Source organism: Tursiops truncatus, chromosome 12, assembly GCF_011762595.2.
Source record: "Tursiops truncatus isolate mTurTru1 chromosome 12, mTurTru1.mat.Y, whole genome shotgun sequence".
NCBI lineage: Eukaryota > Metazoa > Chordata > Mammalia > Artiodactyla > Delphinidae > Tursiops > Tursiops truncatus.
The window spans coordinates 88,714,854-88,826,228 of record NC_047045.1 but is presented as its reverse complement, the minus strand read 5'-3'; the positions used below and the strand labels follow the sequence as shown (position 1 = coordinate 88,826,228).

Here is a 111,375-nt window from a genome sequence, read left to right as displayed (position 1 = left end):
CATTAAAAACCTCAGTAAAGGGCTTCCCTAGTGGCGCAGTGGTTGAGAGTCCGCCTGCCGATGCAGGGGACACGGGTTCATGCCCCGGTCCGGGAAGATCCCACATGCTGCGGAGCGGCTGGGCCCGTGAGCCATGGCCGCTGAGCCTGCGCGTCCAGAGCCTGTGCTCCGCAACGGGAGAGGCCACAACAGTGAGAGGCCCGCGTACCGCAAAAAAACAAACAAACAAACAAAAAACCCTCAATAAAATAGGATTAAATATTTCCTTAACATGGCAAAATACATCTATCTCAGCCCAAAGACAACACGAAGCGAAAACCTTCTACAAATAATAAGAAAATTTAGTAAGATATCAGTGTATAAAATTAAAATAGAGAAACCAATAGCTTTAAAAGATATAATGGAAGAAATTATCTCCATTTAATTATCCAAAAAACAAAGATAAAGTTTCTAGGAATAAACCTAAGAAATTAACATCTATTTGAGAAACATTTTTAAATACCCTAAAAAATTCATATAAGAAAACGTGAACAAATGGAGAGGTTACCGCATTCTTCACCAGGAAGACTCAACATCACAGGACACAGTCTCCCCAACCTGTTTCATAACTTAATGCAACCACAACAAAAATAAGGATGGACTGAGGTTTTTCTGGATATTTGATTTTGAATTTTTTTTTAACATCTTTATTGGGGTATAATTGCTTTACAATGGTGTGTTAGTTTCTGCTTTATAACAAAGTGAATCAGTTATACATATGTTCCCATATCTCTTCCCTCTTGCGTCTTCCTCCCTCCCACTCTCCCTATCCCACCCCTCCAGGTGGTCACAAAGCACCGAGCTCATCTCCCTGTGCTATGCGGCTGCTTCCCACTAGCTATCTACCTTACGTTTGTTAGTGTATATATGTCCATGCCTCTCTCTCGCTTTGTCACAGCTCACCCTTCCCCATCCCCATATCCTCAAGTCCATTCTCCAGTAGGTCTGTGTCTTTATTCCTGTCTTACCCCTAGGTTCTTCATGACATTTTTTTTCCCTTAAATTCCATATATATGTGTTAGCATACGGTATTTGTCTTTCTCTTTCTGACTTACTTCACTCAGTATGACAGGCTCTAGGTCTATCCACCTCATTACAAATAGCTCAATTTCGTTTCTTTTTATGGCCGAGTAATATTGCATTGTATATATGCGCCACATCTTCTTTATCCATTCATCCGATGATGGGCACTTAGGTTGTTTCCATCTCCGGGCTATTGTAAATAGAGCTGCAATGAACATTTTGGTACATGACTCTTTTTGAATTATGGTTTTCTCAGGGTATATGCCCAGTAGTGGGATTGCTGGGTCATATGGTAGTTCTATTTGTAATTTTTTAAGGAACCTCCATACTGTTCTCCATAGTGGCTGAACCAATTCACGTTCCCACCAGCAGTGCAAGGGTGTTCCCTTTTCTCCACACCCTCTCCAGCATTTATTGTTTCTAGATTTTTTGATGATGGCCATTCTGACTGGTGTGAGATGATACCTCATTATAGTTTTGATTTGCATTTCTCTAATGATTAATAATGTTGAGCATTCTTTCGTGTGTTTGTTGGCAGTCTGTATATCTTCTTTGGAGAAATGTCTATTTAGTTCTTCTGCCCATTTTTGGATTGGGTTGTTTGTTTTTTTGCTATTGAGCTGCATGAGGTGCTTGTAAATTTTGGAAATTAATCCTTTGTCAGTTGCTTCATTTGCAAATATTTTCTCCCGTTCTGAGGGTTGTCTTTTGGTCTTGTTTATGGTTTCCTTTGCTGTGCAAAAGCTTTTCAGTTTCATTAGGTCCTATTTGTTTATTTTTGTCTTTATTTCCATTTCCTAGGAGGTGGGTCATTGAATTTTTTATTGTGAGAAGATGACTAGACAATTTGATTCAAAAGTTCAAACAGAAAAAGAAACAAGAATAGGTAGGCAAATCCAGTGTTAATCATTAGACCATTGCTGTGCTGGAAGTATGTGGTAAATTAGTATGTAGTAAAGGTGACATCTCAGATCAGTAGTGAAAAAGCAACCGTGGGATAAACAGCATTAGGACAACAGAGTAGCTATCCAACAAAATAAATGAGAAAAGATAAAAGCTGCAACCATGTCTCACACTGTATGTCAAAATGAGTTCCAAATGAGTCAAATATTTAAATGTTAAACATAAACTCAGAAAAGTACTAACAGAAATCATGGGCAAATTCCTTTATAACTTTGCAGTCAAGGAAAGACTCTTCTAATTAAAACTGAAAATCCAAAAGCAGTAAAAGAAGGATTTATAAATTCAACTACACAAAAATAAAAACTTCTGCATAAAAGAAAACTACCATCAGCAAATTAAGAAATAAGGGAAGACAATGAGGAAAAAAAAAATAATATATATATATACTTCCTATCACAAGCTATATCCTTAGTATATAAAGAGCCCCTAGAAATCAACAAGACAAAGATCTGCAACCCAACAGATAAATGGACAAAACCTCTATATAGTCCAGGGGAAAAAAATACAAACAGACGCTCAAACTTACTATAAAAATACAAAACCTATTATATTGGCAAAAGTCCTTTCCCGGAGCCAGCCAGAGAAGAGATCAGAACTGTCAATAGAACCCAGTGGACTTGGGAACTTTGTGTTGGTCCCACAGAGGCTGAAGTTCCAAACCCTGCAGGGCTGACAGGCCACAGCCCACGGCCTGGCCACGCTCGGTTTCCTCCATCCTCAGGTGGACCCACAGGCCTCACTCAGCATCCAGTCCAGGCTGAGCGCTTGGGTCAGACAGGAGCCTCCCGTCCAGCCACCTCGGCCACGGTGACCGTGCTGCTGCCTTTGTCCACTGGGTCCCATTCCCGTCTCACACGCGCTCACCCCGCGTGGGGTCCCTCTGGCACCTGCAGCATCTTCTGCCCTTGTCTTTCACTTTGGGGTCATGCTCGGCCCACTCTCTGAGGTTGAAACACACCCCGGCTCTGGCTGACCGCTGCCAGCCCTCTGCAGGGTGTCCCCGCCCCCCGCCCCGGCGGCTGCCCCGCCGGCTCCCCTCCTGCCCACTGAGGCCTTGTGGGCACGGTGCCCCCACACAGAGGGAGCAGCAGGGCCTGACCTGTCCTCCACCCACTTCAGCGTCCACCTGGACCCGAGGACGCGGCGGCCCCACAGGTGCTCGCAGGGTGAGCAAGGAGTCTGGGGAGACGCTGCCTCAGTGAGCGGCCGATTGGTCCGAAAGTTGGTGTGAAAAGTGCCTCACCACCACATCCTCAGCAATCAGACCTCCTGTCGCGAATGCCCTAGAAAAGACGGGACGGTGGGGGTAAGTTAGCCGCTTCTTCTCGGACCCGACGGGCGGCGTCCCGGTAGCCACGGCAGAGCCGTCACGCGGGCGGAGGGCGTGCCTGGACCGCGGGGTTCACAGAGCACCTGCTCTGCACGAGTGACAGCTGAGAACGTGGCCACCTCTGTGGCGACGAACACCGTGGAGGCGGCAGTGCCGGCGCCGGCCTCCGGGGGGCGTCCCTCTCGGGATGGAGACGCCCTCTCGTCAGTCCCTGGGGCCTCGGTCCTCCGATGCTCGTCGGGCGCCGGCAGGTGGAGGAAGCCGCGGGGACTCGGGCGAGCAGAGCCGGACTGGCAGGGCCTCGGTGGCCCCGGGAGGCGGCGGGGGGCAGCGGAGGGGGGTGCTCTGAGGACGTGTTACAAACACAGCGACGGGGCTGGACGGGCGGCAGCCATCTGGACACAACAGGCTTTACAGGCAGTGACACCCCAGCGTTTGTCTCGCCGCCGCAGCCCCACCGGGGTCGCTCTCACACCTTCTTGCGTTCCTGCCGCGCCACGATAAACAACAGCACGAAGCAAATGGGCCTCGACTGGTTCCCAGGTGCCCCCAGCACCAGCCCGTCCCGAATCCCCACTCGTGGAGGCGATGGCCAGGCTAAAAGGGCCACAGGGCTCCCCCGACCCGTAAGTAACCGAGGTCGACCGTCCACAGAGAAAGAACGGGAGGACGGAGCCGGCTCGCTCCCGTGTCCTGAGAGGGGCGGCGGCAGGTTTCCTCGCCCCCGGCTCCGGGGCAGTGCTGTCCTCCGCTGACCGATGCCCTCACCTCCTCCAAGCCCTGGTCCCACATCCCCACCCTCAGCCCCTCCTGCGACCTCTCCGCTCCTGGAAGACCCATTCTCTTCTTGCTTCACCGAGGGCATTTAGCTGCTTTGTGTCCATTTCTTCAGCTTCCTTCCTCCCTGAAACCCTCTGCACCATGTTTTCCCTCCCTCTTCTCTGAGGTCAGGCGGCCTCACGCAGGGCTCCGCACACCTGTCCATCTCACCTGCTCCAGAATTTTCTCCTCCTTCAGACACTCTGAGTCCTGAGACACTCTGAGTCCTGAGATGCACTGGTCTCCCCAGCCCCCTGGGCTTTCCAGCAGAGCCCCTGCCAGGCCCCTCCCCTTCTCTGCGAACCCCCGGGGACACAGTCTGTGGTTCCTGCCTCCTGCCCCCTCCCGCCCACCTGACCCCGATTGCCAGAGCCGTGGACGTTCCCCAGCCTCGTCCCGAGACATTTCTGGGGTCATGTCTTCCTCTGAACCCCCGGGGCCTCCCTCCTGCACTCGCTGGATCCTTCTTGGCCTTCCTGGTTGTGCTTTGTTCTAACCATCATTCCTCCCAAGGGTTCGTCCTCACCTCTCTCCTCACCTGGCATACCCTCCAAGGCCAATCTGATGACTCCAACCCAGACCAAGGATGGAGAGGGAAACAGCAGGACCTTATGGCACCTGGGGCCCCTGCTGAGCCCAGACCCAGCGCCTCTCCGACGGCACTTCCTGCCATCCATCCCCGCCATCCACGGCGATGGCCTCTTCCCTCTGCAGCCTCTTGGGACCCTTCAGCCTCCCTAGCAGAATGTCTTGCCCACAGTGGAATGAAGTACTTATTTTCTGATTAGTTATGTCTATTTATTATGTAACTTTCATCCAAGCCAGAGAAATCGGAATTATCAACTACTACAGGGAAGAAAAAGAAAGAAATGAGCTGAAATACAGGCATCTGATTCCAGCAAGAAACTGGGCCCCTCCAGAGCGCTGACAGCGCTAACACACGTTCACAGGAAGGGCAGGCTCGTGACATTTCCTCACTGACACTCAAAGCCGTGTTACGTCTTACAAGTGGGAGGGGAGAGTTGCAGTAACTCAGGGGCGAGGTTTTGTGAACTACAGTTACTCATGGGCTGCAGCTGCCAAGTTAAATTCCCGCGCAGAGCTGCAGGAAGGCCCAGGAAGACTCCTGAGCACCCTCGGGTCTCGTAGTAGAACAGAGAACACGCTTAGGCGGTGCCGCCACCCAACAGGCCTTGCCTCCGTTTGGGTGAGTCGCCGGCCCAGAACGCAGGCCTGCATCAAGACCCTCCCCTCCGCGACGCTGGGAGCCCCTCTCTCGGGTCCTTGCTCTCTCCCCTGTAAAGCCGGCGGGATTGCGCCTTCACAGCGCTGCTGTGGGGATTCGCTCTCGGGAGAACCCACCTGCAAAGCCTTGTAGAAACGGGGCTGTGATGAGATGGAGAGGAGATGCCAGGTGGCACGGGCCACGCTGGCCACGCCCGCTTCGGGGAGAGGACCAGCCCCACCCCGGCCCCGCCCTCCTCCCCCGAGGAGATGCCTTCCCAGGCCCCCTCGCTCCTGAAGGAGCTGTCCTACTGGGTGGGTGCGGGTGAAGAGGGGGCGGACGTGAACAACAAGGACCTCGGGGTACTCTGGGAACAAGGCGCCCACCCGGTACTTACACAGACGCACCTGTGCCACCGCCCGCCCCGACTGTAACCAGTGCTGCAGGGCTCAGCCCGTGACGGGCTTTTTTGAATGTACCCTAAAATACTCTTGTCTTAAAGGAATTGAATGATGTGTCAAAAGAACTTCCTGCATCATCCAGGGTCTTCTTTGGAAAAACTTAAGAACTGATCTTAGATGGGCTGTAAACGGTCCCAAATCGATTCACTCTGGTGCCACATTATCCAGGGCCCCGGGGACCCTGAGGGGTCCAGGTGCAGGTTATGTCTGCCTCGAAGACTTGGGGGCACGGGCACCAACAGAGCGACGTCGTCTTACTGGCACTGCGAAGCGTGGCTGTTGACCGGCCGCAGCCACGCCCTGCGGAGGCCTGCGTCCCCGCGGGCTCTTCTTAGGCGCCCCCAGACGCCGCAACGCCAGCTGGGAATTCGCGGTAAAGGGGAGCCGTCAGGGGGCCACTTCCACGGCACCTCCGCGCCGAACACCGTCCTCCGCAGGAAATCAACCTCAGTCTTCAAACAAAGAGCTTCTCCCCTGCGGTTCGTTCTCTGAGCTACACGGTCAATCCCGCCCGGGCTTTCCTCCCTGAGGACGGGAGCTCCTGCCTCGCCGGGCCGGAGTGAAAGCTCGTTCCCGGGGAAAGCCCCGTGGGCCCTGCGACAAGCGGGCGGCCGCTCTTCACCCTCCCGGGCAGCCCGGGCTCTGCCCGCTGCAGGGAAGGCCGAAGGAGGAGCAGGTGCCGCCCGGATCCATGATCCCCCAGCCCCTCCCCTCAGAGGCTTCCAGCGCATCCCGCGGCCGCCGCGGCCTTGCTTTGCTGAAGGGCGCCGCCCCGCGACCCGACAGAGAAGCGCAACCCCGTGAGGCACGGGCCCAGCCCGTGCGACGGCGCTCACAGAGCCCCTCCGGAGCGGCCCTCGCCCGAGGAACCCGGAGTTTACTCGCAAGAGCAGCTTCGCGACCAAACCCTTGAAGCACAGCGAGGCAGGAGGCGCCGAGGGACGCGACCCAGCGACCCTCCTGCAGGTGTGCGCGCGTCTGGGCACACCGGACACCCACCTGAGGGGCGCCCCCGTGGCTCCGGTGCGGTCCTGCGGCGCCGCTCGGGCTGAGGCCGAGCTGTCCTTAGCGCCGACGGGCACACGGGGGGCAGCGGCCGGCTCCCCGCCCCCTCCTTCGCCGAAAACCCCGCAGAGACCCGGAGGCTGCGCTGGGGGGAGGGGACCCCGGGCTCAGGCACGCAGCTCGGCTGCCACACGGAGGCACCCAAGTCCCTCCTCCTGGCAGGGCCACCGACGCCCGGGTCAGGACGGGGCTGGGGGCTGCCCGCACACGGTCGTCACGCCAACCTAACGGGGCGGGACGGTACCCTCCACACGTCACCCACGAGAAAACGGTGTGGGGGGCTGAGCCCGTGAATAGACGTGGCGGAGCCGGGGTCCAGCCTGTGTCCAGCGCCCGAGCCTGTGGCCTCTGCCCTCTGCGGCCGCGCTCCTGAGGCCGGCACGAGCTGACTCCCTCCCGGGCTCGCTCTCGAATGGCTTGGCGAGCTCTTGATGGAGAACAAATTTAGCTAATCTTCACTCCTTTCCTTTTCGCAGCAATTTCCATCTGCTGAAGGTATTCGGCCAGCAGAGAAAATAAAAAGCGTCCGGGGAGCATGAGGCGGACTCGCTAACTTCAGGCGCCTCTGGCCGCTTCTCAGCTGCTTGGCCTCCTCAGCCGTGACGGCCGGTGCCCATCGGGTCGTGGACCCTCAGCCGCCGGCGCCTGTTACCCTGGCGACTCCCGCTGGCTAGACAGCTGGTGTGGCACAGCCCTCAGGACGCCTGCCCCTCGGAGTGAAGTTCTCCATCAGCTCAGCGGCGAAGAGCAGCAGACATGTGACACTGTTTGAGGAAAACAATGAGCTTCGGCCCCCTCTGCTGCGGCTGCCACCCGCGTGGACGCAGAGAGGCATCCGATCAAGGCAGGGGTTCTGCAGGAGCAGGGCGGACAGAGAAAACAGACCGGGCGGAGAGGAGGAAGCCCGTGCGCAGTGCCCAGCCCAGCACCGGCCGGGAGCGGCGTGGCCTCCCCGAGGGCGGGCAGGCACCAGCCACACCGCCCTAGCGCCCGGCACCCCAGCAAGGGCAGCGCTTGTCACGGGTGCCACGTTGCCGCCGTTTGCCCACAGGGAGCCGCGGGAAGGGCCTGCAAGCGCAGCGCCAAACCAAAAGAATGCACGCCGCTCCCTCTGGGAGCACACGCTGGGGTCCTCGGACTACGGGGGCAGCACCCACACAGGCCTGCGCCCGGCCTCACAGGGAGACAGCTCCCCCACCTCGAAGGCCAGACCAAGACCGGCGAGAGTCCTGGGCAGGACAGGAGGTGGTCTTGGGGCAGAATGGACGGAAAGCTGACTGCGAAGTGACGGCCGAATGTCACTCTGAAGTCGCCAGCACCGGCATCTGGGGTGTGGGTGTCGAGCCTTCGCAGAGGATCTTGGTGTGCGGGCGCGGCCTGTGCGGTGCTGGGGCTGAGCCACAAACAGGCCCACAGCACAGACCCAAGGGTTCTGGGACACAACCGTGACAGTAACTCTCCCAGCTGCCCTCCGGACCGTGTACCGGCTAGAACCCCGACTCCACCGAGGCTCCTAGTGTCCTCGTGACCGAGATGGTGGGAGGTGTCGTCCGAGCCCTTGCGGCATCGGGCTGGCGCCTGCTGGAGCATCTCCTTCTGAAACCGCAGACGCCCACGCAGGACCAGGCTGCACACGTTCCAAGGCCCAGGTCAGAGACAAAAGGCTCACATGCCCACACCTCCTCGCCGTGTGCCCACAGGCTTAAGGAGAGCTTCCTACGGCCGGCTGCCCCAAGTACGAGTTGTTTGATTTCTGCAAAATCCACTGACACCACCTAAAGGAGAAAGTTGTAGTGTTACAGCCTCAAGGGCAGCCCCCCCCACTGTCTCGGGGGGCAGGTCAAGCGCCGGGAAGGACCCATGGCCGTGAGGGTGGGTCTACACGGAGGAAGCAACTGGTAAGTGTGGCCAGGTGGTCAGGGGCCTGGAAGCAACGAGACCGGAAGGCGAGGGCCAGAGGTATCAGAGTGGTTCGCGGGCGTGAGGAGGTGAGTGCACAGCATGCTGACGTCTGTCCCACGAGAGCGCCCACCGCTGGCGTCAGGTGACACGGTGACCTGTGGACACCACCCCCCATCACCACGGCACAGAAGCCTTATCCGCTGGGTGGCTCTCCTGGCACCGCTTCCAAGACCTCAGCACGCGCTGCAGCCCCGCGAGCAGCCCCTGGAGGACGTGGCGGAGACGGGGACGCTGGGGCTGCTGTCCACCCGACAGGCGCCCTCCTCTCTGAGCCACCAGGACACATGGTCGATCGAGGAGGCAGGTGAGGGGGGAGCATCCCTGTGACCCCCTCGGAGCCACGGCTTGTGGGGAGGCTAGGCCCCCAAGGCAGCCCTTACACAGGACTGAGGGCCCGCCCGCAGTGCTGGCCTTGTGTCAGGGAACCAAAGGACCGAGAGGGGCCGACTGTAATGGGGGTGACCGCCCCCCACGCCCCTGAGGACAGGGCTGCGGCCACAGGCGGGGACTTGGGGGCCCATGGGAAAGGATGCCCATTTCTAGGGATAAAAGTCAACAGAAAACTAGTTACCAAAACTAGGAAGACTGCTAGCGGGAAAGCCCTTTCAGGAATGAGGTTTGGGTCAACCTCCCAGGTGAAGACCCACAACCAACAGAGGTGGGCAGCTGAGGGCAAAGGAAGGCGATGAGCTGTAGAGCAGCAGCGTTTAACACGAGCTTCCGCCAGCCTAGTGGCCACGGGGCTCTGCAGATCCTGCACTGGCTGGTGAGAGTACAGATCAGTCCATTTTCCCCCTTGCCCGTTCCAGCGCCAACACCAGGAGGGTTAGGAGTGGTTAAGCCTTCAAGCCCACACCCAGGAGGCCGTGACCGACCACAGGAGCACCTCTCCAGAGGTGGACACTCGACGTGGGCGTCTGGCATCACATCAGGCAGAAGCAGGTTTCACTGTCTTTACCCACAATTTCACTTTATAAGGGGGTTGCAAGTACTGGGCTGGTGAAGCGACAGATGGAACACGGATGGCTGTTGTCACACGGCCCTACCTCCCCAACGGCGGCCTCCACGCTCATCTCTGACAGCTGAGAAGCCAGAACAGGCTGTGGAAAGTCCTTCCTGGGAGGCCAGACCTGCCAGCAAGGCTGGAGGCTATGCATCACGGCAGGTGGGTGCAGCCGAGCACACACAGACTGGGGTTGGGGGCAGCCCTGCAGGGGTTCCTGGAGAAACACAGCCTTGCTGCTGCCACCGAAGCGGACGAGGAGCTTCCTGCAGTGGCCACCCAGGGCCTCCTGCGAGGGCTGACCCGGCTCTTCTGGCTGCAGCCCTGGCCCACACTCCTCCGCCCTCCTGGTTCCTGCACTAAACCCGCCAGACCTGGAAACCTGGGGACGTGCAGACCGTTAGGCGTGCTGCCCAGCGCCTTCCAGGAGCTGTTCCTCCCCAACCCTCTCCCTCGAGATCTGAACCATATCAACCTCACTCTCAGCTCCAGGGACAAGGGTGACCAGCCCAAGCCTCCCTCTACTCCCCAGTGGCCAGTCCAGGAGTAGACGTCCACCTAGCCTGACTGGTGAGTGCAGGGCAGGGTCTTGGCCACAGCCATCGTTTCAAGATTAGGCCTGTGGCCAGTAAGATGAAGCCGCCCATTCCTGGGTGAGAGCTGGGTGAGAAAAATCTCTCCTCTGGACAGTATGCATTGGGAGATGAGGCCCAAAACTGCTACGGCCATTTGGTTCCCAAGGATTCAGCCTGAGGTTCACACCAACAACTTGGGAAAAGCAAGTCAGGAAACTGCAGAGCAATGGACCTTGTGCCCTGATCAGGCAGTACCTGGAATCCACCCTGCCTTTGGATTTTCAACTCACATGCTGTAAAGTCTGCTCAGGTCGGGTTTTCTGATAGATCCCAAAGCATCCTGACTTATTAGACTACTTTACTCGTGGATTTCTTGGCTAAATGTATTAACATTTGTTTCTTCTCACTAAAAGTCCAAATTTTCAACAAGGCCACCTGTGTGAGATTGACAGCTTCATCCCACTTGTTCTTGTCTTGGCTGGTGTAAGCCGCCAGGTTCTCTGTGTACTGCAAGACGGACTTTAAGAACCTGTTTAAAAGAAAGAAATTAATTTCTTTATCTATGCCCTTGTAAAATGCAATAATGATTTAAATGTATCCCCTTCATTTTGAAATTACAACTAAAGTTCTGTAGTTAATTTTTGTCTGAGGATTCAAGAAAAAAATACATTCAAAACAGAAATGAGAGAATACAAATTGGATGAAGGAGAAGAATGCCGAACTAGAGTGTCACTGGAGGGGATGGACACCTAGACTCCACACAGCTCACATACTCGCCATCTTTCTCTCCCAAATCCACATATGACGGATGTTCTTAGCTGATGGGACTCGGTTCCAGAAAGGACCTTAGAGGCCGTCTGGACCACACTTATGCGTAATAAACCCACAGGACACAGGACCTCGGGGGCTGTGCCTCCTGTTCCCACCCTGATGACCAGCCTCACCCGACGGAGAGAGGGGCCACCCCTTCAAAGGAGATACGTCCCACCTGGAGCAGCTATTGCTGTTGAAAGGCTTTTCCTGAAAGATAATTCGTCAGAAAGTTCACAGGGGAATTACCTCTGACTGATGGGAGGAAGCGCTATTTTCACATTTTCCAAGTTCTCCTCAAAGGTTCCCAAGTAGCCTAAAATTTTCTCCAACTATGAATTTTTGAAATTTTCAAACTTAGGGAGCAGTTAAAAGAATAATACGATGAAAATCCACAGACCCTTTGTCTAGAGGCGTAGCTTTCACTTAGGGTGATTTTGCCCCCAGAGGACTGTGGCAACATCTGAGCCGTTTTTAGTCATCACAACTGGGGGCTACTGGCATCTAGTGGGTGGAGGGCACCACCCTACAGTACCCGGGGCAGACCCGCGGCAGAGACAGTCCACGGTTTTGAGCCGTGACCTGGCCCCAGGCATCCACACAGCTGCCTGAGACGGTGGCAGCCTCTCCAGCTTCCTCCCGATAACACTGTCTGGACGTTATTCTTACACCAGGGGGAGGAATTCCGAAATCATTCCCATGTAAATCACATTAAATTTTCTGAAACATGTCAGTTTTAAAGGCTCACAAATTTGCACTGAAGTCCACAGAGAAGAACAGTTCAGGACCAGACTGTGGGGTTGAAAAAATCACCAAGAAAATAACCAACAGGAGTGAACATGATTCAGAATTAGCAAAACACAGCTGCGTCTCCCGTACGTGAGGGCACTGACCTTAGATACTGCTGATATTCCGAAGTATTTTTCCCAAGAACCACATGAATGTTGACCAATTCCAGTGCAATCAGCAATAAAATCAGATAAAGCATAGGAAACAGAAGCTTAATACTAAAAATAAAGTAAAAGTTAATAAACGTAAGTATTTATCGCCTTTATAAGGAGAAAAATGTTTCACCTAACCAATCCTTCTTTCAAAAGTCCTTAAATTCAAACTTCTCAAAAGAACACTCTTGTGTGGACAGCCGTTATCCCAGTGGCCGTGAGCCCTGGCCCCTGCAGGCTGTGTGGGATGCCCCTCAACCTTGGGCCTGAGCTCCTCGCCTGGTTCTGAGCCCGCAGGCGCCCTGCCTGCTCTGAGGACCAGGCTCCACCGGCTCGGCACCCAGTCCCTTTGCCCAGTGGCAGCTCCTTCCTTACAAGTCAGCGTTCAGCAAAGGACTCTCCCAAGAGGAGAAACACAAATGGCTTAAACATGAGAATGGGTTCAACATCTCTGGGACCAAATTCCAGTTAAAGTCAGACTCCAGTCTTCCCGGGAGGAATTTTAAAATATATCCTGTTTTGGGGAAGGATGTGTGATGTAACAGCATCACCTCATAAACTGCCGGTAAGGGTGTAAACTGTATGTAACCTTCCGAAAGCAAAGGAATACTTACTAAAAGCTTTATAAACGCAGATACCATTCAACCCAGAAATTCTAGGAATTTGTCCAAAATGGTAATTTCATGAGGATGTAGCACATTCTAAAATACACAATGCTGGCATCCCCAGGTAAATCTGCTGTCGTATTTTAAATCCGGGTCCGTAGAACCCATATCCCAAAATTATAAATGGTATTTTTAAGTGACACATATGTAACTTCTCCTGAAAATAAGTATTTCTCTGAAGTCAGGGGTAGAAGTGTACCCTGAGGTAAGAGCTGCCCAGCAGGGCTCCTCTAAACGAGACCCGCGAGCCACGCACCTGTGAACCAGGCGCAGGTAGTTCCGCCGCTGCCGGGAGCGCAGGCTCCTGTCCTCCCACTGCCGGCGCCTCAGCTCCGCGCAGGCGGCCACCTGGCCACACACGCGGCAGCAGTGGGCGCCGATCTTCCGGAGCACGGCCAGCACCTCCAGGACGGCTCTGGGGCAGAACAGGGTCCGGACAGGGATGCTGCAGAGCTCACGGAGCAGCTGGGGCCACCTGCAGGGCAGAGTGAGAGTCCCGAGGGCCTATGGTCACCAGTCCTCCGCGGCCTGCACACCTGCCGCGGCCTCCAACGCGGTCTCGGTTTCCTGCTGCAATCGTTACACTGGGCGGGTGTCGATGGTGAGAACAGATCGTGTGTTGTAACATCCGTCAGACAGACCAACGCACGCACCATCAGGGCTTATCTAACAATTCCTCCTGGGACACAGTGGGATTCTAACACTACCTTCAACGTGTAAGACTTCAAACACAGAAAACTGCGAGGTCGGCGACCCCAAAATACTTCCCCCAGGACACCCTGGACTTACTCCTCAGGACGAAGGTGCTCCGAGGCGTGAGGAACGCGGTGCGTCTCGGGCACGTGGTGACACAGCTCAGCCACGATTTCTGTGATTAAAGAGTGGCAGGCATTTATTTCAGAATTACCTTCTGATCTGAAAAACAGAAAACATTTAAAGATACATGACAATGAGCAAGATGCAGAATAATATTTATTTCAGTGGTTCGCTGAGCAAAGCACTCAATCTGCAACTCGCTTTCCCCAAAAATACAATGAAAAAGCCACCATCAGAGGGAGAGGTAAAAAGAAACGACACACACACTGTGGGCGATGCACCTGCTGTCAGAAGATGCCCTGTGACCCTCGAGAGTCCTCCCTCGAGCTGACTCTGCAGTGTGTCCACGCCCACTCCTCTCCTGAGCTTCAGACCCGCTGTCACACCGTCCACTAGCCATTTCTGCCAGATGCCACCCTCCTCCCCACAAGGCCTGCCTCTCGTCCCTGTGCCCTTGGTCTCTGCAAACGGTTCCCCCACGACCGGGCCCTGAACCCCCAGTCTTGGCCCTCCAGTCACCAAGACCTAGCAACCCCTCCTTGGGATCTGTCTCCCAACAGGCTTGCCAGAGAAAAAAAAATCGTTCAGAGGCTGACATTCTCGGACCCCCGCGAGGCCTGTGTGACTTGGGGGGCACTCACCGCTGAGCCTCCCTTTCGGATCCTTCAGGCAAAGGCAGCAGAGGCCAAACTCCGATGCTCCTCTCACAGCTCAGCACCTGACAGGACAATGTACAACTGCTTTTCAAGATTTTTAAATAATGTTCTAGAAAACATGTTTTTAAGTTGTTACAGATGTTGTCATCACTTCCAAGAAAAGACATATCTGTAAAATTGTTTCAGATGCCACACTTTAAAACTAGGTGATGGGTCTGTTGCTCAATCAAATCAGGTAAAGGAAGGTAGGTGAAATATGGGATTCCAAGGAAGTGTCCAAAATTCTTCTGACGCCTCCTGATGAGAGTTGGTCCGTGTCCCCGCCCCTGGTTGGGGCCAGCCGTGGCGAATGGCCGTGGCCATGAGAACACAGGGAGAAGCAGGTCGGAGACGGGCCCCTCCCCTCGTCCCCACCTCTGCTCGGGTGCAGCTGGCCGAGCACCCAGCACAGACTTCCACTTCTCAGATGGGCTCCTGTCCGGCAGAGTCCGTCCCAAATTTATGACCCACAAAAGCACAAGCAAATTAAGTGGTTGTTGTTGATGCACCAAATGAGGTACTTTGTTACACAGCTGATATCCCGAGCAGCGGACTTAGAAAGAACAGGATGCAAGATTGGCTGCAGAATAAAAGGTGACTAAATCACATGCGGCAGGAGTACGAGGCCACGGAAAAGGTGAAGGTGCAGAACGCCCACTGTGGGGAAAGGAAGGGGCGTTGACCAGGGACCTGGAAGCAGCAGCCAAGGAGCAGGAAGGCTGGCCCCCCGAAGCTTCTCTTCCTTCCAGAACCTTCCCTCCTTTGCTGAAGCCTCCCTCCCTGAATGCTTCTGGGTCCTCCTTCTAACGGCTTTTGTTCTGGAAGCTCGGAATCACTATGGGCAGACAGTGCGATGCGAGTGGATAAAGGTACCAGAGCAGCCTGACGCGCCATCGCAAACAGGACCCGCTGACAGAGGAACTCAGGCTGATTCCTTCCCGCAAACAGCAAGGACAGAGCGCCGCTGGGTTCTGCTCCTGCACAGCTGCTGATAACCCCCTCCTGCCTGATGCTACTCAGGACCTGTCTTCTCCAGGCTCGGCTTCTCCCCGGCGCCACCGCAAATCTCCCCAATCCATTCTGTGCTGATTTTACAGCTTCCTTTTAGAATTTCTCAGTTAGCAACTATCATGATTATTATATTCTTGGAGACGACCCCATTTTTGCCCCCTCGTACCGCCTACCATACAGAAAATAAAGTCTCTAGGCTACTCGCCAAATTGTAACTTCCTGGTAGAAATGCTTAAGAAAGTTTGTTGCCTGCTTGTTTACCTTACAGGTTAACAAAGGCTGGCCTCATAAAGCTGGCGTCCCTCACCACGAAAAGCAACAGCTGTGACCGATCCCGGGTTACCAGCACTCAGCCACCCATCAAGTACCAAGAACGCCGAGGACACAAACCCCACCACAACCCGAACTGCTGGACCTTAGAAAGACACAGTGGCTTGGCCAAGGCCATGTGTCCAAGGTGAACGCAGGCTACAAAGCCAGCTCTGCGGACTTGCAGCCCGGCTGGACAAGGCCGGCCTGTACCTCTCAAATCTCTGCAACAACTGACCTGCACACGCCCCTCCCCACACACCTGCTTTTTAAGCTGAGAAACTGGATGGCAGCGAGCGCCATAGGCTTCTGCAATGCTCACCAATGCTCTCACTGCTGCTTTTTCCTGCTTTAGAGAAAACAGATAATTGTTACTACAACTTCTGGTCAGGCTCCTACTTTTCTTCTATTGCATCTTAGGTCATTTAAGAGTCCCAATTTCCAATCAGCTTCCTTCACATAATTCTCTCAGCTAAAAGAAAGCAAAACTCTTCAATAAAATAGGTCTAACAAGGCTTCCCTGGTGGCGCAGTGGTTGAGAGTCCACCTGCCGATGCAGGGGACACGGGTTTGTGCCCGGGTCCGGGAAGATCCTGCATGCTGTGGAGCGGCTGGGCCCGCGAGCCATGGCCACTGAGCCTGTGCGTCCAGAGCTTGTGCTCCACAACGGGAGAGGCCGCCAACAGTGAGAGGCCCGCGTACCGCAAAAAAAAAAAAAAAAAAAGGTCTAACATAGTAGTCAAACCATAACCAACAAAATTTTTAAATGAGGCTGATTAACAATGATAAATTACAAAGGCCACTCTGTCCACAATGCAGCAAAACAAGAAATAAATGGGAGAAAAAAAGATGCCAAACAATTGGAAAATGTAAGAGATTCTCCTAAAAAACTAGGACATAAGAATTTAAACATTAAAAATCAATATAACTAAAAGAGGATTACATACTATAAACACTCAATTGCCAAACATACATTTTTAAAAGAGTAAATATAACATTATTTACAGCTGACGCATCTGTATAACTGGAAAACCCAAGGTGGCAGACTATTACCTAGTCAGTGAGCTGAGAGTGGACAAATTTAATACACAAAAGTCAAGAGCTTTCCTACGTATAAGCAGTAACTACCCAGAACTCTCAATAGCACAAAACAACTCATATAGTTAGTCGTTACTTGGAGAAGAGATGCACTCAACTTTCACTCATGCAGATACCTACATGGGTGCTACACGGAACAGAGAGAAACCAGCCCTCACTGTGTGGTGAACGTCCGGCGGGGTCGCCAGGACTCACACCTGAAGTCAGTGACGAGCCGGCAGCCACCACAGCACACACGGCTTCTCCCCTGAGACAGGAACCTCAGGAGGGCCTCAGAGCACAGTGGGGACACATGGGGGCCACACCCCTCCCAGGGGCTCAGGGGAGCAGTGGGGGTGGCAGAGGAGGGGGGATGCAGATCTGGGGCACCAGCTTGAGGTAGAGGATTGAACGTGGAGAGTGAAGAGTGGGGACTGGCCTGTGTCAGGGAACAATGTGCAATCTTGCAAAAATGTCAATTACCCCCACATTAATCCATCAGGAGCCCATTCCTGTGGGCTGGTTGGTTGGGCTTGGGCTTTGTGTTTAACTACACAGGTTCACTGGAATAATAACAATTAGAGAAGAGGCAGGACAATTCTGAAGAAGAAGAGGGGCGGGAAAGTAATCTCTCAGATATCAAACCGTACCATGAAGCTTATTAAAGACAGGCAAAGAGAGTCCAGTGCACACAGTATAGAGATATTTATTCTCTAAATGGCGTTTGGCCAACTTGCAAGCAATTTGTTAAAAAAAGAAAAAAAGTACAGCTAGATTCTCTAACTTACTCCCAGCTGAAATAAATTCCAGCTGCATCAATAGATGTAAATCAATAGATGTAAATGATGTAAATTTACATCAACAGATGTAAATCAATAGATGTAAATGATCAATAGATGTAAAAAGCTATAAAACTATACAGGAAAACATATTACATTTATAATTTTGGAAAGCAAAGGGTCTTTTAAGGACTTCAAATGCATAAGTCAGAGAGAAAAAACATCAAAACCTAAAGACTGGTAACAAGCAACACATACTCTGAAAATGGCAAATAAGGCTAATAAACCAATGAGGAAAATGAAACTGAATAAAACAGAGCAAAGATGTTAACAGGAAGTTCACAAAAGAATTTCAGCATCATAGTTAGACATTTTCCACAGCAGAGAAAATTCTAAATCACCCATCAATGAAGGACAGCTTAGACAAATAATGACACATTGATAAGATGGGGTATCAAGCAGCTGAGACAGAGTAAGGTAGAACAAAGTTGCCAAAAATAAACTGTTAATGAAATGCTAGTTATAAAACAGAGTATGTCCTGCTTTGGAACCCGCACTGCAGGCTCATGGAAAGATGTGGAAGCAGAGACACTCAGCTACTGACAGCAGTCACCTCTGGGAGAAGGGATTCCTGAGAACTTTCACTTTTTGTATTAATTTTTCTATCCTGTTGGAATTTTGAAACAAATTTTCCCATAATTGTTACATGTACAGTCTGAAAAAAAGATTAAAATATAACTAACAATCTAACCTATTTCTTTTAATATATAAAAGAATTAGTTTATTGACAAATGCAAATATTCTACTCTCTCATTTAATAGTCCTCTGTAAATTTTTCCAATTTATTTAGTTAATCCTGTTTTATACTTTGTTCTCTGGTTTGCAATATCCCATCACTGTTAAAAACACAAGCAAATGTATGCTTAGGAAATAGGCTGAATTATTCTTGGTGAGATCAAGTAATATTGATTTATTTGTTATAGACAATGCCTGTACACATGCACACATGTTCAGATGGAGGTACACTGTACTCACATAAATTAAAAGATGATTAAAATATAATTACATCTGAAAATAAACTACATTCCTTCATAACTTAATGACCGTGAATTTAATTAATTTTCTTTCCTACACATTACCTTAAACACTGATAATAGATCTTCGTCAATAAATCTGAGTAAAAGTACAAAGGAAAATGCAAGCAACTGATTGGCTGCTTCTTTCGGAAATTCAGGTAAACTGATTTCCCCGTGGCTTAAACGATCTCTTAGACGGGGACCTTCCTGATGGTTCAGGAAATCCCAGAGAAATTCCTATCAAAAAAAGGACACAGAAAATATTTGGTTAGTATTCTCAGCAGAAAGAAGGAAAGTCCGAAGGCCCAGAAAGGGCAAGCCCAAAACATCTGAGGAGCAGCAATGTTCATTACAGAAAAGTTAGACTGAAAAAGAAAGTCATTCAAGGTCACGCAACAGAAAAGTATCAAGTTACGATAGTCCCTGGATCTCTTGGCTTTATCACTGCACTCGACTACCTCAGGCAGGACTGCACCCCACTAGCTCAGGATGGCCCTGAGGAAACCCCGTCCTCTGTAACTGCACTCCACAGCCTCAGGCAGGACTCCCCTGAGGGCACCCTGCTGTCTGTAACTGCACCCCACCCCTCAGGCAGGACTCCCCTGAGGCACCCTGCTGTCTCTAACTGTACAGCCTGCTCCTCAGGTAGGATAACCTGGGGAGCCCTGTTTCTGTACCTGCTCCTTGGCTGATTGATAAGAACCTAAGAAGTTTGTAGAACTCACCACCAGGGCTGCAAAACTGCTTGCATGGCTCCAGTGCTTAGTAAAAGTACCCTTTCTCATTCTCACCCTCGTGAAAAACGAGAACTGGGTTGACCACATTTGGAAGCTAACTTTCCTATCAATAAAAGAATCCACTGCTGTGCTCCTGCACGGACAACACCATTTTTCTTTTCCCTCATGGCTCTCCTTCTTACATGTCCTTTCTCACATCACTCGTTTACTTCTGAAGCCCTATGAAGACACTGCTTCTTTCTTAATGGCAAAAATCCAAGGACTCTTCCACAACATAGAGGAAAATAAGTCAGAAAACCCAATTTGCTGACCCAGGCAAATTGCTGATGGGCAAACAGAATTAGACAAACTACTTCAATCATCCTAATTTCCTGATGGCAGAAAGGACGCCCAGAGAGCGTATGGAATCTGACTAGTGTCACACAGCCGGAACTGGAACCTAGGTTGCTAACTCCCAGTTAAAAGGAGAAAATATGAAAATTCTATTTACAGTCCGAAGTAGTCACTGCAATAACTTCATAAAATACAAAACTGTGATAAATAGAAAATGGCTCTAAATAACTACCTTCTCTCATCCAACACTCTGTCTTACTAGTCGCATCTGACTTTGCTGTCATTCACGAAGCAAATGCAGTCCCTGCTACCAGCGCAATACAAAACCCACAAATTCAAATATTGCTCAGAATCAGGTCAGCTAAGTCATCAGGCCTTAGGAGAAGGACATTTAAACAAAAGCATGAAGCACAGTACCTGAGCTGGGCTCAGAGCCAGCGAATGACAGTTGCACAGACAATGAAGTTCAGGCATGGGAATGCTTCAGAAGCACTTTTTATGGGCACGTCACAAGCCAAAATTAACATCATTTTTGAGAAGTGCTAATCATATCCATAAATACAAGGATGTTAGATCGTAAATGCCTAATACTTTACCATTGCAGGCTCTCCAAGGAAAAGAGGAAGTTGATTGATTTTACCATCATTCAAGTGTTTTGCCAATATCTAAAACACCAAAAAGAAGTAAGTTGATTAACTGGTACATATACAGAACTTTCAGTGTCAAAAGATATTGTACATTTGGTATGACATGCTGTGTAAGTCCAAAGCAGATTAAATGAAATAAGGACAGTCTTAAGAACATAGCAACCACCTGTTCCGAAAAGGTTTTCTCAACCAATACAATGACTTTAGGAAGATATATATATGTATTCTTAATTGTGTGTATGTGTTTATGTATATTTACATGTATGTAGGTGTGTATATGTGTATTCATGTATATGTCTGTGTGCATTTATGTGCATATATATGTATATGTGTATTTGTGTGTTTATGTGTAGTGTGTGTATACAGGTATACGTGTATATTGTGTTTATGTGTATCTGCAAACACTGTGTATGTGTACATGTATATACGTGTGTATATATGTATATATGTATGCTATGGCCTTTCCATAACTTCAGAAGCTAGGTTAATAAGACTGGGTCTCAATTAGTCTGAAAACTATATTCAACACTATCATCACCTTTTTCTTTTTCTTTTTGCTTATATGACTATCAACATTTTCCTGTAAGCATATGATTTATGGCTGATCTTTAATTTTAATTTTAAAAGAATATAATGTTTTATTTGTTTCAAAATACCTTATAAGTTTACTTACCTCATCAAAGGTAGTATAAAGAGCTGTTGACTTCAGAAAAGGAAATAAAAGAAATAATTAAAGCAAAATACAAGTAGTGTGACACTATTCAAGCAGGAAAAAATTCTAGCACAGGGCCACAAATATGAAACCTCCTTTTGTGTAAATAAATCTTTATCTAGCAACACTTTGGGAAGAATGTCATTGACAACATAAACACAATATAAAAGACATGAAAATACAGCAACCCTGGCAGTCTAGCCATGTTAGGATACTGCTCTAACAAGGACTGTAGCTCAGATACTTCTTTTTTTTTTTTTTCTTTTCTGTTGAGAAATGTTTTTTTATTGTTCATGGACTACTGATCACAGACAGAAAGCATCTGGCTTATTTGTGACTTCAATCATTAGCTCTCCATTTTAGGTTAATGCCAATATTTGAGAATCAGGCCTGAGTGAAAGCAGTAATAAATACTAGACAGAAATGACAAAAAAAGTCAGAAGTATCATAGTCCAGATTTCCAGAGGTCTGATCTAAATCAGCATATCTCAGCTAACGGGTCTTTATGATCTTATAGATTTGAATTTAAAGTGTATAATTGAGTTTAAGGACTTGATAAGAAAATAGCATTTTTATTTTGCAAATTAAGGGTAAAATGGCTGTTCAATTTCTTCATACAAACTGGGCTTTTAAAGCACACACTTGACTAGCATACTTAAATATTTTACTCTCCAAGCATTTTTTCCCGCTTTGTTTTTTTTAACATCTTTCAGATACCTCTAACACTTACGATGCCACAACTTCACAAATCACTACTCACACAGAGCGCTTCTACTGATGGCTGGTATTTGTGTGCAAGTGAGCACAACTGAATATCTTCTCCAACAAATAGCCTTTGTTTTTCATGCTTCTTGGTATAATTAGCCCAGACTTTATAGACACGGCTCGGGGCCAGGCTGCCTCAGCACTCTGATCCCAACTCCACACCTCCTACAAGTGAGACCCTGAGCACCTCCATGCTCAGCTTTCTCTGCAGAAGTGTAAGTGAGGAATGCCCATCTCAAAGGCTGCTGGGGAATTCAGTAGGATTTTACATTCAGGTGCTCAAGAAATGTGTTAAACTTATTAATGCTTATTAACATATTTTCATTTTAATACTATCAAATACTCCTGAACATTTATTACTGTGCAGATGACTCTAAAGCCCATGTATTGCTGACCCTAAAATTTTTTCCAAGCTCTATTCTAAATATTCAATTGCCTACTAAATATCCCCACTACTTCCTCAAAAAAGCTGAACTTTTCATTCATCTCCATAAACGATGTGAATTAACTTCTACCTTTTTTTTTTCTGCGACGCCGTGCAGCCTGCGGGATCTTAGTTGCCTGACCAGGGATCGAAGCTGGGCCATGGCAGAGAAATTGCGTAGTCCTAACCACTGGACTGCCAGGGAATGCCCAACTTCTACCTTATTTTATGGAGTTGGTATAAATGTCTTATCTCTCACCCCTAATACACACAAGCTTCTAGAAGTCCCTAGGTCTTTGCTCATCTTCATATCCTGCATTGATTCTAAAGAGACCTTGTGCCATAACAAGTATTCAGTAAATAATTACGGCATTTGCACAGCACTTCATAATTTTCATGTATGTATTGCTGTGTAAATAAATTGATGCTATGTTTATTCTGGATAAAAGCCTGGGATAAGATTTAAGATATTCTTCGATAAACTACAGCCTCTGTAGAAACAGTCACACTATTTATTTGTGCAGTGAAATGACAACTAAATAACCAAATTCATAGCATCACAGAGCCGTGCAGTGACTGGTCAGGTTACCATGAAGTCAACTGTAAGAGCACTCGAGTGAGAGCTGTGACAACTGGGGCTCTATTTCTGCTGGAAGACCCAGGCTTCACTCCACAACACTGGACTGGGCAGAGCCTACATCAAAGGCACCGGGTGTGGGCACCAGCGGACATATATGGATGACCCACTCCAAAGGGGCCTACACCAGAGAGCTCTACAAAAATGCACATAAGGCAAAGCAGAACTGCCTCAAGATAAGACAGAAAGAGAACGCAGAGAAAAGCAGCTGTTAGATCCAAGTAGATGTGGCTCTGGGAGGTCACCACTGTGGCCGGGAGTGGTCAGGCAGGGGACAGTGGGCAAAGTGAGAGGAAGACACGCATGTTCAGGAACTGGCGAGGAGCTTAAATTATGCTGGGAATCAGAGGGAAAACAAACTGGAGAAAGGCTGAGGCCAGACTCTGACATCCTTACAAGCCGTGCAGAAGCGTGAGCCTTGCAGGCAGGCGCTGGGAGCCATGGAAGGTTTCTAAGCAGAGGAAACCACAAAAGACACAGGAATACTCGTGAGTTTAGAAAACAATTAGTGGCAGTGTGAGAATGGATTAGAGAAGGAGAATCATGAAGACTTGTGGAAGATGAGTTACCAGGTGAGCGTGATGGGGAGCCAGGTGAGACCTCAGCACTGAAGGACCACAAGACAAATCAGGGGTAGAACTGATCGGCAGGGCAAGTCCATGAAGAGAATGGAGTGCAGGCAGAGCATAAGATGGTGCTAAAGCTTGGTGCAGAGCAATTCAGAGAATAAGGATAATAAGGAATACCAGAGAACAAATTTGTGGAAGAAAAAATTTGCTCTTCTGAAATAAAGTAAATTTGAGATGCTGGGGAAAACTCATATGAAGATATTCAACGAACAGGTGTAAACCTAACTCAGGAGATCAAAGAACCGTGAGTTAGAGACAATGCCTTGGAGACTGCTGGAACTTAATGCTATAAATTGCCCTCTTGGCACTGCTTTAGCTGCATCAACAACTTCTGCCATGTTGTGCTTTCATTTTTATTAGTTTCAAAGTATTTACTAATTGGTGTTGCTCCCACACAGGTAACAGCTTAAGGCATGGTATTATGTGAGGTCTCCCAAGGAATAAATATAAAGAGAGTACAGGGTTGAGAACAGAATTCTGAGGAATGCCTATATAAAGGGCCACAAAGAGGAAGCTGAACTAGTGAAAGAAACAAGAATCCCAAGTATGGTAGATGCTGCTGTTTGTCCCATAATATATATTCTTCCTTTCCCCTACCTAATGGATTCTCCCATAGCTAACTAGGCCCGTGGCCACCCAGAGACATTGCTAAGCCTCCCTGGCAGTTCTGGCCAAAAGGAAGCAGTATCCTTCGAGAAGGGCATGCTGTAGACCACCCACGGCCCACCTCATGGGGTTACAATAGTACCAGTAAATATGCCTACAGAGGAAACACAAGCATCAACGCATCTGATGACACCATTAGGTTTAAAAGACTACCTGGAAATATGACAGAACCCTCAAAGACAATCACAAATAAAATAAATATATAACATATAAAATCACAATAGGAAGCCACAAAAAATGACAGTCAGGCCTTCCAAAGAAAGTTCTTAGCTAAAAAATTCATTTAACAATAAGCAAAAATATGATATTAAAAGCTTTTAATTAGGCATGGAAAAATGTCAACACAGCAACAACAGTCACCATCAACCATTTAAAGCAGTGTACCTCAGCAGTCAGAAGTCTCTTTGGACATTTGTTAACTGTGGCAAAAACTTTCCTAAGTCCAGTCTCTAGTTGCACCAATAACAATATGGCACAGTCAGCAAACCTGTGAAATTGAAGGAAATAAGCAAAACTTCATGTTTTCAAAGTAAACACTGGCACCAACACCATAATAAGGGTGCTGTATTCCAGATACTACCAATATGTGTCCAAAGCAAGGAGGAGTGACATTACTCGCTAATATGAGAAACAAAAACAGAATCAAAGTCTCATTAGACTAGTGACTGTAAAACTATTTTCCAGTGTCTTAATGTATGATGAAACACTTTTAGCAGCTGCAGTAGAATAAAGTGTCATCAAAGATCTGCTAAACTTATTTCTTCACTTCTAAAAAATACTCAGAAACCAGGATTTCAGTGGGTTCTCAAGGTATCCAATCAAATGTGCATATCAGGATAAGGTAACTTGAAAGGAAGTAAAGACCACTGACCTCCTGATGCTTCCACTCCTGGGCTTGCTCCCCAGGGAACATAGAGACAAACTGTCATCTTCTTTCTCTCATGATTCTCTAACATTGGACACTATGTTTCAGTCACAGTAAGAACTCAAAAAACTATTAATAAGTTTTTTCTGAAAACTGATCATCAGGGAGCTCCCTGGGGGCCTAGGGGCCAGGGTTCCGGGCTTTCACTGCTTGCTGTGGCTCGGGTTCAATCCCTGATGGGGGAACTGAGATCCCACAAGCTGCACAATGCAGCCCAAATTTTTTTTAATTTTTAAATAAAAATAAATTCATTAGTTAAATAAAAAATAATTGTCTTTATTAATTGTACAAAAACAGTACAAAAAATAATGTTTAAAACACAGTTACAAGATGCCTTTTAGTTAATTATATGAAGGTATTCTATGCTCGGGTCTGCCCTTGAGTCAGTCCCGCTCCTACCTGCTCCAACTCCAATAGCAACAAAGCAGAAAGGTTAGGGTTTTTAGAAGGCCTAGCCTCCAAGCTGCCAATGACCACTATGTAATGCCACACTTCAGGTACCTGTGAGACTTGAAGTTGAGTAATGCAACTTCCCAATATGGCAACATGATTTTTAGTATAAAAGTGGATTTCTTCATCACTTCTTCTAATACTGAAAGTACCTCATAAGTAACATCTGTAAAAATAGCAAATATTTTTAAGCACAACCACACTAATCAACTGAAAAAAAAGGTGTAAACACACTTAGGGAGTGATGCCACTGAGCCGACCTCTTCAGGAAAATAAACTGTGGGCCCTGGGCAGCATGCCACCTAAGCGTGAGACCACCTGAACTAGCGCCAGGGTTGCAGGTGACCACAGGCACCCTTGGAAAAAGGGAACGTGGGCAATTACATCTCTTTAAGCTACAACAACTTTGAGTAGAGGAGTTCAGGGTCAACAAGCTGACCACACTGACCAAGAAAATTAAAAATATCTTCAGAAGATACAGGAACCAAGTGTGACCCCAAAGGTAAACTATGGACTTAAGGTGATGATGACTTGTCAATGTGGGTTTATCCTTGGTAAAAAATGTACCCTCTGGTGGGAGGTGTTGATAATGGGGGAAGCTGTGCGGGGGGCGGGCGAGGGGGGTGTGGATGGGAAATCTCCGCACCTCCCTCTTGATGTTGCTGTAAACTCAGAACTGCTCTACAAAAATAAAGTCTTAAAGAATATATACATTGGGCTTCCCTGGTGGTGCAGTGGTTGAGAGTCCGCCTGCCGATGCAGGGGACGCGGGTTTGTGCCCCGGTCCGGGAAGATCCCACATGCCGCGGAGTGGCTGGGCCTGTGTGTCCGGAGCCTGTGCTCCACAATGGGAGAGGCCACAACAGGGAGAGGCCCACGTACCGCAAAAAAAAAAAAAAAAAAAAAAAAAGACTATATACATTATTGCCAGTCACCTGACTACCAGAAGGATCCGTGATACAAAAAGGCTAAGGCTGCCGGGACCAAGATGATCCGTACTGTTCCCTCCAGGATTAACATCAGCAAATACAGACACAACACTTCAGCCAAAGTGGAAAAGAATGAGCCTGGAGCAAACACATGGTTTAACTGCTCTTTCAAAGTCCTGTGTCCCCCAACCCCACTAATTTGGTAAATGGCTTTCTCATGAAAAGAAAACAAAAGATGATATAGGAGAACATTTATGCTAGTGGTACTTTTGGCATAAGGATTATGAGTACGAAGACACGAGAGCTAAAAGGAGAAGGGAAAGTGCGTTACAAACTGGTCCAAAGCCATCTGTATGCCAACATATCTGCACGATGAACTAACTTTATCATTAACGTTGAGTCACGTAGCCATGGCCCTCAGATAACCCCGGGGGCACTGTGGGAAGAGGTAAGGGTTGATGTGGCCAAATTTAAGAGGTTCTTCGTGAAACTTTCAAAGGCATCTTGCCCCTGGAGAATAACTGTTCCACCTACAGAGTTCAAGTCTCAATGCTATTTAATAACTCTATAAATATCTTTACAGAGATATATTCAGGAAAAATGTGGCATGTGGTACTTACCAGGGAAAACGATCAAATCCTCTAAGCTTGTAAGAGTTATGAAAGGTCGATGTGCCAATGTGAACTTAGTTTGTTGAAGGTAACCCTTTAGTAGTTGACCCAATCCTGCTGTCAGCAATATCATCATTGAACAGTATCTAGTGGGAAATACCACAGAGATCCATTAGAGAAATGAACTCAGCACACATACAAAAAGCTCTACTTTCAAAAACAAGAAGTTTAAAATTAAGAAAATAAAACAGCATTAAATCACAGGAAACTCCACGGGCTGTGGGGATGGGGCTGTGCAGTGGTCGGGAGGACCAGCGACATTTCAGAAACCTGTGAGCTTGAACCTCGGGCCTCCCACGCACCAGGGTGCTGTGCCCGTCACCACCTGAGCTTCTGGGGCGCAAGTCAGCGAAATCGTAACCCTATCACGCCAGTCACTCTGCCACTAACATTCAGTTTTATCTTCAAAATCTTGTCCCCAAACTCTCATTCTTCTCAAAATACATCTTTCCTTGATGTGAAATTCAAAATAAAACAAACTCTTAAGTATATCAAAAAAGAGAGAGAATCCCTCCCCCAGCATCTTACTTTGGAGGAATCTCCTGAGGTGCCGCGAAGCCGTGCCACAGAACGTTGCGAAGGTTGAGTCCACGCGGAGAGCCCACGAAGACCTTGAGCACGTCCATCTAGGTAGTGAGGGGGCAGATCACCGGGTCACTGAGTAAACCAATACAACACTGGGATTATGTGAGCTCTCTTCTTGGAATTAATGGAACCAACGGTATATAGTAATGATAACAATAATAATAGACCAACACTTGCTGAGCATTCAACATGTCAGACACATTTTGTGTTTATTTGTTACTCACTCACCCTCAGGACAACCTCTGAGGAAAGTACTATTATTCCCACTATGCAGAAGAGAAAAATATAAGCAAGGAGAGGTGAGACCAAGGTTTCAGAGGCCACAAAGCCACAAAGAGGGATGAGATGCCACCCAGGCTACACTGCTTTCATACCATACATCAACATGGCCAGTATCTAGATAAAACAAAACAGAAAGTGATAAACAGAAACTCCACAGTAAACAGCGCGTGCTCGTGATAAAATACAGAAGGCAGTGACGAAGAGCCAGACCAAGAGGCGCCAGCCTCTTCTCTGACTTGAAGCTCACCGTTCACCTGCTCTGTCCCTCCATCTACAAAGCAAAGACCCTCCCAATACAAGGACCCTGCTTATCAGACTGCAATAACTATACCTTTCCATGGGCTACCTCTGGGTCTGGAGCACCACACCTTAGGAGATTCAGAAAAACAGAAGCCATTCAGAGACTAAAAGAACTCAACCCCACGTCACATGAAAGAAGAGCTGAGCCTCCAGGAGACTCAGGAGAGGACTGAAGCTGTCTTCATACAACTTAAAGACTCGCTGGGAAGAGGAAACAGATGCATTCTGGATTTCCCTCAAAGGGCAGGACGTTTATAAAGAGGGGTTTCAACTCAATGTCAAAAAGCTTGACAGCCGGTCCTTCGACGCTATTCTGGGAAGTCTTGGCTCTACACTAATTTTAAATACTTTACTATTACCTTAATTAAATGTTAATGACTATAATATTAAGAATTTAATATTGTTTTAAATTTAGTATTATTTTAAATTAATTGTTCATACCACCTGGGCAATCAGAAATATATATGCGAATCAACTAGGAAAATTATCTGGGAGCTAAAAGGGCTGCAGGTAGGCAAAAGGCTCACTGCACAACACAGGCAGAAAATAAAGAGCAGAAGAAAACGACGGAACTTAAGAATTCAGCATGACACCAAGCAGTCTGTATTTCCCTCCACACCCTCCACCAAAGAAAACAATCCTTAAGCTGACAAGGGGTAAGGAACCACCACCGTAAGAGTGGGAAAGCTCTACTGACAACGGATTTCTTAATGTCTTGTTTGTAGTGTCCTCCCGGCTTGGCACTACCCTGGCTTCCCCCTTCACCTCAGCCCAGCCTTATTCAGTTGCCTGAAGGTTATTCACTGGTCTTAAACGATCTTGATCATGTGGCCTCTAGAAGGTTTGGGAACGTACATAGCTCTGCATGTTTTTTAATTGGCATCTAAATTTTTTTTCCACGGTAAGTTTGAACAGCTGCAAAAGGTGTAATTTCTCGGATGTTAAAAATATTGATCTTTTTAATAATAAAACTATAATATCACTCTTTAAAGGGTTAAAATTTTATTCTAGAATAAGTATTATAATCTATAACTTGCAGAATTAGCATTATAATTAATACATAATTAGTGGATCAAAAGACTTCAAATTGCTCATTTGCCTGGCCCCCCAGAGGTTATTATATCACAGGCTATCCCACCAGAGGTCATCACATCAAAGGTTACTACTACACCTGAGGCTCTTAGACCTGAGGCCCTCACACCAGCAGTCATCACACCAGAGGCTATTATCAAACCACATTAACACTCAGGACAAGAGGGAGGTGTGTCTTTTGGCTGGAAAGGGGATGTGGGAAAGGAAAATATGCTTGAATCACTGAAATTAATTTTTTCCTAACAGAGCATCAATTTTTTTTTTTTTTTGCGGTACGTGGGCCTCTCACTGTTGTGGCCTCTCCCGTTGCGAAGCACAGGCTCCGGACGCGCAGGCTCAGCGGCCATGGCTCACGGGCCCAGCTGCTCCGCGGCATGTGGGATCTTCCCGGACCAGGGCACGAATCCGTGTCCCCTGCATCGGCAGGTGGACTGCCAACCACTGCACCACCAGGGAAGCCCAGAGCATCAGTTTTTGAAGAACAGAAGTACAGCTAACATCGACTGTTTTGCGCTGTGTCTACTCCATCAGGTTTAGGCAAACAAGCTTACCACAGACTGCCCAAAGACTTGAGAGAGCTCCTCAGATGCAATCAGATCTCTTAAAAGAAAGGGGCATTCCTTCCTAATCAGTAAATACACCTAAAATTAAAACAAATATTGTGTAACAATCGTATTATGAGTCAGATGATGTTAACAAAAACATCGCCCATAAAGCAAGTATCTGTACAAATGAGAGGACAAAAGTACCGAAGACACTGACGTTTTTGATCTCATAATCATTCAAAAAGAAAAATATCTAAAAAATCTATGCTAAGTGATTGTATAGGAAAACAATACTTAAAATCAAGAAATCTGAGCTAAACTGCAAAACAGGTTAATGTTCTTTCTGATACTTTACTGGACCAACAACGAAAGAGTCTTCACACTTACGTCACCCAGGGCTCGCTCCAGACATGATGTCAGCTTCATTAAGCTAAGAGAAATAGCAAGAGATTGAAGACTTCCCAAGGCATCAAACATTTCAGGAAATAACTGTTTAGAATAAGACATATGTTAGAATTCGTGTTCAGTAAGTATTATTTCTCAAAGGCACAGTTCTATTAATGAAGTTCAAACCTCTGATGATTTCAATTGGCATATTTTAATGACTTTTTTGGTATAGGTAAACATTTTCTATATAACAATATCCAAAGAATCAGAGAGATGTTTAACTCGTTAGACGTTCAATATCCAAGGAGTTTTTGGAAAGTTCTTTATTTACTTAAATGTTTATTAAAAGCAATACATCTGGCGTAACTGTAAATTGAAAGGTCAAATATTTTGACCTAATCTTATTTCCCATTTTGATTAGTTCTTAAAAATAGGTAAACATAAGGCAGCTCAGCCTGCCACTTAAGGGAGCTACTACACAGGGAAAAGGGAACACCCTTGACCCTCCATTAGGAAATCCAAAGTATTTTAGAATTAGACTCTTTTATAGTTACTGCTCTACTGTAATAATTTAATGTTCCAAGTGAAATGGTTGGTTTGAACCAACCACCAAACCAACCATCAAGCCATCCAAAACAAGGTTTGGGCCCCAAGCAATTCCTCCTCCCTTCTATTCGCCCTCAACAAGCCAAGCATCCCCACCTCCGGTCTCCAGGTCCCACCGTCTCAAGAACACCTTACTACCAGTCTGTAAGGTCTTTCTTTTTTTCTGGAGCTGTCCATTTTTCTCTGTCCCAGGACCAGCACCCATGCACCAACCCACGTCCCTAAACCCCAATCCTGACACTGCATCCAAAAACTTCCTTTGGTCAAAGGATGTCTCAGCTCAGGCTCTGCGGGCTTTGCCAACAGCTCCAACTTTGCCTTGCAACACTCAAGCCTTCTTACAGCTGAGGGCCCAGAGGATGGAGGAGACCCCTTTAAAATCAGCAAGTACTAAGGACCTCTAAGTGGAATCTGAAGTCTTTTATTTCTAAAGGTTGTTAAAAAGCCGAACCTCTGGAACACCTGTCCACTGGAACCCCGATGAATATCGCGTCTCAAATTGCCCCTTGGTCAGAGACGACAGATGTAAGTGGACAGCCTGGCACACAGGGCCCAGCAGCCTCACGCTTCCCCCGTAATCCAGACCCTGGGCTTCAAGGATAAGAAAGCAAGTTAGTACCACAGCTCCACATCGTGTGATGCAAATGCCTAAATCATCAAAGAAAAAGGGCTTTAATTACGAAATTTCCATAAAGTTGGCAACCAGTTTATAATTGGACTTACAATAAAGATACTCATGTTGTTGAAAATAAGTTACATAGTGTTTATCTGCTTATAAAAGAAAAACTCTCATTAGCGAGTTTGAAAAATAAAGGTTCAAATATTTTTTCATTTTTTCAATCTCTTTATCTGTATATAAGTTTGTACAAAATCAGCTTCATGTTGTTATATATAATATTTTAACTTGACTTTTTAATGTAACATTATTAGACTATGAGATTTCCAATGACATTATTAATAATTATTATTATTATTTTGGAACGTATTTAGAATATGAATTTTTGGTTTTGTTGTTTTGATAAGTTTTGGTTGAACATTCACATGGTTCACGACCAAAAAACATAAAACGGTGAAAGTCTCCCTCCTGCCACCAGTTCTCCTTCCTATAGCAGCTACTGTTATAAATTCCTTGGGTGTATTTAGAAATATTTATACATACACAAGCAAATAATACATGTATGTGCTCCTCCTATTTTTTCACTCAGCCATACAGCTCAGAGAGATTTCTGGATCAGAAAGATGGGCCTCCTCACTCTTTTTCGCCACTGCATAATATTCCCTTGCATGCATTTTTTTTTTTTTCCCCATAATTTATTTAATCAATCCACTACTGCTTGACATTTGGCTATTTCCAGTCTTTTTTCTTTCTTTCTTTCTTTCTTTTCTATTACAAAATGCTGCAGTAACTTGGCACAAACACACGTTCATACCTGTGACTGGGCCTGTCTTGTACGTTCCTGGACGGAATTGCTGGGCCACAGCACATTCCCTTATAATTTTTACAATTATTATTATTTTTCCCATCCCACATCCCTACTTCAAAAGACATACAAGAATGCCTGGAAGACATTTAAAATAATTGTATATATCACTGGTCATTCTACACCCTTAATTCTTGTGACTTCTATCTTCTTCCCTCTTCCACCTGGATCACAGGCCGTAAGCTGAGAGCCCCTCAGCCCTCACTGCCTCCCGACCCCTCCTCCTCACACCTGGTTTTCAGAGCCCAGCTTCCCCTAACTCTCCTATGCTTCTCTGCCTCGTTCCCTCTTTCCACACCGATTCCTTTTCTCTTTCAAATTAAGGCTGTACTATAACATCTCCTAACCCAAAAAGCAATGAGCAGAGAGGGAAATCTTGCAGGTCAAGACATTTTAAATGCAACAGTATTGACGGGCATTTGGGCTTCAGAGAAAGTACAAACCTGATTCTGTATAAACCACACTGTCTGTAATTGTCATCCAGCGTACTTCACCATTTTGAGTTACAATACTACTGATATCGCAATTTTCTCTGGCTTCAAACCCGAGGTTACAAATCGTATCATACACTGAAGGAGAAAGACACGTGGTAATAGGATCCTCTATTAATATCTGAAATATAAAACATAAAACACTGTTTAACATGAAGTAAAAATTAATTTTAGTATATATTTAAGTCGCATGAAAATTCTATTCTGTCTATTCTGAGTATAGAATATACTCAGGTATAGCTACTGCGTTAATACACTTTCCGAATGTCATGAGAACTATATGATTAAAACATTGTGATTAAATGTTAACTAAAGATTACTTATGCAAATATTTCCAAGTAAATGCTTAAAGATTTTTAATTACTTTATTAATCATAGTATTTAAGAATTTACAGAAGCTCAGTATATTTTATGGATAGTGCCTTATTCCTTTCAGCATTCTTTTGCTATCCCAAAGTTATCAAAATAAGCATTTTTTAATGAGGAGTGGGAAAACAGAAAATCAAGCATAATGAGTTAAAAGAGAAGCAAAAACCATAACTCTGACTCCCTATATGGTGTAAAAAGCAGCACACCACACTGCTTTTCCATGAAGGATTAAATAAAACCAAATTTTCATAATTTTCCTGACATTACATGAAGCTCATCTTATAAAGCTGCAAAGAGATCACATTCTAGGTCTAAAACTGACCTGGGGTCTTTATGTGATGTACCAAGTTCAGGGGTCTCTGTGTTCTAACATCAGTAAGTCCTGGCAGCTCCCTGAGTTGGAAGCCAGCCAGCTTAAGTTCCTCCATCCCGGTCAGCATCACCCTGTTATCCTGCCCGCTATTCCTGTCCCCAAAGGCTTCACTTCCCCCTCTCAGGCCTGACTGTCAACCAATCCTTTCAGGCCCTAGCAGGTGAGGTGCTGCCCGAGAGACTCGTGTGGAATGTTCAGTGGTCCTCTGGGACACCTGCTCAGCCAGTCGGTGCACACCCCTAGGAGCACTGCGGGACGGCAGGGGAGAGGGGACTTGCTCCCGCTGCCTGCAGCCTGGGGCTTCCTGTGCGCTTCCTATTCCTTTGAGCACCGCCCTGCAGCAGCAGCTGAACTCAGTCTGCAGTCTTCTCGACACCTGTAGGCCCAGCTTTACCACCGAATGCCCACCACAGACACACCACCATGCGTCAGTGCCTTCCCTTCAGAACTCTGTTTCCCAGACTTGCCAGGCCCTTACACGTAGCTGGGCAGCACAGTTTCCTCCTTAGACCCCTGAGTTTCAGCCAGGCAGGGGCCCTCCTCTAAGTTTCTAAGCTCTAAAATTCCGACCACTTCCCTTAGCTCCCTCAGTCCTAGGGGGAGTGACTGCTTCCCGCAGCTGCCGTGTCCACCATACTACTTGCAGAGATCCCTTTTTATCCTTTCAGATAACTAGTTAACAATTTTTACCTAGTTAACTCTTTATACCAAATTATCTTAGTGCAAAAACTAGTGTGGTTTGTCTCTGGACTAACACAGAAATATAACTCTAAAAGGTCACATTCACATCAAAAGGGACTCCTTGCATTTTTTAAAAGGATTCGAACTCTAAAGGAATGAGCTGTAGTTCTGGAGTGACAGGTGACAGACAGAAATGGTATTTCTGCACAAAAGCCCATCTACTCCACTAGCAGAATGGGCCCTGGATTTGGCACCTGAAGTTGTAAAAAGGGTTCCTTTTGGTTGTAGGCACTGGATCGACACAGTTGTCCCTCAGACTCAACCAAACAGTAAGATCTTAGAGCACAGAGACCACGCCTTATACAATGCTGTAACCCCAGGACACAGCATAGACCCTGGCACACAATAAATGAAAAATACGAGTTACATGAATGATTGGCTCCTCCTACCCTGAGCTGCAATACACCCCTCCGGGTCTCCAAGACCTTCAGATCTGAGGAATGGCTATATGCTACCCCTACCCACACACATACAATTCTACAAGTTGGCTTCTGGGTTAACTTTTAAGCCCATACTCTGTTGGACAATAAAATCCAACCTCAAATCAACAAACATTAGATGCTGCAATGCTCTGTCACTCATGACAATAAATACATCATCCTGTGTATTACACTCAGGAACATGCCTGTCCCCCCCCCAGAAGCCAGAAACCCTGCATGTTTATGTACATGTGTGTGCACCTCCCACGCCCTTTTTGATACTTCAGTGTCTTGTCCAGAGCAGCATGGGGTAGTGCAAACGGCCTGTGCTTGACAGCTAGAATGATCTGAGTTTGAATCCTTTCTCAGACTCTTTACCTCTTGCCTTGAAAACGTTACTTAACATACCCGAGGCTTTTAACTGTAAAGCGGTGCAAATATTATCGCCTTCTCTGGCTGCAGTACTTAGAGATGATACTTGAAAAGCACCTGGCACACAGTACTCAGAGAGCAGCAGCTAGTGCTAAAACTGCTGACAGATGACTGACATTGCACTCCCCGAGGCAGGAATGTAAGTAAAATCCTTATTTTGAGGCAACCCCACTGAATCCGATCTACGGTCAGTTAATGAGACCCTTGTGATTTAGTTTTACGTTATCAAAATGGCCTAAAAATGTCCAATGTAATTCTGACTTGCAAATGTGAGCCAGAGGCGAGTATTCCTACACTTACTTCCCACACTGCTCAGGGTACCACCTAGCGAAAACTTCCCTTGGGGCGAAAGCCAGTCAGAACAAAAACTATAACCAACGGCGCGTTGTGCGTGCACGACCCGGCCCCGGTGAACAGCTCCGGGCCGTGGCTGTCGAGGCCACAGAGCCTCCACACGCGCGCAAGGCGTCCCCTCGGCCCCCACACCACGTCCTCGCGGACTGCAGCCGGGACCTCGAGCCCCAGGAACGACGTGGGGTTGGGCGGCGCCAAGAAGCAGGAGGGCGGGGCGGGACGGGTCCAGCAGGCGCCACCCAGCGCAGGCACGGCCGCCCTCCGCCGCGGCACCGGCTGCGGCCCGGACGGCGCTTCCCGCGCCGCACCCCGAGGGGCGCGCTCAGGAGAACCGGCGACTGCAACTCTACCTCCATGACTTACGGCTCCCGTCCACGGCGCCGAGGGATGACGCAAGCCACGCCATGCCACGTCACGTTACGTCACGGCCCTCCCTGCGGCGCACTTCCGGCTCCCGCGGCGCAGGCGCGAGCGAAACCCTGTCGCGGAAATCGTCCGCGAGAGCCTGCGCGATGGAGAAGCGGGGCTGGAGTGGGAAACCGCCCTCGGCCGCGGCGCCTCAGCAGCCGCTGATGATGCCTCGGAAAGAGAGGAGGCCTAGCATGTTCGAGAAGGAGGCAGTGAGTGAGGAGACTCGGGACGAGGGCCAGCCCCTGGGCTGCAGAGCTCCGGCTTTTGTGGTGTAGACCCTAGACCACCGCGCTAACTGACTGAAACAGCTTCTTCAGTTCTCTTCAGATTTGTTCAGCCCAGGTTTCCTAAGAGGCGCTTTCCCCAGAAATACGTAATTTTAGTGTGTTTAGTGCCACCACACAAACCGCAGCTTTACCAGCCAGAAGTGGGTGTACGTGTGCTGTGCTTCAAAATAATAATAATAATATTTGGATTGGATATACCAAGCAGAACAATGAGATGTTTTGAGTTTTTGTAAACAGCAGCAGCCTCACTATTTGAGGAACGTACGAGAAAGTTAAATTGAAAATAATTCTGTTCATTAACTTACTGTCTGAAATTAATGCAAAATGACATTCAGTTTTATTGGTGGTGTAACACCATGATTTCTGTATGAGCATAGTGTGAAAACCATTACAGTACAAAACTGTAATCATAGAGCTGGGACTTCTGGTCCACTTGCCTATAATTGTTTCTTTTCATACCTACTTCGTGGGACCCATAATCAACAGGATGAAGGAGAGATAATAGGCAAAACACTAATTTTTTTTTTTTTTTTTTTTTTTGCGGTACACGGGCCTCTCACTGCTGTGGCCTCTCCCGTTGCGGAGCACAGGCTCCAGATGCGCAGGCTCAGCGGCCATGGCTCACGGGCCCAGCCGCTCCGCGGCATGTGGGATCTTCCCGGACCGGGACACGAACCCGCGTCCCCTGCATCGGCAGGCAGACTCTCAACCACTGCGCCACCAGGGAAGCCCAAAACACTAATTTTTGAAGATCCTTATTTCAAATAACAGAATCCTTCCCAACACCCCCCCCAAAAAAGTCATGGCAACATTTCAGGGTTCTAATGACTGCTCTTTGGTGTCTACATTTTACAGAGGAAAGAGAAACAAAAGGAGGAAAAATAAATAGGGCAAGTTCTCAGAACCAAGCAAAAGCACAGCAAGGCCAGAAACCTTAATATATTGGATTTTAAATTCATGCTCCCAGAAACTTTGTTGTATTGCCTCGTAATAAGTCTGAGAAAAAGATAGGTCGCCTGCAGTAATGAAAAATATTTGTATTTTGAGGCGCCTTTTATAAACTTACTGTCTACTGAAGATCTGAAGTCTTGAAAAGTGAGGAAGTCTGAATCCAAAAGGAGGGACGACAGATAGGTTCACTTGGTATATAGGCCAGAATCTGGGGAAAAGGGAACATGGACCAAGGCAGTTCTTGCTTATTTGCTATGAATGTGATTAACCATAGCTGCCTTTAAAATCTGGGCTTCTACAGGTAAGAAATTTGAATTGGGAAGAGACTGAGAAAAGATTTCACAAATGCTCACTAAATGTGCCTGAGGGCAGTGAGTCACTAATTAGTCATTCCTAACTTTCAGGTAGCTGATTATTCTCATGATCCTGAGCATAAGAAAGATTAGGACACACAATTTAATGGTTATAAATGTTTTTTGATTTTCTCTCTCGTGCATCCATTTATTTTCTTCTACTAGTAGCAACTCAGTTTTCCTTTGGAGAATTAACTAATTCCCTATTGGATAGAGTTTTGGTGGGACTGTCAGTCACCTTCCTTAACTTTGTGGTGAGGATGAGACCAAAACTAGGCTGATTAGATGAACTCTTCCTGTAATAATTAAAGAAAATGATTGAGGTTAATTTAAATTGAAGGCGGCATACTGAACTGCCTCAAGTGTCAGACTCTTTAGGCTTCTCTTCCATTCTGTGAGCTACTCCATATCTTTCCAATTAGTTATGTATATGGTTAACAAAATTCCGTGCTTATTGCTTGCAACCAAAGATTCCAAAACCATAAACAAATTACTGAAAATTGAAAACTTGGTTAGTCTCACTTGTCTATGTACATTTGAAAATCTTTAATACTAGCAAACAGGTTTTAGAAATACATTAATGTAATGGCATCTCATGACCATGCTCTTTTTTTTCTAGGATTGTAGGCTCAACATAAGGAAATGCCATATCAATAGGTTAAATAATTAAACTCAGATTGTTTTAGTAGATACCAAAAAGTTCTTCATATTTAAAGCCTATTTCTAAGTTTTGGAAGTGACTACAAAGATTTTTCCTTAATTAAGAGATAAAATACTCTTAATAAAGAGAATACTAAATCAGAAAGCCAATATATATATGGAAGAAATGGCAGAGATGTGAGTTTTCAGCATATTAGGATCTCTGATTGTTATTTTTAAACCACAAATGCATGCCCTATCCCCAAGGAATTCATTGCAGTTGAGAGCCACTATTAATGATATAATATAGTTGTATCCCTTGGGTGTATTGTGAGAGGAAAAGAAGATGGCAGTACCCTGGAGAAGCATTCTATTAATCAAAAAGAACAAAATAAAGATTTCATTTTTAAGAGGTTTGGGGAGCTATAATGCTTCTCTTCCACAACTAAAACATAAAGCAGTCTGACAGATGATTAAAACAGCAGGTTTATTTCTAATTAAGGACTTCTACTAGAAGCCAACTCCTACCAGAAACTACAGAAAATTACACAAAATGTATGAAGTACTTATTTCCACTGGCTGGATGTAAGGCAAGACAGGATTGTGATCTTTGAGAGATTACAAACAAGAAAGGTGAGCCCCAAGATTTCCCCTAATGTACTGCCTGGTGAGGGCTTCCAGCCCATACCTTATGGAGATGTCTCCCTTAGTTGAGAATGATTTGGGAGTCAGGGTAGTTCAGGGTGATATAAGAGCAGAGTATTAGAGAGGAGAGAGCTGTACAAACAGTTCCCAAGATCTGCAGAGGATTTTCCTCAAGTCTTCAGCTTAGTACATCGGTGCATCTGGTGAGGAAGTCAGGTGTGGCTAGAGAAAGAACCACCCAAAAGAAACAGAAAAAAATCCTTGGACTCACACAAAATAGTTTTTTTTTTTTTTTTCCCCACCAGTAAGAATGGAAAACCATGTAAATCATAGGGCATTGGTTAGAGTGCTAAGAAGTGTATTGTCTAAGTATTGGGGGAAAAAGACCCTAGACTTAGGGTTTTTTCTAGTTCAGCCTATCAAAGCTTAAATTGGATTTTAAATTGCCTCGTAATAAGTCTGAGAAGGATTACAATGTTTCCAAGTTGCTACATTCTAGAAGAAAGCTCAAGAATGCATGTGGGAATACAAAAATATACAGCAAAAACGGAAGGTAAGATTCACAATATCTGGTATTTAATTAGCATACCTTCAAAGAAGCAGAATAGTACAACTCAAAATGGAGAGAAGAAACAAAACACCCAGAAATGATAAAAAGATAGAAATAGTATAAAAGGACACTAAAGCGGTTATTATAAAACAGTTATTGTATTATATTAGTTTTCATCACATTAAAGCAGTTATAAAATAATGATATTATAAAAGAGTTAGTATGTTCTATTCCCAAGAATGAGGAGAGGGACTTCCCTGGTGGTCCAGCGGTTAAGACTCCATGCTCCCAATGCAGGGGGCCCGGGTTCGATCCCTGATCGGGGAACTAGATCCCACGTGCCACAACTAAGGATCCTGCATGCTGTAACTAAGGATTCTGCATGCCTCATTGAAGATCCTGCATGTGGCAACAAAGATCCTGCCTGTGGCAACAAAGATCCCGCCTGCTGCAGCTAAGACTTGGGCACAGCCAAATAAATAAATATTTTTTTAAAAAATCAGAAAAGATTAAGCGTGGTAAATCCAAATCAAACCTCTACAGGTGAAAAATATAATGTTGGAAATGTAAAATAAACAGTGGAATTAACAGCAGATTTGACACTGCAGAGCAGGCTTAGTGAATTTAGAGACAGCAATAGAAAATCTGACATGAGCTATGGGAAATTTCAGGCAAAAACTTTTATTGTCTTTGGAGTCCCTAAGTGAGGAGAGGGGACAAACTGACCAAGACTCGAGAGAAAACTCAAATAAATAAAATCAGAGATTAAAGAGAAGAAATTAAAATTGATACCACAGAAATACAAAAGATCATAAGAGATCACTATGCCAACTAGTTGGACAACCTAGAAGAAATGGATAAACTACTAGAAACATACAACCTTCCAAGACTGAGTCATGAAGAAAGAAAAAATCTGAATTGACTGATTACTAGTGAGGAGATTGAATCAATAATCAAAAACCTACCTAAAACAAAAGTCCAGGATCAGATGGCCTCACTGGTGGATTCTACCAAATATTAAAATAAGAATTAATACCAATCCTTCTCAAACTCTTCCAAAAAATAGAAGTGGAGGGAACACTTCCAAACTCATTTTCAAGGCCAGCATTACCCTAATACCAAAACCAGCCAAGGACACCACAAGAAAAGAAAATTATAGGCCAGTATTCCTGATGAACATAGATGGAAAAATCCTCAACAAAATATTAGCAAACTGAATTCAATAGCACATTAAAGAGATAATACAGCATGATCAAAGGGAGTTTGTTCCAGGGATGCAAGGATGGTTCAACATCTGCAAATCAATTAGTGTGATACACCACATTAACAAAATGAAGGATAAAAATCTCGATCATTCAAATAGATGCACAAAAAGATTTGACAAAAATTAACACCCATTTATGGTTTTTTAAAAAAACTCTCAACAAAGTGGTTATAGAGGGAATGTACCTCAGCATAATAAAGGCTGTATATCAAAAGCCTACAGCTAACATAATAATGGAAAAACTAAGCTTTTCCTGTAAGGTCAGGAAAAAGACAAGGATGCTCACTTTTGCTGTTTTTATTCACATAGTCCTGGAATTTCTAGACAGAACAATTAGGTAAGAAAAAGAAATTAAAGGCATTCAAGTTGGAAAGGAAGAAGCAAAATTGTTGCTTTTTGTATATGACATGATATTATATATAGAAAATCCTAAAGACTCTACCAAAAAAAAAAAACATTAGAATTAAAAAACAAATCCAGTATAGTGGCAGGACACAAAATCAATATAAGAAATTCTGTTGGGTTTCTATGTGCTAATAATGAACTATCAGAAAGAGAAATTAAGAAAACAATCTCATTTATGATTGCATCAAAAAGAATAAAATACTTAGAAATAAATTTAACCAAGGAGGTGAAAGACCTGTCCACTAAAAACTGTAAAACATTGATGAAAAAAAATTGAAGACATAATAGAAGTATATTTCATGCTCATGGATTGGAAGAATTAATATTGTTAAAATTTCCATAGTATCAAAAGAACCTACAGATTTAATATAATACAATCCCTATCAAAATTCCAATTCCAATTCCAAAAAAAAATCTGATGAAAAAAGTGGGCAGAAGATCTGAATAGGTATTTTTCCCAAAAAGACATACAGATGGCCAACAGGTACATGAAAATATGCTCAACATTACTAATCATCGGGAAAGTTTCATATCAAAACTCACAACTGTTAGAATGGCTGTTAACAAAAAGACAAGAGATAAGTGTTGGTGAGGATGTAGAGAAAAAACATTTGTGCACTGTTGGTGGGAATGTAAATTCATGCAACCACTATGGAAAACAGTAGAGAGGTTCCTCAAAAAGTTAAAAATAGGACTACCATGTGATCCAGTAATTCCACTTCTGGGTATTTATCTGAAGAAAACAAAAACACTAATTCAAAAAGATATATGCACCCTCATGTTCATTGCAGCATTATTTTCAATAGCCAAGATATGGAAATGACCTGAATGTCCAATGATGAGTGAATGAATGAAGAAGATATGGTGTATATATACAAAAAAGAGTGAAATCTTGCCATTTGCAAAAACATGGATGCGTCTCAAGTGCATTATGTTAAATGAAATGTCAGAGAAAGACAAATGCCATATGATCTCTCTTATATGTGGAAGCTCACAGATGCACAGAACAGATTGGTGGTTGCCAGAGGTTGGGGTGTGGGGAAAGGGCTGGAGGGTGGGCAAAATGGGTGAAGGGGGTTAAAAGGTACAAACTTAAGTAAAATAGTAATAATAATATGCTCAAGTGTGGTTTATTCCAGGAATGCAAGGTTGGTTTAACATTCAAAAATCAATGTAACTCATCGTATTAGCAAACCATTAGGGATGAAAAATAGGATGGAAATTGGTAACATTTCTACCTAAATTAAAGCAGCTCACCCAGTCATGGGTCTAGCTGGATGATGACATATATCTAAGGTGATGTCCTATCTCTGTAAAGCATATGCAGTGGTGGAACAGAAAATATGTACTACTTATAATTAGATGTCAAGAGGAGAGGTGGGGAGATTCTGCACTAAACATGCTCTTCCTCTTCCTAACTTGCTTATCACATAAGCTGCCTCAGAGAGGAACAAATCAGAGGGCAAAGAAGGGGAACTATTGCTCCATAACAGTTTCTGCCACATAGAAACATCAATGGTAGAGAATAAATATTTTCCCATAGTATTCCTGGGAATATGATGTTTAATGTATACACTTTAAACTACTGGTCTATGAAGTAAGGTGTGAAAAATGAAGAGGAGTGATAGAAATATGTAGAACTGTAGGAAAATCAAGATGTAATAAACATTAAAATTAATAAAATTTTAGTAGGGAACAATGGTATTTTTATGTTATACAACTCCTAAAAACATAAAATGTGTTTTTAAATCACCTTAAATGGGACATTGAAAGAATATCACAGGAATTAATGCTTCAGAATAAATTGAAAGAAATTCTTGTAATATAAAAAATTAATTGTAAATAAAAGTTCTTCTGTAAATGCAGAAGCAAACCATGTTCCTGGTTTGAAACGCTATTGTACACTTATGAAGTTATTTATCATTAACATTATTTGTAAACAAGTATTTTAAACTATAAATTATTACCTCAGACCCTGATCTCCCTCTAATCTATTCACCATACAGCAGCCACAATAATCTTTTAAAACTGTAAACTAGAAAATATCACTTGCCCGTTTAAATCCTTCCACTGGCTCCTCATTGTTCTGAGAATAAGTTTCAAATTCCTTTTCAAACTCTTAGTCCTGCATGATACCTTTTTGTTTTTAATGTATTTATTTTATTTATTTATATTTGGCTGCGTTGGGTCTACGTTGCTATGCGCAAGCTTTCTCTAGATGCGGCGAGCGGGGCTACTCTTCATTGCGGTGCATGGGCTTCTCATTGCGGTGGCTTCTCGTTGCGGAGCATGGGCTCTAGGTGCTCGGGCTCAGTAGTTGTGGCGCATGAGCTTAGTTGCTCCGCGCCAAGTGGGAGCAGGACTCGATCCCATCTCCCCTGCATTGGCAGGTGGATTCTTAACCACTGCGCCACCAGAGAAGCCCCAGGATACCTTTTTAACCTTATTCTGTTACTACTATTTTCCTCACGCTAAACGATCCAGACACACCAAACACACGTCTATTCTCAGAACATGTTCTTTGTCCTTCCTATTTCCTGTTCCTTTTATACTTCAGCCCAAACCGGACTGAAGGGACGTCTCCAATTATTCAGTCCAAATTAGGCCCTCATGATGAGTTTCTATCAAGTCATGTGGTTTTATTTGTATACCAATTACCACTATTTAAATTGGCTTATTCATTACCCTATATACGTTTTTATTGTCTGTCCTCCTCCCCACTAGAAGGATAACTCCATGAGTGCAGAGTCCTTGATTATGAGTTAATACAAGTAAAACAATTAATTCCTGGTTATTATAATGAAGTTCACCACTGTAACTTCAGAGCCTAGAGTACTTAACTGAAGCGTAGTAGCCACTAAATAAGTAGTTCTTTAAGACAGGTTGAATGTCATGCAATAAATGTTGAATGTAAAAAGCACAGAAAGATGTATATACCAAATCAATACACTTTTGTTATCTTTTCAATTTAAGGCTTAGAAATGTGTTATGTAAATAATTGTATTATTTATTCAAAGATAAAATAATTAAAATTATAAGAAGACAATAAAGGATAATATTTTCATAATGTCAGGGCAGGGAACATGAAAGGTTTTCCTTACATACCAGTCTTCTAGCCACTCAGTTGCCCTCTCAGGGGCCACTCTTGTTTCTAGTTCTTTTGCATCTTCCATGGATGTTCTAAATATATGCATTCAAATTTGTGTTTGTGTGTATTTCTGTTTATAGATAAATAGATAGATGATAGCTATATTCTTTTTTCTTCTTTTACCAAATTGATAGCCAGAAATGAATCTAGGATTTAGCAACCACATAATCATTGAAGTCTTATAATGGATTTCCAAGCTTTGTGTCAGTCCTGTCCCATTGCACCAGGGTTCTTAAAAACAAAATTTCATTTTACAATTAAAAAAGTAATCTCTCTCTCTCTGTCTCTCTCTCCCTCCTTTCAGTATGCACAGATTTTAAAAGAAAGACTGAGAGAATCAATTCATGATGTTCAGTACGTAGAGCCACCATTTGATGACGCAATTGCTGACATAGGTAAAGAATGGAAGAGTACCCTGGCCAAACTAAAGTTTGCTAATTCATATAGAATGGAGCCATTGAAAAAATTCCAGGCTTATTCAGTAGAAGCGAAAGTCCAGCAGATATTAAAGGTAGGTTGATAGATACATATGATAGTAATATCTTAGCTTTGGGGGTTTGATGAACTATATTAAGATTTATGGCCATATAGTTACCCTGATTGATTTTTTTGTAGCTTTTATCTCTGAAAATATGAAAGTACTTTGGAGTCATACTCAATAATCTTCATGTTGATGCTATGATTAAAGCTAGACCAAAAGGAATATTCTTTTGCTATTTCATTTAATTCTTAATTATCCATAAATTATTTATCCTTCAGGTTCCATGTGTCTCCCATATTTGGAGGAATGAATTAAAGAACACATATTGAATATGTGTGAAAAATTGATTCATGATGACGCTAAAACATCTTAAGAACAGGCAGTCCCCAATTTATGCATCGGTTTTCTTCTTCATTAAACCAGCTGGAATCTAAAGTTCATTTAGGACAGTTTGAAACTCAGACACATGTTTTCAGGCTAGTCCAACAAAGCTTCTTCAATTTTACAAAATTAATACTGTAATACGAATACCAATATTAATTATGCTAGTGTTGGTATCTGAAGACTACATGGTTCAGATGGAAAGAATTCCCTTCACCATCTTTCCTAATAAAGGGCCAAATTAAAAACTTTAATTATAGAATGTTTGTTTAAGGGACCACTTTTTCTGAATCCCCTTTTCATCTTTGGGCACCAGGCACCCAGGATTTTTCTGATGACCAGATTCCCTTTGTGGGACTCTACCCAGCCTAATCTCCCTCCCCCACCTCTAATTTACAAGATGCACTCCTTTAGTAATAACTGATGTAAGCTAGCTATTGGGAAGAAAGCATATGTTTAGTTTATTCTGTATAAATGATTAATGGCCCTTTAATTGTATCAAAGTTAATTCTTAAATGAATTAACCTTTATTAATACGGAAGAATATTTAGGAAACCCACCCTCCAACCTCCCTCCACCACCATAGACATAGATACATTTCTAAGCTGAATTAATAATTATCAGATAATATTTGGTAAAGATATTATGGCTCATAACTTCAGGAAATAAATTCAATACAATAAAATAATTATTAATTCTCTGATCTAAACACTAATAGCAAGCATTTGTGATTGAGTATACATTTTGGTGTGTCACTCAGCCCTACCACATAGACTGAGTTCAAGTTTATTGACTATAGTAGAATTTCAAATTGTATTTGCATGTGATAGCTTATAGAACTGCATTGAGCATGATGGGGTCTGGAACAGCTAATTGGAAATATAGGTGGAAGGCTAGGGGTCATAGAGAGGCCGGGGATTTTCCTTTGCGTTTAGGGAGCATTGAACACAGCTCTAGACACAGAAACAGTATATACTGATGGAGCTTAAAGGTATCTTCCTATAGCACGTGCTCTTTATTTATTAAAAATGAACACTTATGTAGATAAAGCCTGGGATCTCTTAGGCAGATTCAGAAGGGAGAATGGATGTCGCTAAGTGTCCAAAAGATTGAGCCAATTGCCTGAAGGAACTAAATTCTTCTAGACCCAGTTTAGATCCAGAACCATTCTAGGAGGGAACCAAAACCAAAAAATGGGTAATTTATTTGGTTTTACTTGCCTATAAAATTACCAGGTAGGCATCCATTTGTTGTCATTAGAACTCAGAACATTGGTTAATTTATCATTGGTCTGAGTCAGTTAATCAAAGCCAGGCACCACCTGCTCACCAGCTGGTTCAGGTCTGCTTATGGTTTGTAGGAAAATGTAGTCCTTCATGGCCCACATCTGTCTCCCTGCCTGCCCCCAGCTATATATTAATTTAGTAACAAACATGAGAAATCTTTGATTTCCTTGATATTCTCCTGGAGGCCACAGAAAAAAGCAGTAGAGTGAGAAGCCATAGAAGCAGAATTAGAAAGAAGTGGCCTTTAATTTGTGGAGACAAGAAGACAGGAATAGGGACTTCCCTGGTTGTCCAGTGGTTAAGACTCTGCCCTTCCAATGCAGGGGGTGTGGGTTTGATCCCTGGTCGGGGAACTAAGATCCCACGTGCCACGTGGCCAAAAAAAGAGACAGGAAAAACATAATGCAGGCTCTGCTCCTGAATTTTAGCAAATACATAAATTTGAAAAACATTTAAGATTCTCTACCTAAGAATTCCTAGAAGCTTTGTTTTAAAATTCCTCTTGTGTCTCCCTAGTAACTGCTTGGCACAGTAATCTAGTAAAGGAAAACTTAAGCTTAAGGGTTGCTAATGAAGGGCAACTGAACATAATTTAGAAACCAAACTAGGGCCTCCCTGGTGGTGCAGTGGTTAAGAATCCACCTGCCAATTCAGGGGACACGGGTTCAAGTCCTGGTCTGGAAAGATTCCACATGCTGTGGAGCAACTAAACCCATGTGCCACAACTACTGAGCCTGTGCTCTAGAGCCCGTGAGCCATAATTACTGAGCCCACGCACCGCAACTACTGAAGCCCGCATGCCTAGAGCCCATGCTCTGCAACAAGAGAAGCCACCTCAATGAGAGGCCCGGGCACCACAACGAAGAGTAGCCCCTGCTCCCTGCAACTAGAGCAAGCCCACGCACAGCAACAAAGACCCAATGCAGCCAGATATTAAAAAATAAGTAAATAAATAAAACTAAATTTTCTTCAAAATTATTATTGAAATAAATTGGTAAACATATCAACCATTTAATATTACTTGGTTAGAAATATGTATGTTTTTCAAAAAGTTATATGTATTAATCAGACACATTTTCTACTTCAATTTTTGTTTAGAAAATATTTGGTTTGAAAATTAAAATATTTTTCTTAATTTTTTTAAAGGAAAATCTTAAAGATGTCAAATATGATGACAAAGTCTTCTCTCATTTGTCGCTTGAATTAGCAGATCGCATATTGTTAGCAGTCAAAGAATTTGGGTTCCACCGTTATAAGTTCATTATAAAAGTATTACTCATTCAAAAGACGGGTCAGGCAATCAATGTAAGTACCTCACTGATCAGCATCTACCAAGTTCAACTATGAGGTCTCCCCTTTAAGTGACTTGATATTTATTGCAATGTCTCAAAGGCACTTCCAGATCCTGAGGTGCATCTTGACTGAAAGGATAATTATGTGAACTATATTTTCTTTCACTATGAATTATTTGAAAAATACTAAGCTAGAAATGGTAATTTTCTGTTAATAATTTATTAAATTGTATGGGTATTCTGTTCCTTGACCATAACAGTTTTGACAATTTAATGTCATTTAATAATTGATTAACCAGTAAATTGATTTAGGGCACTAAATAATAGGTATAGGTACTGAGGAAAATACAGAAAATTATATGACATGGACCATGATTGCCAAGGAGTTTTTACTCCAGTCAAGAAAATAAAGCAACACAGTTTAGAGTGTAAGAAAATAAAATGATACAGAGAATGTAATAGCCTAGGTTTTAGCGTCCAGTTGGCCTGGATATGAATCCTGGCAGCAACACACACTGCCTCTGGCCTGGACATAGTTTTTTCTTCTGTAGAATGGGGACGATAAAACCTACTTGCTTATCCGTATTAAAATCCTTAACAGAGTGCCCAGCCCAGAGTCCTCAATAAACAGAAAGGCTTATTTTTTTTATTCAATAAATATTTATTGAGCAATTCCTACATGAGAAAGGCTTATTACTATTACTTACAAGTAAGATTGCAATACCCCGAGAGCTGTGTGCGTTTCTAGCGAGTTGAGCGTGAGTGTGTGGGGTGGGACAGTCTGAGGGGCTCCATGAGGAAGCCTGGCGGGAGGACTTGGCTGGGCGGAAGGCTGCCACCCACAGGGCAGTCAGCAAGGCTCTGGGGAGGACAGAATTACACCACAGCCTACGTGCACACTCGGGGAGCGAGACGCTTCTAGATTGTGACGAGTGCTCCACGGACGGAGTGACTACTTGGGATTGTCTGGGGACGGGGAAGGGCCTCTGATGTCTGAATGACAAGAAGAAACCAGCCGTGCCAAAGATCAGGGAGAATGTCCAAGCAGAGAAAACACGGAGCGCAGAGACGCTAAGATGGGCGAACTCGCTGTGCTTGACTAATAACCAGAGAGGTTGTGGTGTATTTAGGTAGCCCCACCCCAGAATTTAGCAGCCTATTTGCTCACCATTCTGTGGGTCAGCTTAGCCTGGATTAGCTGTTTGGATTTTCTGCTGGTCTCACGGATGCTCTGGTAGCCATCCAGTGACTCGGCTGGACCTAGACGTCCACGACAGCCTCACTCACAGGTGTGACAGTTGGTGCTGGCTGTTGGCTGGGGCACCTGGGTCCCCCTGCACAGGAGCCATCATCCTCCAGTGGACTGAATGGGCTTCCTTACATGTGGGGCTCCTCACAGCATTCCAGGAGGTGAGAGCACAAGACCTCTTAAGGCCTTTCTTGGAAGTTGCAGTGTTACATTCTTTTGCTCAGAGCAAGTCCCAAGGCCAATTCATATTCACAGGGTGGAAAAATAGACAGCCTCTTGATGGGAGATGCCACAGAGGGTTTTTGACCATTTTAGAGCCACCACAGAAAAAGATTATGTGTGGCTTTGCAGGTGAAGCAAGGAATTAGGGTTTCTCTTTTAACAGCCTGCTCACAGAGTCAATACCATTTTTTAATTTCAAGACAAACTTTCGGTTGAAAATCTTTTAAGGGTGGGAAGAATAATTCCTTATTATGGACTATAACACCGCAGAGTAGTACTGCATGCAGAACTACTAGACCCAGATTACAGAGTGCCTCCTGTTCCTGCCCCCGGACACTCTCTGCTAAGGGAGGGTCATTCTGTGTTAGATAACGTACCAGCTCCAGTAAAAGAAAAGATGGACCCAGGAAGCATCACTGTCAAGTCTTTTCAGCAAAGGGAAAATTGGACAAATTACTTTTAAAATATAACTTTCTGAGATAGTGATGCATCTTCTAAACAGTATCAAACATTGTATAGAGTTAAAAATTACTACTTAACATGTTCGATCTAAAGTGGGTCTTCTAAACATTTCTCTCATAGACTGCCAGCAGATGGATCTGGGATGTTGCGTGGGACAGCTGGGTTGCTGCGAAACACGAAACTGAAACTTACGTGGCATTGGCCTTAGTATTTGCTCTTTACTGTGAATAGCTTGTTACATGTACTAAAGAGTGTTTACTTCTCAACTTTTCAAAAATACATGAAATTTATAGATTTGTGAACCTCGTAGTAGTTTTGATTAGCTATATTTTTATATCTCCAATTGAAGCTTCTTACTTGTATTCTTTTAACAACAAAGTTAAAGCTGGATTTCTACCTATATACTTACTAGTTATCATATTTATTAACATTGTATTACCCCGAAGTATAAAAGTATAAGAGGTATATGTATATGCCTTTTTCATGTATATATACGAATACATGAATGCTTATGATGGATTATAATAGGGGGGAATTATTTATCATCCTAGTTAGGTTTAAGAAAATTAGAATTTGCTACAGGGTATTATGATGCAACCTTGTAAAATGTCAAATTAAGTAAATGTTAAGATAGATTTTTGGAAAACTCCCAAAGGCAGATATTTTGAATGGTATCTTAATATACTACATGCATTCTTTTGAAAGAAGTCACCAAGTTTGAAAGAAAGATGTTGATATATTTAATACTTCCCTAACACCTCTCCCTCCAATCAAAACACTTCCAAGTGTGCAGTCTTTCTATTTGCTAGTCCATTAGTTAAGCTCTTTTTAGCTGCAAGAACCGAAAAACCTAACATAATTATTTTTTAAAAAGAAGAAAATTGTATTTCTCAGGCATTTGATCAAGGATCCGGGTTCTTTCTGTCATCCTGCGCTCCCCTCAGATTCTATGTACACGAGTTTAACTTGGTAGAATTAAACCATGTTCTCATGGCTTTATCATCATGATTCACTCCCTGAGCTGGGTTGGAGCTCACCTTCCCTGAAGCACACGGCCATGTGGAGAATGGACACCACTGTCAATCGGGGCTTCTCCTGCAAGGAGGCAGGGGGTGGGCTTGGTGAGCCAAGTAGTAATGTCTGTGATAATTCATACTATTTTCAAGTTATAGTCAGAACTTGAAAACGCATGCCAAACTTAATGGACAGTAAAAATACTGATTAGTTGAATAATCTATAAACAGGAAAACAGAAAGACAGAGGAGAGTTTTCTTTTCACTTGTGTGTTTTAATGCGTTGGATAATCCAGGACTGGCAGTTCCATACTATACAGCATAGACATGATAGCTGTAGCCCAAAGAATCTTTAAAACAGGATTTATTGTTTGCTAACTTTGGTCACAGAAAAATCAGTAATAACAAACCTACGAAGGGCTTCTGTTAAGCAATGTTCCTTCCTGATGACCTCCTCAGGATAAGCACACTTCCCGGTATAGAGCAGATGCTTATAAACGTGACTTTGTAAAGTGAGAATTATGCCTTCCTCCTAGGGTTGGTTTGTGAATTAAGTGAGGTAATATATATAGTCAGGCACTTATGCCCAGCACTTAGCATAACCCTGGAGCATACCAAATCCTGAAATGTTACCTGTTATCATTCAGTTTGACAGCTCAGAATTACCTTCAGTTCTGCTTTCTCTTGCCCTTGTCCCAACCCCCATTCCTACTTAATTGTTAAATTCTATGGATTCTGTTTTTTTTTTTTTGAAGTGACTCAAAATCATCCCCTTGGGACTTCCTGGGCAGTCCAGTGGTTAAGACTCCCCCTTCCGGGTTTCCCTGGTGGCGCAGTGGTTGAGAGTCCGCCTGCCGATGCAGGGGACACGGGTTCGTGGCCCGGTCCGGGAAGATCCCACATGCCGCGGAGCGGCTGGGCCCGTGAGCCATGGCCGCTGAGCCTGCGCGTCCGGAGCCTGTGCCCCGCAACGGGAGAGGCCACAACACTGAGAGGCCCGCGCACCGCAAAAAACAAACAACAACAACAACAAAAACACACTTCCCCTTCCAATGCAGGGGGTGAGGGTTCCATCCCTGGTGGGGGAGCTAAGATCCCACATGACCCGCGGCCGAAAAGCCAAAACATAAAACAGAAGCAATATTGTAACAAATTCAATAGACTTTAAAAAATGGTCCACCTCAAAAAAAAACCTGCTGTGATATCTCTTGCCTGGGTCCTCACTCTCTCACAACTATTTCTATAGTCCTTCTTTTATTTATTCATGTGTTCATTGTTTTGTTCAACATATGTCACCACAGAAATCTGAATACCCCCTAATCTGATTCCCTGCTTCTCAAAGCTTTATAGCAGGTTATTGACCATCGTTTACATGGTTCACAGAACTCCTCTGTCATCCCACCCGCTCCTCCAGATGCATTCCGAGTTTCTTTCCTTAACAAGGACCTGACTTTTCCCTGAGGAAGAGTCCCACTGCAGCCCTCTCAAGTAAAAGCTAGTTTTTCTCTCATCCCTCATCGCTAATGCCTCAGAGCCAGGAGGTAGGTAGGCAACCCCACTGACTAAAAAGCTCAGGCTCCTGGAAATTTATGCTATCTGGATATACAGCTCTTTACTTCTGTGTGTCATTGCTGCCTACTAGTCCCCTGGCCTGTTCCTTCTCATTTCTTGAAAACCTGAGCTACTGGATTGCAAGCTTCATCTCCACTCAACTCCTGCTGTCATTCTTTGTGACTTCAATATCCACGTAGATAATCATCCAGTAAGGCAGCTCTCGCTTTGCACAAGTTGTAGCTACTACAGTTTAGTTGAATCACACCAGTCCCCCAACAACATGGTTCACATTTCAGTGACCACAGTATATTAACCGTGAGTAACTTCATAAAGTACAAACTCCTCAGCCAGCTCTTCAGTCCTCAAGTCACTACGTAAATAGCAGGTGGGCGTCACGAGCCTTCTGTCAAAGTCCGTCAGTCACTGGTCACTGCACTTCTGGTATTCAGCTCTTCATGTCACAAGACAGCAAATCATGTAGTTGTGTTGCCTCCTTGTCTCCCAGTGACAAAACCACATGATGTTTTACAAAAATGGACCACCAAAAGAGGAAATGGGGCAAAAAAAAGGTGAAAGTGCATCAAAGAAGAAGTGATGATGCTAGAAATGAAACTCGTTAGGAAATTTGAACATGACAACAGCAAAACCAAGATAGGATGAGACCTAAGCCCGCGTGGAAGTACTGCAGGAATCATGGGGAGAAAGTCCAATAAGTAAGAAAAGTAAGGTGAGGTTGCGTCAACATCTTTTAGCTTAAATTATCTAGGAACAGAAAGCCACTTGTGGTTGTGAAAGACTTCCTTCTACTTTGGATAGAAAACTGTACGGTATCTGCTGTTCCACGCCTGCGGATTTAACCAATGGCAGATGGTGTAGTAGTGTAGATATATTTAGTGAAAACAATCTGTATAAGTGGACCTGCACAGTTCAAGTATCAACTGTAATAACAATTTTAAAAAATCTCAATCAGTTTGGCTAGCATTCAGGCGAAAGCGTTGAAGTTAGTTACTCTGTTGAAAGAAAACTGTAACTACAAAGAGACAGAAAACCAACCTTTTTCTGCAAGTAAAGGCTGGTTCCATCCTTTTAGGCGTCGACATGAACTGATTCATGTCGATCTATCTGGTGAATCTGCTGTGAAATCTGCACCCAGATGTCACAGGTTAGTTACAGACAGTTGTTGTGAGAAAAGGTTGGCGGTGTCCAGAGGAAAGGAGGCTAAGAGACTTCACGTGAAAGAGACTCTTGGAGGTTACTTACAACATTGAAAATGCAAAAGATAAAATGCTGGAAGCCATCCAAACTTCGAAAGAAGTATGACAATTTATCAAGGCATAGGAAAGATAAGTTACAGGATGAGAAAAAGGCAAGCACAATTTAAATTACTCTTGGTAAAGTTTTTAAAAGAAAATACTAATTCTCAATGTTTGTCATGTTTCAAATTACAGTGCACTAAATAGAAGTTTTACATTGAAAAAATTCTGTACATGTGTATAATTGTCAGTAAGGGAGTTTTCAGTTTTTTAACGAAAGCTTTTTAAAGTCGTAGAAGAACTCTACTTTTTCTCTTTGATTAATAAGATTACTTTGTACGACTCCAGCTTCCATGGTTGTTTTTATGGCCCTGGGCTATCATGCAACTAGGACTGTCTGTGCTCTGGGTTCCCAGTTCCTTGACCAACTCACATTCAAGGACCTTTTCATCTAGCACACATCGGGCATCTGCTCCTTGGTTCATCCTGTAGACCTTGTTAGCCTCAAGATCAGTATGACCTCTGAAATCTCAGTTTCGAGCAGGTTACTCTCTCATGCAGTGGTTTCCTGTGCTTCCAGCTCACCACCTGGCACACCCTGAAGACAGTCACTTTTCAGTCTTGTTGAACCCTCCCGCTCACTGACCTTCCTTGCTCTTTCACAGCTCTCTTGTTTTCTGCCTCAGATCTCATGGCCCATCTTTATAACTGCTGTACAGTCACTCCCTGACAAACACACTCCAAATTCCTTTGCCCCTCTTCTTCCTTTGGGAACACCCCTTCCCGAACAATCCCGAATCCCCTTGTCTGCTTTGTCCAAGCCTGAGTTCAAATAGCTGAACTTGACTGACTGGTTTCACTTTAAATTCACGACCACAAACCTCCAGTGGGCAAATACTTGGCATCCTAGAAGCTTTGTTTTCCTATCCCCACACCTCCTCTCACCCCCAGTTTCCTATATTCCTCTCCTCTGCTCACCTTCAGCTTATGATCTCACCTCATACCTGATCAAGGAAAGAAGGAGTATCAGAGGAAAAATCCCTCAAGTTCCCGCCACCAGATCTCCAAAGCCGCTTGCATCTGCAGCCAGTCTGGTTTCCGTCTGGTTACAATAAACGGACTGTGCTTCCTCCTATCAAAGGCTTATCCCAACGTCTGTGCTGCCTTCCATCCTTCTCATGGCAGGCACTTTCCAGCACCTATCTCCTCTCTCTCTTGCATCATGATTTTCCCATTCTACTGAGTCATCTTGTCAGCATGCAAACATGCTCTAGTGTCTTCTGTAGTAAAAACGACAGCAACCCACCTCTCCACCCACCCTCTTTCTCTATTACTCACACTTCTCTCTGTGCAGCACTCTGGTTCCAATTCCTAGCCTCCCATTCCTTCCCTAATCGACATCAATTTAGCTTCTGAAATCGCCACACCATTGAAACAGCTTGGGACAATAAAGATTGGTAGTTACTACCAAATTTCTAAATACAATGGACATTTTCCTGTCCTTATCTTACTCAACTTCTCAACTGACATGTTGATCAGTCCCCTGTTTGAGGCACTCTACCCTCTCAGCTCACAACACTTGATAGTTTTCTCCCTTCTTCTCTATTTCCGCCAGTATCTCTGGAATTCTTGAACTTGGGCATTTTTCTCACCTATATCTACATATGCTAAGTGACCTCATACAGTTTTGTGGCTTTTTTTCTTCACCACTCTATTGCCAGTGCTTTACTCAGGGCCTAACTTAATACATAGTAAGGTAGTATTTGATGAATGAGTGAATAAATGATTCCTTGTATTTTTATCACCTAACATAGTTCTTAGTTGGTTTCCATAAAATATTTGTGAAATAACTGAATGGACATTATTATTCTAATCCTGCAAATGAGGAAATGGAGGGTCAGAAAGATTAAATAATTTATCCACGATCACACAGCTAATAAGTGGCACAGCTGGTAGTCATTTGGTCTTAATTCCAAATCTTTGTTCTTGCCATTACATCAAACTGCCTCCCTGTATATTTCACTCCTAACTCCAAGAATCCACCTTCATTTACCCTATTCTCAAGCCACAATGGAATGACCTTTGCACTTGAATATGCCTCTTATTTTCCCACCTCTCAGTCTTTTTCAGGCTTGAACCCATATTTCCACTTCTAATTGCACATTTACAGGAAGTTGTCCTACCAGTCTCTTGAGATACTTTTCAAATTCTATGTCAACCTTAAAATCTTAATTTTTCTGGTTGCAAGTAAATTTTCTCCCACCTGTGAACTAAAAATGTCGCCTGCCCTATCAGTAAACAAAGGATGTTGCAGCCAGCAAGCCATCACGTTATGGCCACCCGACAGTCGGCCCTGGGGGAACTCAGGATGGCGGCAGGATGCCCCACCATCCCGCAGTCAGGTGCTGAAGCACCCGCCCACCCCGGCAGTGCACCCTGAAGAAACTCAGGATGAGAAAACACAGGATACTGGCCCCCAGTAGCTGAGGTGCACATCAAAGGAATGCTTTCAGTGAGCTCAAACTCTTGCATCTTCCCATACATAGAAAAGTACTAAATTCCTTAACTTGAGATATCTGGTTTTCTTTAAATAACAGTGATCTTTTGATGTTCCGACTTCCAGGTCTTTGTTGCAAAAACACCTGTATATCCTGGCTCCCCCACTGCCTCTTCGCAGCTGTCCCTCAGAGTGATCTGAGAATCCTGTCTCCTGGGCTTGAAGTCCTCAGAATGTCCACCGAATAAAACGTAACTCTAAACTTCTAGGTTGTGCATTTTTTTTCAGTCAACACACCTAAATTGCCTTAAGTACAACTGTATATTTGTATCATATTCTTTCAGTGTTGAAACTGCCTATGTGCAGGGATTGTAATCCGCACAGTGCCACCTTAATATTATGCCTTACCTTTCATGTTGAAATGCTGAATCAGTGTTTATTGACTTGGAATGAAGAGTTTTAACTTTGTATTTGATCTAAAGACAGAATACCCAAGGGACATGAGTAGAACCAAGTAACTGAATATACAAATATATATTTAACATTAAACTCTATCCAGAGAATCTAACTGAGGGTCTGGATCAGTTGAGGGAATTTGGGGGAAAGATGTTGGTTCTTCTTGGCTCATTCAGACAATTAGGCCATTTTCTTCAGTGGGCTTTTGACAGGGAAATGGGGAGCTGCTCTGACTGAGGTTGTGAGATAAAGCAAAGTCTAGATTAGCAGCAGCTTGTGAGTCTTGAGTTGTTGGTGATGCCATCTCTGATCTGATGCAAGTGGAGAAGCCAGGAAAGGGTGGGCTGGGAGAGTCAAAGGAGGTCCTTTGTGTCAACGTGATGGGCTAGAAACAATCCCTTTGTCTTATCTTTCCAAACTTGTCTGCTGAGTGTAAGCGAAAATAATGAAGGAAAGGGAAGCCATCTTGCATTCTAAATCCAAGAATCTTCTCTGTTGCCATAAAACAAGTCATCTACACTCTCAGATACAAAGCGTCTGCTGAGAGGTCAACTTTAACACATTTCTGGCACCACTGTCATCTTTTTTTTTTTTTTAACATCTTTATTGGAGTATAATTGCTTTACAATGGTGTGTTAGTTTTTGCTTTATAACAAAGTGAATCAGTTATACATATACATATGTTCCCATATCTCTTCCCTCTTGCGTCTCCCCCCTCCCTATCCCACCCCTCTAGGTGGTCACAAAGCACCGAGCTCATCTCCCTGTGCTATGCGGCTGCTTCCCACTAGCTATCTATTTTACGTTTGGTAGTGAATATATGTCCATGCCACTCTCTCACTTTGTCACAACTTACCCTTCCCCCTCCCCATATCCTCAAGTCCATTCTCGAGTAGGTCTGTGTCTTTATTCCCGTCTTACTCCTAGGTTCTCCATTACATTTTTTTTCTTAAATTCCATATATATGTGTTAACATACGGTATTTGTCTTTCTCTTTCTGACTTACTTCACTCTGTATGACAGACTCTAGGTCCATCCACCCCATTACAAATAGCTCAATTTCGTTTCTTTTTATGGCTGAGTAATATTCCATTGTATATATGTGCCACATCTTCTTTATCCATTCATCTGATGATGGATACTTAGGTTGTTTCCATCTCCTGGCTATTGTAAATAGAGCTGCAATGAACATTGTGGTACATGACTCTTTTTGAATTATGGTTTTCTCAGGGTATATGCCCAGTAGTGGGATTGCTGGGTCATATACCATTGTCATCTTAACACAGCTGTCTCTCGTGTTCTTTTAAGGTTCAGTTACTTTGTTTTTTTCTTTTAATTTTTGGTGAAGTCCAAAAGTGACCAGGTGAAGCCTAAGAACTCGGATTAATAATAAATTCAGTTCAAATAAAATAGGTCTCTTTCTTGGTGACTTTTATGGGTCTACCATTGTACGCACTTTACAACAACCCTGAAGATTCAATAAATGATCGGCTAGGCTATGCAGCCAGAAAAAGCGAGGCAGAATCCAGCGGAGGCCAGTATACTCCCCAAATGTTCCGCTGCGGAAGCGCTGTCCTCCCTCTCCGCAGGCTCGCTCTCCCGTCTTGGGTGGGAGCTGCCGCAGCAGCTACATCCCAACGAAGTCGAACGTGAACTTGTAAGTTTTATGATTTCCGCACGCACTGAGGTGAATGTGGATAAACTTTTCAAATGAAAGCAAGCTGAGGATGTCTTTGGAAAGTACACATTCCATGGCAGGTGGTTCAGGAGCCCCAGACAGCTCGAGGCCGCGAGCAGAGAACAAAGGCGGACGACGGGCAGCGACTGGGAACCGGGAACACCGGGAGATGAGGCAGGGCCCCCACAGTCCACCGCGACGAGGCCCCCGGGAAGGGGGGTTGGGGAGGGACCCCCGGGAGGGAGAGGACGCCCGGAAGGGAGAGGACCCCCACGAGGAAGAGGATGGGGGTGAAGACTCCGGAAGGAGGAGGAGGAGGAGGGGGCGGGGCGGCGAGGACCCCGGGAGGGAGGGGAGGGCAGAGGCGGGAGAGGGACCCCTGTAGGGAGAAGAAGGGGGCGGGGACCCTCAGAAAGGAGGAGGAGGGGGAGGGGAGGGGAGGGAGGGGAGGGAGGGGAGGGAAGCCCCGGGAGGGAGGGGTGGGGACAGGGTCGCGGACACCTGGGAGGGAGGGGCGGGGAGGGACCCTCGGGATGGAGGAGGAGGGGGAGGGGCGGGGAGCCCCGGGCGGGGCGAGGTGGGAGGAGAGGGCTGACGTGTGAGGGGCTGGGCCGGGGGCGGCGGGCAGGGGGCGGCGGCGAGCGCGCCCAGGGCGGCGGGCCGGGGCGGGGCTGGGGGCCGAGGGGAGCGGCGGGAGGTGGGGCCGCGGAGCGCGCCGGGCTGCGGCGGCCGGTAGGCGGGGTAGCGGCGGGCTAGGGCCGCGCGGTGCCGAGGGCAGCGGCCGGGGGGCGGGGGCGGCGGCGGCGGCAGCGGGCGCGGCGGGCGGCGGCGGCGGCGGCCGAGGGAGCAGAGGGCCCAGCGGGCGCGCACGGCGGCGGGCTCGGCGGGCGGCGTCCTCGGCGGCGGCGGCGGCGGCGGGCGGCGCGCTGGCGGCGGCCATGGCGGTGGCGGCGGCGCTGGCGGGCCGCGGGGCGCGTGGAGGCAGGGGCCGGCCCCCGGGCGGCGGGCGGGCGGAGGGGGCGGGGCCCGGGCGGCGGGCGGCCCGCGCTGCGGCGGCGGCGGCGGCGGCGGCGGCAGCGGCGGCCGGGACGAGGCGGCGGAGGCGGCGGAGGCGGCGGCGCGGGGCGCTCGGGCTGATGGCGGCGGCGGGCGGCCCCGGGGCTGCGCTGTCCCCGCGGCCGTGCGACAGCGACCCGGCCACCCCCGGAGCGCAGTCCCCGAAGGTGAGGAGCGGCGGACCGGCGGCGGCGCCTCGGGCCCGGGGGCCTGGGGGCGGCCTCGGGCCGGGGGCGGGGGTGGCGGCCGTGAGGAGGCCGTGAGGGGGCGGCGGGGACCCGGCGTCGGGCTGGCCCGTCCGGCCCACCGAGCCCTGGCACAGTCGCGGAGCCCCGCGCGGTCCGGGGGCGAGTCGGCCTCGGTCCGAAGTCTTTTTGGCGGTTTCTGCGCCGAAGGAGCTTCTGAGCACGTCCCCCGGGGACTTTCTGCTCCGCGTAGAAATAAAACTTTCCTCAGAAACGGAGAGAGTTTTCTTCACGTTAGTCTGGGATGCTGTATTTTTAAAAGCTCCTTCATTTGAGGAGTATCTTTCTGAAATATTTGAGCTCTTCCTAAAAAACAGAAATGTGTTCCAGTGGAAAAACAAGCCAGCCAGTTAATGAACTTGGTTTGAGAACAAATAACCGTTGTTATTTTCAGGCCGACTTTTTTGTTTTCAAGTTTTGTAGTTTGCACTGTTTTAAGGAAGTAAAACAGACTTAGTGTTTTAAAGTCCGAGAGGAGTGGAGAGGAATCGACATGAGCGGTAGGATGTCGTGCATTAAAACATTTTGTTTTCAAAGTTAGTTTACTAGTTTGTGACAGAAGGTTCCAATGGAGCGATGAGTTGTACAACCCCAGTGTTTCAGTTGTAAGTGAAAAGTTGGAATTGCAACGTGATGGGAACCGGAACCCCGAGGACCCTTGTCTTCGCTGATCCGGGGTCAGCGTTGGCATAGGGACGATTCTTCGGTCCTCTGGCGAGGCAGCCCCTGCCAGGAGCCCCTCCTGTGCGGTCCTCTGTGCACGAGGGCCCTCAGGTGCCCCGACCGGTGACAGCGGTGGGTCTCCACGCAGCTGTGCTCGCAGAACCTGAAGCCTGGCCTGCGTGTGGCGGGGCCCCCCGAGTCCAGGCCCAGCTGCAGGAGCGTGTCTGAAGCAAGTGTGGGACCCCCAGAAACGGGTTTAATCCCAAGGTGGGAGCCGCCTGTGACTCTGAAATGCAGATAGCTGATATCGGAGATTTCGGCAGCCTTAAAGCTTAGGACTTCTGGGTCAATATCGAGGTTGCAAGCGAAGTTCTTTCAACTTAATTGTATTCCATCATAATATTAGGAGGTATATATTGCTGTTCACCTTATGTAATAGCACATTTGCCTAGAATTTATAATAGTAAATTCAAACACTACTTGTGAAATTGTGGTTTCAGCTTTTCTGAGGACTTCGCATTTTTAACTTTTTGTCTCTTTTTGAGTGTCTAAATTTTTTAGCCAAGGGAAATGTGCTTCAATGGATATTAAAATCCTTAAAGTGCTCAGAAGCAAGTAAAATATAAATGATACTCGAATGCTTATTGAATATGAAATGTTTCACTTGGGAGAATTACTGTTATGTGTAGGTTTTTGGAGAATGGATTTAGACTGTTCTCCATCTCCTACCTGGTTGCTTTTCTTTATAGGAGTATGCAGAGCTCTTCAATTGAATGCTTATTTTGTAAGAACTGAAGAGGAGAATATTCCCCGTTTTTTGCTATTTGGTAAAGAATCTGAGTAAATTCCTAACAGGTGGAGTTTTTTTTTTTTTTTTTTTGCGGTACGCGGGCCTCTCACTGTTGTGGCCTCTCCCGTTGCGGAGCACAGGCTCCGGACGCGCAGGCTCAGCGGCCATGGCTCACGGGCCCTGCCGCTCTGCGGCATGTGGGATCTTCCCGGACCGGGGCACGAACCCGCGTCCCCTGCATCGGCAGGCGGACTCTCAACCACTGCGCTGCCAGGGAAGCCCAGGTGGAGCCTTTTAACACTTTATAATCATATCATCATAATCATATTAACTAACTTTTACTGGGCACTTAATTGTTCGCTAGGCCTTGCTCTAAGGGCTTCCCATGTATTAACTCATTTAATCTCTACATTAGCCAAGTATTGGAAGCAGTATTAGGGTCCCAGTTTTACAGATAAGGAGCTGATCACAGAGGATAACCACTCAGCCCGTGAAGGGCAGTGCCCAGTAAGATTCCAGGCAGTCCAGCTTTGGCATGCTTGACCAACATACTTACTACCTCTGTATTCTTAGAACCGTGGTATTTAACAAAATTGTATTGTCTTAGGAAGCTACATTACCTTGATTTTATTTTTTAATCTATTTTTTTAAAGTCTTAACTAATATGCGATTAAATTAATTTCCCGACACTTGATAACATCATTCATTGCCTTAATGAAACGGTCTAACTTAACAGCTCTTCATATTGTCACGTAGTGGAAGATGTCGCTTAAAATTTTTTTTAAGCCTCTCCTTTTTGGGAGGTAGTGTGTGGTGTTATATAGATTGATGACTCTTATTAGGGTATATTTTTGCTAAATTTTTGCAATGTAAGAAAAAAAATTGACAGGATTGATCGTCTGTTTTCAGTCCTTTTGTGTCCCCTTGTCACAGGGATATAAGTACCTAAAGTAGCCAGTTAGAATAGTCCAATAAACCAGCTATAAGTTGAGTTAAACACTACATGATCCGTACATTTTTATTCTAGCTAGGGTAGGAGGATTTGCTTTAATTTCAGAGTATTGCAGCAATTTTACGTGTTTCTCTAAAGCAGGAGGCATTTTAACCTCTTGGTAAGAAAGCAAAAGTAGATTTAGACTTACAAGTTTATTGAAAATTTTCTTACTTTGATTTGTATTGAAGATTAGTTTTTAGTTTTTCCCAGATCTTGCCCATTCCAGATTCTTGTCCCTCATTAATTATAGTAGGACGTTAACATTTGTATAGTCCTTAGAAAGCCTTTAAGTTGAGCCTTCTAGCAAGTCTGGGAGGATACATAATTAATCTTTCCTTATTTATTTGTCTTGTTATCTTTTGAATCTTTTAAATGTTTAGGATGATAATGAAGATAATTCAAATGATGGGACCCAACCATCCAAAAGGAGGCGAATGGGCTCAGGAGATAGCTCTAGGAGCTGTGACACTTGCAGTCAGGATCTCGGGTACTGTCATTTTATTGCTTAATAATGTTTTTCGTGGTACGTGTCTTTTCTCTGCATTAGCTCCCTGCTCCCCATCCCCCAGCCCTGGCAAAGGCAATTATTAAAGATTGTAGAATGTTTTTAATTGTGTTTTACAACGTGACAGCAAAGTTGCTTTTTGCTACTTAGTGCAATTTAAAAAAAAATTTTTTTATTGTGGTAAAATACACTTAAATTCACCATTTTAACTATTTTTAAGTGCATAATTCAGTGGCATAAATTACATTCACAGTGTTGTGTAACCATCACCACCATCCACTTCCAAAACTTTTACATAATAAAATTCCCATTTCGCGTATCCCCAGCCCCTGGCGGCCACCATTCTACTTTCTGTCATTATGAATTTGCCTATTCTAGTTACCTCATGTAAATAGAATCATACAGTGTTTGTCTTTTTGTGTCTGGCTTAATTTGGTTAGCATAATTTCTTCAAAGTTCATTCATGTTGTAGCTTGTGCTAGAATTTCCTTCCTCTTTAAGGCTGAATTATACTCCATTGCTATAATTATACTCTATCTTATGTTTATCTCTTTATCTGTTGATGGACACTGGGTTGTTTCCACGTTTTGGCTGGTGTGGATAATGCTGCCTTGAACATTGGTGTATAAATACGTTTGTTCAGACTTCTTTGGGTATATACCCAGGAATGGAACAGGCGGGTCACATGGCAATTCTATGTCTAACTTTTTGAGGAGCTGCCAAACTGTTTTCCACGGTGGATGCACCATTTCATATTCCCACCAGCAATGTACAAAGTTTCTGACTTCTTCACATCCTTACCAGCTTGTTGTGTTTCCTTTTTTTTTTTTTTTTTTTGATAACAGCCATTCTAAAAGGTGTGAAGTGGAATCTTGATGTGATTTTGATTTGAATTTCCATAATGACCAGTCAAATTGAGCGTCTTTTCATGTGCCATTTGTATATCTTTGGAGAAATGTCTGTCCAAGTTTTCTGCCCATTTTTAAATTGTTTTGTTGTTGTTGTTGTTTAGACATTCTTATCAGATGTATGATTCGCAGATATTTTCTCCCATTCTGTGGGTTGACTTTTCACTCTGTTGATAGTGTCTTGATACACAGAATCTTTAATTTTGCTCAAGTCCAAATTATTTACTCTTTCTCTTGTTGCTCATGCTATGAATCCACTGCTCAGATTTACCAGTGGATTCATATCTAGAATCCATTGCTAAATCTGAGATCATGAAGATTTACCCCTATGTTTTCTTCAAGAGTTTTCTAGTTTTACTTCTTACATTTAGGTCGTCCATCCATTTTTTAAATAATTTTTCTCTGTGATATGAGGTAAAGGTTCAATTTCATACTTTTGCATTTGGTTGTCCAGATTCCTAGCACCACTTTTGAGAAAACTGTTCTTTTGCCTGTTACTTTTAATTGGATAGATGCATAACATGGTGTTATATTCTGCCTGTATTATCCACTGATGAAATTCAGAGGTTGCATTGGTCCAGGTCCAGACATCTGTAGTCTTTACTGTTCAGGATTGGGGATTGATCTGCAGTGTACTGGGTATGTGGAGTCTATGTGCTTTATAGTTCAGTTTATTGAGAAATGGGTCTTTAGAGTTCTGCTTTCTCTGCTGTTTGTGACTCACTGAACAGAAGATGGGAAACAGAAGTTGATTACTTGATCCTTTGGGTGCATGAAATAGTGGCTATGGGTGCTAACCCATGAGAAAGAATTGAGAACTGGTATCACTACCCCGATTTGCAAAAGCTAAAAAACGTTGCCTTTGTTCCTGACAGTTGTGAGACTTTGTTCTTTGTGATATGTGGAAAATGTTATGTCCAGTGTACTTTTTTTTAAAAACATTCATTTATTTTTGGCTGCGTTGGGGCTTTGTTGCTGTGCGTGGGCTCTCTCTAGTTGCAGTGAGTGGGGACTACTCTTTGTTGCGGTGCACGGGCTTCTCATTGCGGTGGCTTCTCTTGTTGCAGAGCATGGACTCTAGGCATGCGGGCTTCAGTAGTTGCAGCATGTGGGCTCAGTAGTTATGGCTCGTGGGCTCTAGAGCACAGGCTCAGTAGTTGTGGCTCATGGGCTTAGTTGTTCCACGGCATGTGGGAAGAGATCTTCCCAGGCTAGGGATCGAACCTGTGTCCCCTGCATTGGCAGGCGGATTCTTATCCACTGTGCCACCAGGGAAGTCCTCCAGTGTACTGTTTTGCTTTGGTATTCCAGATGGTTGTTTCTTTTATCTCTGCCTCTTTTGTAATTTCACTGATGCACATGAAATCATAAGAACTTCTTTGTATTACAAAATCATAGAAGACTGAGAATTTAAATAATTAAAATAGTTTTTCCAAATCCTTAAAACATATTCTCAAAAATGTTTAAAAATGAATATCCTTTAAAACAAAAATGATTGAAGTGTTATAAAAGCCACACTTCAGGCATAATGTATATTTCTGTGCTTAGCTTTAGCTACTACCCAGCAGAAAATTTGATAGAGTACAAGTGGCCGCCTGATGAAACAGGAGAATACTATATGCTCCAGGAACAAGTCAGTGAATATTTGGGTGTGACCTCCTTTAAACGGAAATATCCAGGTATTAAGTTTTAGTTTATATAACAGATTAAATCTAGCTTTTAACTAATAGTAATTCTTGTTGATAGGTTGTCAAGTGCTGAATACTTGAGTACGGATTGTTTATAACGTGTTTTATATTCATCTGCTGGCTGAATTTTATTTGCAGCTTTCATTCGTTCAGCATCTCTCTTATGTCTTGTAAACTGATTTACAAGCAAAATGAGGAAGATGAATTTCCTGGAAAAACTTCAGGGAGAAATCATCTTGTAGCCACATGAATGAACTAAGGGCTTTGTTTCTTGACTGTTGCTTCTTGGCCTTAGGGATGGAGGTAGCCACATCAGCTATATCTGAACTTGGAGAGGCTGTGTTTCATCAGCTAGTTTAATACAGTTATTTGTCTTACCTTCTGGCTTTGGATTACTCTGTTTTCAGTTTTATTTTAACTTTCATTTTTTTAATTTGTAAGCTTTTTTGTGTAGTCTTTTAATAATATTTGGAATATGTAACAGGGAATACTTTTTTAAATCCATGAAGATTTTAACTTTAAACATTTTTTAAAGGTTTTTAAGCTTTTAAAAGTTTTACAAATGCAGAAGACTATTTTTGATAGTCTTTTATTCTTTTTTTTTTTGGAGATTTAGAGCGACGAGATTTGTCTCATAAGGAGAAACTGTACCTGAGAGAGCTGAATGTCATTACAGAAACACAGTGCACTCTAGGTAATGAACATTAATTAGGCGATACCGGATGAGTATTTATTCTCTTTCCCAACATATTTTACAGAATTAATAAATAGATTGAATTATTTAAATGCTAAACTGTTAACTTCATTTTTGATTATTGTTAAAATACAAAAGAGAATGATGTTTTATAACAATATCATTTTCTAATAACTTTAACAGAAGTGTCAAAGCGTGTGTATGTTTTGTGTGCAAAATTTGTACAGTACTTTTTAAAAGTATTGGTCCTTGTCTCTTAAAAGGCAAATTTTGCTCAATTTTTAGTTATGTATAGTTATCTATCTCCCTGCTTTATTTGTAATTTTCCCTTCATAAATATATTAAGGCAACTTTTTAATATAAAACCATGGGAGTTCATCTCAGCAGTTGGTATAATCTGATACCATGAGTTTCAGAAATTGCCTGTGTGACTTATGTGTGTGTGCTGATGCTTTTGGTGAAATTTGAATTGACTCTATAATATTTCTAGTATCTCGAATTTGAAGACTAAGAACTGAAGTATATTGAAAAAGTCTTTTTCTCCTCTAGTGTCCCATGTTGATTGCCAGTGGTTAGTGTGTGTCATTATTTAGCAATTGTTTCTAGTAAAGGGATATATGTTTATATATAGTATGTAGAATCTTAAAAAAGTTTTGGTTGAAAAATTGATTTATTTGCCTTTGCAACTTTGGTAATCTATTTCTTTTTAATTGTTTGACTTTGTATTATGAGTATTATTTTTTATTATTTTTGAATGTATTAAACTATTTTGCTTTGACTATTGGAAAACTTCTTAAATGTAGAGGAGTTTGAAGGAAAAGCCAATTTTGAAAAGTGGTATGTTCACTTAGCCTTGAAAAAGCTTCTTTACCTTTTCTTTGGTCTGAAACAGGCTTAACAGCATTGCGCAGTGATGAAGTAATTGATTTAATGATAAAAGAATATCCAGCCAAACATGCTGAATATTCTGTCATTCTTCAAGAAAAAGAGCGCCAACGAATTACAGATCACTATAAAGAATATTCTGTAAGTAGCTAGGTGACCACCGTGTTGGTTTGGGGGAATGACGTTTTATAAAGTTAGATGTGACTTCCAACTGTAATATTTTTATTTCAGCAAATGCAACAACAGAATACTCAGAAAGTTGAAGCCAGCAAAGTGCCTGAGTACATTAAGAAAGCTGCCAAAAAAGCAGCTGAATTTAACAGCAACTTAAACCGGGAACGCATGGAAGAAAGAAGAGCTTATTTTGACTTACAGACACATGTAGGATCTCTTACATTTATTAATCCCTGAACCTCGCTAATTGCTTCTTACTGTAGGCTACTGAACACCTTTACCGTAATGTTTTGTACCAGCAGTGTGTCCTTTTCTTCCCCAGAACCGAAGCTGTCGTTCTTAATGTGCCTGATACTGTTTGCTTCACTTCTCTGCGTGTGTGTGATATGTCTCTTGCTTTTTGGTTGGCATGCTACTGAAGGAGTCTAGTAGCTGTATAGCATCCTTGTGTGTCCCAGGGGTAGGTAGAAGAGACTTCCATAGTAGTTCACGTACTTCTCACCCTTACCACATGAGGTTAAAACTTACTATTTCCGTTTCATAGATGAGGACGTTGAGCCCCAGAGGTTTTATAGTAGCCCTTAAGTGGTGAGCAGACACACTGCCTTTCCTCAGAAATGATGGCCACGGTAAACAGCCAGACGAACTCACTAGAACTAGGAATACCAACGCCCTTAGGTCACAGCTCCTAATGTCTCTTATATTTTTAGCTTTTGGGGGGAGAAACACTGTAGAGAGCAAGAGGGAGCTGTTTTCCTAAAGCCTTGATTCTTCGCATGGAGTCGGGTGTGTCTTTCTCTTTGTGTTAAACCAGGTTATCCAGGTGCCTCAAGGGAAGTACAAAGTGTTGCCGACAGAGAGAACCAAGGTCAGTTCTTACCCGGTGGCCCTCATCCCTGGACAGTTCCAGGAATATTACAAAAGGTACTTAGTGGTTTTTTTTTTTTTTTTTTTTACCTTTAACATCAGTGTTGGTGAGGGACTTCAAAGCCTTGTGTTTGTCTTCTAGAAGTTTTTAGCTCTATAAGCATCACCATAAGATGTATAAGATTTGTATCAGTCTTTTCTATCTTCTATGGTTCTGTGGTGAAGAATGCTCTTTACAGAACTTGAACATCTGCTGACAAAGCCTGGGGTGCCATCTCACTGCCCACCTGTTTGTGTTTCTGTGGACAGGTGCCAGGGGTTCTCCAGACCTCCATCCTTAAAGTATGGTCCATGGCCCAGCATTGCTGGTGTCATGTGGAAGCTTATTGGAAATGCAGACTCTCAAGCACGCCCCCGGACCTTCTGCCTGGGCGTCTGCATTTTCACAGATGTAGAGAGCGTGAAGGAAGGCACAGAGTGGCTGTGGGGAGGCATGGCCACCTGGGAGCTTCTGCTACCCTGGCCTGCCACTGCTTCCGTTCCTGTAGCAAGAACGCTGCTTGTCTCTCCTTTCCAACCTGGATATAACTGAAAACAGGGCCCACAGCGTCACTTGTGTCAAAATCTCAGCTTTTACTTCATAAAAAACCTTATGCTTTCTAGGATAGCGAATATTCTTTAGACAGTAGTATTTAAAATAGACTATACGTGCTTCCATGGTGGTGCAGTGCTTAAGAATCCGCCTGCCAATGCAGGGGACACGGGTTCGAGCCCTGGTCCGGGGAGATCCCACATGCCGTGGAGCAGCTAAGCCCATGTGCCACAACTACTAAGCCTGCACTCTAGAGCCCAAGAACCACAACTACTGAGACCGCGTGCTACAACTACTGAAGCCCACGTGCCTAGAGCCCATGCTCCACAACAAGAGAAGCCACAGCAATGAGAAGCCCGCGCACCTCAACGAAGAGTAGCCCCCCGTTCGCCACAACTAGAGATAGCCCATGCGCAGCAACAAAGACCCGACACAGCCAAAATAAATAAATAAATAAATAAAATTAAAAAAAATAGACTATACAATCACACTATTTGAAAGTCAAACTTAAATCATGGGTCAGCAAATTTTCATTTTCTCACTTTGGGCAAAGCACATTATTGAGTGATAGGCCTGTGTCCCAATCCCTGTGCTTTTTGGTGTGACGTCTTAGGTGAGCAGGATGCTGATCCAGTGTCCTCTCCCTACTGAGGTTCCGAGATCATAGCCGCCGCAGGATGGTGCGATCCTGTGGGGATGGCTCGGACGTCATCCGCGGGCCGTGTGCTGATTGACCTGGGGAAGGGGTTGCCGATCCCTAGTTTCAGATAAAAGAGATGATTACATTTGTTAGAATACATGCTTCACAAATTGGTTTAAAATAATTTGTTGCTGGAAATTTTGTTTCTTAAATGGTATCTTGTACCGTGCACCGCCGTGACTTACCTGTGTTAATTTATTTGATGCTCACGTTCACTCTGTGAGGTGGACTTGTTACCATACCTGCTTTACAGGTGAAGCAGCAGCAGTGCACAGGCAGTGAGGACTCAGGAAAGTGGGAGGATGGAGGTGCTCAGGCAGGATTCTGTATTGCCACAGTTTCATCCTTGTCTGCTGACATTTTTTGCGGGGGGAGGGTGTTGAGGTTAAAGGAGAGAGACATAATCTTTTGATAACAAGAATCAAATATACATTTTATACTCTTAGACTGGTGAAAAAATGTTTAGGCTTTTTTTTATTCCTTGCCCCTATTTGAGTACCAAAATGAAAAAAGTATTTATTGCCTCTAATCATTTTTCAAAAGTATTTGTGGTTAATATTAAGGCTATTATCGTAGTTCAAAATTAGTCCATATATATTTAACAATAAATGGTTAAGTGGTTAAGACTACGAGCTCCCACTGCAGGGGGCACGGGCACGGGATGGAACCAGTTCTCTCCCTGGTTGGGGAACTAAGATCCTGCAAGCCGTGTGGCACAGCCAAAAAAAAAAAAAACGAAAACTGAAAATCCTCTCTCTGAACTATAGGTACTCGCCAGATGAACTGCGGTATTTGCCATTAAACACAGCGCTTTATGAGCCCCCCCTGGATCCTGAGCTCCCTGCTCTCGATAGCGATGGTGATTCAGATGATGCCGAAGATGGTCGAGGTGATGAGAAACGGAAAAATAAAGGCACTTCGGTGAGAACGTTTATCTTCAGTAGGAGGTGTCTCCTTTTCCTTTGAACTTTTGCTGGTAGCTTTCCTGGAGTGTTAAATTGAACTTGTATCACTACCCTCTTTTTGAAAAAGGACAGTTGCATATAAGTTCCAAAAGCTTCCATCAGGAAAAGTTATTGATTGTGTGTGTTGATACGGACTATCTGTGTGTGGCCTTTGGTAAGTTTTGTCCTTAAAGTTGCCCCTTTTTGGTTTTCACTCGCAGGTTAGGCGGGGTACTAGACATTGGTTTACGATCTTATGCTTAACCGTCTTGGGTTAGGGGGAGCACATTAACTTGTGCTCCTGTTGCTTAATTAATAGTCTTCGGCCTCTTCTAGGATAATGTTAAGGTTACCAGCATGTTGTGCTGTTAGTTAGGTTTTCCTGCATGACTTTTTTTTTTGTAGCAAAATGTAATTGCAGGACAGTTGGGAAGTTGATGTGCTCTGTGGAACTGAAGGAGAACAAAGAAAACAGTAGTCAGGGGTTTGATTTTTATTTAGCATGGCATATTAAGCAGCTGGCCGTTTTACATCTTTCTGGCCGACCTGAACGTGGGGTTGTGTTAGCATTAATGGGCACTACACTTTGTCACTAACAGCTTCTAAAACATATTTACTGATACATGTCGCATTAAAGTAAGATGCTCTTCAGATACTAAAGTGACGACACTGCTTTTCTTCCGTCACGTTGGTACAGGGGTGCTGTGTTGTGACGAGGGTGTGATGAAGTTGACACTCTCCTACACTGCTAGTGGGAGTGTTGGTTAATACAGCTTTCTGGGAAAGTGTTTTCACAGTCTGTACCAAGATTTTTAACTTCCATGGAATTTGACTTGGCAAATACACTAATAGAATTTATCCAAAGAACCTGATCAGATGGTAACAAAATTTAAAATCCAATGAAAAAATGTCCATTGGAGTGTTATTTTCTATAGCAGAAATTAGAACTATCATGTCCACAGTGGGTTATATATTACATTTACATGGTAGAAATGCAGTTCCAAGAATATTTAATGATGTGATGAAATGCACATAACACTTAAAAATAGTAAAGCGCACATGCACACACACAATGTAATTCAGCTTCGTGTTTGTGTTTTAAAAAATGAGGGCACACGTGTAGGTAGGATGTGTGTGTGTTAGTGTGTGAATCTGGGTATTTGTACAAACACGTAACTAGAAAAGAGATACATCACGTTCCCAGGCGTTGTCTCAGGATATTTACCAGGGTGGTTATGGATAACCTGGTCTTTTATAATTTTCATAATTTATATGAATGTAACATTTTTATTCTAATTAGAAAATTTCAAATGAAAAAATGAAGAATTAAGTGATTATTGAACTCCTAAACTTTGAACATGTACAATATGTCTGATACTGTTGTAAATACTTGACGATATTGGCCCTCTGCCTAGTTTAACATTAGGAAGCTACAGGTGTGGGCTTGAAGAACTTCTTTAATAACCTTTATTACTCAGTAAAAATACCCACACTTGGTTAAAGTAGTTTCTTTTTTAAAGAATATTTTTGTGTGAAACAAATATGCTCCCTTGTGACATGGTAAAATGGTGTTGAACCTGTGTCGTGTAATAATAGCTGAAGTAGATAATTCTGTTACTGTTGACTTACGTCAGAAAACAAAGTCGATTAAGGTACTTGCTGATATAAATGGAACTAGCTATAATGTAAGATGGATAAATGATTCTTACCATGACTTCTTTCAGTCTCACACTGGAAAATGCTTTCGTAGATGAGAATTATCTTTTTATTTTTGAATTGATGGAACTTTAAAACTTTCTTAGATATATTCTGTAGTTTTCAAATCTGCATGAGTTCCAAGGAACCTCTGTTTGTGCCTTTGGCTTGCAGGACAGCTCCTCTGGCAACGTGTCTGAGGGGGAAGGCCTTCCTGAAGGCCAGGAGGAGCCTCTGCAGGGAAGACAGAGGTCCAGGGACAAGGCTGCTCCTCCACGAAAAGATGCTTCCAAACGTTCTGTACTGTCCAAGTCAGTTCCTGGGTACAAGGTAGAAGAAAAAAGCCCCTGACTCAGCTTCCTTCCTGACCAGCCTCTCTCCCTGAAATATTTTAACTTTGAATTTCAAAGTCGTGGAGCTCCTGCCTGCTGCCCTTCACTAGCTGTTCTTCTGTGGTGTGTGCCCTCTGTCGGCCTCCCTTCCTTTTTGCTTTATCTTCTTGGTGGCTTTTCTATCACTGTGGCTATGGTTCAGCTTCTGTTTTCTGTATATGTACAATTGTTCTTTTAAATAATAACCAGGCAAGTATGGGTTTTTAAGGAGTGGTCTAATAGGCAGAACTTTATACTTGTTCCCTCAGACTGAAAAGCATCATGGTCTGACGCTGAAAGTGCCCTGGTACTGGTGAAGCTGGGCCCGCTGAGCCATGCAGTGGGGAGGGAGCCCCTAGGCCAGGCTGCATTTCTGCAGTGCCTTTCACTAAGAGCCATCTGGGTTCAGTCTAGGAACTCTTGGGTCCACTCACTGGCCACGTTGAGCTAACCCTCTGGTGGAAAACAGTAAAACTGGTCTACATTGTGGTGGCTTTCAGCCTAACCTTGGCAGGTAGCCTGTGCAGTTCTGTGACAAGGATTTACACATTATCTAGCAGGTGCTTTGGCTTAGATGCACTTGTTAACCTTTTGATCCGGTTATTCTCAGAGTCAGGTAGCATGCTGTCAGCAATAGGTTTATTTTGATCATTTCCTCCTTCCGTCTGCCCCTTCCCCTTCAGAGGGTCGGGTGAGAGATGAGTAGCCTTATTCATGTATGGGATTTAAGAGGATCATAAAAGGAGTAGAATTAGCTGCAAGTTTTATGTTTTGAGTGGTAACAGTAAAATACCCAGTTTTCAGTCTGGCATGTATCAGTATGCTTGTTACGTGGTTATGAAGGTGTTTTGAAGGAGCATTTTAGAGTAAGTTGATCAGAAAGTTTTGCTGAGCGGAGTTGCTGAACACTTGAGTATGTCAGGTCAGGGTTGTGGTGTATAATCCAGAAGCACGGGTTCAAGTGGGCGCTGGCCAGTGTCCCTTCAGCCTAAGCAGAGCCCTGCTAACAGTCCATTGCCTTTCTTTTCCTGAAGTAAAAAAGCAACTTCACAAATTAGCATATTCCATATTTAATTAGAAAATGCCTAATCAGAAAATGTCATCAGCTTTCAAGTATATATTTTTTCAGCCCAGCTTCATTGAGCAAGGACGGCTGCACTAGGCTGCAGCCATGTGATTTTTGTCCTTGTTTTACATACATAATCTAATTGTTTTAAACTAAAGATTTAAATTAATGCTTAATAATTGAAAGCAAATGAACTCCAGAGATTAAATTTTGGAAAGTTAGCCTGCTGTGTTTGCTAAACAGTGTGCTTCTGGTCCTGGAAGAGCTTGGAATGGGAGTTGCAGCTCAAAGCACACTGTCAGTGTTACATAGACCTTTCAGAAAGTAAGCCTGGATTAATCATGGGTTAAAAAAGAAAAAATACTGAAACAGATGTTTAGAGGCTGAAAATGAAGAACTATTCAATGCTATCATTGATTTAAGGTAGAAGAAATGAATTGATTAACCTAAATTGGTAGTACTCAAGGGAGTCGATACGCAGAATGCACGTTTTATAATCTGTGAATATTTTTAGTACGTAAAAATGTTTCAGTTATTTCAAAGTTTGGAACAACCAGTATCTAGACAATACATTAATGTGAACATGTTTATTAAAAGCTAACCTCTCTATGAAAAGTATTAATAAGCCAAGATGTGCCTAAATATTAGGGTACTTTAAGCTGAAGGTCATATATATAAATATGTTTTAAAATATGGGAGTTAAGAAAAATTATAATGTATTTGATGTCTTGCTTAATAAGATTCACTAGTGCTTGCCCTTAATCTTGTAGGACAGTATTGTTTAGGTTACATTAACCTGAAATTGCAGCATAATTATTAGGATTCAGGCCTATGTTAAAAGTATATAATTAAAATCTATACTATATTAATGCTAACATGAAAGTCTCACTATCTTTGGTTGTTTTTCAAGCAGGAAAATAAGTGTATTGTGAGCCTTTTATTTGAGATGCTGAGAACTCTTAGGGAGATTATTTTTTTCTTGTCAGTAGTGAAATTTTGATGTTCTGCTGTTACGAAGTAGGGCTGTCTCCATCAGACATGTATGGAGGGTTCCGTTCATTAACCTTCAGAGAGTTCCATACACTGTTCCCTTCCTCCACACCACTGCAAAGCCCGAGAGACGAGCTTCCCAATCAGCGATTGGTACCCGACGTGTACAGTCCTCGATGTGAGCAGTGTGGCTTCTGAGAGAGCTCGAGAGTGCTTGAGTGAACAAAGTATTTTTTTATATTGAGCTGTGGCATCATCATAGAAAATGCTGCAAAGCTCTGTCTCTCTCTCTGTCTCTCTCCCTCTCCCTCCCTCTCCACCCGTCTCTCCCTCTTTTCATCAAGATGAAGACTATTGGGTAAGAAAAATTTTAAGTGGTTTAACAAAACATTATGATTTTAAGCTTAGAAGTAAACCTAGAATTTTCTTGGTATCCCTTTTATCATAGGTGTTCAATGTATATGTTAATGATTGTAGAACTTGAACTGCTCTAGAATGTGAATGACTAGCTTTGTGTTTTATTCTTTTTGATTTTTTGTAAAGGATCTCCTATGAGGAGTTCTTGATTTAGATTTCAATACTGTGTGGTTACTTCCTTGACTTTACTGAAAAATATTAAAGTACTTAGTATGCCAGTATCTAACTTGAACTATAAGTATTAATAAGTGTATCTCTTACATTTAGTGCAGGTACCATAGCCAAAAGATGTTTCTTTTTTGGTGGATTGAGAGGCAGCTCTCTGCTGTGTATATGGCGGTTACAGATTTGGGCATAACCGAACCAGAATGTGGGTCATAGAAGTGCACTTCCTAGCTATTTTTTATTTAGGTATGAGAAAACACAATGAGAACCTTTTATGCTTAGAATGTAGCAGTAACAACGGAGGGTAACTACACTGCAAGACTTAAGAGGTTTGAGCATGTGACACTATCCTTTTGTTGGGGAGCAGGGTATAAAGATATACAGGAGATGTAGAATAGTCAACAGTAAAGTTTTATATGTATGTTTTAACTTCCATGATATTTATTATTTTGTAGAGACATTTGTGATTGTTTAGAGTTATTGTTTTTATAATATTTATGTATAAGGTTGACTTTTTTTAAATAAATAAGCCAAAAATTATTTTTGAATGCCTCTGTCATCTTTTGTAGAGAAAGATAATTAAAAAAATAAAAAAAAAACCTAAAGAATTAAGAACAAATTAGGCTGTGCAGGTTTTGAAGGTGGCAGTGAGACATTTCAAAGCTGGAATAATACAGTATGCAAAGTTGGAATTTTGTTTAGGCTCCTCTTTTGTTCAGTAACTTAGGAAAGGGAAACATAAGATGCATTTGGCTGGGTTGTATTAAACAGAAATACAATATTTCTACTTAAAATGCCTTTTCTCCCAGTTTTTATATAAATGAGTGAATGAACGAGTGAATGAGTGAGTGAACATGCCCCCGGCCCCCATTTCCTACCTGGCCCCGGCTTGCTCTCCTTTCCTACCACTGCCCCATGTTCATGTGGAGCCAGTGAATATCATGTTACCACGGTCAAGGCTGTGATCTTCCAATGTCCCCTTCCCCTCCCAATTTCAGGTGTAGTGAACCTTCTTCTTTGTTCTTTTCCATGTGTTGCCAAGTGTTTTCTTAAAGCCCAGATGCCTTCATTGGATAGTGCCTGTTTTTAATCTGAAAAATGAATGGTACTTAAAACATAGGGTGTCTGCATACTTTTAAGTGGTAATTTCATATTTTGCCTGTCTGAGAACTACTTTTCTCTTTCATGTTTTGTATGTCATAGTGAATGCTTTTTCTCTTAAATATAGGCTCTTTTATTAATGTATTAGATATGCAAAGGGAATAATGACACAACTCGGATTCCGACAAACCTTTTTTGCGCACGATTGTATGCTGAGACATCTTGCAATTAAAAATGTTAAAACATTGATTTTGTAACTTAGATTTTACAGATCTAGTTTTGCAACTTTGGAGAATATCAGGTTTTTTAAACAAAATGAGCATATAAGCTGCTTACCATGGAGTCTTCTCTTTGGGAACAAGCCTAAAACTTCCGTGTAATGGTCACTCAGTACTTGGATTTTTCTCTTTCAGTTAATACTGCAGTTTGACAATGTATTAGTCTTCCCTTCCAGTTCATTATACAGATCTTACTGGGCATGTAGGGAGTGTGGAATGCTATATCTAATCCTAACATGAGATCATGCCATTGACAAAATTTAAAAATGAAATCTAAGGCTTTAGTCGGTAGGCTGTTGTACGTTGAAGGCTGATTCATGTCAGGTTATGTCCTTCAAGAAGGTCCTCATTAGCAAGTTAACCAGAGTAAAGATAAGGCAATACAGTGATAATTCCTTTTGAACCCATAGTAAGTTCTTCTGGCATGAATTTATAGCCCTCTTCTACCCTTCCAGCCAAAGGTCATTCCAAATGCTCTATGTGGAATTTGTCTGAAGGGTAAGGAGTCCAACAAGAAAGGGAAGGCTGAATCACTTATACACTGCTCCCAGTGTGATAACAGTGGTAAGTATTGACATGTCTTCACATTTTAACCACCCTATTTGTTGCTTCGAAAACTGGGATTCTTAGTTGTCAGCTAGACCTGAACCAAAGAATCATCAAATATATAAAGTCCATGTATTTTTTTCGACTTTGTGTGTTTTCATTCCTCTTTGGCAGTTAAACATTGTAGCCATTCTTGAGACGTCCAAGCAAACTAGCATTTTATTATGCCATATTAAGTTACAAATTCTTGTGTGAAATACAACTAATACTGGTTTTGGTTTAGGCCATCCTTCTTGCCTGGATATGACCATGGAGCTTGTTTCTATGATTAAGACCTACCCATGGCAGTGTATGGAGTGTAAGACTTGCATTATATGTGGACAACCCCACCATGAAGAAGAAATGATGTTCTGTGATGTGTGTGACAGAGGTTATCATACTTTTTGTGTGGGCCTTGGTGCTATTCCATCAGGTAAAGATTAAAAAAAAAGGAATGTTATCTTTGAGTGAAGGGACTCTTCCAGCATTTTTTTTTTTTTTTTTGAGGCTGCATAAACACCATAATCACCTGAAGGGCCTGGAGATCCTTTTATTCACAAGAAGTGACCAAAGCTGTGGTCATGTCCACCTGTTTTTCATCCTTAGACAAGCTGACTAAAGGACAAGTGAGATATCAGACTGCCTATAAGTTTTGGAAGTAGAGCTCAGTGTATATAGATTGAGCCAGTGTTCTACTGAAATAGCTAAAGGAGTAGCATCAATTTGTTTCAAAGCCTTGATTTTATAAGTCATTTAGAAACTTAACAAAATGACTGCTATGCCTTTATACATATTAAACCAGATTTTTGTAAATTGAGGCAGCATAACAATTCCAGGTAACTTCAGAATGAACACAGAATAAATTACAGTAATCGGACTAAAACATTACACACATAATTGTGTAACTTTAGAACTTATTTGCATGGGTGACACTGTCTCATACTTTATAAAATATATGCCTAGGTTTCCTGGGACTTGTTGAGATGCAAGCAACTTAATTATTCAGAGTTGTTCAGTGATTGAGATCAAGTATGTTGTAGAGCTCATCACAATGCCGTCAGATACTTGACACACTTTACAGTGCTGTGTGACTGCAGCACACCAGCACTTGAGAGGATGCCAGGAGCGCACAGCTGCCGCTGAGCAGCACAGGCTGAAACTAAGCGAAAGTCAGTACCAGGTTTTATATTGGGATTTGTATGCTTGAACTCTTAGAGTATGATAGTGTTTGAATTTCAGAAAGGATTTTAACTGTTTAAAGGTCCCTACCACTTAGTTCCTCCCGTGACCCCTTCCCTCCCCCTGTGCATTTCACAGGGCATTGATGACACTGATTACCTTGAGGGAAGTTTGCATTTTTCTCCTTAAATTAAGGAACTCGTTAGTGCCCGTCCCACCAGAAATCCAGTGAGGATTATCAGTAGCCGTTGCTAAAGAAGGAGAGCTAACTGGGTTTAAAATTCAGTCCTAAAAAGTTAAATTCCATCCTGTATTAACTAACAATTTTTCTCCTAGGTCGCTGGATTTGTGCCTGTTGTCAGCAAGCCCCCCCAACACCCAGGAAGGTGGGCAGAAGGGGGAAGAACAGCAAAGAGGGATAGGTTTTGACCCCAATACTGTAACGTGCATTTAAATGAAGTATTTGGTGCCAGTTTACAACATTCTCATTTTTATGCCAATAAAAGATTTCTGAAACTGTGTGCTTAAAATCTGCAAGTTCATTCATTTTGTTATAAGCTACTCTTACCCTTGAAACCAATTTCAGGCAGAAGAATGGTTCCATCTTCCAAAAGGGCTTTATCTTAGTACTCTTGTCTCTTTCCAGAAATTCAGTGGTAATATCATGCAGCTTAATTTGAAATACTTTATTACTCCGTTAGCCTAAAAGTTACTATTATTTTCATGAAATTTTCCTAATCTATAGCCTTTCTTGTCTACCATGGGTAGGTAGCATAGCAAAGTTATTTAATAACGGAAGACTTTTAATAGGAGCCCAAGATGATAAAATTACAAATGACCTGATGAGATTTGGTGCAGCTGGGTTTAGAACTGTCTTTAACTGGGACCTGCCTACCAGGAAGTGCCGTTTGGACAGGAGGTGCTGTCCCTGCTTGGGGTGTAGGCATGGGACTTTAGTCCATGCTCAGGCAAGTGTGGAGAAATCATTACATTTCAGACTTGCTTTTAGTTAACTCTTCAACGCTGACACTTTGTAACTTCATAAGTCACTGCAATCATGTTTAGTCAGCTGACAAACTAATCAAAATGGGGTTTAAACATTTTATTATGCACATTCCTTTTACAGGAATTTTGATGTTTAGAGAGAAAATAAATATCGTGCTTGATGCTGTTCATACTTCTGGGGTGACTGAGGTAACAAACTGTATGGCTTTATTTTTCCATCCCCCATCTAGGAAGGGTAACCAGAATTCCAACCAGGTACAAGTAGCTAGGTTCACAGCGAACTGCACTCAGCTTCACAGATTAAGGGTATTACACTCCACAGTAGGTTCAAAGAATCAGAAAAGAATTTCAAGTACCAATTTCAAAATACTAATTAATATCGTCCAAAGAACAGATTCCTCTTCTTGAGATGCATCTTCTGGAGCATAAGCCTGCTTCCGACTCGTATCTGTACCGTCTGAATAAGCAGTCTCACCGAAGGGGTGCTGTTCGATCGTTGTATCATAATACACTTTCATTTCAAATTCACTCTCGTGGTGAGATGGATGTCCATAAATCCCTATTCCCACGGGGCGCTGGAAGTGCGCTGGTATGAAAACCACGTCCTGGCCACAAGTGACAGACTGTAACTCGTAGTCATCAAAGCTCGGGTGCAGGGTGCTATCGGATACATACAGGTCCGCATCACCTTTCAAGCTCTGCATCTTAAGAACTATCTTTCCCTCATGATTTAACCTCAAATAGCTGTAATTCCCAGCTCCTATCTGACCCTGAACAACGTGCAGAAGGATCCATTCTTCTGGAACTTCCTCCTCGTCAGAGGCGTTCAACGAGGAGACAGCCTGAGATGCCAGAAGCAGCAGCAGAGCGCTCTTCCACGGAGCTGCCATGACTGGGGCGCCTAGTGCGGTGCCTTCCTCATCTGTGACTTGTCCTGCGGACACACGACAGCGGAAGGACACGCTGAGCGCGTCCGGAGCCGCAGACTGCGGGCGGGTCCCGGCCACCTCGGCGGCCCGCCCCGCCCCCGGCCCGGGGAGGGGACCCGCGGGGAGGAGGACGCGCGCGAAGGCGGGGCGGGAGGGGCAGAGGAGGGGAGTGGGCCGGGGACCCACAGGGCGCGGGGTCGGGCGGAGGGTCCGCCGGGGTGGGCGCGGGCGGCAGGTCCGGTATCCGCCCCTGGACTCACCTCCACTCCCCGCAGGCGCCGCGCCGGGAGCATGAGGACCGGGCGGCCGAGCCGGGGGAGCCGGAAGTGAGGCGCGCCCGGAAACAAGGCGTCGGGAGGTGGCACGGCGCCCGGAAGTGAGGAAAGCCGGTAGTTGGCCGGCGCCCGGAAGTGAGGCAAAGCCCGGAAATGGGGTAGGGCGTAGACTCCGGGTTCTCGCGAGAATGGCGAGGTGGTGAGGGCGCCGAGCTGCGGGAGTTCGTAACCAGGGCGACGGGGGCGGGGCGCTGGCCCTACGCCGCAGGGTGCTCACCTGGATTGCGCGTCCACTTGGTGAGTTCAGCGTCAGGTCCCAGAGGGTCCCCAGGTAAGAAACAGGTGCGCCCGAGGGACCGTTGTCCGGGCGCCTGTTACCTGTTCTCTCTTTCTCTTAACTGTGTTACTTCTCGAAATGCTCCTAAGAGAGGCTTCAGACTGAAGTTGTATTTATATTCAGCATTTATTTTGTTAATTTGGAATATGGTGTTAATGGACGCCTGTTGGCCATTGGAAAAGATTCTCCCAAGAAAGATTATGTGCATTTTAGTATCACACTTTCGTGTTGATTCCAATTCCTGTGTTTCATTTTAGAACTTAATGAATCACTTTTGTGGAAACAGGTGGAGTGTAAATATTAAAAACAGGCAGTGACCCTTGTGCTCCTTTCTACAGAACCTGAACTCTGCTAAGTAGCTACAAGATGTGGGTTGGTCATGTTGCTAAGGAGATTGTCATGTGTTGGGTGAAAGAATATGTCTGTTGCCGCATTGAATAGTTACATTTGCTGTCACCTTTGGGCATGTAAAAGAGACATGACAGACTTAAGGCTGATTATTTTGGGGGGGTTGATTTGCCTGAAGTTAGGAGAAATTGTATCCAGGTGGGTAGTTACTGGTTTGGGTTGATGATGAGATGGCACTAGTGGACCTCAACACTTCCTCCTGCAAGAAGTATCTGGTTACATGTGACACCCGCTGAACCGGGGCTGTTCCAAGTTTAACATTTTCCTGTCAAGAAAGCATATCAGACTGGAATACAAGGGAGTGTGTAGGTTATAGAGATACATCTGGATCTGTTTTAAATCATTGGAAAAGATTGACTTTAAAACTTTAGCATCATTACTGCTATTGGTAGTCAATGATTTGTGCTTGCCTAACAAGTCATGGTGGTGTGGACTGAAAAAAAAAAGCACAACCTAAAAGCTGAGAGTTATGTTTTATTCGGTGGACATTCTGAGGACTTCAAGCTCAGGAGACAGGACTCTCAGATAGCTCTGAGGGACGGCTGCGAAGAGGCAAGGGGGAAGCCAGGATATGTAGGAACTTTTGTAACAAAGACCAGGTAGTTGGAACATCAAAAGATTACTGTTAATTAGAGAAAACCAGATATCTCAAGTTAAGGAATTTAGTGCTTTTCTATGTATGGGAAGGTGCAAGAGTCTGGGCTCACCGAAATCATTCCTTTGATATGCACTTCAGCTATCTGGGGCCAGTATCCTGTGTTTTCTCATCCTGAGTCCCCTCAGGGTGCACCGTTGGGATGCTGTAATGTGACGGTTTGATGGCTGCAACATCCTGTGTTTACTGATATGGCAGACAGCTTTCTTCATTCACATGGCTTAGAAGTACAAAATTCGTGTTTCAAGAACCACAGGTTTGTGAAATCAGGCTTTACTCAGCCTGACCAACAGAAAGAGTGTATCAGTTTTATTTTTAATTAAAGCAGCTAAATATAAAGAGTAGTAATACCTTTTAAAGTGTTTAATAACTTAGGAAAGGACTTAAAGTCACGGGAATGCCTGAGTATAATTTGGTAGTGTTCCCATACCTCCGTGATCAGCCATTACTCCATTTTTATACTAGTTCTGTCCTCAAAGTAGCTAGAATTAGAACCTGTCTCTGGTTCTGGCGAATGTGTAGAACTTTATATTTTCTTTTGCTACAAAGTAAGCCATTAAGGGTACTTTAATTATGGTGCCTGTGGGCACTCAACCTGCTGTCTGACTACCACACTGTGTTTTCCTAACTCAAGAATAAATTGGCACATCTCTGGCTGGCTTAGCTGCTAAAAGAGAAAGATTATGATCTTTTTTACTCAAAGTGGAGTAGTTTTCTCTTTCTAAAAAATATACATATACACATTTATACAAATGAAAAAAAAAAAGGAGGTGCGCAAGGTTTTAACAGTGGTGCCCCTTGTTTTTTTTTCTAGTCTGGATTTTCTAATTTTGTGCAATTTACATGCTCTGCTGTATCAGTGAAAGGGTCTTGAATATACAGCCTCTAGCTGTCTGGGATTTACTGACTTAACTTTAAAACAATGGTCTCTCTAGCAGCCACTGTCTCCAGATTTTCCTAAGGTGCTTCTGTAGCCTGAGATACACGAGAACCTTATTAAAACTAACTGTAGTGTGTCCTCTCAGACTTGTTCCTGTGATGCGCATACTGGACTCTTACATTGATTTTCCTCGGGGGAAGACACAGCAAGGAGGGGTGGTAGGGAGGGAAAGGCCAACTCTATTATTTTTGCATTGTTTAAATATTTTGCATTGTATTGCTTTTGTACATGAAAAGGGTTAAACGATTTCTGTCGGTGTGGGTAGACTAGTGCAGAAGCACAGGACCCTGACAGATAATAGCATGCTCCCTGCCTACAGGGTCCTTGTGGCTGTTCAGGCCGGATGTCACTCCTCAGCATCTCTCCCCTGGTGGTTCCCTCCTCAGTAGGCCCTCCAAGGCCTCTCCACCTAGCCAGGGGGTGGGGGGAGGGAAGAGAGTCAGGTGGGAGGGTTTTCTGGGCTGGGCTTGTAAGTGGCCTACATTGCTTATCCCACATACTCCCTGCCCCTGCTGCCCTGGCCAGAACTCAACCGCGTGGTGGCACTTAGCTCCAAGGAAGCTGGGTCTTGTAGTTTCCAGAAGGGAAGGGAATGGCTCGGGGAACAGGGGCAGCCTCCGTTATCTGACTAAAGCCAGGAGTCCGCTTCGGCTCCGAGCCCACAAGCAGAACCCACCTCCCCGGGGCACAACCTGGGCAGGGCGTCCAGCGGGACACAGAGGACTCCCAGCATGCACTGCTCTCCCCGTCAGCCCCGGACGTGGTTCCTCAGGGCCCAGTGACCCATGAACTGCTCCCCCTCCAGAGACTCTCCCCTTCCTAAGGGAGACAGGGCCATAGCAGTGCTGAAATCGGGTGGAGTGGGTGTTGGAGGAGTTTCCCAAGTGGACCCTGACTCTGCTGCCTGGGGACGGGACGGCTGTTTTCTGAAGCCTTTGGTCCTCCCCTCAGACCTTCCCCTCCATGGCCTCGTGTAAAGTGGTCTGTGAGGAGGGGGCTGCCGTGGTCCCCCTCCTGCAGCCGTGAAGACGGGGGCCCAGAGACGCTCAGTCCTAAGCAGTCAGCCGTCGTGCCTGCTGTGCCCTTGCTCTGGCCTCCTGGCTCTCCCAGGAGCACGTGGGCTCCTGGCTCTGTTCGTCCTGTCAGCTCCGCCTGCCAGCCGGCAGCTCTGCCTCAGTCCCGCCGGGTGTGCTGTTCGAGCCCCACTTTTTCTTTTCTTCGTGCGTACTTGCTCTCTTGTCTCTCTTGAAACTGAATGGCTGAGACCTGGAGGTTATGTGGAACTAAAGGCTTGAGTGGGAGGGTAACCATCCTTGACCTGACCTTCCCGGGAAGGCGGAGTCTAGATGGTCCCTGGTCTCTTTGGAGCTTTGAGGGGCAACCCATTCCAGTTTGCCTCCCTGAAGCCCCCAGGCTTCTGGATACTTTCTGTTTCCACTCGTTTCTGCTTGCTTGAGCCAACTTTAAGTGTGGGCTACCAGTGCTGGTCCTTTCCCATCATTTCCTTGAGGGCTGCAGGATCAGAGAGAGGGGTCTGCCTTCCAGGTCATTACAAAGTGGAGTTTAACCAGATGCTCCGTCACCGTGGACCACCTGCATACCGTGTTCTGGTGCGTCTGGGCGGGCTTTTGCAAATAATCTCACGTTTCAGTGCCTGACACGGTAGAAGTTTGTTTCCTGCTTTTCACCACTCCAGCCCAGTGCTGCTGGTCAGGTGACCCCTACTGGGTAGCAGCTCAGGTGACCAGTGCTTTCCACTAAGCGCCCTCTCTTGGTGTTCCGGTGGACGGAGGCTCGTGCCGGTGGGGCCTAGCCTGTGCGTAGGGCTGCAGCTTCTCCCTGCATGCAGCTGGATTGTGCGACTTCCAGAGAGGCCGGGAAATGTGGTTTGGCTGTAGGGATAAAGTGGAAGGGGTTTTTTGGTGAAAAACTAGCAGGAGAAGATGGAGTACTAGGAGGCCGCGGAATTCTCGTCTCTGCACAGCCAGGGCACCTACCAGGCACCGGTGGGGGACCACGGACACCAAAGGGGATGGGAGGAACCCCGAACGACTGGTTGTTTCAATTATAGTTTTATTTTTCCTAATATATTTTTTATCTTTCTAATTTTATTTTGTTTTCTATTCTTTGATATTGTACTGCTTCTTTCCTTCTTTCTTTCTTCCTTTCTTCCTTCCTTCCTTTCATTCTTTCCTTCCTTCCTTCCTTCCTTCCTTCCTTCCTTCCTTCCTTCCTTCCTTCCTTCCTTTCTTTCTTTCTTTCTTTCTTTCTTTTTCTTTCTTTCTTTCTCTCTCTCTCTCCCCCTCCCACCCTCCCTGTCTTTCTCTCTCTTTCTCTCTTTCCACAAAGCTTGTGGGATCTTGGCTCCCAGGCTGGAGGTCAGGCCCGAGCGCCTGTGGTGGGAGCTCCGAGTCCAAACTGCTGGACTGACAAGAGAACCTCAGACCCCAGGGAATATTAATTGATGTGAGGCCTCCCAGAGGTCCTCATCTCAGCACCAAGACCCAGCTCTATCCAACTGCCTGCAAACTCCAGTGCTGGATGTCTCAGGCCAAACAACCAGTAAGACAGGAATACAGCTCCACCCATCAGAAAAAAAAAAAAAAGAAACGACAGAAAAATATGTTACAGACGAAGGAGGAAGGTAAAAACCTACAAGAACAAATAAATAAAGATGAAATAGGCAAGCCACCTGAAAAAGAATTCAGAGTAATGATAGTAAAGATGATCCAAAATCTCGGAAACAGAATGGAGAAAATACAAGAAACATTTAACAAGGATCTAGAAGAACTAAAGAGCAAACAAACAGTGATGAACAACACAATTACTGAAATTAAAAATACTCTAGAAGGAATCAATAGCAGAATAACTGAGGCAGAAGAACGGGTAAGTGAGCTGGAAGATAAAGGGGTGGAAATAACTGCCAGGGAGCAGAGTAAAGAAAAAAGAATGAACAGAACTGAGGACAGTCTCAGAGACCTCTGGGACATTAAACACAGCAACATTCGAATAATAGGGGTCCCAGAGGAAGAAGAGAAAAAGAAAGGGTCTGGGAAAATATTTGAAGAGATTATAGTCAGAAACTTCCCTAACATGGGAAAGGAAATAGTCAGTCAAGTCCAGGAAGCACAGACAGTCCCATACAGGATAAACCCAAAGAGAAACACACCAAGGTACATAGTAATAAACCATAAAAATTAAATACAAAGAAAAAATATTAAGAGCAGCAAGCGAAAAGCAACAAATAACATACAAGGGAATCCCCATAAGGTTAACAGCTGATCTTTCAGCAGAAACTCTGAAAGCCAGAAGGGAGTGGCAGGACATACTTAAAGTGATGAAATGGAAGAACCTACATCCAAGATTACTCTACCCAGCAAGGATCTCATTCAGATTTGATGGAGAAATTAAAAACTTTACATACAAGCAAAAGTTAAGAGAATTCAGCACCACCAAACCAGCTCTACAACAAATGCTAAAGGAACTTCTCTAGGCAGGAAACTCAAGAGAAGGAAAAGACCTACAAAAACAAACCCAAAACAATTAAGAAAATGGTAATAGGAACATATATATCAATAATTACCTTAAATGTAAATGGATTAAATGCTCCAACCAAAAGACACAGACTGGCTGAATGGATACAAAAACAAGACTGGTACATATGCTGTCTACAAGAGACCCACTTCAGACCTAGGGACACATACAGACTGAAAGTGAGGGGATGGAAAAAGATATTCCATGCAAATGGAAATCAAAAGAAAGCTGTAGTAGCAATTCTCATATCAGACAAAATAGATTTTAAAATAAAAACTATTACAAGAGACAAAGGCACTCTATGATGATCAAGGGATCAATCCAAGAAGATATAACAATTATAAATATTTATGCACTGAGCATAGGAGCAACTCAATACATAGGGCAACTGCTAACAGCCACAAAAGAGGAAATCAACAGTAACACAATAATAGTACGGGACTTTAACACTCCACTTTCACCAATGGACAGATCATCCAAATTGAAAATTAATAAGGAAACACAAGCTTTAAATGACACATGAAATAAGATGGACTTAATTGATATTTATAGGACATTCCATCCAAAAAACAACAGAATACACTTTCTTCTCAAGTGCTCATGGAACATTCTCCAGGATCATATCTTGGGTCACAAATCAAGCCTTGGTAAATTAAGAAAATTGAAATCATATCAAGTGTCTTTTCTGACCACAACACTATAAGACTAGATGTCAATTACAGGAAAAAAATTGTAAAAAATACAAACACATGGAGGCTAAACAATATGCTACTAAATAACCAAGAGACCACTGAATAAACCAAAGAAGAAATAAAAAAATACCTAGAAACAAATGACAATGAAAACACAACAACCCAAAACCTATTTGATGCAGCAAAAGCAGTTCTATGAGGGAAGCTTATAGCAATACAGTCCTACCTCAAGAAACAAGAAAAATCTCAAATAAACAATCTAACCTTACACCTAAAGGACCTAGAGAAAGAAGAACAAACAAAACTCAAAGTTAGCAGAAGGAAAGAAACCATACAGATTTTCGCCTCAAAAGGGATGTTTTCCTGGCTGCATGATAATGGGTTTTAAGCTTTTTCTCACTTATTTATAATAGCTCTCTAATTTTTAAGGATAGTGGATAAAGAATGTCACCTGCCATCCCAGTAAACAATGAATGTTGTCTGCCATCAAGCCATCTGCCACGGTGCACCCTGAGGGAACTCAGGGTGGGGAAAACCAGGGTACTGGCCTAGGTAGGTGCGGTGCATACCTAAGGAATGATTTCAACGAGCCTAGACTCTTGCATCTTCCTATATATATAAAAGCACGAAAAGCATTAACTTGAGATGTCTGTTCTTTGTGATTAGCAGTAATCTTTCGTTGTTCGACTACAGGTTTCTTGTTCGTTTGTTTTGTTTTGTTTTTCAGCAAAAACTCCTGTATATCCTGGCTCTTCCCTGACCACTTTGGAGCAGGTCCTCAGACCCATGTGAGAAGCTGCCTCCCAGGCTATAGTCCTCAGTAAGTTCCCTGAATAAAACTTAACTCTCAACTTTTAGGTTGTGCGTTTTTCTTCAATTGACAGGATGTTGATTCTTTGTCTTTATTGTTTCAGATTTTTTCAATACTTTTTGTTTTTTATTTTATTTTATTTTTGAGTTTTTATTTTTTTATACAGCAGGTTCTCATTAGTTATCCATTTTATACATATTAGTGTATACACGTCAATCCCAATCGCCCAATTCATCCCACCCCACCCCCACCACCACCACTTTCCCCCCTTGGTGACCATACGTTTGTTCTTTACATCTGTGTCTCTATTTCTGCCTAGCAAACCAGTTCATCTGTACCATTTTTCTAGGTTCCACATATATGTGTTAATATACGATATTTGTTTATCTCTTTCTGCTTACTTCACTCTGTATGACAGTCTCTGGATCCATCCACGTCTCTACAAATGACCCAATTTTGTTCCTTTTTATGGCTTAGTAATATTCCATTGTATATATGTGCCATATCTTCTTTATCCATTCGTCTGTCGATGGACACTTAGGTTGCTTCCATGTCCTGGCTATTGTAAATAGAGCTGCAATAAACATTGGGGTGCATGTGTCTTTTTGAATTATGGTTTTCTCTGGGTATATGCCCAGTAGTGGGATTGCTGGATCATATGGTAATTCTATTTTTTCGTCTTTCAAGGAACCTCCATACTGTTCTCCATAGTGGCTGTATCAATTTACATTCCCACCAGGAGTGCAAGAGGGTTCCCTTTTCTCCACACCCTCTCCAGCATTTGTTGTTTGTAGATTTTCTGATGATGCCCATTCTAACTGGTGTGAGGCGATACCTCATTGTAGTTTTGATTTGCATTTCTCTAATAATTAGTGATGTTGAGCAGGTTTTCATGTGCTTCTTGGCCATCTGTATGTCTTCTTTGGAGAAATGTCTATTTAGGTCTTCTGCCCACTTTTGGATTGGGTTGTTTGTTTTTTTTACTATTGAGCTGCATGAGCTGTTTATATATTTTGGAGATTAATCCTTTGTCCGTTGATTCGTTTGCAGTATCTTCTCCCATTCTGAGGGTTGTCGTTTTGTCTCATTTGTAGTTTCCTATGCTTTGCAAAAGATTTTAAGTTTCATTAGGTCCCATTTGTTTATTATTGTTTTTATTTCCATTACTCCAGGAGGTGGATCAAAAAAGATCTTGCTATGATTTATGTCAAAGAGTGTTCTTCCTATGTTTTCCTCTCTGAGTTTTATAGTGTCCAGTCTTACATTTAGGTCTCTAATCCATTTTGAGTTTATTTTTGTGTATGATGTTAGGGAGTGTTCTAATTTCATTCTTTTACATGTAGCTGTCCAGTTTTCCCAGCACCACTTATTGAAGAGACTGTCTTTCTCCATTGTATACCCTTGCCTCCTTTGTCATAGATTAGTTGACCATAGATGTGTGGGTTTACCTCTGGGCTTTCTATCCTGTTCCATTGATCTATATTTCTGTTTTTGTGCCAGCACCATATTGTTTTGATTACTGTAGCTTTGTAGCATAGTCTGAAGTCAGGGAGTCTCATTCCTCCAGCTCTGTTTTTTTCCTTCAAGACTGCTTTGGCTATTCGGGGTCTTTTGTGTTACCATACAAATTAAAAAATTTTTTGTTCTAGTTCTGTAAAAAATGCCACTGGTAATTTGATAGGGATTGCATTGAATCTGTAGATTGCTTTGGGTAGTATAGTCATTTTCACAATATTGATTCTTCCAATCCAAGAACATGGTATATCTCTCCATCTGTTGGTATCATCTTTAATTTCTTTCATCAGTGTCTTATAGGTTTCTGCCTGCAGGTCTTTTTTCTCCCTATGTAGGTTTATTCCTAGGTATTTTATTCTTTTTGTTGCAATGGTAAATGGGAGTGTTTCCTTAATTTCTCTTTCATATTTTTCATCATTAGTGTATAGGAATGCAAGAGATTTCTGTGCATTAATTTTGTATCCTGCAACTTTACCAGATTCATTGATTAGCTCTAGTAGTTTTTTGGTGGCATGTTTAGGATTCTCAGTATCATGCCATCTGCAAACAGCAACAGTTTTACTTCTTCCTTTCCAATTTGTATTCCTTTTCTTTCTTTTTCTTCTCTGATTGCCGTGGCCTGGACTTCCAAAGCTATGTTGAATAATAGTGGTGAGAGTGGTCATCCTTGTCTTGTTCCTGATCCTAGTGGAAATGCTTTCAGTTTTTCACCATTGAGAATGATGTTTGCTGTGAGTTTGTCATATATGGCCTTTATTATGTTGTGGTAGGTTCCCTCTATGCCCACTTTCTGGAGAGTTTTTATCTTAAATGGGTGTTGAATTTTGTCATAAGCTTTTTCTGCATCTATTGAGATGATCATAAGGTTTTTATTATTCAGTTTGTTAATATGGTGTATCACATTGATTGATTTGCATATATATTGAAGAATCCTTGCATCCCTGAGATAAATCCCGCTTGATCATGGTGTATGATCCTTTTAATGTGTTGTTGGATTCTGTTTGCTAGTATTTTGTTGAGGAGTTTGGCATCTGTATTCATCAGTGATATTGGTCTGTAATTATCTTTTTTTGTAGTATCTTTGTCTGGTTTTGGTATCAGGGTGATGGTGGCCTCATAGAATGAGTTTGGGAGTGTTCCTTCCTCTGCAATTTTTTGGTAGAGTTTGAGAAGGATGAGTGTTAGCTCTTCTCTAAATGTTTGATAGAATTTACCTGTGAAGCCATCTGGTCCTGGACTTTTGTTTGTTGGAAGACTTTTTTTTGCGGTACGTGGGCCTCTCACTGTTATGGCCTCTCCTGTTGCGGAGCACAGGCTCCAGACGTGCAGGCTCAGTGGCCATGGCTCACGGGCCCAGCCGCTCTGCGGCATGTGGGATCTTCCCGGGCCAGGGCACGAACCTGCGTCCCCTGCATCGGCAGGCGGACTCTCAACCACTGCGCCACCAGGGAAGCCGTGTTGGAAGACTTTTGATCACAGTTTCAATTTCATTACTTGTGATTGGTCTGTTAATATTTTCTATTTCTTCCTGGTTCAGTCTTGGAAGGTTATACCTTTCTAAGAGTTTGTCCATTTCTTCCAGGTTGTCCATTTTATTGGCATTGAGTTGCTTGTAGTAGTCTGTTAGGATGCTTTGTATTCCTGTGGTGTCTGTTGTAACTTCTCCTTTTTCATTTCTAATTTTATTGATTTGAGTCCCCTCCCTCTTTTTCTTGATGAGTCTGGCTAATGGTCTATAAATTTTGTTTATCTTCTCAAAGAACCAGCTTTTGGTTTTATTGATCTTTGCTATTGTTTCTTTTTGTTTCTTTTTGATTTTTTTCTGCTCTGATCTTTATGATTTCTTTCTTTCTACTAACTTTGGGTTTTGTTTGTTCTTCTTTGTCTAGTTCCTTTAGGTGTAAGGTTAGATTGTTTATTTGAGATTTTTCTTGTTTCTTGAGGTAGGATTGTATTGCTCTAAACTTCCCTCTTAGAACTGCTTTTGCTGTATCCCATAGGTTTTGGATCGTTGTGTTTTTGTTGTCATTTGTCTCTAGGTATTTTTTGATTTCCTCTTTGATTTCTTCAATGATCTCTTGGTTATTTAGTAACATACTGTTTAGCCTCCATGTGTTTGTGGGTTTTTTCCCCTGTAATTGATTTCTAATCTCATAGCATTGTGGTCAGAAAAGATGCTTGGTATGATTTCAGTTTTCTTAAATTTACTGAGGCTTGATTTGTGACCCAAGATGTGATCTATCCTGGAGAATGTTCCATGCACACTTGAGAAGAAAGTGTAATCTGCTCTTTTTGGGTGGAATGTCCTATAAATATCAATTAAATCTATTTGTTCTATTGTGTCATTTAAAGCTTGTGTTTCCTTATTAATTTTCTGTTTGGATGATCTGTCCATTGGTGTAAGTGAGGTGTTAAAGTCCCCCACTATTATTGTGTTACTGTCAGTTTCCTCTTTTATAGCTGTTAGCAGTTGCCTTATGTATTGAGTTGCTCCTATGTTGGGTGCATAAATATTTATAATTGTTATATCTTCTTCTTGGATTTATCCCTTGATCATTATGTAGTGTCCTTCCTTGTCTCTTGGAACATTATTTTAAAGTCTGTTTTATCTGATATGAGTATTGCTACTCCAGATTTCTTTTGATTTCCATTTGCATGGAATATCTTCTTCCATCCCCTCACTTTCAATCTGTATGTGTCCCTAGGTCTGAAGTGGGTCTCTTGTAGACAGCATATATATGGGTCTTGTGTTTGTATCCATTCTGAGAGCCTGTGTCTTTTGGTTGGAGCGTTTAATCCATTCATGTTTACGGTAATTATTGATATATATGTTCCTATTGCCATTTTCTTAATTGTTATGGGTTTGTTTTTGTAGGTCCTTTCTTCTCTTGTGTTTCTTGCCTAGAGAAGTTCCTTTAACATTTGTTGTAGAGCTGGTTTGGTGGTGCTTAACTCTCTTAGCTTTTGCTTGTCGGTAAAGCTTTTGATTTCTCTGTCGAGTCTGAATGAGATCTTTGCTGGGTAGAGTAATCTTGGATGTAGGTTCTTCACTTTCATCACTTTAAATATATCATGCCACTCCCTTCTGGCTTGCAGAGCTTCTGCTGAGAAATCAGCTGTTAACCTTATGGGAGTTCCCTTGTACATTATTTGTCATTTTTCCCTTGTTGCTTTCAATAATTTTTCTTTGTCTTTAATTTTTGTCAGTTTGATTACTATGTTTCTTGTCCTTGGGTTTATCCTGCCTGGGACTCTCTGTGCTTCCTGGACTTGGGTGGCTATTTCCTTTCCCGTGTTAGGGAAGTTTTTGACTGTAATCTCTTCATATATTTTCTTGGTCCGTTTCTCTCTCTCTTCTCCTTCTGGGACCCCTATGGACCCCTATGATGCAAATTTTGTTGCATTTAATGTTGTCCCAGAGGTCTCTTAGGCTGTCTTCATTTCTTTTCATTCTTTTTTCTTTATTCTGTTCCCCGGCAGTGAATTCCACCATTCTGTCTTCCAGGTCACTTATCCGTTCATCTGCCTCAGTTATTCTGCTATTGATTCCTTCTAGCGTATTTTTCATTTCAGTTATTGTATTGTTCATCTTCGTTTGTTCTTTAATTCTTCTAGGTCTTTGTTAAACATTTCTTGCCTCTTCTCCATCTTTGCCTCCATTCTTTTTCTGAGGTCTTGGATCATCTTCACTATCATTATTCTGAATTCTTTTTCTGGAACGTTGCCTACCTCCAGTTCATTTAGTTGTTTTTCTGGGGTTTTATCTTGTTCCTTCATCTGGTACATAGCCCTCTGCCTTTTCATCTTGTCTATCTTCCTATGAATGTGGTTTTAGTTCCACAGGCTGCAGGATTGTAGTTCTTCTTGCTTCTGCTGTCTGCCCTCTGGTGGATGAGGCTATCTAAGGGGCTTGTGCAAGTTTCCTGATGGGAGGGATTGGTGGTGGGTAGAGCTGGCTGTTGCTCTGGTGGGCGCAGCTCAGTAAAACTTTAATCTGCTTGTCTGCTGATGGGTGGGGCTGGGTTCCCTCCCTATTGGTTGTTTGGCCTGAGGCGACCCAACACTGCTTCTACCTGGCTCTTTGGTGGGGCTAATGGTGGACTCTGGGAGGGCTCACGCCAAGGAGTACTTCCCAGAATTTCTGCTGCCAGTGTCCTTGTTTCCGTGGTGAGACAGCCACCCCCCGCCTCTGCAGGAAACCCCCCAACACTAGCAGGTAGGTCTGGTTCAGCCTCCTATGGGATCACTGCTCCTTCCCTGGGTCCCGATGCGCACACTACTTTGTGTGTGCCCTCCAAGTGTGGAGTCTTTGTTTCCCCCAGTCCTGTCGAAGTCCTGCAATCAAATCCCACTAGCCTTCAAAGTCTGATTTTCTAGGAATTCCTCCTTCCGTTGCCGGACCCCCAGGTTGGGAAGCCTGACGTGGGGCTCAGAACCTTCACTCCAGTGGGTGGACTCCTGTGGTATAATTGTTCTTCAGTGTCTGTCACCCACCCAGCAGTTATGGGATTTGATTTTATTGTGATTGTGCCCCCGCTACCGTCTCATTGTGGCTTCTCCTTTGTCTTTGGATGTGGGGTATCTTTTTTGGTGAGTTCCAGTGTCTTCCTGTCGATGATTGTTCAGCAGTTAGTTGTGATTCCGGTGCTCTCGCAAGAGGGAGTGAGCGCACATCCTTCTACTCCACCATCTTGAGCCCTTCGTTGTTTTTTATTTTTTAATTGTGTTTGGTAACCTGCAATCCATCTGAAATTCAGTTGTTTTTGCTATTATTTCCCAAGTGTTTGTCTAGTCCCTGAAAATTAAAATGGTCTGTTTCTTACACTCAGGGTGATATTCCTTCATACTGTATCCCAGCTCAGCTGTCTGTCCAGAGTTCTGTCCTGGGCTCTGCTCAGCCTGTTGGTTAGAATTAGTTGGGATGGGCTGCAACTCAGTGCAAAGGAAAACCACATCTGTGTCCTGGGAGAGACCAGCCCAAACCGTGCATTTGGTCCTGAGGGTTGGCAAATCCTCTTGGGGCTCAAGTCAGAATAAATAGGGTGAGTAGGTTTGGAGGTGGCAGCTCCGAGCATGGTCACCTGCCGCCGTGGGCATAGATGCCAAGCCCTGAGGTGGCCCTGAGTGGCAGACCAGACCCACGCTCCTCCCCTCAGTGTGTTTCCTTCTCTGCTGAGGCAACGCTTTCTGGGACCAGATGGGCTGTGAGGTTACATTAAAGCACCTGGTGGAGGTGCTACCCACCACGAGTCAGAAAGTGTAGGTGTGGCGATTCCACTGACTAGTCTTAACACTTTCTAATCTTTCTGATTTTGTTCTCTGGAAAATGGGAAAAAATATAACCATTTTAAAGGGTTATTGTAAGAATTAAGTGGTATAATGTATTATTGATAAACACAAATCTACATGTTAATATCTATGAAAATACTATTTGCAAATCATGGTGATAAACTCTATAGGAATTACAGAAGAGATTAAGACAGTTGAAATAAGACAAATACAATACAGTTTATCACAGTTTGATGGGTGGATTCTTAAAAATTTTGAAACAATTGTGACTTTTGATATATTATTTCATGTGTTTCTTGAAATGTTTATGCTTTCAAAACACAGCGGAAGGAGGCACAGTAACTTCCTTTCATCCACTGGGGACACGTACACCCATCATTTCCACGTGCCAGCAGTGCTAGGCACTGGGTACTTTACAGTTATAAAACTTGCAAAGCAAATCATGGTAGCTTTGAAACATTTAGCTATTTTTTGTATGAAGCTCTCTGCTGTACCTTGGAAGATGTAAAATAAGTAAGTAAAACCAATTTGTAAATTAGAGAAGAACGTGCTTTAAAATATTCAACACATTTTATTTTTGTTTTTGTTTTCTCCAAACATCGCAGTCTTCTCAAGTCTTTCAAAGTCTCTGATTTATTACTACAGAGAATGTTTGTCCTGGGGAGATCGGGGAGCGCACAAGGCCTGACCGGGTCTGTGTCTGGCCTTACAGGTGCTAAAATAAGGCCTCCTATCCACCTCCTATTGGAAGTGCTTCCTGCCTTCTTTGGGGTTATTCCCAACAGAGTTTCTTAGGTAGCATGTTTTTGTTTGTCTCCTTTGTCTTGTTAAATCGCGAGCCCTGCACCTGCAGGCTGGGAGGTGATTACAGCCCCACCCATCGACCCAGGAGGTGTATGCTGGGGGGTCACCCTCCATGAAGTGGCCTGGGGAGTCTAGATCTGTACATTCCTCGTCGTGCGGGTGCGTGCTGCGTGGGAGCCCCAGCCTGAGGCCCCTTGGCCGGTCCCCTCTGGCGGTGAACTTCCCACCGCTGAGGTCCTGCGCTCCCGCTGTCTCAGATTGTGTGCTGTTTCTTTTCACAGTTGGAATGAAATCAGATAGTCCATTATTTAGGGCTCTCTGGTTGGAAATAACAGAATAGCCTAGATGAAGGGAAACCCCACCGAATTCAAGACAGAAGGAGTAGAACCAAATGCTGGGACCCAGTGGCCCAGACCCAGTCCTGCTGTTCTCTACACAGCGCGTCCTCCGCTCCACACCCCATGGCAGCATCCCCCTTGCCCTCGGCTTCCGCGTTCTTTGCTTCTGTGCTAATGGGATTCTGGCCCCCGAAAGAGAGAATCACTGCAATTTTAGCAGGTAATCCACCAGGTGTCTGCAGCAGATTATACCTTTAGGATTGGCATGACCCTTCACTCGCTGGGTGTTTGAGGGACAAATCTGAAATTCCCCACGAAGAAAGAAAGGGCTGGGCATGGATTGGATATGAGGGCAAAAAAAGGAAGGAATTAATATTCACTCAAGCTTTGTGCCTGGAAACTTGGAAACTAGGAAAACGGTTGTGCGGTTAAGAGAAATGTGGGGACAGGAAAGGTCTGCAAGGGAAGGAGAGGGTGGAAACTGAGGTGTTGGCTGACCTTCCGTTGTCCTTGCAGAGCTACTGACCAGGCTCTCTGGGCCAGACCCCAGGCCTGGACTTGGCTTTAGCCCCGTCGTCCCCACCCAGCCCCTCTCAACTCTGACCCCCGGCGCTGCGGCCAGATTGACGTGTGTGTTTCCGGACGGGCAGCCCTGATTGTCTCAGTTCTTAGCTCCCCAGGGTCCCCTGAGCATAAGGATGAGCCCTGCTCTGCGGTCTGTTGAGCAGCGACCATCCCAGGATCTCCCCTCGGGAGCATCAGCTCCCCCACTTCTTAGCCCCACCCCATCTCTGCTGGTAACTGTCCAGAGTCTTCTTCTGTGTTACTACCACTTCCCCCATGAGGCCTGTCCAGGCCGAGTCCACACAGCCAGCATGGTGACCACGTGGCTGGGTTCTCTGAATCTAAACAACCAGCTTGGTGGCCGGATGGCGAGGCGCTTTGCTCACGACTTTGTAGCTGAGGCTTCAGGTGTGTCTGGTGCCCGTGAGGTGGTGTGGAATCAGGGGTGACCCAGGGCTACTGCCGCATGTGTATAACCTGGTAGCCGTTACGGAGTTACTGACTGTGAAGTGGGACAGGTCTGAGACTGTTTTCATTTCTGTCTGTGTGTCACTGATTGATGCTTTATAAGACGCAGCCAGTGAACCAGTGGTTGTATAAGCCGAGATAACCGACCTTGGCGACCTAGAATGTTGTGAACTAGTTGAACGAGTCCCAGATGCACGACGGGTATGGATTTGTTTTGTAGTTCACCACTGACTTTGTTCATCAGTGTAGAACATAACTTTGCATCTTGTTTTTTTTTTTTCTTTTGCGGTACGCGGGCCTCTCACTGTTGTGGCCTCTCCCGTTGCGGAGCACAGGCTCCGGACGCGCAGGCTCAGCGGCCATGGCCCACGGGCCCAGCAGCTCCGCGGCACGTGGGATCTTCCCCGACCGGGGCCCGAACCCGTGTCCCCTGCATCGGCAGGCGGACTCTCAACCACTGCGCCACCAGGGAAGCCCATAACTTTGCATCTTAATCGTTGCTGACAGTCTTCGATTTTGGTCGTGGCTCTCTGAAAGCACTTCTTGGTGCCGGTGCTGGAGCATCGTCTGGTCCTCGCGAGGCCTCTGTGAGGGTGGCTGGCGTTCCCTCCGTTCCCATTGGGGGAGCAGGCGCTCCGCGTGGAAGCAAGGTCTGCTCAGTGGGAGCCGTGGCGCTGGAACCGAGGTCTGCTTAACTTGAAAGCCTGTGGGAGCAGTGAGCAGTCATGACAGGGAACTTCCGGGATGTCAGTGATTTTCTTTTTCTTGGGGGTGGGGAGGGAAGACGAGTCACCAGGTATGACGTGTGTGTGATCATACCGGTAATTACGAGTAAACAACAGACTGTCCTCTGCATGAAATACCATACCCATAGTCCGCTTATATGTACTTTGTGTTTCAGGTTGAAGATGGAAGAACCACAAGAGATTTTCTCCATAAATGATGGCCACGCAGGTGATATAGTCGTGGAAAAATACCTGGTGGATTCCAAGAAGTCCGCATCCCACGTTCAGTTCGCCTGCAGTGGGCAGTCCTGTGCTTTCCCCTTAGATAGAAACGAACTTTGTGTGTGGGACACCAAGGAACCTCCTCACCAGGTATTTAAAAAGTTATACGTGTTTTTTGTTAAGTCACAGAAATTTGCCGTCAAGCTCTGTTCCTCTGATGCTGTTTGGGTGAGTTTGCCCTTTGTGGATTCAGTTACCGGCTACGGGAGAAAAATGCTAACAAAACAAAGCATATTAAGTTTTGACTTAGGAAATAAACTGGAATCACTTTATTTAAAAATAACATCTCTTGAAGTTAGAATTGGGTCTTTTAAAAATATATTCTAAGCCTCTGTTTAACCTTTTGAACATATGAAATGAAGTTATAATGACTGTTTAAATGTCCTTATCTAGTAGTTTTGACACCTGGATCAGTTCTGGTTTGGTTTCAAGGTCTAAACGACTTGTGGGTGTTTTCCATCATTTCTTATTTCTCTTGTTTTTTGACCGAATGGTCTTGTCTCCTTGAGGACCTTTCTGCTCAGATGGGCACAGTGTCCCTTCTGTCTGCTTGCCACGGGCCAAAGCAGGTCACTGGCCAGGCGTGGAGCCGCGGCGGATGCAGGGAAGAGGGAGGACGGGATGCACAACTCACCTGGAGTCTGTGCGCGTGGCCTTCTGCAAGACATGCCGTCATCCTCGTGATGCAGTGTCTTCCCCACAGACAGTGCCCGTGTTCCACGTGTTTCCAGAAGAACTTTTCAATGTTTTTAATGCTCTCAAAGAGCCAAAATCAAACCAAAGCTCACGTCATTCTGCACGTAATCCTGGAATAGAGGGTTACGCTCTCAGCATCTCCCATGAGGTCATCTCGGACATTACACTAATGACCCAACTCCCTCCAGGGCGACTTCCACGAGGGACCGTTCTCGGCACCCTCCTGGGAAACGTGCTGTGTTTAAGGCCTAGTCCCACCGATCATGTTACTGCGGTGTGTGCTGGAAACAAAGTATTCACACTGGACGTTGAGCTAAGACCCGACACCGCGTGAAGTTCCCCGGCACGACGCCCACGCTCCCGGTGCTGGGCCTCACCTGCCTCTTCTCAGCAGGGTTTGTAACTGGGCCTGTTTTTGTAAAGATGTGAGGGGCAACGAATGAAAACATTTCTTTATCTTGCGATTGGAAAGCACTGGACCCAGATACTGCTGTTCTATGTAAATTAGGAAACCTTTCCAGGAAGTCTGGGCACCAGGGCTCACTGAGCACACGTGTGGTAAACTGTGTTTCTCTGATCGGCTCCTACTCGAGCGGTCTCTTCAAGGCCTGGAAAGTGCTTTTATCTCTTCTAGCAAAATTTGCTGTTCATCCAGAATTGGCCTCTTCTGCCTTAATTCTCAGTTGGGCTGCGTTTAAGTAGGCGTGCCACCTCTTGCGGCTTCTGTGCTTTGGTTGCTCTACGCGCTGGCCGGACGCCAGGCCTGGAGAGCAGGCAGCTTCTTCCTCAGAACTCACCTTCTGCCCGAGACGCAGCTTGGAGACAGATCTTCCAGGGCCTGGTGTCGTGTCTTGTCTTCCGTTTGCCAGGTGAATGCAGTCAGCAAAGCTAGTTGCCTGCAAGGCATTTTCTTGCCATTTCCACTGTCAAAACCTAGCGTAGGAGGGACGTTAGCGCACCAAACCTTCACTGATGGTTAAGCCATGGCGCCTCAGGTGTGCCAGGCAGTTTGCGGTGCAGAGTGGATGTTTCTGTCTTCAAACAATTTTGGGCCAGATTGTGAAGTTGAGGGTCGCACATAACAAAAGGTCAGATGGTGGAGGTGACCTAGGATCAGGGCAGGGCTGTGAGCTTGTTCAGCGACACGTTGGCATTTGAGCTGTAAATGTTTAAAACGTTTTGTGCAGACACCTTTTGATGGTCACCCCCCATACCTAACAAACACCGTATTCATGTCAGGGGAAGGTAAACCAGGATGAGCAGGAGGACACTTAGCACGTACAGTGTTTGAAGGAAGACAGATGCTCCCGAAAGAGAAAGTGATAAGCCTGGCATGGAGTGCGGACGCCTCTGCAGGGCCAGCCTGGCGGCGGGTGCGGCGGGGCAGTGTGTGCGGGGTGTGGGCCGTGGGGAGGTGGGGCGCCCCAGATGCTGCTTCAGGGCGTGACGGGGGTGTCGGCCTTGGTCAGTCTCATTTCTTCAGTCGCTGCTCCCGGGGCCAGGACCGCGGCGCTTCCCTCTCGGCTCAGCCCCTGAACTTTAGCTTCCAGCGTTATGCACAGGAAGTTCCAAATTCGGACCAGGGGATTATGTAAAGTAGAATTAATTCTAATAGAAACTATTTTCTGTGAGGTTCATAGAACTTCTTAATAAAAATAATAATTACCAGAACACTCTGTGCCTGGTCTTCCCTCACCAATTCCCCCAGGGCCGGTCTACCCTAGCCGAGCTGCAGGGTCCCCAGGGCCCAGTGACCGCGGCCGCGTTTTGCACTCGGCAGGCACGTGTCATCATCGCGGTGTCCGAGGACAGAAGCTTCGAGGTACGGGACGGGCGTTAGACTGTGGTGGTGTGTGAACGATTTGTGTTGTGCTTTTGGTTCGTGGTCACTGCCACACGCGTAACGTCCGAGGGGTGACTGTCCTGGACTCAGCCCGATGTCTTGGCTGCTTGCTGGGCGGCTCTGGGGGCCGGGGCTCGTGGCACGTTCTGGTGGCCTGGCATTCCAGGTGGGCTGAGTCAGTGACGGGACCCTCCTTCTCCCGGAATCCAGGGCCCTGGAGAGCTAGCACCTTAATTTACCTCCACAGTATATCCTAGGGGCCCAGCAGCAGGGCCACTTTCCAATATCAGAAGATTCATTCAGAGCTAAATTAGGCTTAAGAAGGAAATAACGCAAAATGCAAGCTCAGTTCCCATCCACCTCCGAGTCAGTGCACTGTGAGTATTTTCTAACTGACAAAGTGAGGATGTCCTATGTTGTGGCTGAAGGAAAGCTGGGGGTGATTAACAGGCATCTGCAGAGAGAGCGAGAGAGGAGAGAGATTGTAAAAATGCTTCTGTTGTCACCTTGAAATTTCGCACTTGCAAGAGCTCTGGAGCAGACTGCTGGGGCCAGAACCCCAGCTCGCCACTTACCAACTGCTGCTGACAGATTAACCGAGCTCGCCTGACCTCTCTTATCTGGAAAATGGAAATGATGGCCTCCGTCTCCTCAAGGGGTGTGAGAATTAGAGCGGATGTTTGGAAAACAGGAGGGTGCGCCTGTCGCTTAGTAACTGGTCCTTTGTCGTCAGGATACAGGTGACAGTGACCTTGTCCCCTCTTCTCGGCAGTGTTGATGAAGTGCTGGAAACGTCTCCAACCTTCTCTTGTCTGGGTCTTCCAAAACTATAGGTTGTTATTTCTGGAAATGTTTATTTCCTGTGTGTATGATGCTGATATCTTTAATTGTATTTCTGTAGTTTTATTATTTATATGCTTATTATTTTGTCCTTTAGATAACCATTCACATAAATTAATTTGTAATTTGGTAGAAGTATTAGTTCAAACTATAGCAATAATGGCAAAATTTTGACCTCTTCTAAAGAAACGTGTGTCTGTCCAAAGGTTTGGGACCATCGCATGGGATCATTAACATACAGCTCATCAGTGTTAACAGGTAACTTAAAACTTTTACCTGTTTTCTGTCCGTGGGCTATGTGTAACCTAATACATACATGTTAACCTGTAAGCCGGAGCTGTGACAGTCAAGGGGGTTTGAATCCATTTATCAGTCTCAGGGATAGAGCATACTTCTTGGAATTATGTTGGAATTATTTTCCTGAAATTAACTATGGGGACTTTATTTGACTGTTAAGAAAACAATTATAAGCTTGATTTTGATGTCATCTATAAAGTTTATTCAGGACGTGCAGTGTTTTCAACATTCATGCATCCTAACTCTCCTGAATCCTTGACACTCTGGATTCACGGTAAGTTTTAAATGAAATGACATCCTAGGCAACGATTTAAAAAAGAGACATTCATTTAATTGCTGTTTTCACCACTAATTCCGTAGTCTTATTGTTTCTTACTTAAGAATCGTTGTTGCTGCGTGTTTAATGTTGTTTGGTGCTATTCTCACTCTGGGAGTTGGTGACTCTTGGAGGGGCTGGGATGACCCCCCAGGCTTCCCCCGGGCCGTTCCGACCGCTGTCTTCGCACACTCATGCACTTTCCGAAATTTGTGTTCACTTACAGTTTCTACTTCCTGGTGAAGAACTTACTTTGGAATAGTTCACATGTGACTAAAAGAAATACCATCAGTAAAAGTGCTGGCTCCCAGTTTAAACTCTGTCAGGCACCTTTAAAGCTAAGAACGCACGTGCCCCCTCCAATAGCCTCTCCCCTCCTGAGCCTCCTTGTGGACCAGCGAAGGCTGCAGCCGGTCACCGGCTGTGTGGATGGCCAGGTGAGAACCACAGGCTAACTCCAGTCTTCAGACGTTGTTATGACTAAGTGAACACGTGCACGAAGGTCTCTGTTTCACTGTTGCTTTGTATCCTTTGCTGAGGCCGTACCTCCAGCGCCTGGTGGGGTTTTCATACCCGCGGGGCCTCGCCTGCAGAGAGGCTGGGTCCTCTGTAAAATCTCGTACAACCACTAGTGTCAGATTTATATATTTTGAGAAATTTGAAGATATTTGATATTTTTAAAAACTTAGTTTTGTTGACTTAAAAAATTATGCACAACGTGAGAGCTGTGAGTTAAGTTTTATTTGGGGCAAAATGAGGACTGCGGCCCGGGACGTGGCATTTCAGGTAACTCTGAGAACTGCTCCGACCAGGCGAGGGGCTGGGAGGCTGAGGGCCAGGGTATGTAGGAGTTTGGCAGCAAAGGGCAGCTAGTCGGAACATCAAAGGATTATCGTTAAATAAAGAAATCCAGGCATCTCAAGGAATTCAGCGCTTTTCTATGTATGGGAAGACGCAAGAGTCTGGCCTCAGTGAAGTCATTCCTTTGACGTGCACCTCAGCTACCTGGGGCCAGTATTTTCGGGCTGAGTTGCCTCAGGGCTCGCCGCGGGGAGTGGCTGCAGCCTGATGGCTGCTAGACGGCAGCTTTCTTTTCAGCCCTGAGCTTCCTCGGCTCAAGTTGCAGGCAGGGCTGCAATCTTTGGTGACTGTGACATCCTTTGTTTATTGATATGGCAGGAAATATTCCATTTATAAATATTCCATTTACCAGATTTTAGGTGAGCAATTGAGGTTTACTTCACAAAGCATGGATACTGTTCTCTTTTAAAAACAGTGGCTGTTGATATAACTTGGGAAAGACCTCACGTGAGGAGGTAACCCAGGTCTTCCTCCTGTGCGTCTCCTTGGCTTTCACATCGCACTCTTCTGATGCTTCTGTCCCCAGATGGGGGGAGGGGGTCCCCCAGGAAGCCGGTCAGCATGACACCAGCGGGGGTCCCACAGTTAACCCAGTTCTGACACTGTCTACCTGGAGGTGGTTAAGGGCTCAGTCCCACGAGACTGCCCCTCACTTCAGATGCCAGTCGCAGGTAGCGGGTCCCCAGGTCACCCAGAACTTCGCCTGACTCGGCTGCAAATCAGAGGTTCCCACGGCCCCTTCCTCTGCTTGATTAATACAGGCGAGCAGCCAGAGGAAGAGCTACCAGGGCAAGGTTTGGGGGCGTCCTCAGCACAGGAGCTTCTGTTCCCATGGACGTGGGGGGCATCGCACCCCAGGGAGGATGTTGTCACCCACCTGGATCTCCCTGAACCTGCACTTCTGGGGTTTTCATGGAGGCTCATTGCTTAGGCAGGATTGATTCGATCCTTGGCGGTGGGTGATAGAAGTCCGTCTCCAGCCCCTGCACCCCTCCCCCGAGGTCAGCGGTGGTTCCCCTGGCAACCAGTCTCCATCCTTAGGTGACCTGAGGGCTTTCCAGAAGTCACCTCATTAACATAACAAGTGACACCGTGGTCACTCTCATCAGGAGATTCCAAGGGTTTTAGGAGCTCCGTGTGGGCTGTGTCCACCGTGCTGTGTTTGGAGAGACCAGGCGTGCGGTGCTGGGGACGGGAGCACACCGTGCTTGGTCCAGTGTTTTGCAGAAGACGAGTGACCGCTGGGTTGTGTCTGCACCTCAAGTCGGCACTGCCCCCCGATGTGCCGTTAGGAGGACGCCCCCGGGTGGGGGCATGAGGGAGGGAAGGATTGGAGGCCAGAGGAGAGCAGCCAGGGCACCGCCTCTCACCCTGTCAGCTCCCTGCTCACTCTTCTCCTTGGCTTCCTGCTTTGCATCCGACCACCTGGTGAGAGTCCTGTGTCTACACGTGGTCTTGCGTGTCTAGACGGGTTTTGCTTTTCCAGCTTCGGACCTTCGGTTTGGTGGAAGGACACCATTATCACTGTGTGACACACGTTGACCTGAGGAAAGAGAGAGTTTCCGCACCAGTGGGGTGGAGTCCAAGCCATGCACCTGGCCAGGTGATGCCCTGCAGACCCGCCCATGGGGCTCAGGCCCACAGCGACCCCCTCCCTAGCAGGGGGTGGAGGGAGAGGGAGGAGAAGCCAGGGTCCTGTGGGAGCGGCGGGGTGGGGCGGGTGGAGGCCTGTCTTAGTGGACAGCGGGCTGCGGCTCTCCAGCCCATTGGCAGTGTCACAGCGGGGGCTGCGCAGGGGTCCGCGGCTTTTCCACTGAGCCCGCTCGTCACCCCTCCCTCCCCACGCCTGTCCCCGTCGCCAGGTGCCGAGTGTCTGCCGCTCTGCCCCCGGAGGAGCTGGGGAAGCTACTGCTTTTACTGTTTAATCCCGCGATGGAGTCTCTTTCCTAGGCACCTGCGTCCTTCATTTTCTTGTTACAGCAGGTGTGTCTCTGCTCTGCTCGCCTTCAGACTTATCGTGGTTGGTGTTCTTTCAGTTTGTGGTATATGTGTGTATATATATAGGTAAATGGCTGTAAGCGGTTTCTTTTTAAAGCAGGTCAGAAATTGCCTTTATCCGTTAGATCTACTTTTTCCTAATGTGTTTGCCTTGGCTTTCATTATTTCTTGTGTAAATACTCATTTATTATGAAGTAATAAGCCCACTTTAGGAATTCACAGTTATCTCTAAGTAGACCATTTCCTCCTCACCCCCTTTCTGTGGATCTATCCTTGAGACTCCATCTCTCTCCCACAGGCCTCATGATATAGGGTCTAATGTTTATTTCTAACCTTGTGCTTTATAATGTATAAGCCTAAGGATTTTTCTTGTTTCGTGATCTGAGCTTTCCAGCAACATGTATTTCCTACAACATCCCACTGGGTCAGCTGTTAGCCTTGACCTTGACTAATCATTTTAACGTCACCTCTCAGATTGTCAGTAATTCTGTCCCTAGAAGACAGTCAGCCTCCCTCCACAAAGGCACCGGACACAGGAGAAGAGATTGAAGTGACACTTCCTGTCCTGAGCCTGGCGCCCTGTGACTGTGGTTTGTAAGTACCATGGACTCCGCCACGGCCGTATGGAGAAAGCCTCCTTCCTAAATTAGGTTCATTGTTTTTCTAGAATGATTAAAATAAACCGAATTATCTTTGTCTGACATAACCGTAAGTGTAAGTGTTCTTAGGACTGCATATTTTATGTCTTAAGGTTGATAATCTCGGCCAGTTATTTTAAAGTCTATTTTATTAAAAAAGCGAGATTAATTTTCTTCACCCAAATCTAGGCAGATCTTGACTTCTGCAGTAGGGCAAAGGGTGATGTCGTGACCTCATTCCCCTTGGCTCCACACAGAGTTTGGAGAGCTCTGGAGATGACTAAAGAGCAGCCTCTGGCCCTGCTGGTGTGGGAGACCTGAGGAGGCTGCTGGTGCGGCTGCAGCCCTTCTGTGCTTGCGCAGCAGACAGTCGTGTCTCTGCACAGGTGCCCCTGCCTGGTCCGGAACAGCGCCTGGCCCGAACTTGAGCTGACTAGTGAGTCTGAGGCCTTGGGTCCCCACCGTCCCTCAGGGAGCAGTGATCCCACTTCTGCTCAGACTCGCTTGGTCTCCCTGGGGCTGGTGTTGGAGGCTGAGGACCCGAGAACAGCCTGGGCAGTGGCTGAGGCTGCTGTTTGGCTTCATGCCAAGGCGCATGTGGGACAGAGGTGTCTGTGGAGGCCGTTCTGAGTCCAGGTCTGATGAAACCAGAGGCGGCTGATCAATCAGATTACAGCCTGCGTCTAGTTTGTAAACGGAAAAACAAAGAAGAAATGGCAGATCTGTGTGTGCCTTGATGTGCACGCTGCTGTCGGTCAGTCTCCAGCCTGTCAGCACCGCCCGGCAGGGTCTTCTGTGCAGCCGTCACGCAGGCATGGAGCCCGCCTGCGGGGAAGCCCACCTGTGTGGGGTCTCGCGGGGGCCGATGTGCTGACCTCCTGTGACGTCAGGGGGGAGAAAAACCTCCGTCCAGAGTTGAGTTGGGCCCAGCTTGTGGCCCTTTGAGCTCCCTGTCTTCCCTGGACAGTGGGTGTCTAGGAAACCCAGACCCTGGGATGTGCTGAGAGGTTATAAGTGATCGGACTGGCCCCTGGGACACAGGCAGAGGAACCCTCAGGTCGCCAAGGTTGTGCATCACCTGTTCCTCTCACGTGGGTCCAGCGCAATTCTCGGTGCCCTGGAGCTGGGAAGATCAGGACACTTTTTTCTCTTTTTCTTTTAAAATTAGTCTTTCTTCTGAGAATGCCAGCTGCTTGCAGACTGGAAGCTCAGCGGGTTTATTCATATTTAAGTTGGCAGACTTTGAACTGGAGGCCATTTTACGTTGCAAGGGTAAGACCTACGTTCAAAGGATCTTTGGTGTGAACTTTGTGTAACTTTAAAAGTTTGCTTTGCCTGCCACGTGTGGAGGTCAGAGGTGAGGAGGACAAGATGCGCTGGTCCCCAGCGCCAGCTGCTCTCACCAGGCTGGCGGGTTACCGCCACGCCGCCCTGGCCTCTCCTGGCGTCCCCAGTCCCGCTGGCAGCCCGGCGCCCTCCCTCTTTGTCCTGGGGCTCGGCCAGGCCGCGTCAGGGACCCTGAAGTCGGCTCTGCCCGTGTTCTTGCCGCAGTCTTGGTGTGGTGCCTGGTCACCCTCACACCTGTCAGGCTGAGCGACGTCTCCTCGCTCCTCCTGGTGTCCGCTGAGCTGCGGGGATGACCGACTCCTGCCCGCCCCCCCGACCCCCCGTGGGCCCTACAGCCGAGGCCACTTCTGAGCCGACTGCCTGCGCCCTGCGCCCTGAGGGATCCCTGCCGGCCTGGGGTGGGGCCCAGGCCACACCTCACCTCCTCGTGGGACGTCACCCCTCCCTTGTCATCTGTCCGCTCATGTGACAGTCCCTGAACTCTCCAAGCCTCCACTGGCCTCAGTGCCCACGCCTGCCCCCCATCCCGCTGGTCTATCCTTTAAGACCCAACTGGATGTCCCCTAGACCCGGCTCTGTGTTCTCACAGGGACGCTGCGCTTCCCAGCACTTTCACAGCCGTGTTGTGTGTTTAGTCCGCGGGCTTGGGCCGGGTCAGCTCTCCGTGGGCCGGGCCTTGAGCTGCGGGCCCCAGTGGCAGGGCCTGTCTGCTCCCTCCTAATGTCCTGGTGTCCTGATGTCGAGCCCCCGGCCCCAGCCTGTGTGCAGCAGGCACTCAGGGAGACCGCAGGGAGCACCCCTGCCATATTGCTTGTTTGTTCCTCCTTGCTGGAAATTAAGATTTCAGGAGCCTCCGCATTCACGTTGCTGGCTCGTGTGCTGTGATGAGCAAAACCAGTGGTCGTGAGGTGAGTCGTAGGCCATTCACTATGCGTAGAGTTTGCACAGTGCGCCTGTCTGTACTGTGCTTTATCCTTCTTTTCTCCCAACGGCGCTGTAGTGGCTGCTTACTGAGACTGTGGGTGTGAGAGTTCAGGGGATCACACGGGGCTCTGCAAGCCGTGTGACTATCAGCACAGCTAAAGCTGTGTCCACAGTTCGAGTTCATCATTAATTCTCTCACGACCGGTCCGTGCAGGCCTTCTGCTTGCTCACATCCATGTTCGAAAATCAGATGGCCCTGGTGGAGGTCGACCCCACCACCCCGGTGAGGTCTCAGCAGCGCCCTGGTGTGGGAAGGGATCTGTCAGTGCCGCCCCGGTACAGTCTTTCAGGAAGGTTGTGTACGTGTGGGTTTATCACTCGGGAGAATTTAGATTCCTTTTTATCTTAAGAAATAGAAGTAAAGTTTAGTAAACTCCCAGCTATACCAGCAATAAAGAAATTCTTGCTCACACCATGGCTCCTATCTTGTTTAAAACTAAATGGCTTGTGGTTTATTTTCATGTGAAACATTATTTTATTTCAGGATAGAAGGTAGACTTTACAACAGGACTTTTATTAAAAATAGGAATTCATTTTTTAGCAGGATAAGAATAAGCTTGACGGTTTTCCTCACTTCCAAATGCTGCACATCTGTATCTGCATGAATTAATCGTCCAGAACTGCCTTTAAGTTGCACGTCTCCTTGAAATAACTCCGTCATATAAGTTTGCTCTCATAGACCAGTTTTGTGTTTTTATTTTAGCTCCTGTGTCTTATCGACTCCTCCGCTGTATTTCGGACTTGTTAAGGAAAAAAGTACTAAGCCGGCTACTCACAAACAATCTGGTTAGTGTAATGTAGTCTGAAATACAAAATGCAGAGGGGTTCCTTGTCTGAGTTACCTTTGTTTAGCTTCGCTCTGTCGTTTTGTGAATTCACGTTCGTCGAAGTGCAAATTCAGCGTTTTCTTCTTCCTTCACTCCGTCCTTTCTGTGCCTCTCGCGTGTTTTCACGCGGTGTTTGTGGCGGGGGATGTGCTGGCGTTTCCTCTCCTGAGTTGGGTGTAATTCACAGGGATTCAAGACGGGAAAGACACTGGTGGTGGTCCCTAGTGGCCAGCACAGAGCAGACTTATGGTGAGAAAAGTGTGTTCTTGTTTCCCTTTGCTGAAGAGTTTCACATTTTATTTATTTATTTATTTTATTTTATTTTTATTATTATTATTTTTTGCGGTACGTGGGCCTCTCACTGTTGTGGCCTCTCCCGTTGCGGAGCACAGGCTCCGGACGCGCAGGCTCAGCGGCCATGGCTCACAGGCCCAGCCGCTCCGTGGCATGTGGGGTCTTCCCAGACCGGGGCACGAACCCGTGTCCCCTGCATCAGCAGGCTGACTCCCAACCACTGCGCCACCAGGGAAGCCCTCAACTTGCATGTATTTTGTTGAGGATTTTTGCATCTGTATTCATCAGTGATACTGGCCTGTGATTTTTTTGTAGTATCTTTGTCTGGCTTGGGGATCAGGGTAATGGTGGCATTGTGGATGAATCTGGGAATGTTTCATCTCTTCAAGTTTTTGGAATAGTTTGAGAAGGATAGGTATTAGCTATTTATATGTCTGGTGGAATTCCCCCGTGAAGCTGTTCAGTCCTGGACTTTTGTTTGCTGGGAGTTTGTAAATTACAAGTTCAATTTCACTGCTAGTGATCCATCTATTCAGATTGTGTATTTCTTCCTGAATCAGGTTTTGAAGATTGTATGTTTCCAGAAATTTGTCCATTTCTTCTAGGTTGTCCAGTTTGTTGGTACATAACTGTTTATAGGATTCTCTAATGTTTTTTTCTATCTCTGTGGCATTGGTTTTAATTTCTCCTCTTTCATTTCTTGTTTTTGTTTATTTGGGTCCTCTCTCCTTTCTTCTTGATGAGTCTGGCTAAAGGTTTGTCAATTTTGTTCTATCTTTTAAAAAAAAAATCTCGTTTCATTGATCCTTTCTATTGTTTTTTGGTCTCGATTTTATTTATTTCCTCTCTGATCTTTATTATCTCCTTTCTTTTGCTGACTTTGGGCTTTGTTTATTCTTCTGTTTCTAATTCCTTTAGATGGAAGTTTAGGTTGTTTACTTGAGATTTTCTTGTTTCTTGAGGAAGGTCTGTGTCACTTTAAACTTCCCTCTTAGACCTTATTTTGCTGCATCGCATAGATTTTGGAAAGTTGTGTTTCCATTTTCATTTGTCTTGAGGTATTTTCTGATTTCCTCTTTGATTTCTTTATTGACCCATTTGTTTTTTAGTGGCATGTTGTTTAGTCTCCACATGTTGGTGCTTTTCTCATTTTTCTTCCTGTAATTGATTTCCAGTTTTATGATATTGTGGTTGGAAGAAATGCCTGATAGAATTTCTGTCCTCAGTCTCTTGTTGAGACTTGTTTTGTAGCCCAGCACGTGATTTATCTTGGAGAAGGTTCCATGTGCACTTGAAAAGAATGTGTATTCTGCTGTTTTTGGATGGAATGTTGTAGATATCTATTAAGTCCAACTGCTCTGTTGTATCATTTAAGACTAATGTTGCCTTATTGATTTTCTGTCTGAATGATTTGTCCACTGATGTCAGTGGGGTGTTAAAGTCCTTACCATTATTGTATTGTTGTCAATTTCTCCCTCTGTATCTGTTACTATTTGCTTTATATATTTAGGAGCTCCTGTATTGGGTTCATATATGTTAATGAGTATAATATCCTCTTGTATTGCTCCCTTTATCATTATATAATGCCATTCTTTGTTTTTTTTTATAGCCTTTGTTTTAAAGTCTGTTTTATCTGATACGATTACTGCTACTCCTGTGTTCTTGTAGTTTCCTTTGCATGAAATAGCTTTTTCCATTCTCTCATTTTCAGTCTCTGTATGTCTTTAGCTCTGAAGTAAGTCTCTTGTAGGCAGCATATAGGTGGTATTTCATGGTTTTGAATAAGAGTTTATGTATATATATATATATAAATTTATGTAAACATATATATAAATGTTATGGAGTAAAGTTATACATGTAAATAGGGAAACATTCACCTTGTTTCTGGTTTATTTTTTATTTCTAACGCCACTTTGGACTATCTCAATTATTTTCTCTTATCCTCCTTGAAGTGAGGAGTGCCCTTTGGAGAGTCCTCTGTCCAGCAGGCTCATCAGGCAGTTTGCCGTGGCCCACGACCGAGCTGCCGTGCTCTGTGTTCAGTATTCAGGTGCACAGTCCAGCCGGAGCCACACTTCTCTGCATTTGTAAGAGTCTCTTACCTGCCCACTGTTCCATTTTAAACAGATTTTAAAAATCTTGGTTACTTGAAGTTATATGACATTGTTTGAGTCGAGATTAAAATCAAAACTCACTTCCCCTGGAACGTTATTAGAATTAGCCCAGAGCGTCTGTGTGTGCCCTGCAGTTCCTGCAACACGAGCACTGGGTCCAGGTCTGCACTCCGTGTGTGGGGCCGTCTCCTTCATAAGCTCCAAGGGAGACTGGCAGGAGGGCTGCACATGGAGGCTTATTCATAGACAAAGGGAAGCTGCAGGACAGCCACCAGCTGCCCCTGGAGGCCTGGTCTTCTGCTTCCTCAGTGGGTTGAGCCCTTCCTCCCCCAGGTGGAGTAGGGCACGCAGGGCCGGGCACCCTTGGCCTCGTGGCAGCGCCGTGATGTCAGGTGCATCAGAATGCCTTTAATTCCTTGCTGGGACCTCAGCAATTTTCTCGGCGAGGTTTGGAAGAAGTCGGGAGGCAGTTTTCATCCAGGCAGCTTCACTCTGAGCTCTTCTTTTCAGAAGTAAACGTCATTTCTGCTCCCTAGATTTGCTTACAGGTGAGAACATGCCTTTGCTCCCAACCCAGGGTCTGTCGTGCACCAGCACCCCCTCACCCTAACCTCCATGAGTGCTTGCCATCTGTGCAGAGCAGGTCCCTAAAGCTCACGGTTATTTATAACTGTGCTGACTTCCTTCTGTTTTTCATATAATTCTAGCCAAAGAAGTGTTTTGAATAATTTTAGGAAATTAGATATGTAGTGTTATCAGTAAACTGAATATTTTTGTGATACTCAACGTGCTTGCTTACAGAGTGTTTGATTAAAAAGTGGGCCCTCAAGTTTGAATGTTGGATCTATAACTGATTTCTCCCTTGTTTTAGGGAACTGTTCACGTGGAATGGCTTAGCCGAGCATACGCCTCTCAAGAGCTGTTGAGTGGGCGGCCTGGGCTCAGACCTGCGTCCTGGGCGTGACCCTCGGCTCCCCGCCCTCAGGCTCCTCGCTGTAGAAGTCGGGCCACGACGTGAGGCACCCGGCGGGCCCTCAGTGGCCGGGGATGGGGAAAGTGTTGTTACCTGTTTCAGGCTTCCTCACTACCTGAGG

At 44.8% G+C, this 111,375-nt stretch overlaps 5 protein-coding genes across 17 annotated transcripts; 3 read left to right on the top strand and 2 right to left on the bottom strand.

Moving 5' to 3' along the window:
* Positions 1-9,830: 9,830 nt before the first annotated feature.
* On the bottom strand, positions 9,831-36,048 carry ERMARD (ER membrane associated RNA degradation). Of its 12 annotated transcripts, none has more exons than XM_033836606.2 (18): positions 35,977-36,048; positions 32,891-33,059; positions 31,418-31,557; positions 30,361-30,462; positions 29,980-30,069; positions 27,698-27,795; positions 27,119-27,255; positions 25,621-25,735; positions 24,579-24,681; positions 21,035-21,064; positions 20,311-20,379; positions 18,708-18,881; positions 15,975-16,061; positions 14,339-14,415; positions 13,671-13,796; positions 13,138-13,356; positions 12,169-12,282; positions 9,831-10,994 (listed from the first exon to the last, which is right to left on the bottom strand). In XM_033836606.2, the coding sequence occupies exons 1-18, from the start codon at positions 35,980-35,982 to the stop codon at positions 10,814-10,816; spliced, it is 2,037 nt and encodes a 678-aa protein (XP_033692497.1). In that variant the 5' UTR covers positions 35,983-36,048; the 3' UTR covers positions 9,831-10,813. The 12 variants fall into 12 exon arrangements, with proteins under 12 accessions (XP_033692497.1, XP_019807227.2, XP_073645946.1 ...); XM_019951668.3 differs by lacking the exon at positions 35,977-36,048 and adding an exon at positions 35,573-35,929; XM_073789845.1 differs by lacking the exon at positions 35,977-36,048 and having other exon boundaries at positions 32,891-35,929.
* A 30-nt stretch (positions 36,049-36,078) lies between these two features.
* Positions 36,079-50,651, top strand: DYNLT2 (dynein light chain Tctex-type 2). Its single transcript, XM_004313258.4, has 4 exons — positions 36,079-36,246; positions 44,584-44,790; positions 47,574-47,732; positions 49,773-50,651. The coding sequence occupies exons 1-4, from the start codon at positions 36,139-36,141 to the stop codon at positions 49,881-49,883; spliced, it is 585 nt and encodes a 194-aa protein (XP_004313306.1). The 5' UTR covers positions 36,079-36,138; the 3' UTR covers positions 49,884-50,651.
* Positions 50,652-59,169: 8,518 nt separating this feature from the next.
* PHF10 (PHD finger protein 10) lies at positions 59,170-78,185 on the top strand. 2 transcript variants are annotated; one of them, XM_019951551.3, is made up of 12 exons: positions 59,170-59,326; positions 62,232-62,338; positions 64,813-64,943; positions 65,569-65,646; positions 66,539-66,672; positions 66,763-66,912; positions 67,520-67,629; positions 69,632-69,785; positions 71,678-71,833; positions 76,347-76,455; positions 76,721-76,909; positions 77,992-78,185. In XM_019951551.3, the coding sequence occupies exons 1-12, from the start codon at positions 59,240-59,242 to the stop codon at positions 78,075-78,077; spliced, it is 1,491 nt and encodes a 496-aa protein (XP_019807110.1). In that variant the 5' UTR covers positions 59,170-59,239; the 3' UTR covers positions 78,078-78,185. The 2 variants fall into 2 exon arrangements, with proteins under 2 accessions (XP_019807110.1, XP_019807109.1); XM_019951550.3 differs by having other exon boundaries at positions 65,563-65,646.
* Positions 78,186-78,742: 557 nt separating this feature from the next.
* Positions 78,743-79,947, bottom strand: C12H6orf120 (chromosome 12 C6orf120 homolog). Its single transcript, XM_019951553.3, has 2 exons — positions 79,850-79,947; positions 78,743-79,594 (listed from the first exon to the last, which is right to left on the bottom strand). Exon 2 carries the CDS (start codon positions 79,548-79,550, stop codon positions 78,996-78,998), a length of 555 nt encoding a protein of 184 aa, XP_019807112.2. The 5' UTR covers positions 79,551-79,594; positions 79,850-79,947; the 3' UTR covers positions 78,743-78,995.
* Positions 79,948-80,050: 103 nt separating this feature from the next.
* Positions 80,051-111,137, top strand: WDR27 (WD repeat domain 27). Its single transcript, XM_073789321.1, is given in 16 exon segments — positions 80,051-80,161; positions 84,554-86,982; positions 87,158-87,250; positions 97,121-97,398; positions 97,736-98,233; positions 100,810-100,863; positions 101,585-101,655; positions 103,515-103,629; positions 103,632-103,682; positions 104,524-104,671; positions 105,719-105,987; positions 106,903-107,087; positions 107,183-107,391; positions 107,750-107,832; positions 110,120-110,254; positions 110,615-111,137. Coding segments are annotated over 13 exon segments (2,142 nt in total). The 5' UTR covers positions 80,051-80,161; positions 84,554-86,982; positions 87,158-87,250; positions 97,121-97,127; the 3' UTR covers positions 110,668-111,137.
* Positions 111,138-111,375: the final 238 nt, after the last annotated feature.

Excerpts from the sequence above, each read along its gene's own strand:
- C12H6orf120 (XM_019951553.3), bottom strand. The coding sequence starts at position 79,550 with ATGGCAGCTCCGTGGAAGAGCGCTCTGCTGCTGCTTCTGGCATCTCAG.
- ERMARD (XM_073789845.1), bottom strand. The coding sequence starts at position 33,092 with ATGTTAAACAGTGTTTTATGTTTTATATTTCAGATATTAATAGAGGAT. Across the intron at positions 21,065-24,578 it reads AGAGACTTCTGACTGCTGAG|TCAACAGCTCTTTATACTAC; the intron begins GTACACTGCTTT and ends CCTTTTCTGAAG. Across the intron at positions 12,283-13,137 it reads TACCTGCGCCTGGTTCACAG|TATTAAGCTTCTGTTTCCTA; the intron begins GTGCGTGGCTCG and ends CTTTATTTTTAG.
- PHF10 (XM_019951550.3), top strand. The coding sequence starts at position 59,240 with ATGGCGGCGGCGGGCGGCCCCGGGGCTGCGCTGTCCCCGCGGCCGTGC. Across the intron at positions 64,944-65,562 it reads CTTTAAACGGAAATATCCAG|ATTTAGAGCGACGAGATTTG; the intron begins GTATTAAGTTTT and ends TTTTTTTTGGAG. Across the intron at positions 69,786-71,677 it reads GGAAAAATAAAGGCACTTCG|GACAGCTCCTCTGGCAACGT; the intron begins GTGAGAACGTTT and ends TTTGGCTTGCAG.
- DYNLT2 (XM_004313258.4), top strand. The coding sequence starts at position 36,139 with ATGGAGAAGCGGGGCTGGAGTGGGAAACCGCCCTCGGCCGCGGCGCCT. Across the intron at positions 36,247-44,583 it reads GCATGTTCGAGAAGGAGGCA|TATGCACAGATTTTAAAAGA; the intron begins GTGAGTGAGGAG and ends CCCTCCTTTCAG. Across the intron at positions 44,791-47,573 it reads AAGTCCAGCAGATATTAAAG|GAAAATCTTAAAGATGTCAA; the intron begins GTAGGTTGATAG and ends ATTTTTTTAAAG.